At 49.1% G+C, this 139,647-nt stretch overlaps 7 protein-coding genes across 15 annotated transcripts; 2 read left to right on the top strand and 5 right to left on the bottom strand.

Moving 5' to 3' along the window:
* Window positions 1-42,606: 42,606 nt before the first annotated feature.
* ZC3H12A (zinc finger CCCH-type containing 12A) lies at window positions 42,607-52,376 on the top strand. Its single transcript, XM_031594886.2, has 6 exons — window positions 42,607-42,763; window positions 42,900-43,469; window positions 47,545-47,684; window positions 48,436-48,670; window positions 49,202-49,308; window positions 49,419-52,376. Exons 2-6 carry the CDS (start codon window positions 42,943-42,945, stop codon window positions 50,453-50,455), a joined length of 2,046 nt encoding a protein of 681 aa, XP_031450746.2. The 5' UTR covers window positions 42,607-42,763; window positions 42,900-42,942; the 3' UTR covers window positions 50,456-52,376.
* Window positions 52,377-55,677: 3,301 nt separating this feature from the next.
* LOC149915137 (uncharacterized) lies at window positions 55,678-59,713 on the bottom strand. The gene is made up of 7 exons (XM_090124331.1): window positions 59,649-59,713; window positions 57,852-57,947; window positions 57,588-57,720; window positions 57,330-57,386; window positions 57,100-57,184; window positions 56,864-57,030; window positions 55,678-56,783 (listed from the first exon to the last, which is right to left on the bottom strand). The coding sequence occupies exons 1-7, from the start codon at window positions 59,711-59,713 to the stop codon at window positions 56,523-56,525; spliced, it is 864 nt and encodes a 287-aa protein (XP_089980457.1). The 3' UTR covers window positions 55,678-56,522.
* Window positions 59,714-59,867: 154 nt separating this feature from the next.
* Window positions 59,868-66,504, bottom strand: MEAF6 (MYST/Esa1 associated factor 6). 5 transcript variants are annotated; one of them, XR_004167146.2, is made up of 8 exons: window positions 66,347-66,504; window positions 66,110-66,225; window positions 65,644-65,731; window positions 65,394-65,439; window positions 64,581-64,770; window positions 61,675-61,732; window positions 61,019-61,052; window positions 59,868-60,619 (listed from the first exon to the last, which is right to left on the bottom strand). XR_004167146.2 is itself a non-coding variant. In XM_090124312.1 (8 exons), the coding sequence occupies exons 1-8, from the start codon at window positions 66,440-66,442 to the stop codon at window positions 60,611-60,613; spliced, it is 609 nt and encodes a 202-aa protein (XP_089980438.1). In that variant the 5' UTR covers window positions 66,443-66,504; the 3' UTR covers window positions 59,868-60,610. The 5 variants fall into 5 exon arrangements, 4 of the variants coding, with proteins under 4 accessions (XP_089980438.1, XP_031450749.1, XP_031450747.1 ...); XM_090124312.1 differs by lacking the exon at window positions 61,675-61,732 and adding an exon at window positions 61,836-61,865; XM_031594889.2 differs by lacking the exon at window positions 61,675-61,732.
* Window positions 66,505-68,157: 1,653 nt separating this feature from the next.
* Window positions 68,158-71,909, bottom strand: SNIP1 (Smad nuclear interacting protein 1). The gene is made up of 4 exons (XM_031594892.2): window positions 71,682-71,909; window positions 71,500-71,596; window positions 70,392-70,978; window positions 68,158-69,743 (listed from the first exon to the last, which is right to left on the bottom strand). The coding sequence occupies exons 1-4, from the start codon at window positions 71,837-71,839 to the stop codon at window positions 69,479-69,481; spliced, it is 1,107 nt and encodes a 368-aa protein (XP_031450752.1). The 5' UTR covers window positions 71,840-71,909; the 3' UTR covers window positions 68,158-69,478.
* An 89-nt stretch (window positions 71,910-71,998) lies between these two features.
* Window positions 71,999-75,358, top strand: DNALI1 (dynein axonemal light intermediate chain 1). Its single transcript, XM_031594895.2, has 6 exons — window positions 71,999-72,099; window positions 72,166-72,299; window positions 72,372-72,541; window positions 73,035-73,213; window positions 73,490-73,654; window positions 75,033-75,358. The coding sequence occupies exons 1-6, from the start codon at window positions 72,019-72,021 to the stop codon at window positions 75,066-75,068; spliced, it is 765 nt and encodes a 254-aa protein (XP_031450755.2). The 5' UTR covers window positions 71,999-72,018; the 3' UTR covers window positions 75,069-75,358.
* A 617-nt stretch (window positions 75,359-75,975) lies between these two features.
* GNL2 (G protein nucleolar 2) lies at window positions 75,976-87,450 on the bottom strand. The gene is made up of 16 exons (XM_031594891.2): window positions 87,290-87,450; window positions 87,108-87,192; window positions 85,283-85,377; window positions 84,724-84,863; window positions 83,431-83,615; window positions 82,966-83,032; window positions 81,521-81,679; window positions 80,869-80,982; window positions 80,068-80,196; window positions 79,573-79,677; window positions 79,319-79,477; window positions 79,063-79,170; window positions 78,315-78,748; window positions 77,605-77,684; window positions 76,825-76,919; window positions 75,976-76,156 (listed from the first exon to the last, which is right to left on the bottom strand). The coding sequence occupies exons 1-16, from the start codon at window positions 87,351-87,353 to the stop codon at window positions 76,007-76,009; spliced, it is 2,169 nt and encodes a 722-aa protein (XP_031450751.2). The 5' UTR covers window positions 87,354-87,450; the 3' UTR covers window positions 75,976-76,006.
* Window positions 87,451-92,732: 5,282 nt separating this feature from the next.
* RSPO1 (R-spondin 1) lies at window positions 92,733-117,856 on the bottom strand. Of its 5 annotated transcripts, XM_031594894.2 has the most exons (8): window positions 106,397-106,488; window positions 106,196-106,271; window positions 105,950-106,061; window positions 98,457-98,825; window positions 96,631-96,822; window positions 95,596-95,745; window positions 95,058-95,246; window positions 92,733-94,467 (listed from the first exon to the last, which is right to left on the bottom strand). In XM_031594894.2, the coding sequence occupies exons 4-8, from the start codon at window positions 98,548-98,550 to the stop codon at window positions 94,310-94,312; spliced, it is 783 nt and encodes a 260-aa protein (XP_031450754.1). In that variant the 5' UTR covers window positions 98,551-98,825; window positions 105,950-106,061; window positions 106,196-106,271; window positions 106,397-106,488; the 3' UTR covers window positions 92,733-94,309. The 5 variants fall into 5 exon arrangements, with proteins under 5 accessions (XP_031450754.1, XP_089980435.1, XP_031450753.1 ...); XM_090124309.1 differs by lacking the exons at window positions 106,196-106,271; window positions 106,397-106,488 and adding an exon at window positions 117,580-117,856; XM_031594893.2 differs by having other exon boundaries at window positions 105,950-106,271.
* Between the last annotated feature and the right edge of the window lie 21,791 nt (window positions 117,857-139,647).

The raw sequence follows: 139,647 nt of genomic DNA, 5'->3' as shown, positions 1-139,647 counted from the left end.
GATGGGATGGAATGGAGTGGGATGGGATGGGATGGGTTGGAATGGAACAGGATGAGATGGGATGGGTTGGGATAGAATGGGATGGGATGGGATGGGATGGGATGGGATGGGATGGGAGCTTTCTTCTTACCTCTAGAGTCTATCAGAAGCTCCACATGCATGTTCTTATTGGACTTCATTTTTGGAATAAGCTGCTAAGTGGCATCCTTCACTGGCCTGTTTAGGCAGTGGGTACATTGAATGAGAATTTAGGTCTCTATTTGAATAAAATTCTAGCTAAATATTCAAAACTAAGCAAAAGTAAGAAAATGTTCAGCATTTTGGTCATGGTGACGGTAGGAACTTAATAACAATTAGAAAATAAAGTACAAGGATCGATTCTGACGACTTGGAATGCTTTAGATAAGTAACACGGAGTTTTCTTTCCTTTCTGCTTATATTTAGATCAACCTCACGCACAGAGGTAAAATCATTTGGGTTAATTTTAGAACCCCCATAATTTCTTCATTACTGCACTGCATTTCCAACCAGCTCGGGGGCCTTCAAGCCCAAGACAGTTGACTAAAGACAAATTAGAGTTTGTGCTTCCTTTGTCTGCTTTAATGAGTGGCTGCCATTACCTTTGAGATGCGCCCAGGACTGTGAGCTCTTAAATGCCTGTTTCCAGTAAGAAAGATATAATTTCAGTTCTTAATGTTTGAAGATTAATTACACAGCAGCCCCTCTGCAGCTCCTCAGCTTCCTTCCCCTTCTTTGTACGTGGGTGAGGGGTCTGAATGCGGGGGCAGCTCAGGGTGCTGCAGGGCTGCTCCTGGGGCTCACATTCCCTTCTCTGGCCGTTCCTTTCCCCGCAGAGCAGAGCTGGGATGGCGATGTCCATCTGCGTGCAGTGAGGATGAAGTTTGCACATTGATTTTCAGAGGTGATTTTCAGACCTGAGCGCTCAGTGTTTTCCTTCCCTGCCTCTGCACTCAGCCCAAACTGCACGAAGAACCTCTGCAGTGTGAGTGTGAGGTTATATGGCTTTCAGAAGGCAAACACCCCATTACAAAAATGTGCGGTTGTGGAAGCAATTGTAATGCTTAAGGTGGTGCATTTTTTTTAATGCTTCTTTTAAAAATAATAATGCTTTGCATTTGGCAGCCTTTAAGCCTCTCCTGGATACACGCATTTGCCACTGGTTGATTGATTTCAGCAATTCTGCTATTGCAGCAGAACTGGGACGTTTGTGGTCATATATTCCTTGCTTGTTTGTCTCATGAAAAAAACAACAAAACAACAACAATTTGGATTTTTAAAATGATTTTAAGTGTTCCTTCGTGACCAGCCACCAAGAAATGTTTTATATCAAAATCGTGAAGTTCTGCAGGTTTGGTAAGCAGCAGTCAGGCATTCCCTGTGGCCTTGCTCTCTCCACTTGGCAGCACTTTGAACACCTCTCCTCCTGCATTCACCTCTGAATTCACTCCCAGAGAGGTGTGAGGACGTGGGCTTCAGCCTGGCCTGGGGAGCAGCAGAGCTGTGTTGCTTCCCTGAATGAAAACGCTCTGTGCAGTGCAGGAGGCTGAAAATAGACCAAGTTTCCCCATCTGCACCATATGTATTAAGCACAGAGGAAGAAACGAGGCATAATGCAGCTGAGAGTAGGACAAGGAGGAGAAGGGGAGAAGAAGCCCCAGGTCTGGCCTATGGGATGGGGACAGTGGGGACTGGGGCTGGTCGTTGTACTCATGTGGGATGATGTGTTCTGAGGGCATCATCCCAGTGCCACAACCCCAACACCTCAGGGACCTGTGTCCCTTGCAGTGCCTCCTATCTCCATGTCCCCCGTGGAGGTGAGGCTCCAAGAAGTGCTGGAGGAGCTGGACATGAAGGAGGGCAATGGATGGGATTGATTTTGTGAATGATAGGCAGGAGCTCCTATTTCCACGGGTGGAACTCTGTGGTGAGGCACTGGAACAGGTTGCCCAAGGAGGTTGTGGATGCCCCATCCCTGCAGGCATCCAAGGCCAGGCTGGATGTGGCTCTGGGCAGCCTGGTCTGCTGGTTGGTGACCTGCACACAGCAGGGGGTTGGAACTGGATGAGCATTGTGCTCCTTTGCAACCCAGGCCATTCTGTGATTCTGTGATTCTATGTGCCAATTCCTGGCAAATAAATCTACATTTTGCATACGACTTGATTTCAACTTCATAGCTCCGATGTATGTTTACTCCGGGGAGCAAGCACTGTTTGTGGTTTCCAGTACAGTGCAGCTCATAATTTTTTCACACCTCTCAGAGCAGGTGACAGCTCACTCACAAAGCCCCATTCGTTTTCACACTGTGCACAAAGCGGTGCTTTTAATGTATGCACAGATAACATCAGAATGAGCCCGCAGACGGAACGCTGTCCCCATCCCATGGCAGTGATGAGCACCAAGCCCTGCACCATCCTGATGCCAGCAGGCAGCAAGACTTCACTCTATAATTTCCTCTTGGACAGAGCTCTTTTGTACTTAATTGCAGGAAGGATTGTTATGCTAATTGCTATTTTGCAGCGAGTTAATCCCACGGTGTTGGACATCTAAATTAAGACGTGCGCCATGGCAGCCACAGCTCCCATCCATGTGTCACCCCACGGCCCCACGCTCTGTATGCTCCTCAGCCACTCAGTTCTGTGCAGCCATTGTGCTTCGTTAAGTTATGGGTGTGTTGTGTTGGCACTCATCGTTAATAATAACGCGGCGGCCGCTTCACGCCGAGAGATGATTCATCATCAGTGGGAGCAGAAAGTCCGGGGGCAAAGTTTTATTTCTGACGTGCAGTGATTTCTCCCAGGAGGGCGTTCTGTCTTTTCCCTCCCAGGTGGGTGTTGGTTACATCCCAGCAGCAATGGGAATCAGCCTTGCCCCGTTCTGCACATCCCTGTCTGCATTCCCTGCGTTGGTTTGTGCTCACTGCTAACAGTGAATGCCTTCTGATCGGGTTGCAGCTCGTGGATGACTTCCGCACAATGCGAGGTGTGTTAAAATGTACCATACTTCTAAAAATTAGATTTTATTTTGGGATAAGCCATTCAGCTGTAAATGCATTTCAGTCACACTGAGAAGATGAAAGAGTCGGAGCCGCTGTATTACTTTAAGTAATCAGGCTCGGGGCTCCGGGCAGCCTTCCTCCCAGCTGACAAATAGAAGGGATAAATAACCTGGACACTAAAAGTTGCATTAGGCAAATAAAGATATCCCCAGGAATCAGGTGTGACGTCCGAGGGGAGGCAAATAAACCCTGACTTATGGACGGGCCATCCAACCTCCTGGAGAATTGAATAACAGGAATCATGACGGCGCATCTGACGCCACTGTTAATGCCTGTCTGTCCTGCAAGCCACTGCTGTAAATGCAACTTTGTGTGGCACAGAGCTGCCTGCAGCTGGTACCTGGCTCACAGTGTGGGGAGGAGTTCTGCTCCGTGTGAAATGAAGGGCTGTGGGGAGGCATGGTGGGATGGGTTGGGCTGGGACGTGGTGACATTAGGGGTGTTTTCTGACCTCAATGAGTTTATCACTTGATGAAGTGCCTTTTGGAGATGGGAGGGCCACCTCCTCCCTGCTGCTCTCTGTGTCCCTGTGTTTTGAGGTGGATGTGCTTGCAGGATGCGTGCTGTGGGACAGTGATGCTGGGCAGTGAAACCAGTGCAGGGGGTGCTCCGATGCTCTCAGCCATTTCCTTCCCTGCTGCATGACACTAACATCAAACCCCTTCAATCCCTGCAGTTTTAATGCATCTTTAAGAGCTGATTGCCATTTTAAGGCACTTTTTGGAAGAGCAGGAGAAGGGAGCTGGGTTCGGGTGGCACTGGAAGGCAGAGCAATGATGCTGTACTCCAATGGCAGCTGCAGTCAGACCCTGCAGCCCCCCAATTCATCTCTCCCATCTCTTTGCTTTGCAATAAAACATCACGTTTCTTAATTCCAGTGATAAGAATATAATGAAATAACTTAAAGATGATGGCAACATCCCACTAAGTGAGCACCCCCAGGAGGGCAGGCATGGCACAAAGCCACGTTAATGTTCGCTTTTAGCCGCAAACATTACAGTTTTCAATTTAGCAGATGATGCTTCTGGTTAGCTATGTATCATATGTGCTGTACCTCTCTCTCTGGGTGGTTTCTCTCATCAACAGCAATAGTATTTTGGCAGTTATAAAAAGGCCATTTTTCTCTGAGAGCACTTTCTATTTACTGATCCACTGAAGCAGCATTGGGATCAAAATCATGCTCTGAAAAGTAATTGATATAATCAGCTGCACGAAGCTCGCTGCTCATGATAAAAGTTTTCTCTGTCAAGCTGTAGGATGCAGCAAAGTGGCGTTGGGTTAACTGGTGCCGTCAGCACCGTGCTGCCATTCTGAAACCCTCTGCAGCAGGATGCCCTGCAAATCTATCAGATGAGGATGCTCAGATGGAGGCAGAGCTAACTTTGCTGCTGCAAAACCCAAGCAGAAAATGAGGGCAGCCCCAAGCTATGCAGCAGAAGTCCCCACTCTGTGCAGCATCCCCAATGGCACGCCATCCCCACTGTGTGCAGCATCCCCACGGTACCCAGTGCCCAGGAGGTGAGACCCAGGGGTGCTGGCAGTGAGTGTGGAGCAGTGTGCTTGTTGGAAACGTTATGAGAGGAGATACAAAGGAGCAATTTTTCCTGGAAAGTGCTGCAGAGAGATAACACAGGCTCCAGCTGTGACCTTCGCACCCGCCTCTCATCTGGCTGAGTTGTGCCTGCAAGGAAAGAGCCATCGCTCTCCAAAACACGCTCGTGAAAGGGCAAAGGCTGCAGTGAGCATATTGCAAATGCTCTCTGTTTGGAGCTGCTGCACGGAGCAGAGGGGGGTTGGAGCAGAGCTGCTTCTCCATGCTGCCCCCGTGCTCCATTGGTTGCACCTCTGCTTGTCCCCTGGGCTGAGGATGTGGGCCAGCAGCTGCTGGCTGCTCGTGATCCTCACACATGGAGCACCACAAAGCTCCGCTCCGGAGATCTCCTTAAATTAATCAATTAGGAAAAATGAGCTGTGCGCTGTGAAACGTCCTTGCTCCATAGAAGTCTTTTGAACTATTAGTTCTCTCGAGGAGATTAATTACGAGCGCGCAGCGCTAATGCCCTTTTAATGGAATCAGTTATTCAATTTTAAGGAGTCCCCAGTACTGGCTGCGCCAGCATTAGGTATTCACTGTGAGTTCCAGATCAAACAAGAGAGGATAACGCTGATCGGGGCCGGGCTCTTTATTCTCCAGGATCTCCTGCTTTCGTTGTCTGCTCTCTGTGTAATTCCACAAACTAGCTTTTAACCTGCAGTAAAAAGGTTGTTTACAAAGTGCATACATTTGCATCTCAGCTCTCTCCTCAGCTTAATGAAAGTGGAGATGTGCGCACGGCTTCTCGGTGCCGCTGGGTTGAAGGCAGACCCCGCTGCATCCTGCTCTGCTTTCCCTTCCTTTGCCCATCTTTAGTGCCCAGGTTTTTGGGTGCTCATTCTCAGGCTGGAGGTCGGGCAGCTCCCGTCAGCTTCGTTAGCAATTGGGGTAATTAAGGATGTGATGCGCAGATGTTCCAGCTCTGAGCACCACGAACAAATGCACTTTTTCAGCAGCAGATTGCAAATGGGAAGTTGAAGGAAACGATCCCTGAAATAATTATGATAGGAACCTGATTAAAATGCAACCTTTATTGAATGGATTTAACCCAGAAAGCCAGCTTGCATCCTGGCCCCAAACACGGGCTCCACATCACACCTTGCTTGTAGGGCAGGCTACTTGGGTCCACCTGTAACAGTGGGAACTGCTGGCACAGCCTCCCCTCCATGCACACAGATCTGTCTCCAGTGTTACTCTTTTCCCATGGTGGAAACAAAACATTTGCTAAACTGAAGAACATTCATTAGCACGCTATGGAAATGACCCAGTATTTTGGTTTCCCACTTGCCTAATTAGTTTTTGTAGATTAGCAAGTAGAACAGCTGAACAATCAATTGGACATATTAATCAGGCCTATTTTGGAAGCTTGAGATAGAGAATATGTTTCGTCTCTTCTTTCATTTAGGATATAATGGCTCATAAATGGACGCATACAACATAAATTACATCCTTTAACAAGACGAGAAGAGAAAATGAAGTCTAAATAAGGAAGGCTGGAGTACTTATCAGAAATTCATTGGGCTTCAGCTTGGCTCTGTGTGGCATCGCCTGACTGAGTGCCCTGTGCCCCACCTGGCAGCTTCATCTCCATCTCAGGGGACACACAGAGTGGTGGGGATGAGGTCCTGCAGAGCACCAGGGCACCCTTGGGGTGGGGGGAGGTTTGGGTGTCCCACCATCAGCACATCCCCGTGGAAACATCCAGGTCTCTGCTCTTAGCATGAAGGGTCTCGAGCTCTGCAGCACTTTCTGTAGGGCTGTTCCCAGCTCGAGCTGCTTCCAGCTGCTTTCCTGGAACCTGGGGAGCACGGCTTGTGTTTCACTCACACCTTTTTTAGGAAAACAGGTAGTATCCTAGCCAGAATCATCGACAGCTTCAGATGGGAAAAGATTTGGATCCTTTGTTCTGCATGTGGCCGTGACACCAGCAAAACCTTCTTTAGATGGCAGAACTGATGGGCAGGACTGCCTGGTGCTCACAGAGCCAAAGTTACACTTCAGAGCGAGATTCCTGGCTCAGGAAGGAGGGAATGTACTGTGAGCCTGTACTGCCAGCACCAGCAATCAGAGCAGCAAGGTCAGATGGGAGAGAGCTTTTGTAGCTGAAAACCTCCTCTAGCTCCTCCTGAACACTGCAGCTTCCTAATATCTGAGCAGTGATGCTGTGTGTAGGTGTAAGGCAGACATATATGTACGTTTGATACATTATTCCTATTTGCAAAGGTTCAATAAAAAATGTGTGGGTTGTTGCAAATTATTTCTACCATCCTTCTTGCAATGAAGTTAACAGCTGACTGCGTTCAAATACATCAGTTGTATAAATTCATAGGGCATTTTCATGTTTCAATCTAGTTATGCATTTCTAGTTGACCAAACATGCTCGAATTACCATTAACTGCAATCCTATCACTTGGTTCACTGAGCAGAAAGGCAATATCTGTGTTTTAACCATTGAAGACCTGAAACTGGGGGCAGCAGGAGGAGGGGGGGAAGAGATGGTGTGGGTTCTGCACTCATCCTGGTCCAGGCCTGGTCTTGGTCCTGTTCTGATGGTGATGCTGATCCTGCCCTGGTTCTGATCCTGCTCTGGTTCTTGTTCTGGTCCTGGTCAGGCTTCTGTCCTGTCCTCTCCTGGTCCTGCTCTGGTCCTTGACCTGGTCTTGCCCTGGTTCTGATCCTGCCCTGGTCCTGGTTTGATTTTGGCCCTGTGCTGGTCCTGTCCTTGTCCTTCGCTGGTCCTGGTCCAGTCCTGGTGCTAATCCTGCCCTGGCCCTGATCTGATTCTATCCTGATGCTGGTCCTGTCCTGTCCTATCCTCATCCTGATCCTGGTCTTATCCTAGTTCTGTCCTGCCCTGATCCTGTCCTGATGCTGTCCCAGCCCTTCTCCTGCCCTTCTCTTGCCCTGGTCCCACTGTGTCACAGCCATCACAAGAGCTGCTGCACAGTGCCAGCAGCCTCTCAGATCACACTGATACAGGCACAGGAGCTGCTGGCAGCCCTCCTTTGCCACGATGCTGAGCCATCCCACAGCCAGAGCCCCATGCTTCACACCCTGCTTTTTCTCTCCCCTTTCTCAGCCAGAACACTCACTGTGCTCCTTATGCACCACATTTTCTCCCCGCGCCTGCGATGCTCTCAACAGATCCCACTCTGCCAAATGCTGCTTGGGTGTAAACGTGCACTTGGGCAAGAAAGCAGCTTTCCTGAAGAGATGAACAGAATCAGGAATGAACCTAAAAAAGCCAACGAAGAGGAGAACACAGCTCTGGAAGCCAACCCCAGTGATGTGTCCACCCTCTGCCGTTCCACTGCTCTGCATTCCTCATCACTATTATGAATCTTTTATTGACACTGAATGTGTCATTCACTGTACAGAGGTACCCTCTCATCAACACTGCAAAATAAGGCTGCTGCTCACTTGTAGCCCTTTGCTGGGGTGAGGATTTCTAGCAGCACAGGATAAAAGGTGTTCATCAGGATAATTCACCTTCACCACGTGGCAGTGGGCTGAGATGTTCCCTTACGATCATTTTGGGAAGGTTTGATGTGGGTTTTTCTCCCACCCGATGCAGGCAATGTGCTCCATCCCAGGAGACCACAGCGCAGGGACCGTCAGTCCTTCATGTATTAGTAATTACCTGGGAAGAAGCTATAAATATAATGAAATGCCAATGTTTCCTAAAGGCACCGGTAGTTCTTTTCAGGGAGATTCATTATCTGTGAAAATCAGATCAAATAAATAATGTTCTCCTGCAAAACCGGGACATAACTCATAATTTCAGAGAGTTTAGGGAGGACCATCAGCTCATCAGCTCTCGCCTCATTTATAACACAGCCATCAAACCTCACCTCTCGTGCAGTGCCTGAAGCAGAACTGGGGTCCTCCTGCTCTGAGAGCTGTCCCCCCCCGTGTGCCCATGCAGTGCAGGATCACCCTCTGCCTTTTCCCCCCTCCTGCCCTTCCCATGCTCTGTGCTGTTGCCTGGTTTTCCCCTTTTGAGGAAGGTTTTCTTTTAATTAGTGCCTGGTCTCTGTTGCAACTTGACATCTTCATTTAATTTTGTTTGCAATATACACGTAGAGAGGAATGATAATGTAATATAGTAATGATCATTCCTGAGACAGTCACTTATTCAAAATATTACTCCTGTTTAATCAGTGCAGACGAGTGATTTATTGGCATGCATACCCAATCTCCAGCGCTCCGCCGTAATTAAAACAACCACATTTCCAGGGTCTGTCCACGTGCAATAAATAGCAGAACCCCACGTCAGGATGGTGTTGATGCTGATGGGCACAGATGATGGCCAGGTTCGCAGCAAGGTGGGTCTGCAGCCTCAGTGCAGTGGTGGCAATGTGTGATGGATGCGTTCCATGGCGCAGGGGTGAGTCCAGAGGTACCTGTGCCATGGCATGGCTGGGGAAAAATCCTCCCCTTGTGTCAGATTTCAACCAGCAAACTCCAAAAGTGCTCTTAAAAAAGAGAAGGGGAAAAAAAAAACCGAAAAAAAACAACCAAACCAACACAAAACTTAGTGGGAGATGTCAGCTTGTCGCTGAGAAAAGAACAACTGTCAAAACCCAAAGGTTTCCTGCCAAAACCCACTGAAAAATGTTGGCTGGAAGCTGCAGAGAGCAAGAAGCGAGTCCAAGAGAGTGCATTTGGGAGTTGTCAGCCTTTTTTTGTTGTTTGTTTTTTGGACAAAATGTTTCGAAGGAAGGGGACAGCCCTGGGATGGTGGGTGCAGAAGCTCCATCCACCGTGTGCTCTGTCCCCATGCACGGCCACACTCTGAGCACAGGGATGGGATGCTCCTCTTTGGGGACTCTCAGCAGATGTTCCTTTCAATCTAATATTTGCCTTAGCAGCTGCTTCTAGCATGCAGGGGTGCAGGAATTTGCTTTCCCCATCAGGTTGTTCTCTGAGATAAGGGAGTGGGGTGGAGAACTGGGGGGTCTTTGGCTGTGCACTGTGCCAGGTTTGGAGGGAGGGGTTATATTTCTCATGTGAGTGTGGAAAATGGGATGGGAACCAGGACACAGGGCTTCTCCCCTAGACAATTAAGGGGTCCCTATGGACAGGTGTCCCTTTGGGATGTCCCTGTGTGGATGGGTGCTGCAGGTAATGCTGCCAGCAGCATCCCCTGGGCACAGCTCTTGGAGCTGCTGCAAAACGATTGCAAACATGGAGTGCTTGGCATGCAGCAGTGATTTGCAATTCCTAGAGCTGATTTTCCTCACTGCTGTCATCACAGCAGGGGGACAGGACCCCATGCAACCAGCACCCCAAACGTCACAGCGTTCGCTCTTTGAAACAGAGCTTTGGCTGAGTGCTGCAGCAAGGAGCCTGGAGGGAGATAAGCAGTGTCAGTGCTGGGGTCACAAAGAGCCTTTGCAGAGGGTCAGAACAGAGAGCCTCTAAAAGCTTTCTGCCAGCTCCTCATGTCTTGCAGTGTGGGCACAGCAATGTCACCATGCCCCAGTCACGGCTGCAGCAGTGGGGTGGCAGCAGGACAGCAGCACTCAGCACTCCCAGCTGTGTTAGCAGGACTCGTTGGTTGGTCTGTGCCGTGCAGCCTGGCTCCAGCACCAGCACAGCCTCACTCTTTTGCACTTTCCTTTTGTTTTAATGCCTTCGTTCCCTTCAGTCATAGCATGCCTGATAAATAACACCAAGGTTCACCTCTGTGTTTTCTCTGTGTTTTATTTGTTTGCAAGAGAGCAGCGTTTGCTGGGGAGATGTTTGGATTTGCAAATATTTGTCAGAGAGCTGCATGGCAGATGCTGGCACAGAAACACCTCACAGGCATTGCTGCCTCTTGGTTCTTCTACTTTCAGTGCTGTGACCACCATCTAACCGTGGTGCAGGATTGGTGGTGACCCACATTTTGGCAATGCTTGTATCTGGGGAGGGTGGCACCAGGAAAGCAATGTCTGGAGGGGATCAGCACAGCGTGGTATGAGTCTGGTTGAGGTTTTGCAGCAGTCCTGGGCCAGGAGAAAAGCTTCTGTGTGCAACACCCAGCGTGAAAAGGCTGCAGGAGGGAAGGGATCCCAGAGAGGATCTGTTCTCTGCACACTGCCCTGGGGCATTGCGTGGTCACAGCTGCTCCACACGGTGCTATTGCCACCTACAGACCCTGCAGCTGCATTTCGCCACTGCTGCAGGTGCCTGGAGCTGTGAACTGTGTGCCTGCAGCTGTGTGTGTGCCTGCAGCTGTGTGCTGGGCCAGTGCAGGAGTTGGAGCTGTGGACTGCAGCAGTGCTAGAGGCACTGGTCTGCCCAAGGGTGCACTTGCTGCCTGGAACTGGGATGGGGTCAGATGGGATCTGATAGGATCAGGTAGGTTTGAGAAGGATGGAGTGGGATGGGGTGCAGTAGGAAGGAATGAATCAGTGAATCCTGCAGAAGCAAGCTGAGCCTGATGGGTTCCCAGCCTAGGGAAATATCAGGGTTGGTGGGAGAGAGGAGCCAGAGTGCCTGTGCCACATTCATCTGCAGGACTCTGGGGTGCAGGCAACCACTGGGACCCAGAGGTGTTGCATCCTCACTGCTGCTTATTCTGCACGTTGACTTGCGTTGCTGCAGCCCTCATTGCTCCTCTGGTGCTGGTGGTTAAAGTAGGAATGACTCATGTGAGCCACATTGTGTCTGCATACTGCAAGTATGCAGACAGAGCCCCGTGGCAGCCTATGGTGGGACTGAGCACCCACAGCTAGGGGAGAAATCAGGAGAGTCAGAGACAATTGGGTTAACGTGCCCTGACTCTGAGTTCACAAATATTCCAAAGTATTTGGGGCACGCATCAGCAGAAAAATTCTGATTCAGGTCATAAAAAAGAACAACAAATGAAAGCTGTGCTGGAGTGGAAATTACTTTCATCATAAGGGAAAAGAGTTTATGTGGATCTCTATTGCTCCAAAGTGTTTACATTACCTTCAACCCCGCAGTCAGGCCCTTGGCACGCTTTAGAGTTAGGCTTAATTGCTGTTTAATCATTCATTATATGCTGTAAAGGAAACGGAGACCCACGCGCCGAGTGCTGTGCAGTGCAGTGGGAGCAGAACTGCACGCAGTGTTTGCAGCCCCACTTCTCCCCCTGTTTGTGCTGCCTGGAAACACAGCTCCTGGGCAGCCCCGTCCCCATCTGTGATTGCAAATTAGCAGCCTAATCCAACCAACCGATCTTTTTTTTTTTTTTCTTTTTCCTGGAGATGCTTGTCTCAACCTGATTTGTAATCTGTTTTTACCAGCTGCTCCTGCTGCTGCCTCTTGCAATTTCTTTTGCACGTGACTTATACTGGATTAAAAAAATATCTATCTGATTTTCCCTGGTGCCAAACATCCCTTTTGCTGGAGGCCACGTTCTATGCGTTGTGCAATATGATGGGAGCTCCATCAGCACAGCAGTCTCTTCTTTTCCATGGGATTCCTTGAGTACAGGGAGGTCTCAGCCTAACCTTCTCTCACACCCTGTCCTTTCCCTACAGCCCTAAGCTCGTTGAGGCTCTGGATCATCCCACCGTGGGCAGAGCTCTGTTGCTTCATGCCCTGCTCCATCCAACTCACTGCACGTCCAAATCAGCGCTGTTCTATGCCCTGAATAGGCTTCGGGGAACAGAACCTCCTCCTGAAAGGCAGAAATCCTTCCAAAAGGGATTTTCAGTATTTCAGATAAACCTTACTAATGGTAAATCCGGCTATTCACTCCCTGCACTTCATACATAGGATTTGACCCTTTATTATGTTAATGCCGGTGTTCAGAGGATGCTGCTGGCAGTGCTCTCCATTTCTTCTCATTGTCTGCCATGAGCGCCTGATGATGCTCCTGCTGCCTGCTCATTCCTCACCTTAAGGGGGGGGGCTGGCCTGGGATTGTCCCTCCATCTCCACAGTGAGGGCAAATCACTCTGGTCCAGCTGTTCCTGAATCAGAGAATAGAATCATAGAATGGCTCAGGTTGGAAGGGACCTCAAGCATCATCGAGTTCCAGCCCTCCTGCCACAGACAGGGTTGCCAGCTGCTAGATCAAGTGTTCAATCAGGCAGCCCAGTGCTCCATCCAGCCTGGCCTTAAACCCCTTTGGGGTGGTGTCTGCACCAGCTCTGCCCTGCGCACAGCTTTGTCCCAGGGATGCAAACCAGGAGATGGGCAAAAAATTACACCAGGGATTTGTGAAAGAAAAAAAAGCAACCACATAAAAAAGCCTCGGAAAACATTCTGGAGAAATGTATGTTTTGGCATTCCTGGCTCCTGTCTGTCTGGGGCTTGTCAGCAGCTGACAAGAAGTAAATGGAACGGGGCAGGCGTCCTCAGCTGCTGGCAGGAGCACCAGGCCCAGTTCCTGGCATCACTCAGCCCTGCCAGCACTGATGGGGCTGCAGAGCAGATCCCAGAACCGCTCCCATCCCTCCTCCCTGCATGGCACAGGAGAGCTCTGAGCAATGCATGGGCACAGCCGGGAGCTGAGCATCCTCATCAGTCATCCCCAGCTGTTCAGGGGGCTCCAGAACTGCCCCATGTTGGTGAAGCCCCACATGGAAGCACATTCATGAGCTGAAGCACAGTGATGCTGCAGCAGTGGGACAGATCCAGCCTCCAGGTGTGCTCCTGTAGGAGGAGCAGTGGTCCCCAGGGTGGGACCCCACACCCCTGGCTGCCAGCAGTGCACCCCCTGATGGCTCATCTTGCTTTTCCTGCCATCCCACCCCGTGGAATTAGGGGAAATGAAATTACAGATCTATCCCCTCTTCTTATACAGCTGATGCGCTGATTACCTGTCAGTCAAGGAACTGCATTAACATCTGACAGTGTGTGCATAACAATTACCCCCATCAAATTAAGGACACCTTTCACACTCGGAGACAGAGAGAGGGAGGAAATTCAATCAAGATAATTAGTTCAATCAGAAAAGAACTTCTTTTCATCAAGAAGGGGAATAGCGCGCAGCAGAAGCGGGATGGGAAGGGGTTCCTTTATGGGGTGAAGGGCTGCTTTCCCTCCAGCTCCCAAATTCCGGAGTTTGTCCCTCAAATAGCAGATGGGGATGAGTCCAAGGGTAACTCTCCCAAATTCCAGCCCCTGCATTGCTCAGGGATTTATTCTATGTGAGCTCTCTAGGCTGTCCTGCTCCTCTTGGAAGAAGACTCCAGTGTTGGAGGTGAGGTTAAAGCAGAGGCGGGCTACTTTTCTTTCCCCCCAAATATGATCTGTAGAGAAATAAGCAAGGAAATAAAGCAGTCCTCTCTCAGCAGCCTCCCTGCCATCTGCTCACCACAACCAGCTGGCACCCACCCAGCAGTTTATATCTCCCCTTCGTTCCAGAGGATCTGAAGCATCCTGCAAACTTTGGGCAACGCTTGGCTCTCCTTTACACCTGTGTGTATGCATCCAGAATAACTCAGAGCTGACTCTGGCCTTCCACAAGCTGCCACTGGGGCTTTCAGCTGCCTGCAGGCATCCCATGCAGCTGCCTGGGGGCTGATGGAGAGCAGGGATAACTTTGGGAAGCCCCTTCCCTGGCACCCCATAGCCCCAAACTGTGCCATCTGTGACCCCATCACGGTGGGGTTTGTGGACGTGGGGTGGGAAGAGAGGCAAATCCTGCTGATGTACCCCAAAGGGAGCCTCTGTATTTTCCTGGAAGAAGAAAGATCAAAACGTGTTTTTTGTCATTAGCACGCTTTTATATAGCTTCTAATGAGTGAGTCAGCGAGGAAATGCCGGGGGAGGGAGCTGAGCGTGTCATTCAGCACATGAAAGGCTGAAGGATCTCTTTGTCTGACTTACAAATTAAAGCACAAAGATGAAAGATCACTACTGGCTGCAGATCACAACGCAGCAACCCCAGACCTGCAGTGGTGCTGGGATGCACCTGAAGCTGTGCTGCCCATCTTTTCCTTCTGAGCACAGCATCCCAGGGCATGAGAAGAAGGAACATGGAAACCACCCTTCTGTGGGGCAGATCCTCCTCATCTCCCTCAGGCAGCAAGGTGTTCTCCAGCACATCCTTTCCCTGTGCAGGAATTGGGGCAGTGGATGAGATGAATGGGATAAGTCCATCTAAGACCCAGCAGCAGGCACTACAACCCAGTGGTTGAGCATTCAGAATACAGGTAGCTTTATGCCCTTGAAGAAACAAATGGCTGCGCTCCTGCTCTGCTCGATCACCACTCAGGTGGGCCTAAAATACTCCCTGTAAATGATTCCAAAGAGAGAAACTCACATGTGAGGGTCCCAGCTGAATGGCTGCATCCCATGCTGCATCCCACAGCAGAATGGGCTTTATTAATGCTTGATAGATCCCTGCAATGCTGCAGCCCTGCAGTGTCCCTAGGAGCAGCTCAGGGTTGGCTGTGTGTAACCCACACTGTGCTAAAAACATGGGATTTTTCTAGGAAATACTTCACATAAGTGAGATCATTGATCTCCAAGAGTGTTTCTTTTTAAAGGTGTCTCTCAGGGAAATCAAGCTTTCGCTTGATTCATCCCCACTTGACAATCAAGCAGACACACATAGGCACGGATATTCTGCATATATATGTGCACACATAGACACAGACAGTTCAGAATTGGGAAGCAATCATTGCTGAGATTTATTTAACACCGCATTGCACAAGTTTGATAGCCGGGTTGGTTAATTGCTGCACTAATAACACCCTTCATCAAAGAGACTCGCAGGCAAAAATAAAATAACAAGGAAAAAAAAAAAAAAAAAACCAAACCAAAACCAACACAACCCATAAGAAATGGCAATAAACACGAGAACAGTGCATTCTCAAGGCAGAACAGTGAGGTCTGGGGGCCAGAATGTGAGCACAGAAATACGAAGGGGGGTCTGCAGCCCTTCCCCAGCTAATGGGGTGATTAATTAAAGCCTCCTCATCAAGCACAGCCCGCGGTGAAGTCGCTCCCATCCGCTGTGGACCTGTGACCACAATTCACGGCTGCTGCCCAGAGCACGGGTGGAACTCGTCAGAACAGCAGTAATTTGATTAGAAATTAATTGGGCGACATCGGAGCCTGAAAAATCTAACAGATTTGCTGCTGATAAAATTAAAATGAGGAGCGGAATTGATTAGCCTGTGCCAGAGAAGGAACCAAAATGTCAAAGGCACCAGCTGTACATTTGCATTTGGTACTTAACAAAGTTCTTACCAAAGTGAGCGAGAGATGTTTGACATTTCTATGATTTCTGCATTTCTAATGTTGTCTTCTATTGATATTAATTAAAAAATGCAAGGGAGCAGCGAGGTGTGCAGTGCTGCTCCCTCCCCCTGTGCTGGCTGTGATCCCCAAGGGAGGGGGGTTGGCCCCATCAGTGGGTATTTCTGGTTTATTTGCCATGCATTTCTACGTGCCCTGCAAGGAAGGAGTGTCAGAAAGGGAAGAGTTGCATGCATAGTTGGCACGTGGTGCAGATAAAACCTTCTCCTGCAGCTGCAGTAGTGACCGCTTGCTGGTGTGCACACGTTTGTGCACCCTGTGCACGGATGGTGCTACCACATGCATGGCTCTGCTTGCAGGTGCTTGCACACATCTGCACGCATGTATCGCTCAGCCCACTTGGTGCACAGCTGGGATTGCAAACAAAAGCATGCACATGCCCAGGCCTGAGTCTCTATGTTGTAGAAAGGCAAGGTGAATGAATACCTTGCTTGATTTACTGCACTGTTCTCATCGGCTGCGCCTGTGTCATTTTTATGCTCATTGTGTTGCAAAAAAAAAAAAAAAAGAAAAGAAAAAAAAGCTGAACTGCAAACCCTGGGTGAAGTTTTAATTGGGAACCGTTATTTTGAAACATTTCCTTCTGTAATTTGTTTTACTTGGGGACTTATTACTGTGGGCAAACCCTATCAGGTTTATGCAAAGGTTTCTGCCATAGTCTGTTGGGATATTTTAATTCCAGTTCCACAATGAGGCGTTCAGAAATACAGTGAATAAATAATTGTGAAGTTTCCACGTTAGAGCAAGGGGACGTTATTAAAATCTGCACCAGAGGTAGCCGAGGTAGGTTAATGAATGAAGGATGAGGCTTCAAGTGGGGCTGCTCTGAGCAGACCAGAAAAAGGTTTCAGGTTTTAACAATGCTCTGAGCATCACCTCTCCCATCTCCGAGCCTGGGGGTATTTGCACTGAGCCCATGCAGGTGGTTGCAGCAAAATCTGGGGCAGAAATGCATACTGTCCAGTGGTTCGAGTTCTGTTGGGGGAATGGAGTCACTTTGCCACTGGCACCCCAACTGGTCGATCCCTACAGGCTGGCGTTATAAATAAGTCAGCTGAAAAGCAAAGTTCTCTTCAAGCAGAGCTGAAGGAGAGCCCATAAATTTTGCAGCCCGTGTCTGAAAATGCGAAGGACAACTTAAAATTCCCTTTTTTATAAAAAAAAAAAAAAAAAAAAAAAAAATCCCTCCTGGTTTATAAATATTAATTGAGTATGTGGTGACGGGAGAGACGCGGCGCCTCTGGCTCTTATCTGGGATTGTTTGACTAATATTAGCAACAGCTTAAATGCGACAGTCATTATTTGATATGACGCTAAATTAGAAAGCTCGCTCCTCATATTAGAGATTGGCTTAGTGAGGGCAGGGGAAATGCAGATCTGTGAGTCGAAGAATCATTCCCAGAGCATCTGTTGGTTCCGCTAAGCGTTGCCACCACCCTCATTCCCCATCCTGGCCCTGCAATGTCCCTTGGCTGTCCCTAGGGAGGAGCTTTGTGCCTCCGGCGAGGAGTGGAGCAGCAATGGAACCATCAAACCGGCCTCCGGAGATGTGAAGGAAGAAATGGAATATTTCCTCATTTCGGGATTGTTTCACTGTGAGCCACTGGGTTGCGTGGAAGCCTCTCGCAGCAGGCATCGTTATGATCCGAGCAGAGCTGGATGTCATCCTACAGCACATTAATTGGATATCACTATTACACAGTTGTATTACACGCGTTGGGAAATAGGAGGCATTAGTTCTTTTTAATGCAAATCAGTAAATCAGCTCCCGGCTCCTTGGGTGCTGGCGGCTCCCTGCGGGGCTCGGCGAGAGCAAAGCAGTGCCAGTCTGCATGGCAGCAGGGATGGGGCACCAACAGCCAGCAAAGCTCTGCCCCACGTCCTCCTGCTACAACCCACCTGCAATTAAAGCCGGGAGAAAACGACCCTATTCAGCAGCGTGAAGCCTGTGCTGTAATGCTTCTAAAATGGCCAACCCTCACCGCACGTAGGAAATAGCCATTATCAGATGCTACTTTTATTACCATGGAAACGGAAAGATAACACAGACAGGTCCAGCCACGTCTCCCCTCCGAAGGAGGAAGGTATGCATTATGGATGGGCCATGTTTATGGATGAGCAATGGGAGTTCTGCTGGCCCTGGGTGAAGCTGCAGGCAGGTGGGGAAGGCCCATGTGTCCGTCCATCCATCCATGGACACATGGGTCTTCATCAGCAGCTCCTTGTCTTCACTTTTGACTTACTGGTGGTTAATTATTTCTCCCAAATCTTTCTTTGTAGATCCTTTTCCATGGCTATCTATCTCGCTCTGGGTCAAGATGCCCCTAGCTTTGTTCTTTAATCAGTTCACCCTTTAGCTATTAATTCCCAATTGACATTCATTAAGCTACTACAATTTCCTCACTTTTAGATCTGAACTTTTCCTGTTTCTTCCAAGTCCCTCTACTTACTCACCTCTTTGTTTCATTATCTGAGTACAGCATGGTACAGAGCAGTGAAGCAATACATGCCTTTCATTATATGTATCATATATAGGCAAAGAATGGATGTTATAGAATTGAACATAAACCTTGTGTTTTTCCTAAACTAATAACCTAGGTCTGGAATGCCTGAGGTTAGGACGAGTCCTGGGTATTTACTGGCTGAAAGTGGTTGTGGTTGTCAACCCTGCACATAGCAGGGGGGTTGAAACTAGATGATCATTGTGGTCCTTTTCAACCCAGGCCATTCTATGATTCTACGATTCTATGAAAGCTGTGTCAGGGATGGATCAGGTTGGATACTGGGAAAAGGTTCTGCACCTTTGGTGGTGGGCATGGAACAGGTTTCCCAGGGCAGTGGTCACAGCACCAAGCTGCTGGAGCTCAAAGAGCATCTGAACACTGCTCTCAGGCATAGGATTTGATTTTGGGTGATCTGTGTGTAGCGAGGAGTTTGACTTGATGATCCTTATGTTCCTTCCAAGTTAGAATACTCTGAGATTCTTTAAGTCTATGATTCTACGTGTATGAATGCACATGGAAACCCCAGCACAGAAAGGTTGGTGACAGGACCTGGGCAGTGCCATGCCCTCTGCACCCCCAGCACAGCCCACAGCTGGCACCTGAGTGCCAGATACGGCTCATGCTCCTGTGCATGCTCCCCATCAATCTTGCACTCTGACAGATGCTCTCATTGCAGCCAGTTGTTCTTTCTTGCTCGATATTAAATCTTCATCTCATCAGCACTTGACTGAATTTGTAGAAACAATAGAGAAGAGGGGAAGTCAGGCATGAATTAGCAGTTTAAGATTAGAAAACAGCCCGTGTAAATCCCTGATCCACCCATCCATCAAAAGGCAATTATACCAAAACCCCGGGGTGACCCATGGCCTGCTGACTGCTCGCAGCTCAACCCAAGGCTGCTCTATGGCACCTTCTATGGCTCTTGTGAAACAAAGGACAAAGAAAATGCTCTTTTCCTTCTGGCTCCAAAGCTTAGGATTTGGGGAATTTAATGGTGTCAACTGTTCTCTCATAATCTTTTCCCTCATTTCCAAGCAGTACTGACTGGGAATTGATGGCCACGAGAGCAGCTCCTGGTACCAGCAGGGCTGAGCAGTGGGCATCTCTCCATTGTTGCAGGTATGTTGGTGCTTTAAGCACTCCGAAATCCCCACTGCGTCTGACAGCACCCCGAAATCCCTGCTGGGTCCAATAGCACCCAGAAATCCCCCATATCCAACAGCAGCCGTGAGCAGGCAGTGGGAAGGGCCGCCAAGGGACAGCTCTGGTGATAAACCCAGGGTGTGCCAGGTAGGAATCCTGACTGGCACATTTCCTATGGTATTTGCATGGGATGCTAAAAAAAATAAAAGGGCAGCCAGGCGTAGGCTTGTGTTAATACGTCGGAGCGGTCCTGGCCTTAAAATATCCATTAAGCTTTCACAGTGTTGAAATAGGAGCAATAAATAACGACTCAGCTTTAAAGAAGTCAGAAAAAAAGCAGAAGTCAGGAAATATGGCAGTGGTTGATTTGTACCTCCAGAAAATACGGGGCTTTATAGCGCAGAGTTATTTCCAGGCGGTTCGGAGCGCTTTGGCAACGTTAAGTATTACAGAGATGAGAAATCCTTGTAGGCACTCCTTGCTCGTGTGAGTCCCTTTGTATGCGAGTGGATGTCTGCAAATCCAACTCGGTGTCATCACTTTGTTGCTGGGGAGGCCCCCAGCCCCAATTCCCTTTGGAGCAGGGTAGGGTGGGGATGGGCATGGATCGTTCAGGGAAGGACAAAGGAGAGAAAGCAGCTCCGTTGCTTCACAGCAGTGATGGCAGCCAGAAATAATTAAAAGATAATTTGGGGGTAGTGTGAAATGAAAGCTTTCAGTGCTCTTTCCATTCAGGATTTCTTTCTTCGGTAAATAGCAGAAATAAAATCCCCAATCATTTCATTTCCAAATGAAAAATGGCAGTGCTCCCTTTAGAAAATTTTGATATCTTTAACATTTAACAAAATTATATTCTTTTATTTTTATTTTTTGCTGCCTGAAAATGTTTTCTGAATTCGTCATACAATAATGAATAATCTCAATCATCCTGAAGCTGCATTTTACTGAGTACTTTATTCATCAGATAAATACCACCCAGCTCTCTGCAGGCATCTTGCTTCGCATGAGCTGTTGGAGGAAAGCCCTACAGCAGTAGAATACAACGTGAATCCCTTCCTGCCTTACCCCAGGGGGCAGTGCTGGTTTCTGAAGTTCCCTGGTTGAATAAACACAGAGACGTGATGATGAGGAAAGCTTGATGGGATTTAGGATGGACAAACGTGGACCTTGTTTTTCAAGTCTGCATGTCAAAAAAAGACAGTGTTTGGTCCAAAGGCTCGGAGCATACCCAGTGTCATGGAGGAGGAAAGGTTGGCTCATCAAAAAGGGGAAAAAGGAAGAAGAAAGAAAAAGGGATGGACAAGGAAGAGCCCTTGCTATTGATTGCTATTGCATACCTGGAAGTAGGGCTGTGCTGCTGATGTCGTGCTCTGAGCATGGACACTGCCAGTGCCCCTCTTCATAGAGAAGGCTGATGGAAGAGATGCTGCCCACTACTGAGCAGAGCTCCCACATCAGCATTTTCCATACTTTGGAAAAAAATTAAAAAAAAAAAAAAACAAACAAAAAACACGAGAACTCCCCTATAGAGTGCAGAAGCTACATTAGAATAAAGTTTTATTCTTTATTCCAGAGTGCTTTGCAGCTGTATGAATCGCTGGCTGGAGGAGATCAGCAGCTGCCTCCTCCCAGACAGAACATCAGGGAGGATGCATGTTGTATTTGCTATTGAACACACAACTCTTAAAGCTGAAACAGAGCCAATGCACCCTCACTAATTGTTTTACGGCCAGGACATCAGCCAGCACTGAGCAATGCCACCAGCAAGAGCTATTGCCAGCAGAGCAGAGCTGGTGTCCCGCTGCCCGCGCAGCACCAGGTGCTGCTACACACACACTGCAGTGCCTGCAAAGCAAAAAGGGAATGAAATTTTAATCAGAGCTACTACCAAGTGTGCAGAGTTGGAAAGGAATGTGCTCCTGCACCTGTACCTTCATCCTCCTCTTCATCATCTCAGGTGCTGTTGCATTCCAGGATCTGGTCTTTTCCCTAGGATTTCAAGGCACACAAATCCTGTCTTTTGGAGCAAGAGACCAGCTCCATCTCTAATTTATATCTTTTAATCAGGGCACCAAAGTGTGGGAGAGCTCAAGGGACCCATGTCCCTTTTTACTACAAAGTTATTGCTTTAATAAACATGGGAAAGAGGCACTAATGGACTTGGGAGCTTCCCTTGCTTAAAAATTTAGTAATCAAGCCAGCTCTTAATGAAACTGCAGATTAGTCCTAGGGAACAGCAGTTCTTTTCTTGGAGATGTGGATGTGGGGAAATACAGATAGCACAGCCCACCAGCTTGGAGGCTCTGCATGGACTGGGGGTGCTGGGGCTCAATGAGGCTCCCTGTGATCCCATCTCCCTGTGGCCATGGGCAGCCCTTGCACTGGGTTGTGCACTGAACTCACCTTTGATGCACAGGGAGAGCACGGGGAGCTGCTCAGAGCACACCGTCGTCATTAACCAATTAATTAGCCATTATGCAAAGCGTAACCGAAAGCTCCATGATTAGGCAAGCACCCCAAGCTGCTCTTTCTGAAGATGCTGTGCTTCCTCCCTGCCTGTGAGCTGTGCCACCGCTGCTCTGCAGCCTTAATTCTGGCAGCAGTTTGGTAATGGTTGGCAATGACAGTTGGTCATCCCCACCCCAAAGGCAGGCTGCAGCCCTGCAGCAGCAGCAGTCGTCCCCATTCCTCCTTCTCCTTTCTTTCCAGCAGAAGTCTATTCATTAATAATGAAGGAGTCAGACAGCAACGAGCAATAGAAGTCTGAGCAGTGGTGTTGAACTCAGGTGGGATTTCCCCAGTGGGTGACAGCACATGTTGTCCCTGGCCAGGAGAGCACACAGCACTGCCAGGGGCACATTGCAGAACCCTGAGCACTGCCTTTGCACCCAGGGCTGCCAACAAAGCCCTGCAGTCCCTGCATCCAGAGCTCTGTAACAGCAGATGTGTGACAGAGCACAGCAATTTGCTTAGTAACAATGTGAAGTTATGACCCAAAGCCTCTTCTTGAAAGTAATAGAGGCATTTGGCTAATCCTGTTCCACCCACTGTAATTTAATTTGGAAGCAACTTGAAAGCTTTATCCCCTCTGTGTTTGCCTTCGGTCTGTGCTCCCTTGCAGGGAGGAGTGTGGAGTGGAGCCCTCACTGGGGGCTCTGTGCCTATGGAGCCTCAGCAGTTGGAGCACAAACAGCAGCTGGGTCTCCAAAGCAAAGGGCCATGGGGGGAGGAAGGCATTTTGCAGGGCAGGGCCACGTAAAGGCATCTGTTCAAGTAATAACATCCCCGTTAGAAACAACAACCCTAGTTAGACACAACCCTAGATAGAAATAAATAGTAAATCAGTGACCTTCCTGACCATTTCCCCTCCCAGCTTTGTGGATAATGGAGCTGTTGGCACAATAATGAGAGGGTTGGTGCCAGCCCACGGTGTGCAGCTGTGGCTCTAACACCCCCCTGTATGCACACACAGCTCTTAATTTGAATTCTGGCCAGCTTTTCATGAAGGTAACAGAGGTTATCCATAATGGGCTGCTGCGGTGCTGCAGCTGCTCACCTGTGGGAATTCACCTTGGGATGGAGGATGCAGGAGGATGTAGGATGAAGGAAGCAGGGGGGTGCAGGAGGATGCAAGAGGGAGAGGATGCAGGATGCAGAGGGATGCAGGAGGGTGCAAGGGGATGCAGGAGAAAGGATGCAGAAGGATAAAGGAGGATGCAAGAGGATACAGAAAGATGCAGAAGGACACAAGAGGCAGCAGAAGGGCTGCATTGGGCACTCTGCAGCACAGTGACCCCATTCTGCCTTTGGGGTCAATTCTGGGGCTGTGCTGCAATGCACAGAAGGGACCTCGTGGTGTCCCCACTGTGTGTCCTCAGCATTGTGAGTTCGGGCATCGGTGGTGTGGAGCATCCCACAGTACCACGTGTTTGCTGCTGTGATGTTCTGCTGTAGTGCTTTTGCACAATCTATGTATTAGTCCTGCTTTGAGCAGTTTAATGAATCTGGGCCTTTAGGGAGAATTAACAGTGTATTAACACTGCATCTGAAAAATTAAAGGAATAGTCGAGCAAATTTCTTTTTATTGACTTTTAGTGAGCCATTTAATCCAAACATCTCGTTAACTGCAATATAACTATACTATATAATGGGTTTTGCAATAAGAACAATTAGCTTTGCAATTAGCATAAGAGTGAGCTCTCTGCAACTGCCTGCGATTGGCAACGGGCCTATTAACGAGGTGTCCTGCAGAGAAAAAATAATAGCATTTCAGAGGGGGTGGACTGGAACCGTTTGACTTTAAGCACCAATAATATTTCTCCTATCGATTGGGTGTCCCAAATGATGTAGGGGTGGGGAGGGAAGGTCGGCTGCTCGCGGCGGATTCATTTCTCCTCTGTCATTGACATGGAGTCCATCAGGGTGAGTTGTGGATGAGCTGTGGAGCCCTGCAGTAATTAGCCCATTTCGTTAATCCTTGTGCTGCTCGATCAGCTGCAATGGGGAGTGGGGGAGACGCGTGGTCCTGGGGGGCTGTACATCCAATGGCACGGTTACTGCTGTTGGGATTTCTCCTGCTGGAGGTCTGAGTGTCCCCATACACCTCTGCAGCCCTTTTCCAGCAGAGGATATGCCCATGAACTGAAGCACATGGTGAAACTGTGATCCATCCCCCGCGCAGCGATGACCTCGTCTTGCATAGCGAGCTGAAGACAACAAGGTTTGACATCTCAGGCTGTTGAATAAATAATAACCATCAAGGATGTCAGCATGCAAGCTTTATTCAAATCTCCGAGCCAACAACACTAACTTAAACTTTATGATGCACTGTTACAGCCTCTCAGAGCACTGCCTGCCAAACAATATGTTCCGTGAAAACTGATATCATCTGCTTGTTATCTCCAGCGCAGCCCTGTAGTGCTGCTTTATTGATTTGCTGCACAATCACAGCAAAAAGTTGTCTTTTTTTTTTTCTTCTTTTTTTTTTTTCCCCCTTTTGGTATCTTTTTATGATTCCAGAGGATTTGTTTCCGCTCATCTGTCATTTTTCACCCACTCATATCTCGGCTGTTTTGTAATGGTAACAAGGGGGGGAAAAAAAAGGGAAAAAAAAAGACCAAGCCCACAATGCGCTGCTGATTTGTTCAACCACATTAACAAAGGGAAAGCGGAGGAGTGGGGATGGTGAGCACTGCTGGGAGGGGACAGGCGGATGGATGGACAGATGGACAGACCTACAGGTGGACAAACCTACAGGCAGACAGACCTACAGGCAAACAGACCTACAGGTGGACAGACTTCCAGGTGGACAGACCTACAGATGGACAAACCTACAGGCAGACAGACCTACAAATGGACAGATCTACAGATGGACAGACCTACAGGCAGACAAACTTACAGATGGACAAACCTACAGGCAGACAAACCTACGGGCAGACAGACTTACTGGCAAACAGACCTACAGGTGGACAGACCTAGAGATGGACAGACCTACAGGCAAACAGACCTACAGGCAGACAGACCTACAGATGGACAAACCTACAGGCAGACACACCTACAGATGGACAGATCTACAGATGGACAGACCTACAGGCAGAGAGACCTACACACAGACAGACCTACAGATGGACAAACCTACAGGTGGACAGACCTAGAGGCAGATGGCTGGATGGACAGGAACTGGAGTCAGAAAACTCAAAACATTTTCCCAATTATCAGAGATCACAAGAAGTGTTTCCCAACAGTTCTTTGAAGGCTATTGACAGATGCACTTTTTTTCCTTCTGCTCTTCCCCCGCATGTGGCACACCCCTGTATTAATTATTACATCCTGGATGGCAGTTAATAGCGTCATGGTTTTCAGGAGTGAAAATCCAAGCACAGAAACTAGTTCTGACATTTTTAACTGCCAATATAATTACAAACAAAGCGCTCTCGCTGACGGGATAAATAATTGCTGCCTGGCATCTGCTGATGTCGGAGCAACGCAGGGGTGTGCGAGTTTTGGAGCATCGTTGCTCAGGGATGCAGGTTTTGGGGGCTCAGCACAGCTGGGTGTGCACATCTGGAGCAGAAAGCAGAGCCCATGCCTTGCTGCACCCCAATTCCTGAGCCTGGCTGTTGAAGAGCTGTTCCCAACACCTGGGGAGCAGCTACAGCCAAAGGAAGACAGAGGCACCGATGGCATCACAGAGCCCGGAGTGAGCATCCTTCACAGTGTCTCCATGGCAATCAGCTGCTACCTGTGCTGCTGCTCCTCAGAGGCACGGGCAGTTCTGCAGTGGCCACGGGCATGAGACTCAGAAATCAGTGAAACATCAGGGAAAGTCAGCGGGAAGGAGAACCCAGCAGCAAAGTGGCCACATCAGCATGCAAAGCGGCGGCACGGTGACGCTGCGTGCTCCCGCGGGGTACATGGAGTGCACAGCCAGGTCTCAGCACAGCGCCAGCTCTTCCCTGCAACTTCACTTCAACTTTTCTTTAAAGAAGACAGGGATACAGAGGGGAAAATTCTCTCTGCTTTTCTGATGCTGCGTTTCCCTTCATCGCCGCTAACCGCAAAAGCGAGCTCTCACAAAGTATTAACGCGCACCAAACCCCTCATAAATCTCTGAAGCCACAGATGAGAGATGGCAGAACGGGAGATTATGAGTTTTAAGTTCCATTCATTATTTCTAATTAGCATCAAACTGCGCAGCCCCATAGCAGAAATCACAGAACTGCCACCACCTGCATCGACTGCTGTCCGGATCTGAGCGGTGTTGGGCAGAGCTGGGAGGAGCTGCCCATGTTGGGTCACGTTCAGAAGAGTCCCTTTTCACCCACTGGGATCTATCGCTGCTTTATTAGGCAAAATAGATTTCAGCAGTGATTTATCACCCTCTCTGGAAAGGCGTTTTGCTCTGGTGCTCCATTTAGTCTGACTCCTGGAACAGTGGCAACGTCAGAAATAATTCCTGAAACCGACTGTGAAATTTCAATTCTGTCCCTGGGGGCCCTGAGATGGATTGGGTCAGAGCGGGGCCAGCAGGGAAGCAGGGATGAGCCTCCACCACAGCTGCAGGAGGGGCTGCATGGGGTGGGGTGAGGGAGGGGATGAAGACCCTGGAAAGGAGTTAATTGTGAAGGATTTGATGGCCTTAAGTTGCACCAGAGGAGGATATTAGGAGAAATTTCTTCTCCAAAGGGTGGTGATGCACTGACACAGACTGTGCAGGGAACACCTCACCATTGGAGGTGTTAGGACCATAGGGATGTGGCACTGAGGGATGTGGGCAGTGCACAGGGAGGGATGTGGGCTGTGCTGCCAGGATCTGTCCTTCATATTAACGCTGCTCACTCCATTGTAACTGCATTTCATGACCTTCTCAGGGACTTTCAGGTTTTTCACAAGAGCTGTGGAGGGAAGGATGTAAGAATAAAAGAAACAGCTCTCGGGTTTCCATTCAGTGCAGAATGACCTGGGCAGAAAAGGAAAACTCCTGAGTTATGAGACACAGCTGAGACCTTTGCAGCACGCAGCGATGCTCAGTGCTGGGCTTCATGTTTGCTTTGTGCAGGGTCACCTGCACTGCCCATACAGGTCAGTGGGCTCTGCTGATGGCTGGGGATTGCCTGGCCCCTCCTCAATGCCTTCCATCAAGTCAAGCTTCAGTGAGCCAGGAACCGAGCTGGAAAAGCCATTACATCTCAGCACAGTGAAACACACTGCTCTTAGCTCAGTGCTCAGCACACAGACTCACAGCTTCCTTCCCCTCTCAATCTCATTGTAATCCATTTTTCATTGCCCTGACAATGCTGGGCTCTTTTTGTAGCAGGCTCTGTTTGCAGCAGGCCCTATTGCATCAGGCTCTGGCTCTGTGCAGGGCAAGTGGATGCAGGACCAGACCTCAGCCCCCACTGCTGCCCGCCTGCATCCCCTACAGTAGCAGCACACTACCGGCTCATTAATTATGCCGTGTAATTAGATAACGCATATTCATATTTCAGTAATCACTGTGCAGTTCATTCTGCACTTTGCTCCTCGTGCTGCAGTGATGCAGCCTTTACCCGTTTGCTCACTCATAATGAACAACCACTTCGAATTTTAAAAAGTGGAGGATATCTTTCTGAGTTAATTAGCTTGAAATTAGCTTAATCACAGCTCATTTAAACTTATCTAAACAACAGCACGAGGAACTTACTCAGCTTTACCCCAAAGATGCTGCTGCTGGGGATGCCCAGGTGGAGCAGGGGATCATATCTGCAGTGTTTGTGGTGGTGAGGAGCTTGAAGTTGGGCTGTAAAACTCAATCACCACTCATAGCATCACCCTCTGTAAGGTGCACATGGTGAGCAGCATCACAGCCCCATGTTGCACTGACTGTATGCAACCTGTTGGCTTCAGCTCCAGTGGGATCTGCCTTGCAATTAGCTGTCAGGAGTAATGAATTAACCCTGAGTTTGATCCTGCACGGAGAAACATCGCGCTGGAATGAGTTTGTGTGCTTTTCAGAGCTGTTGAGCTCGGTGTTAGGTTGTAATCAGTGGGATCAGTCTGGGCTTCCTGGAGGTGAGTGGGAGCACGCAATACACACACTGATATCTGGAGATCAGAGATGGCTGAGCCTTGGAAAAATCCCAACAGCAGAGGGGTGAGAGGGAGCAGAGAGCATCAGAGCTGATGTCTGAGTCTTGCCCTGTGTTGTCCAGGCAGAGCTTGGCTGGAGGGGACACACAGCCAGACCCTTGGTGTCACAGGGGAGACATGGAATCGGGCTGGTGGTGGCTGGAGAGCTCTGAGGGGACTGCCCATGTCAGCAGCACCTGCCAAATCCCAGGGATGGGGAGCTGGATGTCCTTAAGAGATGCCTGGGGATGCTGCTGGCACATGGGTGTCCTCTGGCTGTGCCCATTGGGAACTGTGCCACAGCTCATCCCCCTCTGCACCAGGGAGGGAGGCAGCAGCCCACAATTAGGAGCCATCTCCTTTGGTTCACTATCAGAAAGATACAAGGAAGCAGCATCCCAGGTCCCAGGAGCCCACGTGCTGCAGGTTTGGAGTTGGCTGGTGGGGGAGGTGGGTTTCAGTTGGCCCCCATTTGCAGCCTCACTGCGCAGGGCTGAGCTCATTCTGCAGAGTGTTCAGGCAGGTATAGCTCTCTAATTGCAGGTTTGCTGCATGAACAAATTATTTCCGCCATGCCAGCACTTAACAGAAGCAGCTCCCTTCGGGGACATTCTTATTTCCCATATCATGAAAAATGTAAGTACTGTTTAGGGCCTGTTTTACCACTCCTGTGTTTGTGCAGCTCTCATTAGGAATGGTGGGAAGCGTTGTGCTGCACTGAGGGGCAGTGACTCCAGTGCTTTGCATCAGCACAGCAATACCTCAGGGCTCCTTCAGAGGAGAAATGAGCTCAGCTTCCACCACTGCAATGAGCTCCCCAGTCCCTCCGGCTCCGTCATTTAGTCTGCAGTTAGCAACAAGGTGAATGTTAATTCCAGACCATCTTTTTCTCAGTCTTGCTGCTGTTTGTTTGTCGGCGCGCTCCTTTTTCTGACAACAATGCACCATATGGTGCCTCCAGCGCTGGGACTGCAGCCACGGGGGTAACAGATGCAAAGTGGCCCCAGACAATAGATGTTGAAGTCTGTCACTTTTGGAGGAGTGAGAAAAGCCACCAAACACGGCATGAAATATTCAGCAAATGAAGCACAGCTGGGGCAGATAAAGGCCGTGAGCTCCTCTGGGCACCCCTTGCAGGACGGCTGGAAGGCACAGCTCCAAGAAGCAGCTCTGCAGGGCACTGGGCTGGTGGAATGTGGGAAGTGCTCTCCGGGTCTGGGAGCTCTAAGAGGGTTCCGTTGCCTGATTTGCACAGAGCTCATAGTGCTCATTAGGGAAAGCATTAAGACATGACTTACAAATGACTGCAGAGTTCCGCAAATGTCACTTCAATCGAACCGTTATTAGCTTATTGATTTGTATTAAGCAAGAAGATAAATACTTAACGGCAACAGCACTCTCATCATAAAGTGAATTAGTGCTTAAAGTGTGTCTGGCTCATTAGCAGACTTAGTGCACCTTGTCACCGCTCCCAGGACTGGCAGTCAAACATCTTAATTACTCACTCATAGCAAAAGGGATCAGCTGAGCTGCCCCGACTGCAGAGCTGGGCAGAGAACAGACAAGAAATGGCCATTAGTTGGTAGAGGATGTTATAATTTTGTTCCATGGGCTGTTTTGTGTGCTTCATCAGTGCCTGTAGGAAAACATCTCTGGAAGCAGAGTGGGAGCTGCAGCCACTAAGGCTCAGTGTTCCCCTCTGACCACTCACTGTTCACACACCAGGACAGTGTCAGTTCCTATTCAGCCCCAGGTTTTCAGTTTCTATCTTAGTGGATTTATTTAAAAAAGATCCCCGAGGTCGTGGAGTTCTTCCAACGTTTTCCCTTCAGGAGAGAAAATCTCTTTTCCAGTGTTTTCAAATGCTGTGAAATTCAAATCGATAACTTGGAAATGAAATTGCCCTCGAGCAGATTATAAACAAAGATTACCCCAACCAGGCAGACCCACTGCAGTGGGACTGGGGCAGCTCAGCCCCACACTGAGTCAGGGATTCACTGCACTGAAGTGGGAGATGCTGATGGGAGGAGGTGGCTGCCGGAGCACCCTCCTCATTCTGCTCCATTGTGCAGCTTCACCCATCCAGGATTTGGGTTCGTGGTTTCCCACTGAAGTGGACACCTCTGCTGGGGACACTCCTGCATGATGGGGCTGGCAGGCAGGCTGTGAGTGGGTTAGAAAAGTAATTAAAACTTGAGACGCCTTTCTTTTTGCAGGTGGGAACTGATATTGATAGGGCTTTTTCTTGGCTATTTCCCTCAGAAAAGCGACTGAACGGAATATTAAAGAAATCCATTCTCATCACCCCCTGCACTCTCCCAGGACACCCCGCTCCCCTCTTCCCTTATCAGCAGCACTTGTGCTCTAATCACATCGGACAGGGCTGAGCTGGGACGGATGGGCACACACTCACCCACAGCTCCGCATACCTGCGTGGTGCTGGGAGCAGTCTGGGCTGATTTCCCTTAGATTTGAGCAGGGAGTAAATTGGAAGACATGAATCATCTTGACGCAGACGCTGCTGAGATGGATTACCTGGCTTGGCAGCTCTCTCCTCTCTTCCCTCAGCCCCGCTGGCTCAGTTCCTTTCGGTGCAAACTTCCAACTCCCAGAGGCAGGAGGGCTCCTGCTCCCTGTGCTGCTCTGTGCTCCTGTCCCCAACCAGGGACTGCAGTGACCTGGCCACGCTCCCCCCTCACCCAGCACTGCCAGACCACACTGTAGCTCCAGGCTGCAGTACAATATTGCATACAGCAGGTGCAGGAGACTCTCTATGCCCAGGCTGTGGGCAGCTCACCAAGAAGCCCAGCGTTTTCTGAGTTCTTTTTCCCAGAAGCTGCCTCTTGCAGGACATGGAGCTGTGATGTGCATGGAGGATCCTTATGCCCAGTGCTCAGCTGCACTGCCCTCATTAACGTGTGGCTTTTGCCACTGCTGTTGGTCACCCTGTGACACCTGGGGCTGGAGGCACTGTAAATAACACTTCTTTCTGTTTTATGAACCATGAGCATCGATTTCTGCTGCTCTGACCAAGGGAAGGGATAAATATATGACTTGCACGCCGGTGTGGTGCTGCAAAGCAGGAAGCACAGCCTCCACTTCAAGCTGTATCTCCGGTTACATATGTCCCCAAACCTCCCCACCTTAACGAATTCAGCACTTCCCCCTACAAATTATGTGTAAAACAGCCAAATAATCCCATCCCTGTTGCACGGTGATTGCAGCAATCAGAGGCCAAGGCTGGCTCGTGCCCAGGGACTGTAAATCTGGAGCTCTGCAGGCGCAGCCACAGGCTGATAGCAAGTGATTGCCCTTAATTCCAGCTCTTCCCCTGATCCAGGAGGGTTCATCCGGAGCCCCCCGGTGCTGCTCAGCACCGCTAATCACAGCCCCGTGCATCACCAGCTGCTGGCTGCCATCTCCATTTCCTTTCTGCCTCCACCTCTGCCGGCACCGATGTTATTGGGAGGGGGATTTTGAAGCAGATAGAAATGCAGGGCAGAGAGCAGAGTGCCTTGCACTGGTCTGGAAGCACTTCAGAGTGCTTGGGCAGGTGCCAGCCTCTCCCTGCACTCACAGCTTCACTCTTCCCCATCACTCCTCTGAAGCTGCCATTCCCACCACCACCACCTTCCCACTCCTCAATGCTCCCACTGCAGCAGTGGGGCTCTGATACCCAATGGGGGAAAATGAGGATGTGAATTTGTTTGCATTGTTGTTGGAGAGGCAGTGAATTTTGAGGAGCTTCCTCTCTCCTCTTCTCTTCTCCTCCTTTTGTCTTGTTTTTCCCCTTGCCTTGCCTTGCCTTGCCTTGCCTTGCCTTGCCTTGCCTTGCCTTGCCTTGCCTTCCCTTCCCTTCCCTTCCCTTCCCTTCCCTTCCCTCCTCTCCTCTCCTCTCCTCTCCTCTCCTCTCCTCTCCTCTCCTCTCCTCTCCTCTCCTCTCCTCTCCTCTCCTCTCCTCTCCTCTCCTCTCCTCTCCTCTCCTCTCCTCTCCTCTCCTCTCCTCTCCTCTCCTCTCCTCTCCTCTCCTCTCCTCTCCTGTTCCTCTCCTCCCCTCCATCTCCCTTTGAACAAATCACTCCTTCTGCACAGTCCTGTTGTCTAATTTTGCCAAGCTCTGAGTCTCAACCTCTCGTTAATTGGTTTTGCCCATCTTTGTGCATTCCCTTCAATGCAAAAATGCCGCACACAAAATTTTAATTTTGAAAGCCGCCTTGTTTGTTTTATATTGAAATCACCCACGCCGTTCCGGCCTCCAGAAACAGACGCTTTCTCATTTCATTAAAAACTCTTTGTTATGATAAAAAGCGGCAGAAAAGAGATAAAAAGTGGTGTTTCCTTCAAGGCACATGAAAGCAGCAGAGATAAATCCCATGCATTGTAGGGATCAAACCCGCGTGGGGCTGCAGCGTGGTGATACCAGGAGGAGGGTGGGAGGAGGAGGCATGGAGCAGATCCATGCCTCAGCCCTACAGCACCCACTGCTCACAGTAGGGGGCTGTCTGTCCCCAGAGCTGCCTTGTCCCCTCCAGCTGTCCCCTTTTGATGTATGGGACCCTCAGGATCTGACTTCAGGTTGAGTGTGAGGCTGCGTGGGCATCACTCGGGTCAGAGGGATGCAGTATCCAAAGCCACATTGAGGATTACTCCCTGGTTTTTCATTGCTCCCACCAAACAGGACCCGAAAATCAATGCAAATGGAGAAAAGAAAATTCCAGCTTTGCACTTGATTGCTTCACTTCTTCTTCTTTTTTTTTTTTTTTCCCCATCCCTGAACATCAAAGTGTCTTTCTTTTTCTTCTTGATTTTCCGTATTCTTTAGCGGTTGCTGAATTGCTATTCAGCTTTACCGATTTTTTTTCCACCCACTGCCATTGTAAAGGTCATTTAATTATTATTACAAAGAATTACAGAAAGATAGAGAGTTGTCTAAATGCCTTAAGCCGCAACAGGTTATTAGCATGGATTTTTTTTATGGCCGTGTTAAATGGATTACTGTTTGCAGCATTGCACAAAGGATAGCCCAAAAGTGTCAGGACAATACTGGGTGCGATGGGCAGCCCTGCAGGCAGCCCTATAGCAGGAGAAGATGCTCCTCTGTGCATTCATAGACACCCAAAGGGATTTTGTGGACAATTTCAGAGCTGGTTTCCCAGCCTCGTGCTGCTGGCTGTCAGAAACAAGAGATAAGCCATCCCAATGAGCCCTGTGGTTGTTGTTTCTCAGTTAGGCTCTAAAAGATGATGCTAGATGCTGGCAAAATAAGAGGTCTTTTATTTTTCTTGAAGATGTAACTTTGCTAATAGAAGAGCTAGTGATGTATGAAGGGTGTCTGGCTTGTAACGCTGGGGAAGATGAGAAACAAATTGTTAGCTGAGTGGGAAGGAATGAGCACTGAAAAAAACATTAGCACTTAACTGTAAAATGTCAGAATGCAAAGAGTAGAGGTGAATACCAGCCCCATGGATGGCTGTCAGCCCCATGGCCATGTGTCTGCCCCATGACTGTGTGCCCCAAGAAGGGGTCTTAGCCCCATGACCATTTGTCTGCCCATGGGTATCTGTCCCACGGGTGGCTCTCAGCCCCTTAAAGGGGCTCTGTCATCCACTGATGCCCTTTCCCAGCACACAGCTGAGCTGTGTTCTTGTCCGAAGCTGCAGCAGCGGTGGAGGAGTGCAGCACCCAGCACAGCCCTCTAGGTGGGAGACTGCAAACTCAAATCCACTGCTTGTGGCTTTCCCCAAAGGCTGGGACAAGGGGTGACCTTCTCCTCTGCTCCCCTCAAAGTGCTCCTGGGTCCTTCTGGGCTCTGTGTGTGCAGCCCATGTGGGTGCTGGGTGTGAGGCAGCAGTTTCAGCTTGGAGCTCTGGGAGCGGAGGTACCCGTGCAAGAAGTTAGGGACAACCACCATCAGGTTAATGCTGCTGATGTTTCTTAAGGAGCAGTTGCACACACTGGTTTTTCCTTCATTTCAACAGCACATCATCGTGCAGTGTCACTGCAGGGTGGCAAAGAAAGACTTGGAAAAAGCACATGAGACTTATGTTAGCTCTAAACATCAGAAGTTGGGGGAAATTACTGTACAGAGAGTTCAAGACTACAAATTGAAGCAAATGTTTCTATTTCTGCTCATAAGATTGAGTCAGACTAGCCCCAAAATGTTATGTGCCATTTCTCAGATGGCACGAGCTGAGCATTAGCCCATCAATAACGCACTGTCTCTTATACAGTGCATTTGCAGCCCCAGTTTTCATTGCACTTCATAGCTGGGACAAAGAAGCAGAGGGTTTGGACAAATGTGTAAATGCTTCTTCAATCCTCTAGGTGGAAGACTGAGAAAAATCTCATTACAGACGTAACTTGTCCCAGCAAGCAAAACCACAAGTGCAGTCACTCCTTGGCCTTCTTTGTTCCATGTCAGCTGTGAATCAGGCATGTGGGCTGGGAGGATGGTGTGGGTCTGCGAGGTCGTCCACTGAAATAGTCTGACAAACAGACCTCGGAGCCCACAGATGGATGTTGTGTCTCTTGACTCCTCTGTTCCATATGCTGTTTTGCAATAAACACATCACTTCTTCTGTACATTGTTGTGCAAAAGTGGAAAGATGGGCTGTGCCCCAGCAGTGTGCTCCCTCTCCTGTGCATTGGTTGGGCTGAGCAGTGTGGGGCTGGTGCAGGTCCAGCAGGGCTATGCTGTGCTGTGTCGTGCTACAGCAACACCCTGCTGCAGAAATACCCCACTACATAAATACCCCATGGCAGTGACACCCCGCTGTGGCAATACCTTGCTGCAGTCACAGCTGCAGCAGAAACAGCCTGCAGTGCAGGGCAGAGCCTGGCACAGCCCCACGGCACCGCGGCACTCCTTGCGCCGGGGAAATCCCCAGCCAAAGGTAGCGAAAGCACAGTGTTGCCCCACAGAGCCAGACTGCTTAATCCCCAGGTAAGTGGAGGGAGAGGCCAGCCTTGTTTGCACTTCTGCATAGCCCACATTGCACAATGGCTGCGAGCTGTGCAGAGCACTGAGCCTCTGCTCCCAAACCAGGTGGCTCGTGGCCGCCCGCCAAACATTGCTGACGAGCTTTGCCTTAGATAAGCAGGCTGATGAACTCTTTCCCTGCTTGTAGTGAAGCAGGTAGGGAAGCAGTTGCCGGACCCAAGGGCTGAGTCACATCAGGTCGGCAAGAAGAGCTCCCACTGCCACTGACATCAGAGAGCATGCAGCACGCTCATCTCTGCCCCAGGTGACGCACATCCATCCGGTGAGAAGGCTCCGAGGCTCTGTCCCACATTGTGCTGGCAGTGTAGTCCCAGCACCATCCCTGTGCTTCTGGCCAGGATGAAGGAAATCAGAGCTTCCTGAGCTGTGCTGGATACCGCTCAAATGCTCCCAGGCACATCAGGGCACAGCAAATTATGTGCAGCTCTAATGGGAGCAGCAGGGCTGTGGAGTGAGATGCTGCTCGTGTCCCCAGTGCTCACTGCAAGCCCAAAACTCCCCAAAAATGAAGCTCTTGAGTTTTAGAAGGGCAGGACCAGGGGGTTCCTTCCCTGAGCCCTGGATGTACAGAGTCCAGACAGGGGTCAGCATCAAAGGCCATCCCATTCCTGCTCTCCCAGCTGCTGCCAGGTGACATTCCCCTGAGCCAGGAGATGCTCCAGCTCTGGGGCCAGACCTGCAGCAGCAACCACAGAGCAGCATATGTGCCTTTTGCTCAGGAAGTATTGGAGATCTTTGCCACACATTTCCATCCTTCCAGAGACATGCCCATGGGTGACTGACAGCCCCAGTCCTAACTAGGGGGCATGTTGGGGGCACATGGCAGTAGGCTGGGAGCTTGGCAGGATCGTGTACCACGCTCATGGTTCCTAAATGCAAAACATCCTCTTCCCAAATGGCTGTGACTCCTCCAGAGGTATTTACTCAGTGCTAGGCATAAATCCTCTGCTCTTCACTCTGCTGTGCGTGGGATCAAATCTTCCCCGACACTCTATTTAAACATCTTACGTTAATTCCACAAAATGTTTGTACAACATCCATTATTCTTTTAGCTGTGAAGTGGCAAACACTTCCAGGCACATCAGAACACAGCAAATCCACGGCTGTGATGCTGCACCCAAACAATGCTCGGGATGAGCAGGCGGGGGCGATTCTGGAGATGTTTTTGGGGAAGGGACTGCGGGTGTTTCCCAGCAGAGGAGCAGAGCCTGGGAAGGGCTAAACACACGGTCACTGGCTGTTGTCACTGTCATTGCGTAACCACCTGGGTTTCCCCACCATTGTTTGTTCTTCGTGTCTGTTGCTGCTCTCTCCTTTGGACTCCGCTGTGGTAAACATGAGGTTACCCTAACAGGGTCCAGAGCAGGGCTTCTGAAAGGAGAGTGATGGGAAAGCTTTGGGTCTTTCTGTGGAAAACATTTGCTGGGACTCATTGCTGGCAGTTGGAAGGAATCATCTGGATAATCAGCCACGGATGCATCCTGGGCAGGATTCGCAGTGGATATGTGGGTGAATCACTTTCTCAGGCTCAGCCAAACCCTCTCCTTGCTGCCAGCACAGCGTGAAGTGGGTTTGGGAAACAGCGCCATAGGGCTGTGCAAGTGCCTGGTTGTGAGCTGATACCACTGAGCAGACCTTGGGACATGCTCAGTGTGGGGGTTCCCAGTGGGGCAAGGGGTTCATTCCGCAGCTCCTTTGCAGGATCCCTGTCTCAGCATCCTCAGATCAGACCCAATAGTGCTGGGAGCCTCCAGGGCACCAGGGTAATATGAGGATCCTCTTGGCTCTGTCCCTTCAGCTTCCAACAATGACATGGGTTTACAGAGTCAAAAAGATCTCTGAAGGATAGCTCAGGAGAAATAAATAGCCAGGGTGTGCCCAACCCAGCTGTCATTGAGGAAATGAGCTGACACCAGCACCAGGACCAAAGGTGGGGATCAAGGCTGCTGCTCAGAGTGGCACCAAGGGCTGTGTCTATTGAAGTGTACAGGAGTCATGACGACAGCCACATAAATTCTTCCAGTGTGGTTCCTTCAGAGGGGTTTGCCCTCATCCTGAGCAGAGGAGCTGTGCAAGGAGCCTTGGGCTGCGTGGGGAGTCAGCACCATGCAGAGAGCTCCTTAACAGCCGGGAAATCAGGACAGAACATTTCAGAGAAAAGTGAGCTTGTTTTTCTGCAGCTGCAAAGGAATCCCACACTCTTGGATGAAGGCAGTTAGCAACACCACGAGTGCTGTGGGCATACAGGCTCAAAACACAAGCAGTAAGTTCCGCAAATCCTCGTTACGCTTCTCCATTTAGTACTCCCTAGTGCTGCTTTCCTTTTTTTGCAGAAGCCTCGAGCAACCTTTGCCCCTTTCGAGTCTCTCTGGCCACGGCACAGAGCAGCAGGGCTGGAGCAGGGCTCTGCACCTCCACCAGTGCCCAGGCACAGCTCCAAGGGGAGCGATGCCGATCAACACTCGCTGACAGCCAGCAATGCTGCTGCCATCGGAGACGTCTTTATTGCAGCGAGTGAGAGGAGCAGATGGTCTCTCAGTCAGCATCTCCATAAATGTGAGTGCTTGTGGCTATAAAAGAAAACTGCCATAAAGAGATGTTGCTAAGCTTTCCTCACAGTGTTATTGCTCAGCTTTCCTCATGAGCCATGGTGACCCTCTTCCAAAGAAAGAGCATAAATCATTGCTCGCTTTCCCCTTTGACTCCTGGATGTGCTGAGGACTATGTAATAAATCACACTGCTCACTTTTAGAGAAAAACCAGCCGCAGCTCTGCCAGCCTCTTGGATCTGTACATCACCAGTGATGGGAGAGCTCCATGGAACTACTGGTGATTGTTCTTACCACACAGGAACATGTGTTGATAAGCAGTGAGACCAGTGGCAGGTCACTGGTTTATTTACAGTCTGACTCCTGGGCTCCAGCCATGGCAAGCCTGCACCTTTCTGTTCCGGGCTGAGCACCCTGGCACAGGGAGCCCATGGAATTCCATGCAGCCCATGGGCACTGAGCACATCTCCTAGTGAACAGTCAGACCTCAGGCTGCCTGCAGCTCCACGGCTTCAGGCAGAAGTTGTTTGCGTGGTCACACAGCGCAGCATTCGCTGCTGCCACTGCTGTCTGCCCTATTTCCTGCTCTGTGATAAGTGGGATTTAGGACTGTGGAGCTGTCGGGAATGCACGGCTCCCGGGGCAGCCCAGCTCAGCCCCATCCCTCCCAGCAGCTGTTGGATGAGCTCAGGCTCTGAGCAGATAGGGATGTGCCTTCCCCTAATTGCCCAGGGCTTGTCTACACAGGCTTTTTAAGAAAGTTAACATGAAGTAACAATCTAAAGTGGATTAAAGAGCATTAAAACTCTGCATAAAACTCTCATTCAGAATTAAAGTGGCCTTAATTTAGTTTAATTTAGTCCCAAAGACTGCTAAATAAGGCCACCTCAATTGTCCTTAATTAACATAAGTGTTCCCATATAGGCATTTGTAAATGAGGTTTAATTAGCCCATTTTAAGAAGACAGATCTGAGCTGCCTTTGGTTTCTGTAGGCAGGCAAGCCAGGTCGGCGGCCACTTTGCTGACGAGGCTCCCAGTTGAGGCCAAAGAGCAGTAGCTTTGCAGTGCTGGCATCCCTTCACCAGGAAGGTGAAGCTAGCCCCAGGCTAGCTTCCTCCCCAGCAGCAGATTGTAAGATCCTCACATCCCACCTATTTTGACTGCATTAAGTATACGAGTGGGAGATGAAAGGCTTTGCCAGAGAATGGGCTCTTCCTTTAATATCTGAGATACGGGAGTGGTAATCCCTAGAAAAATCCCTAGAAAAGTGTGATGTCAGGACTTTACGGGTCTTGTTTGCGAGCAAGAAACCATACAGGAGATGAATGGCACTTTGCATTGAGCCAGCAAGGAACTGGAAGGAGATGGAGCAGGAGCCCAACCCTGGATGATGTTGGCTGCTTTGGTTTCTTTTTGGCTTACTGAAAGCACCGATTCCGAAAGATAACTCTTCCGCAGCAGGAAGCACACTGCTGTCCACCCCGATAGCCAGGTTTGGTGTATGACGTGGGCTGGCATCATGCTCCATCAGCCCTCTACCTCCCCCTCTGCTCACCAGTTCCTTATCAGGAAAGGCCACGTGCCTGTGTGCTCCGCAGAGGGGATTTCCGCACTGCTTTCCTGCAGGCGCACATCTCCAGTGACAGGGCTGAGACTTGAGCACCAGAAATAGCAGCCAGCAGTGCTGGAGGGGCTGCTCTCTGCCCTTTGACAGAAAGGGGATGATGCAGTGCTCTGCCTTCTGCTCAACCCTCTGCCCTCTCCTCATTACCACTCTGTGCTGCCGTACCAAAGCCTGCAGCCCCTCCAGCTCAGACTCCTGCCCCTCTGGCATCAGCATTACCTGTCCCAGTGCCCCATTCTGCCTCGCCAACCCGGCAGAAAGAACACTGAAATGATGTCAGATCAATGAGGATCTGACCACATGGGACAGACTAGCGCACAACTCAGCGTCTTTGCGGTGAGAGACCACTTCCCCAGCACAGCACGGTGCTTGTCAGCATCGAGACAAGGAAGCAGTGTGCAAGACAGAGTGCATTTCAGCAAAACGCTGTGGAAGTGCTCAGGTGCCATCGTGAAATCTCTGCAATGGTATTAGAGTGTCTCTGACTGAGTTGATGCTATTTGGATTCCTCTGATCACGCCTTCCTTCTCCTAGACAAGTTCTCTATTGTGCAATTCCTTTGGCATTCCCCAGCCCAGGACAAATCACTGCTCAAAAAGTGATGTTTGTGGGCTGCTGCTGTCAGTACCTCCTCCTCTGTGCTGTGGAGCAGAGCGGGTCAGTATCTTTCCAGACCACATCACTTAAATGAGACACAGGTTCTATCACGTTGTACGGGGTGGGGGGGGCTCTGTCCATCAGTGATCCAAGCAGTGGCTTTGTTCTGGATATCTTCATGTCTTCAGAAGCCACAGCCTCCACAAGAGTCTTTGCAATGCCAAACAATTGCAGTAAACTTTCTCTTCAAAGCAATTTGCAAATGTGAAAAAAATCAAAAGTAACCACTGACTGTGCTGGGGTGTGGCCAGAGTCTGACCCCTTTTGACTTTTAGGGTGGAGAAGCCAACATCCCCTCTCTGTATCCTGGCTTCTTTTTCAATGAAAAAGGCAGCATATGATTGCTGTTACTGCTTTGCATAAATCAAAAGATCCAGCTCTACGGATCTTGCGTGGGGTATTTCCTATAAAAAGCACATCTGTGGCCATGCTTTTTAGTGCAATAGACTCGAGCCTGGAAGCAAAAGTACACAAACAAATGCTAAATTCAAGCTGACTGGAGAAGATTCCAAGGGAAAGAAGAGTTGGGAAAGCACCTACTTAAGTACTGACTAAGGATATTATCTCTGATCAGAATCTAGCCTGTGTGTGTGTGTGACTGTTGAGTACACAGTGCGGTTTCAGACATGGCCAGAGACAAGAAAAAATGATTGTTTCAGGGTAACCACAAGGAAGATGAATGCAAATGTATTCCTGTAACTGGGAGAGTTCCCTTGCTCCTACGTTGGGCTCTGGTACATGGCCTCAGGGAAGCAAATTTGCAACTACCTACATTTAATTGTTTAGGAGTGATTAATCAGAAGTCAGAGTGGAACAATTTTTGCACATTGTGAAATGTTAGCTCAATTCCCGTAGTTATAAATGGTCCATCTAGTGGTTCTAACAAACAGTTGGTATCAGTCCTATTTGCCGCCGGGTACTCTTATCTCCTTCAGAAGCCTGGTTTGATAAGCCTCTGCCGGCTGAGTCACGGCTACCTGCATCACATCAGGGTCAAAGCAGCAGCGTGGTGTGACAAACCCATGCCAGACAGCCCTGTGTGCCTAATGTGGCATGCAGGCACTGTATGGGATGGCCACCTCCAGCCAGGATGGGCCACTATGGCCAACAACACTACTGCCAGCCCTGAGTAACCCTGCAGCACTTGTCCATCAGGTGACTGCAGTGTCAACAGTGCTGTGCCCATGCCTCAGCTGCTGGAAGTGCAGCTCACAAAGAACATAAAAACACATGGAACACCTTTGCTGATAGGCCTGGAGCTTGTGGCTGTACATTGTGGCTGTACAGTTTGGGGCCCCTCATTATGTGAAAGACACTGAGGCCCTGGAGCGTGTCCAGAGAAGGGCAACAAAACTGTGACAGGTCTGGAGCACAGGGCTTATGAGGAGAGGCTGAGAGAACTGGGGTGGTTCAATCTGGAGAAGAGGATGCTCAAGGCCATCTCATCATTCCCTACGATGACCTGAAAGGAGGTTGTGGTGAGGGGGGGTCAGCCTCTGCTCCCAGGTAGCAGCGGTAGGACGACAGGTGGTGGCCTCAAGTTGTGCCTGGGGGAAAAGGTTGGATATTACAAAATATTTCTTCTCATAAGAGTGGTGATGCATTGGCACAGGCTGCCCAGGGAGTGGTGGGTCACTGCTTGGAGGTGTTCCAGAACCACGGGGATGTGGCACTGAGGGATGTGGTTAGGGTAAGGATGGGTTGGGATTGAAATTGGTGATCTTAGAGGTCTTTTCCAACCGTAGTGATTCTATGATTCACACATTCCTTTTGCTTAAAGCTGGCTACAGCTTTACAACTCATCACTTCGTGCCCTCTATCCTGTTTCTCTCCCTTTCTAGTTTCGGGTTTTCTGTGGACTGGAGTGTGCTGAAGTGCTTCACGACAGCTCATAGGTCAAAGTCTGGTCTTAACTGTGCTGAGTGTCAGCAGGTCTAATGCTGCAGGTCAGGTGGGTGCCCCCTCAGCAAGCACCCAGTACAGGACCTGTATCTGCCTTAACGCCGCAGCTGCTCCTCACCTGAGCTGGTGGGAGGAAGTAGAAAAAAAGCCAGGGCTGCAGTTGTTCCAAATCACACCTTTTAGTGGTTTTAACCTCAGAAGAGCAGCAGCCAAGGACAAGCTGGAAAGCCATCTGAAAAACCAGCAGCTCCACGCGTTTGCTGCAGGGCGTGCGGACGTGTGCTCACTCAGGGCTTGGCTCTGGGGCTCGGTGGGCCTCCTGCACCACGCACAGCCCAGCGTCAGATCACGAAATCGAGAGTAAAGGCAGCCTCTGCAGCGGAGCAGGAAGCAGATGAATGAATTTCCCTAACGAACGCACTTGTCAGGGCACATCTGCCTTTATTGCAACACGATTTGCATAAAAGCCAGGTGTTTGCAGAAGAGGACCTGTCTCTACACCCAGCGGGGCTATTCTGCAAGGAGGCACTTGGCGGGGGGGGAGCTGGAAAGAGACCAAAGGGAACCGAAGGGGCCGGGGGAGGCGGCGGGGCAGGGGGCGCAGCAGGCCGCAGCGGGCCCCACGCGAGGCCGCGGGCTGAGCCGCGCGTTAGGCCGCGCGTTAGGCCGCAGCAGGCCGCGCCGCCTCCCCGCCCCGCTCCGCCTCAGGGCCGCGGCCGGGCGTGGCACGGGGCGGACCGGGAAGCGGCCGCCGCTCCGCCCTCCCCCTCTCTGCCCTTCCGCGTTGGCGCAGCGCTGCCCCGGTATAAAGCGGGGCCGCCGCCCGGCCCGCTCTGGCCCCATGGAGATGCTGCGGTGGCTGAGCGGTGGGAGGCCGGTAAGGGCTGGGCTGGATTCGGAGTGGGGGTCCGGCGGGGGGCTCTGGGGAGGGCTGAAGGCCGGGGGTGGGGAGGGAGAGAGAGGCCCTACGTGCTGTGCTACGTCGCCCCTAACGCTGTCGTTTTGGTCCACAGGTCTGGAGTGCGAGTGAAGGCCGAGAGACAGCTGAGGGCAGCCATGAGTGCGGGCAGTTTGTCCTCCCTGCTGGGCTGCCCCGGCTGGCGTGAGGCGTTCCCGGTGTTCAGACAGCAGTTCAGTCGGCTGGAGGAGAGGATGAGTTCCAGAGATCCATGTGAGAGTGGTTACCTCAGCCTGGGCCGGGCTCTGAGCTGTGAGGAGGGCGTTGGGCCCGCTGTGCTGGGCATGGAGCCCGTGGGGAGCCCCATGCAGGAGCCCCCCGACAGCCTCGAGATGCAGCTGAAGGTGGACTTCTTCCGCAAGCTGGGCTACTCCTCCGAGGAAATTCACATTGTACTTCGGAAGCTTGGCCTGAACGCTGATACCAACACTGTCCTTGGGGAGCTGGTGAAGCATGGCCCAGCTGAGCGAGAGTCCACAGAGGCCCCTCAGGAGACCAAGGAAGCTCCTTTGGTCCCTCGAGGAGGAGCTGCCAACAAGACTCCTGCGCCTGTGCCACCTCTGGAGGAGAAGGAGAGTGATAACCTGAAGCCCATTGTTATTGATGGAAGCAACGTGGCAATGAGGTGTGTCTGGGGCTTGACAGTAGGTCCTTCTGGGGTAGTTTGTGCTTCATGTGACCCTTAAGTGCCCCTGTGAGGTGGTGATTTTCTCTACCTCTATAGCTGTGAGGCATGCCATTATTTAACAGCCTGGGGTCTGAAAAACTCAGGGTTTTTCACAGAAAACTACAGCTGGATGTTCTGGTGGTGGCTGGTAATATTTTCCAACGTACATCACCAGTGTGTGTAGTTATTTCTTGAGGGTGACAGCCCAGATGGCTCCTTCTAACTGTGGTCTCTGCCAGTGCTTACTGTGGTCAGAGTACCTATTCTGACAGTAGTGGATGTGCTTCATGGGGGAACAAAGTTTCCTTCCCTCCTGTAGCTGCTGAGGGGGATAACTGAAGATACATTGTCCTCTTACCTAATAGTTTTATATAAGCTTCTGTAGCACTGAGTTGCTCAATACATAATTATGGGGTTAATTAGAAAAGGCTTTAATATGATCCCGTCTCTGGTGTTGGAGGCCAGTCTTCAGACTGGGAGTCAGGTATTTTTGGTTGCATTTTTGTGCATTCTGGAAGATGCTTGAGTTTGGAACGGGGCACTCTACTAAAGAGTGGCCAATTCTGCCACTTCTGACAGCTGTGATAGCAAGGCAGGGCTGCAGCTCATCATCAGCATGTTGGATGTTCTGGCGTTGGTAGAGCAGGTTCTATCAGACACTACAGGAAGGCCACTGGAGTTGTCTGACAGTAATTTAGGGTTACAGGAATCCTAATAGTCATGGGGCACTGGCTACTTCTCGTTTCACCTTTGCTTTTGGTCCCCTTATGGTGGGAGTTACTTGCCAACACCCCAGCTCTAAATGTTGAATTGTCCTTAGCTGCACACAGATGGGTGCCATTAGCTTCATGCACCAGATTTTGAAGTTGGGCACCGTGGTTAAGAAGCACTTCTTCACTGTTTTAGTTTAATAGGTCTTGTAATGCATGCCTGTGTACACGTGCTTGCTTATTAAAAGAAATGAGTGCACATAGCTGTTGTGTATGTCACTGTAGACTTCTTCCTAAGGTGAAAGTGCTGAATGGAGATTTGTTTGCAGGTGTGGTTTTCACTGAGCCATGGCTGGCAGTTCTAAGAATAGAAGTGAGAAAAGGTGGGGTACAATTTGCTGTGTGACCAGCTGACAGATCCTCCAAGTCCCATGCAAATACGATGCTCCCTGGCCCCACTCTGTTGTCAACAGAATAAAATATTTGACTTTGGAGTCTTCAGGAGAGTTCTGTGCTTAGCAGCTGTGTGGTTACTTGAGATGTGGAGCTGATTCGTATGATTCTTGTGGTGAAGTTTACCTTAGTTAAGTAGGTAGGCTTAAACAACAGCATTGGTTGCATTGATTGAACGAGGAACCTCTTACCCATGAGAGTTACCCCATAAAGTGCAGGAGAGATTACAGCAGATGTGACTCAGGCGGACCAGGCAGTAATAACAGTGGCGACAAGACAGAGTTTGACATGAGAAACACAGTCTGGCTTTTTTTTTTTAAGCAATTTGCTAGAAGGGGAATTCCATTCTGAAACTTCCTGTATTGATGGTGTGTGATGTTCCCTGCTGATTCATTTGCAGTGTGTACAGCGGCCTCCCTGAACAGCTCTTGACAAACATATGCAAATCATAGTGGAAATTAGCTTTTACTTCCTTCTAAGGGAATTTTTTCTTGGCTGCTGCCAAATCAGATCAGCCTGGCTAGCTACCTTCTGTAGACTCTAGGGTGGTAACAGGGGCTCATAAGTGAGAAATAAGTAGAGGATGTTAACCTGTGTCTGTCTATAGTGAAAGCAATCTGATACTGGCAGAGTTCTAGATAATCTTTCCTGTGATTCTTAATGCTAACCTTTCTGTTACTTGGTATTCTTAATGAAGATGAGTGTCTCTTTAGGTGTTAGTTCTCTTGTTAAATGTGTAGTTCTTCTGGAATGATTCTTCTGGTAGCACTCTTCAGTTCTCTTAATAGCTTCCGAGAAAGGTGGCTTGCTGGAACTAGAGCATGCAGGGTTGGCTGGGTTTGACTTTTCAAGTTCTCTAGAAAACAGAAACTGTTGGATTTGGTTGCTGTAGAGGTGGGTGGTGGGGAAAAAACACTAACCTTATTCGGCTAGGAAGTGGCTTTTTACATATGCAAAACAAATCTGGGTTATATTTAAGAAGCCTGGTGGACTTGCTTTGATATAGTACAGCACAATGTGATGACAGTTGGAAAATAATATTAGATTCATAATTGCTTTACAAAGAAGCAGCAGTATTTATTCCTACACCTGGGAAATTTTGAATGTTTTTAATCCATTAATAACATAATAGGCTTATTTCTATCCAAATGCATACAGCTTTTAGTTTTCATTCATTTTAATACTGCTTTTAAGTATTTTCATGATGGCCTGAGAAGTTTGGTGTTTCAGAAATGGGGAGAAGCTTAAATGTAAGTGTCAGCAAATTAGTACAGGTTAAACACTTAAGCCTGTGACTTTGAGAACTGGGCATGAGCTCAGCCATACTGCAATGTTGTATGAGGTGTTGGGGCATCTGGTTACTTTCCCTGTCTTCTTTCCTTTCTTCTCTGGCATTGCTTGAAGATGCTTTAGCCATTTCATATAACCTGTGCTTCAGTTTTGCTTGTACAGGCTTGTTTTTTTTGGGCTGTCATACTTGTGCTCTTTAGGGATAAGTTTTCACCCACTGCCTCTCAAGTCTCCACATTTGGGGGCATCTTCTCTGATTACAGAACACTTGCCCTGCTGTAAGCCTGTGTACAACCTGCTTGACTCCGTGTGCTACAGGAGGCTGTCTTGTACTACACAGTGCTTATATTCATCTTCCTCTTCCTCACTTGTGAGGCCCTGTATGTGCGTTCAGACAACATCTAGCTGTAGTGTTTGCTTTGTGTTCTGTATAATGCACTGGGCAGTAAGTGTCCTGGAGTTGGTGTATGTCTGTAATAGACAGGATGTGTTTGATTAAGCATGTACACAGTTTTCAGTACTGACCCAGCTGTGCCCTGGAGCTGTGGGCCTGTTTCTAAGGTGCCTTTGACTATAGAGCTTAATACAAATATCCAGAGGCACAGCAACACATCTGTGTCCTGTTCAAGTCTATACAAGACACTTACAAAAGTGAAGATTTACAAACATTTCTCACAGATACCCCTAATTTACTGTTCAATCTTGTGGCTTGACACCACTTATCTTCAATATAGTAAAACATGTATTGGTGTCATTACAAAATGCAGGCTTAGATCCCCAGAATGACAAATCAGGCTGCAACAGAGAGACATTGCAAGTCTGCCAGAACCATTATCAACAGAAAAGCTGATAACACTGTAAAAAGTGGCACTGATAGAACAGAGCTGGTAGTTTCCTCATAGAAGTTCTGCAAACTTACTGATAGGGAGTAATGAATAATGAAGCAGCTTTTAATATTGGTAGGAGGTTTCTGACACTGTTGCTAAACTCTGTTTCGTAGCTGCCAAGTGCTCTTAGGACATTTAGCACCAATTAAGGAAAATGTTGATGTTTCATGCAAATAGGACATTTGCATGAAATATCAACAACTGATTCTTTGGACCGTAGTATAATGAAGAGGCATCCTGCCTCAGTGCTGATGTCATTGGGGTAAGAGTGCACAAAATGGTGTGTTTTCCCTAAGTTATCAAAGCAGCTTCGTAAGCAAATCACTTTGTGGAAGTGCAGTTTGCCCTGGCAGAGCTGCTGGCACATGCTAGCAGAAAAGGACAAAGGAAGTTCAAGATCACATTGTACTCAGGGCTAAAAATAAAGAGCTGAAGCAAAAGGCTCTGCTTCAAAGAAGCAGTTACAGCTGCTTTGTTCTTCCCACTGAGAACTTGGCTGTTTGTTGGTGTACTGAGGTGCTAAAAGCAATGGTAAAACTTGTGCTCCTCCTTTAGATCAGCATGTAATACTGATTCTTACTGCTCCAGCACTAAAGGTTGTTTTAATTGCTGGGTCTGTTTGCTTAATCTGTTGCCTCCCTGATCTGTACATCACCTGAATATTGAAATCCTTTATTTTCTTCTTCACTGCAGCCATGGAAATAAAGAGGTGTTCTCCTGCAGAGGTATCCTTCTGGCTGTGCAGTGGTTTTGGGACAGGGGACACAAGGATATTACAGTGTTTGTGCCATCTTGGAGAAAGGAGCAGCCACGACCAGATGTACTTATAACAGGTGTGGAAATATGAAAGCCAAGAGCAGCTCTTCAGGCTTACTGCTTTGTTGCTTAATGAGCTTGCAAAGTTCTGGGTAGTTAGTAATTAACTTATGAATGGAAGATCTGAGTAGTAGGAGATCCAATAAGCTGTGCTGACCAGTGAGATTTAAAGTCATTAAATTCTCCCTTAAGCGAGTTCTTGCCTGGATCAGTTGGAATAATTCAGAGAACAAAGAATGTAATACTACTCTGCTTAACTTGTCTTTCATCATTTGAATTCTCCTTTCAGGGAAACACCTTTATGCTATATTTGACTAACATGTTTGACACTAGAAAGTACAGAGTTTGTGTGCTAATAGTAAAACCTCAATAGGAGTACAGTCAGATTTCTTCAAATAGAAGGAAGTTGACTCTCAGCTTATGAGCAGCTGAGATTTCTAAGCAAATCTACTCAAAAGAAACTTATGCACATAGAGTGTTACTATAAAAGATGCCAGTCTTAAATGCAAATCAGTACCTTGTATGCAAGATGTAGATGGGACACGCTGTGTTTCAATAGCCTCATGTTCCTTAGTGTGTCTAGGTGCCTCACTGGCACAAAGGTGGGAATCCACCTCTGATAAACTCAAAAGGTAGTATGAAGAAAGAGGTGAGGGTTGCACAGAAATGAGTTTGCATGTATTTTGTTACTTATGTTTCTTTATCAGTGGGAAGACCTTTGGGCTGTGCACATTTGTGTATGTGTGTTGACAGTTGTGTTTGTTCTAGATCAGTACATTCTCCGTGACCTGGAAAAGAAGAAGATTTTGGTCTTCACTCCTTCCAGACGGGTTGGGGGCAAACGTGTTGTCTGCTATGATGATCGATTCATTGTGAAACTGGCACATGAGTCTGATGGCATTGTGGTTTCTAATGATACTTATCGGGACCTGCAGAATGAACGTCCTGAGTGGAAGAAATTCATTGAGGAGCGTCTACTGATGTATTCCTTTGTTAATGACAAGTATGTTCCCAATGTTCCTTTGCTTTAAAAGTGGTCTGTGTGAGCATGCAATCTTTTTTAATGAAGCAAGAGCAAGCGAGGCATGAAAAAGGGAAAAGGGTGGTAGAGAACGGAAGAAAACAATCCCATAGATACCTCTGAAGAAGAAAGAGACAGGAAGAACTCCTGTAGTAAGGTATGAAGAATTGGAGTCAATAGCTGCACGTGGTTTGCAGCTAGGAGCTCTCCTCTGGAGGAGTTCTTGGGAGAGCTCTAGGGCTTGATTTCCTCACAACGCTATCATTAGTAGGCCCAGCAGCAAGTACTGCTTTTAGTCAGCAGCGCAGCACAAAACCTCTTCTGTGCCTGAAGAGAAGTACTTCTTGCCAGTCTGTACCAGGTGATGAGCTGTCTCTGCAGTGAAATGGGAAAGTTCATTAGGGCTCGTAACTTTTAATGCTTGGTGAAGTGGGAGACTTCTACAAGAAGTGAAAGCTTGACCCCAGAAAGTGAGCTGATTAAAATTTCTATTTTTATTTATTTATTTTTTAGGTTTATGCCTCCAGATGATCCATTGGGGCGGCATGGCCCCAGCCTGGATAACTTTCTGAGAAAGAAACCTGTGGTGCCAGAGCACAAGAAGCAGCAGTGCCCTTATGGTAAGACTTGCTTTCTGAACATCAAAACTTCAGTCCCTATACAAGTGTAACTCATGCATTTGGTAAAATTCAGCTGTCATTCCTTGCTGTCTATGCTTTTTTCCTTGCAGGGAAGAAATGTACTTACGGAATTAAGTGTAAATTCTACCACCCTGAAAGGATCAATCAGCCCCAGCGTTCGTTAGCTGATGAACTCCGTGCCAATGCAAGATTGTCTCCAACCAGAAGTACCAGTGGTGTCAAGGAGGAGAAAAAGGGAAAAAGAGGTTCCCAGGCAGAGCTCTTGTGCTCTGGGCCTACAGAGAGTGATAAAAGCTCTTTGCAGAAGATCTCTGCAGAGAGGAAAAGCTTGACACACAAAACAAAGCCCAATGATGTTCCGCTTCAGATCAAAGGCTGTGTGTCAGGCAGTGTTCCTGCTAACAGTGGGAGCCACAGGTCCTCTGAAAGGTACCAGCATCCTCATATGGACTCTCTGTCTTACATCTCTCAGGAGCATCTTGACTCAGGCATTGGGTCTCTGGAGAACCAAATGTCTGACATGTGGCCTTACAGATCTACCAGTCACTGTGATCACTCCCATGCTGAGCAGGTGACAGTCTGCTCCTGTGGTAGGCCAAAACCTGTCTACCCACACTCTCCCAGCTTAGAGCAAAACGGTCTGGTCTCTTACAAGCATGGTTCCCATAAATCTTCTGCCTCTGGTGCTAGCTTCTTGCAGTATAACCCTGAGATACCTCACTCAGGGCCACCTCACTCTTTCTCAGGCTATGGAGTACCTGTCCATCCAGCTAATGCTGGGCAGTACAGTCTCCCCAGTGAATATAATGCCCCTTCTCTTCCTTCACTTCATTCTCGTGAGTACTGGTCTGAGCCCTACCAGATGCCTCCTCCCCAGGTGAGATCTACCAGTGTGCGAGATCCTCACTCAGTGCAGAGAGCCCCAGGGCCAACGTATGGTGATTCCTGCCAGTGGACTGTCTCCCCTCAGTTTGCAGAGGAGAGGGCCAATGTTCGCGTCAAGCTGTGTGGCATATTCCATCCCCATTTAGTTGATGCTGTGATGAGCCGTTTCCCTCAGCTTTTGGATCCCCAAAAGCTTGCTGCAGAGATATTAACCTACAAATCCCAGAACCCAGGTGTATGAAGCAGATGCCAAGGGTAGCCAGCATGCTAAGCTTGTGGGCAGTGTTTGCACTCTAGCTGCCATAGATGGCGTCTGCCTTTTCAGGGCTCCTCTCTGTTCCCTGCAAGTCCCAGGCTCCAGCTGGAGCCACTGTGGTAAGCTCACAGTGATTTCTGGTCTAGTCATGACTATGCCCCTCTTAAAGATGTGAGAGTAGGTTATGGTCCCTGTCATCCTCAAAGGATGCTGAAGAGAATCTAGGTGCAGGACAGGAGAAAAGGCTGCCGTTTCAGAGCAGATCTTTCCTATGGGATTCACATGGTGAGTTAGGCACACCCTAAATTCCTGCAGTTCAAAACTGTGTATGGCCTTATTCCTCCCGTTAGCTCAAGCTTTGTTTTGGCTTGGTATATTAGCAGGTGTACGGAGGGAAGATTTTGTGGGGCTTGTGAAACATAAAAACATGTATGTGAAACATACGATCTCTAGTTGTGTGAGGCTCATTTCTGAGGACTGAAATGTGGTGTTAAGGCTGTTCCTAGCTCTTCACTAAATTATCAATTCAACATGAAGTTAGGTTTAGCTGTCTTAGATTTGACTTTATTGGTGCACTTGTTTAGTGATACCCCTCCCACTTCAGCTCAGCTTTGTGAGGTGAGGCAATTCTATAATATATACCACAAGTGCTCAGCAAGCTGCTCAGCTCCCAGAAGAATTGGGGGCTAGGAATATAGTTGATCCAGAGAAAGGAAGGAAGACCTGACGCTGCTCCAAAGCTGCAGTGAGCTGTGTGTTTGGCACTTGCTGGAAAAGGCAGTTGTCAGGATGTGGATGGCCATGCTGTTAAGGCTTCTCTAAAGCATTGTCCTTGCCTGGTATCCTATCTTTGGCTATCTGAGTAACACTGACAAAGAGGATTTATGATACAGTGCCTTTTGTCTTCAAACAGCAATAGTTTTGAGCATTCAGTAAAACAACTGCTGCCAACACTGTTCCTGAGGACTCCTTAATACTTTTCTCTGTAAAGCTGTTGCTTCGTCTTCCTTCTCACTAATAATTTCCTGTCCCCTTCAGCTTTGTCAGACTGTAACAGCATCCAAAAATGTAGAATGAGACTTACTTGGTAAGGCTGTTCCCCTTTCGTTCCTTCTTCCTCTAAGAAGTTGTGTTTTTTTAATTGTAGATACTGTAATAGATTTTAAATATGCAAAAAACAATTGCTGTAGTAATTGGTTCTGGTCCTGGAATTTCACTGTATTACGGTGCAGGGATGTTTCCTGCACTGCAGGCCAGAAGCAGTTGATTTGTTGATGCACATTGTATCTGTGTTTTGTGTGTTGGGTTTTTTTAAGTACGTCCATCTCGTGGTTAAACCAAGGCTGTCGAGAGGCAGATCATAAAGGGGAGAGTGGAATACAGTGGAAAACTGAGGAATGGTTTTGTCTATTACCCATCTTCCCTCTGTCCAAGGAGTGACCTACCCAAACAGGCACCATGTGCCATAAAAACCACAGGGACACAGAAACCTGTATACCTGGTTAATGATGATACATTACAAATTAGTAATGTTTCATGTTAGTAAGCAAAATGCTTCTTAATTTTAAGTAACCTGATACTTCGCGTATTTGTAAATTACAGGAGAAAAAAAAAAATGGTTTTTAATGTTATTGTCCAACAACTTGCTGCTTGATGCTGTTTTTCATTAGTGCTATCCTTGACTCAGCCATTGTGTTACTTGGCCTGGTGTGTTTTGTTTTCCTGACAGAGTGCTGATATACTCCTGCAGTCAGAAGGCTAACAATTTCTGCTCCAAAGCTGACATGTTACTGAACTTTGTGTATCATTATGCAGTATATAGATTATGTACTGAAAGGAGGCAGCTGTGTGGAAGCCATGGCGAAGTAAGAACTCATGTTATATAAATAAATACTGCTGAGTTGAACTTTGGGCTCTGGTGGCTTTTTGGAAGAGATGATCCTGCCTTCCTGAGGTTCCTCTGATGCTCTCAGACATCTGCATTGAATCTAACACCAGCAACAGTGGCTGGATGTTGTTAATTGAGCTAAGGTGGTAGGTTTTAAACTGCTTCAAACAGCTTTAGTAGGTAACACATCCAGTTACTGAGGTAAGTGAACCCACTGTGCAGGGGATGCAGTGGTTGTTAAGGTGCCATGAGGCTGCAGTGTGGTGGTGTGAGGCCATCTAACTTGGCAGTATGACAGCTGTGGTGTGGTTGGGTGTCTCAGGTGATGGGGATTACACATTCCTAATCATTCTGGGAGAACGTGTGGATCGTGCAGCAGTTCTGTGGTAGAGTATGGAAACAAATGCACATGTTGTCCAGTTACGTAGCACAGCTGAGCCAGGAATGAGCATGATAATGTGCAACTGCCATGTCAAGCTTTGCTCTAAAGTTTGCTCTAAAGCTTTGTTAGAGCTCAAAGGAAGTGCATAAGAGTATGAATCTACCTGTTCCAGTAGATGCATCTTCTACCTGCTGTACTGTAGTGCAGCATATTCTTATGTGACTTGGCATGTTTTTTTATTGCTTTTATTAAAGCTCATGCTCTTAAAATAACCACTGCCTTGTATTAAATTGAGTTCATAAAAGGCAAGGAAAACAGTTGCTCCTGGTTTTTGAAGTGAAGCACTACATTGCAGAGGACTCCTTTGGAGGCTGTTATGTGAAGCCCAAGAAAACTCATGGTACTCTGTGCATGGCCAGGACCTTGGTGATGGGAGAACCAAGTGATGTGTCACCTCTTAACCTGGTGAGGATTTCTGTTTGCTGTAGTGGGATCTGCATCTGCTGTTGTAGTCGGAGATACTTGGCTGAGTGTGACTTAGGGCACACAGTGTGCCCAGCTCTGGGCTCTGCTGTTGCTGAGGGATTGCCAGGACATCCTGTGGCTCACTGCTTCCTGGTGCTCTGCAGGGAAGGACCTGTCGTGACTGCAGTGTCTGCATTATTTCTTTTCATCTAAATAGGTTAAATCTTCTTGTCAGCTTGCTCATAAATTAAATGCAGCCAAGGAGGTCACCTGTAGCACCCTGTGGGAAGCTGTCCATACTTTAATGGGGTGACCCTGCCAGGGAGAGGCCGGGGCAGGAAAATCTCCTTTGATGTGAAATAGAGGAGGCTGAGGGGCTGTGCTGTGGTGGTTAGAGGAGAGCCATCTCTTTCTCTTCCCACTAGTGCTAGAAATAGGTGCAGAGGTAGTTAAACATCATCAAGGCTTTGCTTCCACTGTGCAGTGAAAGGAAGGGGAAGAGCCCTCCTTTGGAAGTCAGTGCAGCAGGATATCTTAACTTTCCCTTTCTTTGGAGTACTGAAGAGAAGAGGAACACAGTGCTGTGGCAGAGGTTGGGGCAGAGCCTGCTGCATTCCCACCTTACCTCTGTGTGAAGTGCAGCCTAGTCCTGGGGGCTCTGCCTGCTGTGCCCCAGGCTCTCCTTGCTGAATTGCCCTGTGAGCTGCCCAGCTCTCTTCTGCAGGGGGATTTCCAGGATGTGGCTGGCTCAGCTCTAACATTTCAGTGCATCTTTTGAGGCAGGAATCTGACCTCAGCCTCCAGCCTGGTGCCAAAGGGCTGCACCCTGGTGTGCAGTGCTCCTACCCATGTGGGGCAGGCTGCGCTACAAGGAAGCGTTTCCAGCATGAAGGGTAGAGGGAGAAAGCAAGGCAGGAAGCAAGCAGAGATGAGCCTGCTGCTGTGAGATGGGAAAGAAGTGAAGTGTGGGCTGTGGGTGCTTCCTGCAGACTCCTGCCAATGCTCACCCTCTGGCCATGCTTATTTTCAGTGTTCCTTAAGGCCAGGGTTTGCAAGTGATGTTTTTTTCCTTCAGGGAGTTGCATAAGAGTGGCAGAAACGCTTTCTCTACCCCAGCAGCTCCTCGAGCAAAGTGCCCTGAGAGCAGCATGGTGGCACAGAGGGGAGCAGCAGCCAGCTGCATCCCACAGAGAAGCTGCAGAGCAGGAGCAAAAGGCTGCCCCGTGCTTCCCCTGGCTGCCTCCCCTGAAGGCCTGCATTGCACAAATATTTTGGAGTAAATTCAGTGTCTGCTGAAGCAATAGGTCAGGAGGATTTGCATGGTGTAGTGGCCCCGGGGAAAGGTTTCTGCAGCCTGAGAGCAGCTCTGGCTCAGCCTGGAGGGAGGAAGCAGAGGGTAGCTGTGCTGTAGGGCTTCACCCATTGCTGGGGCAGGGGCACAGAGCAGGCAGTGGAGAGGCTCTGCTGCACCCAGACCTGCAGGTGCTGGCCTGGGGTGACCAAGCAGCAGCATGTGTCAGCCTAAAGGCTGCTTAGCTTGGCTGCTGCTTTTCTTCCTGCAGAAGTTGGCCAGTTTGCAGCTGGGTTTTACTGCAGCAGTCCCAGGAGTGGGTAGTTCACTGGGCCCCAGTGCTTCTGGCACTTCTTAGAAGTGTGGGGTTGTCCCATCTCAAGCACAATGCAGGAGCCAGGTCAATGCAGGATGAGTCAGGCTGCTGCTATTTGCATTGCATCAGTTCCCCGACGGTGTGGGCACTGCATGGGCACGTCAGGAGGAGCAGTCCCTGCATGCTGTGCCCTGGGAAGCAGGGGCTGCAGTGGGGCACAGTGCAGGACAGGGTTGGTGGCAGCTGTTGCACAGCGACACAGGGTTAATTGACAGCAGCAAACAAGCATGCCTGGTGCTGACATGGAACTATGCCCATAGAAGCTGTGGGGCTGGAGGCCAGTTCTGGCTGCAGGACTGACAAGCAGGGTCATACACACGGGCTGACCTTCAGCCACGTGCCAAGGCACAGTTCTGTGCTGATGCCAGGTACAAACTCCATCTCACAGCAAGCAGCAGCTGGAGAGGAGGCAGAAGAAACATGGAGTTTTCTCTTGCCTAGGCCAGATAGTTGCATTCCCTTTTATCTGGCACCTTTTGGGAACTAATCAGAGCTGGGCATGCCTGGGTCCACCACTGCCAAGCACAGAGGCAGCTGTTGGTGGCCCTGATGCTGTACCTACAAGGAAAGGCTGAGTGTGGGGCTGGAGCTGCAGTGTGAGCAGTTGAGGAGCGGCTGGTTTGCATAGGCTGCTCAGAAGGCAGGATTATCTGCAGGGCAGGAAATGCTGCTGCCACACGCTCCTTTCAACAGCATGAGCCTATCTGCACATTCACAACAAACATTTCCGTAAGTGAATCATGGCTGCAGCACATGTTCACCTGGTGCTCAGCACAGTGCTGGCTGCTGCCAGGGTCTGGGATAGGGCTGGTGCAGGCATCACGCTGAATAAATGAGACCTGCAGGAAGCAGCCAACCTTTATTTAGTATCAGCAGAAGAGGGGCTGAGGGCATGCAGCCCTCCAGCCCTGCTGCTTTGGGGGAGGTGGGTTGCTGTTGGCTGCTCCATGCTCATACTGGAGCAAATCCCCACCTCCCTTCCTGAGCTGTTCCCCCTTATGAGTCCCTCTACCAGGGACCTGTCGGAGTTGCAACATGTGAGGGAAGATGCTGATGGAGAGGATGTGTTCATCCAAGAAGGAAGTAAACGGCGCAGTGCTTGGGTTTTGCAATCCCTCCGTTGCCACAGCTCCTCCAGCTTATGAAAGGTGATGGTGGGAACTTTCAGTGACCACAATCCTTGTTCCGGGCCACTCCCGAAGCATTGCAACAGATGAGGAGGATGCTGGCTGGGTCCCCAGGGAGCACTGCCTTTGCTGTGAACACAGCAGTGACTTGCCCTGGGGCAGAGCAGGAGGCAGCGTGTGGCCTTGGGTGGTGCTTGGCTCCCAGGTTTCTGCATTGGGCATGAGGGCAACTTGTAGCACCGTGTTCCAGCATGGCGCAGGCTGCAGTAAGTCACAGCCAGGACCCCATCTCCAAGTGCATGGGGAGCTGGCTCACTGTGAGCTGCCTCCTGGCTGTTTCGCATTTTTGGGAAACGGCTGCAGTTCTGCTAAGTGGGCTGGGCAAGGCAGGGCCCAGCTGGCACCAAATGCTATGAGATGGGGCTGATGAGATGGGCACATACAGGGATATGGGAACATGAGAAAACTGCACTGTCCCAGCTGCGGGCTGAGCAAACCCCTGGTACCCAGCTCACAGTGGCACTTAAAGCTCCTGCCTGGCACAGAGCCCCAGGCTTCTGGAAGCTGCCTGAGCATGGGATGAGCTGACAGTACTGCTCCATCCAGTGGAGTCCTTTGGCATTGTGCAGGGGCTGGGAGCCCCTTCCCCAAACACCAGCTCCTTGCTCCCCTGCTGTGACCCCATGTCCCCAGCTCTACCTGCAGGATCCTCTCCCTCATTCCCATTCAGCTCCTCGGTTTCTCCCAGCAGCTCAAGGCTGTCTCTGCTGTCCCTCTGCAGGAGCTGGAACAGGGTATGAGTTACTGTGTTGGAGGGGCAAGGGGAACCCTCCTGAGATCCTGAGGACCCTGCAGGGTACCCACCCGTTGCCGCAGCTCTTGTTGCTCCCGCAGCAGCTCCAAGAACCGACTGCTCCACAGCAGTTTCTCAGCCCCCAGCTCAGTGCAGAGGAAGCGGACATCATCCTCCAGTGCCTCCAACCTCCCCACTGTGGCCTCGTTGGCATCACGCAGCCGCTGCAGCTCCAACACTGCCCAGGCACCACCACTCTGCTCCACCTGAGCTGGCACCAGGGCCTCACCTGCCTCTCAGCACCCACCTGTCTGCTCTGGCTCTAGCACAGCTGCAACGGTCCTGTCCTCCTCTTCCTCGACCTTCTCACTGTCATGGTCCACCCCCAGCAGCTGGAAGGCACCGTGGACTGAATCCCATTGTGTGGTGCCCATAGGGACCCTTCTGCCACCCAGCACTGTGTCACCGTGAGTCCCCACTGCTGGAGAGCCCCTGAGGGCTCTGGGGGGTGTGTGGTGGGGGTGGGGGGGGCTTTACCTCTTCAGCAAACTGGAAGGCAATGTCCCAGCAGCTTGTGTAGCAGATCAGAAGATACTGAGGGAGAGCACAGTGCAGTCAGACCCACTGAGGATGACAGGGTCTGGAGGGGGAGCAAAGACCCCACACCCCCAAGGGCTCTTCACAACCACACAACCAACACCTCTTGCCCAACGAACCAGGTTGCAATCCCACAGTCCACACACGGAGTCCACACATGCATGCAGCCCCATAGTGAGGGAGCCCCATAGTACCAACCCACAATAGCCTCCAGAGCCACTGCAGCCCCTGCAGAGCTGTCCTGGAAAGGGACAGGAGCTGCCAGCACCCAGAACGCAGGAGCTGCTTCCACCACGGCCTCCCTGGGCTGTGCTGCTTCCTCATGGGGATTCTGCAGACAGGGAGTGGAATGGAGATGTGCTGCAGATCCCAGGACGGGCAGTGGGTGCAGGATGCACCCAGCCCTGCCAACAGGAGGGCAAGCAGCTGGGGCCCTCCTCCCCCATTGCTGTGCTCACTTACCTGGCAGTGCAGCCCAGCTCAACCTGGGCAGGAGGTGCAGGGGGAGCTGCTGGACAAGGCTGTGGAGGCTGCTGCTCCTCCTGCCTGCTGCTATGCCTTCAGCCCCTTGCTCAGGATCGCTAAATGCCTGCCTAATCCTCTTGCTGACGAGGCTGTGCCAGGGATTAGTGGTACTTCTGCTCTACCTTCAGTCACCATAAGGACAGTGGCTGCTGGGCCACCACCCCTCTTTGCTTAGGATTCATCTTCTGCAAGCAAAGGACTTGGGGGTTTATTGTAACTGTATTTGGCTTTCCTTGGCATTGAGATAAAAGCCTGAGCAGTCAGGTGCAAGGTCAGCTGTCCCGGCCTGGGGAGCTTTACTCCCCCCAGCTGTGTGGGAAGAGAAATAAAGGTCTCAGGAAATAAAGGAAAAGGTTCAGGCAATGCCAGCCTGGCCCCAGGCTCTGCCTCACACCCCTCGTGCAGGTAACAGTGCTGCTGTGCTCAAACTGAGCAGACGCTCCCATTACAACAGCACCTTGAGGAAGCTGATGCTGCAGCGCTGTCACTGCTCAAAGCTCTTGCTCTGGGACATGCAGTTCTGCTCCCTCTGCTGGAGCAGACCCCAGTGGACACCGTGGTTTGTCAGTCTGAAAGCTGCAGCAGGAGGGGACGGTGCTCCTTGAACAACAAAGCATTTATGGTTGTGCTCTCTGCCCTGCTCAGCATGCTGGATTGCCATGATAGGCAGCCATCTATCTCCTCAATCAGAACAGACTGAGTCTGTTTGTCCCCTTCCCTCAGTAACAAACACTGCTGGGGAAGGTTGCAGCACCCCCAGTCCATACTGCAGAGATGCAGAGCTGACGGACACTTTGCCATAAAATCTCTGGCACATGTAGGTTTCTGTGTGACATGAGCCCTTTTGCTGTTTCTCTGCAGGGAGACGTTCTGGCCCAAAAGGTCCAACGCTGTCCCTGAGGTCAGAGGTGCAGCACAGACCCCTCGAGGTCAGGCCTTTACTAAACTTGCTTTGGAACAGCAGCACCAGGGAAAAAGAGCAGCAGAGAAAAGCAGCTTTTGTACCAAGGTCAAGTAGTCAGAAACCATCAGCTAAGTCATCTTTTTTCCACAGCTACAGCAAAGCAGGCCCTGTTAGGACTTTATGCTATTTCCTACATCTTCAATTTCTCTTTTACCTCTTAAGAGGAATAACTTTAAACACAAAAAAGTAGGGCAGCTTTGCTGCTCTCCCATTAAACCACTCTGTCCCAGCAGCTCCCTGTGGCCGAGCAGCAGCAGCAGCACTCACTGCTGTGGGCTAAGGCAGGAGCCACCAGGAGCAAACACAGAGCTGCCTCCATTCCCTAACGAGAAAACAAGGGGGAACTGTGCTCCTATATGTTCACCTTCACCTGCAGGTCCTGTGTGGTAGGGTTGCATAGGGGAGATGGTTGCTGCTGCCACAACGAGCTGTAACACAGGACCCCAGGAAAGCAGAAGTGCAGCAGAGCAGAATTCAGGCACATGCAAGTACATGGAAGGCTGTAAGGCAAGCACTACAACTTTTTATATGGCACCTTCTCCCTCCGAACTGTTTAACAAACAAAAGCATGACAGCACAGGTAACTGGTAATGTACCACCTTGAGAAAGGCACAGCTTATTTCAACACCCCTATCTTGACTCGGCCGCTGTGAAAAGCACCAAACATTCATCCCTCTGTGTACTTTCCCAGTGGCAATCCAAATTGCTCATCCCTTATCTGCAGGCACGCCGCCAGCAGCACTGAGGACTGCCTGCCATCCGAGCCCTACCTTGATGCAGGATTAGTTGAACATGGCTGGAGATTAATGCCTAGCAATCCTTTCAAGTACTCCATGTTATGTCTACCGCAGGAAAGCAAGCACAAATGATTCCTCCAACGGGGTCACGGGACGAAAGCAGCTGCTATGGGAAAGTGGAAGAACTGCAGAAAGCTGATGGAGAATAAAAAGCACCAGGAGTCAATATTTTGACTGAACAGAACACGGGAAGAGAGACGAATGTAACTTTTATTGTTTATGTACAAACGAGGGAAGTTTGTATTAAAAAGAGAATCTACCCAATGTCAAAGATAGCAGAGAGCAAGATGGCTCTGAGCTCCAGCCTCCTCTGCATCTAAAAGCACTGTGTCAACTTCAGGGGATGGCATTTAAAAGAAAAGTCAGAGAAATTGGATAGCCACCTTGTTCTCTGCTTACCTACAAATCAAACTGAGCTGTTCCACAAAACGAAGAACCTTCCTCTCTAAAGGCATTAAAACAAACAAACCAAAAGCCCATTTATTAACGATGCACTTTGGTTTTAAAAAAAAAAAGAAACAAACAAAACCACAAAGCTACGTCTCAGTAACAAAAGTAACCTAAGTCTTACAGCGTGGATGGGACAATGAATCACAGCCCTATTCCAGCAGAAAAGGAAATGCCTCCCCACGGTTTTACAGTGGCAGCAGTAACATCAGCCAATTGAAGGAAGCTCCTGACTGAACTGGAAGCACAGAATAGCCAGGAATTGAGGACAACTACTACTACACCTTCGTCTCCTGTAAGTCAGGTTATCTAAAAATGATGCAAAGACGTGTCCAAGACTTTCTCCCCCTTGAGTTGTTTAGAGTGGATGGCTCCCTTCTGCACACACGTGGCCAGAGAGCTGCCATTGTGCTCGTTCAGATGACTGGAGTTATTCTTGGTGGGGATTCATGTAGGACCGGATCCCAGAATCTTCAGCACTGATGTGTCTAGTAGTCCTGCGGGGACAGAAGATGGGCACATTAAGACCTTTCTACTTCCACCTCTGCTGGCAGAGTTGGGATTCCTTGCCTTCTCTCATTCTACACGCCATTAGCTGAAGGCAAAAGAGAAAAGAGATTTGTTTTCAGCCCAAACCAGGTGCTTTTATCGGTGCACTTCATGACAGAACAAGAAAGATGCAAAACAGCTTTTTTGTTCATAAGAAGTGCACAGGGCTTAAGCGCAGCCTTGCTCCGTAATGAGCCCACCTGGGCTTATTCACTATTAAATGTGGAAGACAATGCTTACACTTCATCCCTACACATTCCCCAAGCACAAAAACAACATCTCATATCACGGCAGAGGAGGCTTTCCAGGATGAGCAACAAAAACAATGACAGAGCACTGATACTTACAGCTCTCGGCTTTTTGTTTAACTTGAGATCAATCCTGTGGTTGGAAAGATAAGAGAAACGTCCATTTCAATACATGACACAAACAGTAGGTTGCAAAGAACCAGCTACTGAATATGGCACAGGCTACAACAAAGGCTATTCGGTTAATTCAATCCACATTCTCAATTGGGCTGAGCCAAATCACTGTCCCAACATTACTGGACAAGAGAACAGCAAAGAGAAGGAGAGTGGATTCTTTATTCTTTGCCACAATGCATATTGCGTTCCATTCAGAAAATGAGTTAATTAAAATCACAGGGAAGTTATGCAGCATTAAAGAAATACGGTTACATACGCATGCTCTACGTTAATTGGTTAGATGTGTAACTATGCCATAGGTAATTATTCAGACATAGTGGTAAGGTTTATTTACTAGGAACAGAGAGAGGAGTTTAAGATGGCAGGGATTACAGGAGACAAAGGTACGGAGTTGGTTATGTATGTCCAGAAGGAAACAACCAAATCTACACTGATCTCCTTCAGAAGCAAAGCCAGAAGAATCAGTTTTTAAACTACAGATTTAAGTTAAAGAGTTTATCTATTTAAAAAACGGAACAGAGAGGTAAAGGAAAGTGAAGTTAATTTAATTTTGCTGAAGTTATTAAATAAAATGTTACCTCCATCACGCTTTTCTGTTTTTTAAAAAAACTTCCCAGCCTAACCTAATATACATACCTACAATTAAACAGATAAACTATGGGTTAGAAAGGTCTCAAAAGGCACATTGGTGTCTACACACTAACAACACAGCACAAGTACTAATTCAAGTCAAACTTACTCAAAGTCATAATCAAACATGCCAGACGGGCTGAGGGGCAGCATTTGAAAGGAAGAAAGCAATAGAAATTAATACACTAACGAATTAAATAAATTAGTCGATTAGCCACCCTAGCGAGAATACTAAAAATAAATAAGTAAATGAATAAATAAAAGCCAGTGTTCAAACGCCATAAAGTTCTGAAAGGTAACTTTGAGTTTCTTTAACCAGAACGGGGGGGGGGCACAAAAAAAAAAAAGCACTGCAGATCTGACAGAGTCCCATTCCCAGGTGGATCTCAGGGATGGGGAGGTGTTAGGAGCGGTGTTACGCAGGGAATGCTGTGTGCTGAGGGCTGCACAGGAGCTCACAGGCAGATCAAAAAACCAATTTGCTCACCAAACCCAACGGGTGGTCAGAAAGCAGTGTGGCTTTGGCTGGATTATTAAGCAAAGCAAAGCTTGTTTGGGCAGAGGTGGAGACAACCATGAAGCTACGTGGCCACGTATGGACTTGATGCTCCCCAAAATGTACACATCACACACCCTTACACCCACATCCCTTTGGGAGCTCTGAAGGTAATGGTGCCATGGCTGAGTCCAGCCATGGCTTGCTGCATTCCCACCCCACCTCTCAGCACTCACACTGATGGCACTGCACTCTGCCCCAGAGCTCACTGCTCTGCTTGGTGCTTCTCAGCACTGGATCTCTAAGAGGAAGGAGGACTGTTTTCTCCTGAAACACTTTTTAGCCATGAGAATTGCTAAACACAATCATCATCTGGGCCTTCTATGGTCTGAGGGAACAGAGGATGGCTTCAATAAAACACTGCCACATGATCTCCTGCTTTAATTGTTAGAAATTAAACCAGCTATTCACACAAGCTCTGCTCAATCTGAATCCAACTCTCCTCACTGCCACTGGTGGCACAAGAGTGAGAAAAACTGGAGCTGTGTGGAGTCAGTGCAACTTCAGAGCGCCCATTCCCAGCACCTCCCAGTCCTTCAGGAACAGGTGAGCAGAACTCAAATGCGTGCTGGAAATGGAAGAGCTTCTGAATGAGCTGTGCCATTAAAAGGATTGGGACTGGCTTTTGTTTGGTTCAAACCTAGATATACTTGGAGATCATTTGGGCTCTTCTGCTGAAATTTAGAGGACAGTCGTTAGCAGCAATCACAACTTCTAACAGTTTGCATTACAGACAAATTTAATTACTTTCCACTACCTGGCCATGTTAAGCATTACAGAATAACTGCAAAATCCTTTCTGTACTTTAGATGCATCTCTTAGGATGATAAGAATTGCCATACCAGATCAGACCAGGGCTCCTCATGTCCAATATTCTGTCTCCAACAGTACCAGCTGCTTCACAGGAAGGAATGCAGAAGAAAGCCCAAAGCAACACAAGCTTTCAGTAGGGCAGTTTCTTTCTAACTCTTGTCACTACAGTTTGGGTTACGTAACGGAGCAAAAGAGTTTCTATTATTTATGGCATTTGCACTGGACCCCACTGTACTGCAGCAGATTGCTTTGTGCTCCACGTAAGTGTTCAGCAGTGCTTTGTAATCTGGTTCAAATAGCAATGTTCTTATGCTGTACTTCAGTTGTACAGATTGTTTCTCTGGAGTGGTTTACAGATGTACTCTGTTACTTCTAGCCTTCCTCCCAACTATCTGTGGGCTAAAAAACACTTCTGAACTGCTGCTGGTTCCTAGCTCAGGAGGAACCAAAAAGGACATCCAATACTTTGGGATGTGTGCCTGATTAAGGCTGCTGCGGGAAGAAAATCCTGACCTAACAATTAAAAATGCTAATGACAGAAAACCTAACTAATAAGAAGTAGTAGTTAATTAGTTTTCAGGCACTGTACCTACCTCGGTGTCTCTCAGACCAACCTTTTCCCAGCAGTCTCTGTGAGATCTATCACTATTATTTAAAACATTTGCAATTGTATGGGAAGGCTCCTCAAAGAGGAATATCCAATACCCAAAGCCAACGAGCTCAGTAACAATAACCTACTGTGCAGGTTACACTGACCCAGGGAAAGCAGCACTGGAATTCAATGATTCCCAATTTCTGAGCCGTCAATCCACTGTGCTGCATCTTGCCTTGAAGGCACGCCTTAAGGGGTAGAAGTGGTCACCTAAATTCAATCATAAAGAGTTCAGGAGAGCTGTTTCATGTGAATTTCAGGCTAGTTTAATAACAAAAACTAGTGGTTTGTGGGATAAAGCAACTTGTACATGCTGAAATCAAACGACTCTGGGACATGACAACAGAAAAGGTTTGGAGTAGAAAATGTAGTCAAGATACTGAGTCAGCAGCCCCCAAAACACTCTAAGTTGTTTTCCATCCTCCTTCTCCAGAGAAAGCAGTGACATTCCTATTTTCCTTGGCTCTGTAGAAACCAAGGAACAATCACAGGAAACCAGGACTGTAATCTTCCTCTACTGCAGGGAAGACAGCTTTATTCTGCTTGAAAAAGAAAAGAACCGAGAAGGCCTGGTCAAAAACACCACTGTGCCTGAGCTGTGAGTACCCTGTGCTGACTGCCTGTTGAGCTGCCTCAGCATGCCTTCCCCTCCCTGACACAACGAGCGCAGCAGGAGCACAGGCTGCACACAACTTCAAAGCAACTGATATAACCAAACGACCTGAACAGTTTGTTATGCTCACAACTTACTAGCTCCCTTCACATAATTAAGTCCATTCAGCAAGAGCCAACCATTCCCAGTGCACTACTAGAAGGCTGCTGGTGCCACTAACCTGTGCCGATTTTTGTTCTTCCGTTTTTTGTGGCTGCTGTGGTGGCTTCCAGAAGTGGAGGAAGCGGCTTTTTGGGGTTTCACCCCCTGCACAGATCCATCCAGCTCCTCTGCATCCTCCTGGCTGGGTTCGTTCTCCTGATTGTGGAAGTCTGGAGAAGTGTCACTTTCCGTCCCGCTGCCCGGCTCACCTGGAATGGGATGAGAAGCAGAAGAGCCCAGTGGTTACGTCCCCAAAGTTCACATCTCAGGCTGCTCCTGCAAAGCATCAGGGAGAAGAACTACAAAAACTACAGAAACTGAAGTTCCTGGTGCCAAGAACTGGAAATGCAGCACCTGATCAGCACACGGCAGACCCAGAGTTATAGAATCATAGAATCACCAGGGTTGGAAAAGACCCACAGCATCACCCAGTCCAACCATCTACCCATCACCAACAGCTCTCACTAAACCACGTCCCTCAACACAACGTCCAAACGTTCCTTGAACACCTCCAGAGTCGGTGACTCCACCACTCCCTGGGCAGCCCATTCCAGTGCCTGACCACCTTTTCAGAAGTTATGGTGACAGCAGAAGGAAAGGTCTAAAAGCTGAGCGCCCACAACAGAAAGCAGCCTCCAGAAGTGGAGCTCTCATCTTCTCCCATAGCCACATGCAACTGATGGAGAGACACGGGCACCAAAATGCATCACTTCACTCCTGGTTTCTCCATTCATAGCAGAGCCCAGCGAAGCGAAGATGGGGCCGAGCTGTGAGGAGAAGTTTAATCCTTCCCAATTCTGCCAATGGAGGGAGAAAGGAAAAGGTGACTCACGCTTCTCAATGAGCTGATCCTGAACTCCAGCTAACGCACTGACGGCCTGGAAAGACAAAACGGGTGTTAATGACAGCAGGGATTTTGCTTAACAGACACCTATGGGAACTCAGCCCCGTGGGGGTGTCATAGAACCGCAGAATGGTTGAAAAGGAGCACAGTGAGCAGGGGGTTGGAAGTTGTTGATATGTGCGGGGTCACTGGGGGTTGTGTTTGTGTGTGTGGGGGGGGGGGTCCCTGCAGCACTCACCGCAGCAGAAGTGACCGAGGATTTGCTGAAGAGCCGCTCAGCCTCTTTAAACTTGCGATTCCTGCGGTCGTTTTTGCTGTTGGAGTTCCTGCAAAGGAGAGAAGAGGATGGATGGACGGATGGACGGGTGGGTGGATGGATGGATGGATGGGTGGATGGATGGACAGATGGATGGGTGGATGGACAGATGGATGGGTGGATGGACGGACGGATGGATGGGTGGATGGACGGATGGACAGATGGGTGGATGGATGGACAGGTGGGTGGACAGATGGATGGATGGGTGGATGGACGGATGGATGTGTGGATGGACGGATGGATGGGTGGACAGATGGGTGAATGGATGGACAGGTGGGTGGACGGATGGACGGATGGGTGGACGGATGGAGGACCAGAGGGGGGCTGGGGGGGTGGCTGGGGAAGGAAAGGGGAGTGTGTGTGTGTGGGGTGGGGGGTTGGTCCGTACTTCTGGTTGGTGAGGTAACGGTCCCACCCGCGGATGATGTTGCCGTACATCTGCGTGTCCTCCAGGTAGCTGCCTTCGAACGCGTAGATCTGCCGCTCCAGGTTGGCCAGCGTCTCCTGCCGGGCAAAGCGCTGAGCGCGGAGCGGGCCGGGCCCCGCCGCAACCGCCGTTCGTTCACCGCCGTTCACCGCCCGTCCGCCCCGCCGCCTCCCCGCCCCGTCCCGGCGCACAACTCACCGCCAGCTCCTGTTTGCGCTTCACCAGCTCGGCCAGCTCCCGCCGGGTGTCGGGGATCTGCGGAGGTCCGCCGGCCTTGGCGTGCAGCGCGGCCATGGCGGCTGCGGCCTGCGCTGAGCGGGCGGGGTGAGGGGAGGAGCCGGCGGGGGGCAGCGCTGAGCTCCGCACCGCCCCGATGGGGAGACGGGAGCAGAGAGCGGGGCTGAAGGCCTGCGGGGTTGGAACGGACCTCAAGGATCACGAAGCTCCAACCCCCCGCCACACGCAGGGCCACCAACCTCCACATTTCATACCAGCCCAGGCTGCCCAGGGCCCCATCCAACCTGGCCTTGAACACCTCCAGGGATGGACGGGGCATCCACAGCCTCTCTGGGCAGCTGTTCCAGCACCTCACCACTCATAGCAAACAACTTCCCCCTGACATCCAACCTCAGTCTGCCCTCACTCAACTTCAAACCATTTCCCCTCATCCTGCAGTTATCAACCCTTTCAAAGAGTTGATTCCCCTCCTGTTTGTAGGCTCCCTTTAGGTACTGCACTGAGCTCACCCCACAGCCTTCTCTTCTCCAGGCTGAACAAGCCCAGCTCCCTCAGCCTGTCTTCATAGTGGAGGTGCTCCAGTCCCCTGATCATCTTCGCGGCTCCTCTGGACCCTCTCCAACAGCTCCCTGTCTTTCTTGTACTGGGGGCTCCAGACCTGGACGCAGTGCTGCAGATGGGGCCTCACAAGAGCAGAGCAGAGGGGAACAATCACCCAATCACCTCCCTGTCCCCGCTGGCCACCCCTCTTCTGATGGAGCCCAGGATTTGCTTTCTGTGCTGCAGGAGCACACTGCTGGCTCGTGTTCAGCTTTTCATCCATCAGGACCCCCAGGTCTGTCTCTGCAGGGCTGCTCTCAAGGACCGCTCCTTCCAGTCTGTATAAATGCCCGGCCTTCCTCCAGCCCAAGTGCCAAACCTCACAATTTGCTGTGTTGAACCTCATTATGTTCACCCAGGCCCACCTTTCAAGCCTGCTGATGTCCCTCTGAATGGCATCCCTTCCTCCCACCAACTGCACCACTCAGTTTGGTGTCATCAGCAAACTTGCTGAGGGTGCACTCAATTCAGGGCTGTGTTTGAAGCAGCATTCGGATGGAGGCTGCTTCAAGCACAAGACCAACCCCAAACCCAAGGCCGAACCCCTCTGCCCACTAGCAGCCCAAAGGCAGGGCTCTCAGTTCTCTCCACTGTTCCAGAGAATCCACCCAGCTTCAGAACCTGAATAAGGAAAATTTGCACCAAAATGAAGGCAATAAATGATGAGACCTGACCTGAGATCAGTTGGTTTTGTCACCACTCGGTGCAGTGCAGTCCCACCATCAGCAGCCTATGCTCCCCTGCCAGGCAAATCATCAGCAGTGGTACAGCAAAAGAAGAGCATGGTTGTGCTGCTATACCAGCACAGCAACCCCCAGCATTCCCCCATAGCTGAGGATTGCCAGGGTCACTTTGGTGTTTCCTTCACAGGGACACACACAGCCCAAGCTGGAAGAGATGCACTCACAGCACTGCATTGTATGCCAGCGAGGCAGCTGCAGCCATACCACCACACCAGGTGTCACTGAGTCCATCCTGTCCTGCTGAAGGATAATTAATACTCCAGTAACAAACATCTGCATGAGTTACAACGATTTGTGAGTTCTATTACAACTGTTAAACCTCTAACAACTGCAACCAGGGTGAGCATCTCTCCCACCTTTCCCTTTCAAACCAAATGAGTGCATCTATTTCAGAGAATACAAAGGGGAAAAACAGGACATTAGAAAAACATTACAACTAAAAGTAAATAGGGCTAAATTTACAAATTCTTTATTTAAAAACCTATAGAGTGTGTATATATAAAGAAGATCCTTCTAGTCGATATCCATTCTCCTTACTATTTGAAAACCTACATCAGCACCCCATATTTACACAATAAATGTTCCAGTGTGTATACAGTATGCCACGTTTGTATACACAGTGTATGTACACAGCATGTATGAACAGTGTGTGTGGCCACAGAACAAACATCCAGGCTAAGCAGTCAACAGTGTAGAAAGTCTTACGTTTCTTTTATCAACAGTAGGAAGAAGACATCCACAAATAGGCAAGATGCATTTTCTTTCAGTAGTGGAATTGGTTTTTTTCCTCTTCCTGAAGCGTTGGTTTCTTTTCCAGTGGGGGAGAATGTTACAAACCAATGATAGTTTAATTTTTTTTTTTTTTTTTTAATATAAAGAAAACTTAAATAGTGCAAACCAGTAAAAAACATGCCACCACATAACAAGTACAATTACAAACAAAAACATTTAAGTTTCTCATGGAGCTGACAGAAACAAAGGCCTGAGCTTTAGGAGGAGAAACTCAACATCCAGTAACAGCTGCTGTATTCTTTGCTGCAATGCATACTGGACATGCACTGATGTAGACCTCAGCCCTCCCAAGCCATATTATTGCAGCCTAACACCCCAGGAAGCAGTTCCTTTTATTTTGACTTACCTTGGAACAGCACATCCTGGTGAAATGCCCATTGCTCAGAGTGCTCACAGTGCAAACCAACTACCCAGGACACACAAATACCTAGGGGGCTTTGCAGTATTTCTCTTTAGGTAAATTCTCCTGTCTAGAACTCCTAAATGGCCAAGGAATTTGGCAAACTCTACCAAACAAGACAGGTTACAAAAAATGCATCAGGTTACATTTTAACTAAGATCTCAGTTCAGTAGCATTTTCAAAGGGTTATGACAAAACAGTTAATAAAAATATTTTTAAATACGCTTGCTGCGTTCTACATCATTTTTTCTAGAAGAAGAAAGTCTTTGAACATTTGCTGAATGTTTCCAGCATCAGAACATTCACATCCAGGTGCTCTTTTTTGCTTGTCAGGGTGGGAAAAATAAGGTGGATTTCCTGATACGCAGACCTATCAGAGACAAATATTCAATGGAGTCCCCCGAAATAAATCATGAGAACCATTCAGCAACAGAAGAAGGACTTTAAGGCAGTAAGAAGCATCAGTGCTTTGATGCTCCAACATTTACATCCCAATGCATGTTTTATTGAAAAAGATTTCTCTCCCCTGCACCCCATCCCCAATTTCCTTCTTATCTGTTAACTGTCAGACTCTTCCTCCTTCTCCTCCTCTTCATCATCGTCCTTTGCATTGGCCTCAGATTTATCTGAAGATTCATGGAGAAGAACATACTCCCTGCTGCTGAATCCAAATTTCAGTACATCCTTTTCTTTCAGTTCGTAGTAACGCTGAGGCTCAATCCTCTGGTTGTTTAGAAAAGTACCATTGCCAGAGCCAAGATCAATTATATACGGCTTTACTCTGCGGCCAACTGTGCCGTCAGCACGAGTGTGCTCCACAAGCCTGGCAAAACAAAAAAAACCACATCATTCTGATCATAACACATAGATTTTTCAACACATCAGCCCCACTGCAGTGAATACTTAACCGTACTTCAAAGATCTGAGCAAGTACAATGAGAGTAATGAGAGCGGGACACGGAAAATCTCAGATTCTGACAGACTGCTTCACCCCTAAGACTTATTATGATATAACACAGTAATTCCTGAAACAGAACAGATGGCTGCTCCTTAAGAGAGCAACTCTGCCTCCAGAAGCACGCAACCCCTGCTGTTTCCAAAGGAGATCATCAGTCTTTGTTGTGAAAGACCAAATGAAAAGCTCTCCTTGAAATGTTTTTTTTACTGCCAATTCCACCTGCTAATTACTCCAATTCAGGCATACACACAGTTCTGTATTTAATCCTGCTGTGTCTTACTAAAGACTATCTGTCTTACTAAAAGGCTGCTTGTGGTTAAACGAAAGGAATTACAGATATTTTTTGATTATTGCTATGCTAATACGTTACAGTCATACCTCATTTCCATCTATCTAAATAACTTTGAGCAAACATGCACTTTCTAATCTGTGCATGTCCAGTTTGTTTGATTTTCTTGCACACAAGTGACCAAATAACCCCCATCTACCAGATGGATACAGAGCAATACTGACCGGTACTGGAACACAGCATGCTGCTTGGAGCAGGAGGGATGGTCGATGGGGATATCTGCTATCCTGCGGTGCCTGCCCAGCAGATAAGCACTCTGCCTGTGAATGTACATGACTGGCAGGAACTCATCATTTTTGAAAGGATAGAGGCGCCATCGTTTCTTTGGAATCCGAGCTTCTGGGGGCTCGCTGTACTTGATCACAACACCTCGGAAAGTGTTGGTATCCTCCAGAAGGGCACCAGACAGTTCAAAGCTCGGTTTTTCTTTGTTTACAGCTTTATCTTTTGGTTTATTATCAGATTGCCTGTGTTCTGGATTCTGGTCAAGACCGCTCCCCTCGTTATTCTGTCGATGCTCTCGTCTTTTCTCATTATAGAACTCCCTCTCTGCTTGCTGCTCACGGATGTTCTGAACATCTCTCTCTCGCTCGTGGCCTCGACCTCCAGGCCTTTCACTTGGATTTTTCCTCCTGTCTGAGTGATCTCTGTGCCTGTCTCTCTCACCGCTTCTGTCTCTCCTGTGTTCCTGCTCTGATGTGTGTCTCTGCTTTCGCTCCTCGTTTCCTCTACGAGGATGATCATCTCGTTCCTGAGAAAAAAAAATAAAAAAACTTATAGCAATGGAACTAGAATAAGAATGAAAGAACAGCAAATTCAGTTTCAAAAGAAATCACTCATCAACACATGAAAAACAGACTGGAATACACGGGGTGTATATCTAGATAAAGTTATTTCCTTGCAAACTGAATTCCCACAACTTGGGCTGAATAATGCAAGACTGAGGGAGAGCAATGCATCATCTACATCAGGAAAAAGGAAGCCGTCAGGGTCAGCCTGCAGAAGTGACAGAGGCTGGGCTCACTAAAAAGTACAAATACTCAGTTCTTTATGAAGCAGGGAGCAACGAGATATCACATTTATGAGACTCTCTTCCTAAAGAGGCGTTCTACAAGGATCAGAGGGCTTCCAGACCAGAAGCAGGTTCGGTACCTCTGCAGACATCTCACAGCCGCAGCAGGACGCGCCCCGAGCCCCGCTGCCCTTCTGTGTGCAGAACCGAGCGGCGGGCAGCTCACAGAGCCGGGCCTCGCCGCTCCCAACGCCATTTACCTGCTTTACCCTCACAGCGCCGTGATGCGGGCTCCGGCTCCGTCTGCCGCGCGGAGATTTGCTCCTCCGGCCGGATTTGCTCTTCCTTTTGGGCGATCTTTAAGACAAGGACAGGAAAGTAAGCGAGGCCTGCGGGCTGCGGGCTGCGAGCCGCGGCGCGGGGCCGCCAGGAGGCCTCCTACCTGCTGCTCCTGCCGCGGCTGCCCCGCCGCTCCTCGGCCGGCGGTGATTGGCTGCCACGCGCCGAACGGGAACCGGAACGCCGCGGGCTCCGCTTCTCGGCCTTCACCGCCACCTCCCACCGCCGCCGCTCCCGTCGCCGCTCGGCTGCGGCCTCCATGGTGCCGCCAGCCGCCACGAACGGAAGTACGCGCCGCTTCCGGCCCGCGCGCAGACACCCGGAAGTTCTTCCCGCAGAGCCGCTGCCCAACGCGCCTGCGCAGACACGCCCCCTTCCGCTCTGCGCATGCGCCTTTAAAAAAAACGAGCGGCGCGGTTACCATAGAGACGGCCGCCGCCATGATCCCGCCTCCGGACTCGCTGCTGCGCTACAACCCGCCGATGCTCGTCAGCCGCCGCACGGAGAAGCGCTCCCCAGAGGTGAGTGGGTCGGGGAGGAGCGGCCTGTGCTGAGCCCGGCCCGCACCCACCGCTCTCTCCCCTCAGGCCCTCCCGCTGAAGGCCGTCCCGCAGCCCTCCCCGCCGCCGGGTCCCGTCCCTTCGTCCCGGCCTCGCACGGCCGCCGCCGCCGCGTCAGCGAAGGAACCGCAGGAGATCCTGAACGCCATCCTACCGCCGCGGTGAGCCGGTTGGGGATCCGCCGAGCCTTGCCTCGGCGCCGCCCCGCTGAACCCCGCTGCTTTTCTGTGCAGGACGTGGGAGGAGGACAACCGGCTGTGGGTGCAGGAGGTTTCCAGCGCTCCCAGCACCCGGCTGGACGTCGTGCAGCTGCAGGAACAGCTGGACCTGAAGCTGCAACAGCGGCAGGCGAGAGAAACCGGCATCTGCCCCGTGAGAAGGGAGCTGTACTCACAGTGCTTCGGTCAGTGCTCCTGGCATCCACACAGCTGCCTTAAAATAACAGCCTGGAACGGGCATTTTACACATATGTTTTTATATATCAAGGGCTTAGCATTGTGTTAGTTATACATAACTGCAGTAGTTAAGTTAAAACCCTTTGCCATTCCTACATGGATGATATTACTGGTCTTCTGCCTGCAAGAGATGGCTATTTGGTTAAGCAGAGCTCTGCTGGAGTGCTGAAAGCTGCATAAAACCATTACAGGTTTGAAGGGTTTTGCTGTTATGTGTTCTTACCTGTTCTTGTACCATCCCTCTACTTCATGCCTGTGGGTTTGTTAGGTAGCATTTGATGCTGCAGCTGTAATACAGTAAACAAAATTATGATGTCTCCAGTTAAATCAGTGCTGCTTTTGTGGTGCAGAGAACAGGTAAAAGACAACTAGCCTTGGACACTGTGCACATCCAGCATTCCCAACTCAGTGTAACTCTGTCACTGTACCTTTTCTTTAAAGATGAGCTGATCCGTGAAACCACAATTAACTGTGCAGAGCGAGGACTGCTGCTGCTTCGAGTCAGGGATGAGATCCAAATGACAATTGCTGCTTACCAGACGTTGTATGAGAGCAGCATTGCATTTGGCATGCGGAAGGCACTACAAGCAGAGCAAGGCAAATCTGACATGGAAAAAAGAGTAAGCTGTGGTCTGTTAACCTTATGCTGTATCGCATGAAGAAAGCTATGCTATGGGCTTATTGGTTTTGTATCAAAATCGATTATTTCTGCTTCCACTGGATGGCAGTAAAGTGTATCCAAATACTTGTCTTAAAGGCTGAACTGCATTTCATAAATGATCTGCTACTATTCCTGTAGCATTTTAAAGACTGTGCAACATTCACTATATCTATCACTATAATAGAAGGTTGATTAATAACAAACAAAACATGAGAGATCTGTATTATTTTCCGAGATTGAAGAGCTAGAAGAGGAGAAGCGTGAGCTGGAAAGACTGGTGAGCGAAGAGAAAGCAAAATGTGAAGCTATTGAGAAACGTGAGATTGAAAGGCGACAGATAGAGGAAAAGAAACACACTGAAGAGGTCCAATTCCTGAAGCGAACCAATCAACAGCTGAAGGTTAGTAAAGAAATGCAGTTCTAATTAGTGATGGTAAACCCAAGCATTTTGCAATTAAAGATGTAAAAGGAACTAATTTTATCCTTTCAGTTCAGTAGTAGTTAAATTTACGATGCATTTGTATTAATGAAACACTCTTTAAATTCTCAATGAAGTGGGAAGATAGCTTTCTTTTCTTTTCTTTATGCTTTCTTAATACAATTATTTAGCAGCAGACTTGTAGCACAGTGGGAATGCCATCACATGTTCCTGGAACTTCCCATTTCTATCTGACATAATAGAACTATGGACTGCAGCAAAACCTAGGAAGGATGAGCACATGTCACAGACATCTCTAGCCTCCAGAAATCTGTTACATCACATTTGAAGTGTAATTACTGTAGTGTAGGTAGAAGCATTCTTCCTATTCACTTGTTGTTTGCTAAGATGGTCTCATGGGAAACACTTTTTGTCCCATGATGATCTTGATTGGATTACTGAAATTGTTTTGTATCTGAAGGAGTAATTCTGTGTATGTTACTTTAATGAAAACAGAGCTTCTGTCAATTACTTTGCTTTCAGAAGGGAAAAAAAAAAAGGTAATCATAACCATGAATGTTTCTGGCTAGAGCTGAAATACTTCCTTTACACCAAGCTGCCCTCCTGATCTTCAGTATTGCTACAGTTTTTCCTTTCTAAACCATTAACATCCTCGGACCATCTTGAAGTGTTTTAGGGCACAAAATACAGTAACTGTTGGAGCAAATATGTGCAAGGCTGAACCCATGTTTCCTCCTTGAAGTATTTTAACAGCTGTGCACATATCACTGTGGTAGTTTATTTTTATGGCAGCTTTAGGAAGAGAGCAGTCTGAAAGTCCTGGAAGCCTCACACACTACATGCTTCTTAAGCTCTCTGATCAATCTCTTCACTGGGCGTCAAGTTGTCTCAGGAACTGAAAAACTTGCTGTTCCCAGCTACTTCTGTCCTCAAGTCAGTTTGTGTTCCAAACCCTAGAGAGCCAAATATTTAATTTAGCTAACATAGTCCAGCCTGAAATCAGAGAATTCAGACCACTGTTTCAACAGCTTTTATTTAATTTCCTCCTCAATGCTTTACATTATAAAATGAGTCTTTCATTGTATGGAGCCAAGGCCAGCTCTTTTCTTCTCAGAAAGCAACAAATGTGTATGCCAAGAATGAAAAGCTAATTTATAAAACATGTAGTGAGGAATGGAGTAGCTAGGGAAAAACCCCTGCTCTGTTCCTCTTGAAGTACCACAGTATCGCTCAGCTCCTCTCTTTGAATATCTAACAGACAATTTATCACCTCTCAGCCACACAGTTTTTATTTTCTAGATTAAATCTAATTTGACTTATTCTCCCATTTGCTTTTCAGGCTCAACTTGAAAGCATCATTGCACCAAATAAGTAAATTTTTTGTTGGCCTCCAGGCAGTGCACAGAAGAGTTGTCAGAGCACAAAGTCTGCAATTAATGACAAAGATTTGTCTTCATAAAACAATACTGAATTTTCACTTACTGGTAACTGAAAGCAGTCTAATTGCATTATTTCTCCCTTTTTCTCGTTAAGAATTGAAATTTAAAAGCCTCACTAACAACTGTGCCTTCTTCCTGTGCCATCACAGCATTCAGCTCCTTGATAGTTGGCAATATGCTAGATGATCTTCAAAGCAATAAACTAATAAATGCTTTTACATGCAAACATCTCTAAAATTTTTCCTCTGAAAGTGTACAAAATTCAGGAGCAATTGATGAAGCATCTACACTCACTGTGTGTCACATTCACTATTAAGTTTTAGGTAGTTCTTGGACAGAAGGCAGTTAGAGAGTACTTCCTGAATATGTGCAAGTCAGTGTTATTTATGTACTAAAATCCTTTTTGGGAACCAGTAGTAGTCACCTAGGATGAGCAATACCAAAGCTCTCTATGTGCTTGCTGCTAATGAAACAAAGATGTATGATACCATTCCAAGCAGCACTTCTCAGTGAAAGCAAACAAAAGTTTCAGCTGAGATATCTGCATAACTAGCTAGTTATAAATAGCAAACAGGAATAGGAAGAACAACTCACTGTTCTCACTGAAACAACTCCATAAAGCCACTTTCCAGAAGAACATTTCAGGAAGTGTTTTTGCAAATGCAGTGTTTACTGGCCTTAGTTGGTGATGTGGAAATACCATGATCCAGTTGCATAAAGAACTTTCAGATGATGCAGAAAAAGAACGAGATGTTACTCCTGGGAACAAGATAGACAAGTCAAACTCAGCTTTGACTGGGAACTACAAGTTTTATATTAAAAAAAGCCACCGCATACTAGAGCTGTTTTATGTAAAATTTAATAGGATAAACAGTTATTGCTTATGTTTATTTTTTTTGTGCTTTGATCTCTGTGCCTCCAAGCCACTTTTTTTCTTGTTCTTATTCTTATTTTTCACGTTGTGAGTTTCATAATACCGGACTCCAACTTTCTTGGAGCGCTGCTGCCTCTCAGCTCGTCTCCTCTGTAATACACACAAAATGTGTTAGCACGTCCACAGTACCCACTGCCTGAATTTGTCTGCATTCTTTCAGTGTTCACTTTCCATTCCACATACCTTACGTGAAATAAGTCATTTCATGTAAACCATTACTGATGTGAACATACAAACGTCTATAAAGAATCCACCCACTCAAGCTCTTAAAATGTCACATAGGAGGATATAGTTTAATCTCTACGAAAGTGGAGAAGAATTACGAGAAAACTAATGTGCATAGTCACAGAAACTGTGACCAAACATGCATGAATAGAATTCAGTCTTCCACTGTCAGTCTTCCTCTGACAGCCCTAATAGTCCGTACAGCTCTTGCTATAGACAGAATGGAACAGCCCCTGACTTTTGCCCATCTAGATCCAAGTTTTCTTATCTGTCAGATTTAGATCCCTGCTCTCTTACCAGCATCACTAGGTAAGCAGAACAGTTACCTACAAAGGATTCTCCCTTTCAACACTGTCATTGTTACCTGCTGGTTCCTCTAATGGGTGTATGGCCAGCTGGAACACACTGCTGTCACATTAGACAGCTACTAATGTCTGGTCTCAAACCTCTCAAATGATAATGGGCAATCTATGCAGGAAAAAGCCAGCTCAATTACTCCACTCATCTGTTACGCAACAAGAGATCACACTTACTTCTTTGGATGTAAGCTTCTTGCAAGGCTGTTTACCCAAATGGTCTTCATCATCCTCCTCTTCTATATTCCTTTTTCTTTTCTTTACTGCGCCACCTGCAAACAGCAAAGATCATGTACTTCAGCATCTTCCACAACACCCATGTGCCCACAGAATTAAGACCGGGGTCACTGTCCCATCCATTTCAGCAAAGCAATCCTTTGGTGGTATTTTAAGAGCTTTTACCAAAACAATATGTCTATCCCTTACCAGAAAACCACTTCTGGTAAGCAGATTGCTTAAAGCCTTACGTAAGTCTAGAAAAATATCAGTCTTGTCAGTATAGGATTCTCCCACATTATTTTGCCTTTAATCAAGCTTGCTTTGGAAACTGAAGACAGACTCTCAAAAGTGACCACAGTAAAATCTATAGCTTGAAGAAGCTCTGTGCTTTTATAATGTCACAAAATGCTTCCACCCCCTGCTGTGTAATACTATACCATGTGGAACGGATGTTGCTGAGACTGCAAACCGCCCACAGCACCATTCTGCTGAGAGCACAACATTTGTCTTTATCTCCACTCGGTAGTAGAGGGCATGTTTTACTATACAGACTCTACAGTTCTATAGAAAGGCCACAGCAAGGTCATGAAGCAGCCCTTGGGTTCACTAAGCAGAGGTTTCACTAACACCCCAGAGAAAGAAGAACTTGCAGTCAGGAGCTAATGAAAACCTTTAATCCCTATTTTCTCTCTTACTGGATTTCCAAACACAGATCAGGAACTACTCATTTTGTTTTACCTTTCTCTTCATTTTCTTTGGTCTCCTCAGCCTTTTGCATGGATTTCGCAAACACTTTTTCACTCAGCTGCTTAGGGATTCTACACAAGATAAAACAGGCAATAAAAGAATGTCATAACACAAAATGCAGCCATCTCTTAGAAGTGATCATTCTCCAATAGGTCCCAGCAGTCTGTCATCAGCAAAGCCACAGACTTTGCATGGAAGAAATATTCCAGTAATCTCATCTCTAGAGTTACTGAACTTGTGCATTGCACAAAGTACAAAATTTAACACTTAAGCCTTGACATCTCAGTCCTCACAAACCTGATGGATTTGCTCTGGTGAAACTGGGCCTCTATACCAGCTGGGATACTCTTGTAAATGCACAGACTCATATACAGAGAGGACACTGGCCTCTGTATTACTCAAGAAAGGTCAACATCAGTTAAAGATGCAAGGAAGAAATACTGCTACCCACAGGTTTCTAAACCATAGCTGAACAGGCAGCTTTCCAAAAGTGAGAAAACTTGGTTATTACGGCCAAGACGAATTCTTAGAACATTCTCTTAAAATGAAACTGCTGCTTAGCCAAAGCTCGAGCATTTATGGCTAAACTAGAAAAGCCATGGCAATGGGACATAAGTGGAGTGAAACTACAACAGAAACTTATAATCTCTTTCTCACCCTCCCCCAGGAAAACGCTTGAGTCACTAAACAGATTCAGATACCTTATTGCTGAGAATCTCTTGGCTTTGGCCTTATCCAGAAATTTTTTGCATTTTGCAATCTTCTCCTCCAAAGCCTGAAGAACTGCCTTTGAGCTCTCCCTGGCACTCTGTACAGTTGGCTGTGATTCTTCCTCTACTGAATCTTGATGTTGCTCATTTTCCTCTTCCTCTTCTTCCTGTTCCTCATCTTCAGGACAATCACTGTCTGTTTCATCAAAACCTGGCACATCTACAGGAATTAGGTCTTCTTCTGAGAACTGAGGTGCTACGTTAATCCTCCCAAAATTTTGCCGAACGTTTGCCATGAGTTGCTTCATTTCAGTGTCTGTGTTATTCTTCTCTTCTATTGCCTCCGCACTTGATGCAACAGACTCAGAAATTTCCTTCTCATTACTAGCTTGGCTTGATGTCACTGCTCCTTCCAATGCAGATGGCTAGGAGAAAGGACATAATGGATATATTATTCACAGCATGTCCAAACATCTCTTTGGACGAAGCCTAAGATAACTAACGACATGGTAATTACTCACATTTCTACTAGTCAGATGATTTCAAAAACAGCTCAGATATCTCTGTGGAAGGACTCTTTGCTACCTGTTCCTCTCCATGTAACTACCAAATTTAAATGACTATATCTGAATCACATCAGGAAAAGCCCAAGTTACACGGTGCTCTGGCAAAGCACCAGTGAGTATCGTTAGCAAAATGGAATAATATGCAAGAAGAGGCACGAGCCTCACATCCTCACCTCAGAACCTGCTTCTGCATTTGGTGGCTTCACAAAGAACGGAATTCTGCCCCTCTGCCAGTCATTGAGAACCATCTTGCTGACAGTTTGTACATCAGGCTCACCACCCTGAAAGAATTCAGTAACAGTTTCTGTCCTTGTTTGCAGGGCATATCATCTTTATATCATCTCTTTGCAACTAAAACATATTTCCCACATTAGTGCAGAAACAGACCCCCGTGCTCTTCCAACCCGTAAATGGAGGATGCTCTCAAACCTTTAGTAGTTTTCCAGTTCTAGAAGCAAGCTTCTCAAGGAAATCTTCTGTATCTTCCCAGAAATCAATTTTGTATGTCTTTCTGATGTACTCTGGTTTGGCTCTTTCCAGCACTGCACTAATGTGGTCTTCAGGGCTCTTAATCTTTTCAACTTGAACCTAAAAATGAATGGTAAAGCATCAACCCTTCAGAAAGTGAACTCACCACACTGAAAACAGCAAGAATTCTCCCTGCACACAGCATAAATACATACCACTCCCTTCAGAACAATATCTGTTTCTGAGTCTCCAGATGGATACACCACCCCTGGGCAGTCAATGAGAAAAATCCGCCTCATCAAAGTAATGTACTGCCACACCTGAAAGATATCAGTGGTCCCCATGTTATCTCCTCTCACACACAACTGTTAGTTCAGCTTTTAAATGCACAGATTTAATATACAGACGTCATCTTAGAAACTTGGCATTAGCACACACTGAGTCAGAGCAGCTGAGTGTTCAGATCACACAGCGCTGCAGAACAGGCAGAGTGGCAGGCACAGAAACTCAGAAATGCTTCTGTGCAGCAGCACTCCAGAACAAAGCCTGGCTCATCAGCCACCCCTCAGACTCAGGGTCATACAGCCTGTATAATTTCAGCGACTTGAAAATGTTAATGAGCTAATTTTACATATATTCTGATTCTGACCATGCAATGACATATTTTTAATATTATTTTTATAACCTTCAAAACAGCAGCGTCTTCCTACCTTAGTTTCACCTGCAATGGGAGCCACATTGCAGACCTTCTTAGACCGCAACGTGTTGATCACTGAGCTCTTGCCAACGTTTGGGTACCCAATAAAACCCACACTGATCTGTTTCTTGTCAGAGTGTAACTGTTAAGAAATGACACATCATTTTAATACCTCATAGAAAATGACAGAGTTACTACTGCAGTTTTAGCAGCTTCTGGTCTTGCATAACAAAGCAAAGGCAACTCCAGATTAAAGAAAACTGAGATCAGCTCTTTTCTATCAGGAGAAATATACAAGGGTAGAATCTGTCTAAAAAAATCCAACCACTGAAAGAGAACATTTGCCACTTCAGAAGGAAGATGTGAACCCAACGTATTTCTTGCTGCTTCAAGCTTACTTGTAAATGCCTTAAACTAGAAACCTTTTAGACTGAAAAACAAAGCAAATACAAAGAGGGGGGACAGCAAACAGTTGTGGTCTGAAGACAGACATTTTCTCTTGTCTTCAGTTACTTTCTTAGGAAAGTGAAGATACTTAAAAGGAGAACACCCTAATACAACATGCATATGTGCAGGACATTACCAGGCCTGAAATATATTCCCTTCTTCTATACATTCACATCAGACCTAAGAGTACCAACTGAATACTCTGTCCAGGGGTAGTATTTCCAATTTCCACAGAATGAAGCTTGTTTGCTGACAGAACGACCAAAAGAAAGCATACTGTACCCCACACATTAAAACAGAAAAATCCCATACTAACCCTACCCCCTTCCAACCCCAAACAATACAAAGCCCCTCAGTTGTTCTGTACCTTTCCAAATTGCCTTAGAAGCTGTATGAAAGCACCTTTGCCAAAAGGGTTGGTGAGGCTGGCATGAAAAGCAAGTGTTGGGTATTCCTGGGAAAGGACAGCAACCCAGCGCTTCTAAAGAGGAAAACACTGCTCAGTTATGAATGCTGTGCTGCAAAGGTGGTGAAACAATTTGATTATAAGAAGAACACAGCACTTTCACTTGAGTCACATACACAACTGTCTATAAAAATTGTAAGAACCTTTGAAGCATTTTATCAACCCAATAGCTAAAAGCACTGGCTATTGTTTTCATAAAAAGAAAATTTCCCCAAACGCCTTCATTGCTAGCTAATTAGTTTAACAATATAAAACAGACCAGCTGTGGTGGATATGGATCTTAAATGTACTAACATTTAGCATTCTCTGGAGACATCAGCTGAACAGTTAAATCCAGACAGAGGAAGTAGGGAATTTGTGGCTGATGACTGTTGCTCAACTGAGCCAAACTTGGACTGATTTAAATGGTAATTGTTACTTTTATAGAGAGCAAGCAGAGAGTTCCCACTGACCCAGTTACATTATGCCCTTAAGAAACTAGAACAAGGACTGGCAACAGGATTAGAGGCTATGAAAGGAATAAAAAACATTCAAGGGACAAGGCTGTGCTTACAGTAGCCCAGGTAGGAACAAGGTCACATTTGTTCAGGACAAAAATGAGATGTTTCCAGTGTTTCTCTTTTTTCAGATAAGATTCCACATGAGGGGAGCGAGTACCCATAGGATCTCTGGCATCAAGAACTTGAACAACAACATCTGATGAGTCTATCACCTGGAGGAAAAAAAATTAAAAATATATATATATATATATATATATCTCACACAGAAGGAAAGTCATATACATTGCCAAAATATAAATTAGTAATTTTCTAAGTTCTTATCTTTACAGGATAAAACTTTATATCCTTCAGGAACAACTGTTACTTTCCTGTAACTATCTCAAACTCTACCCTCTCTTCCCTACTCCCCTCCAAATTTAGGCTGGACAGCTGTGAAGCAGCTTTTGTGCACTACAGCTTCTAGGAGCACTTGGGAAGGGAAACCAACTACAACCAAACAAAGAAGTTATTTGCTTTAGCAGATAAAAACAATGTTCTCCATCCATTCCATAAAGGATCAGAACATAAGGAGTATTTGCTGGATCAGTATGAAACACACAACCAAGCAGGAACCTGCTGTTAGTTCACTAAGCATCTACAGCAGGGAGCTGTCATTTCATGACTTGCTTCAAGCCAAGTGAATTTGTTTCACAGTAATTTCCTGCATTTTTGGCAGAATCCTATTGAAATCTGTTTTGCTCTATCATTCCCAGCATTTTTAGGCCTAAATGAGAAAGTTCTAAGCTACATTCAAAAATTCAGAACAAGAAGTCAAGCAGTTTAACAACTAACAGTCACTGAGAGCAAACAAACTGCGCTTACCAAACTAATTCATTCTCAGACTCCATTCCTCTAGCAGAAGTGGTAACTCATGGAGAACTGAAGGACAAAGCACTCCAAAGAAGACCTTATTAACATGACATGTCCTTAAAGAAACTTAAGGGCATCTAGCTGGTTTATTTGTGGTAAAGCCCCAGGAATTGTTCATTGTGCCAGCTCACCTTTCAATCATATATCTTAAGGATGTTTGTTCCTCTGGGACAAGAGCTCAAGAATCAAGCTCAGTCAGACAGAGACTTGAAAATGAATCTCCCTTCTACTCTACAGCTATTTTTTTTCTTTTCTAGTTGATGGTCTGGTTCAACACCAGTCCAGTGTTAGAAAAGAGTGTATGGCTTTACAGTTCAGTTAGGCTGACAGGAAAACAATCCTGAGAAGGGAGAGAATTATACACTCAGGATGTCCCTGCACAAACAGACACTTCTGTTCTAAGAAACTATACAGCAAATTCAGCAGACCAAAGCTTCCCTAAGTAAGGTGGCAAGATCTATAACTGTACTATTTTCAGAGCTTTTCAGAGTACTGCCACACAAGATTTCCAATGCTGTGCTGCAGCACTGGACTTCAAAAAGGCTAGAAGACAGACAAATACCTGCTGCAAATTATAAGTGTTGCTTACCTTGTACAGCTCACCCCAAATTCTTTTTGACTGTCCTTTCTTAAATATTTCCTCTTGTGCTTCATCCCTGGAAGCGGATTACCAGAGACATCAAACAACCACAATAACAGGGCTGTAGTGCTGTCTTCTCTAAAGCCAGTTAGCCATTTACAGAGAAAAGAGGAGATTAGACCCAGTCCCTTATTTAACCCAATATCTGAGTTCACAGATTTTCAGATATGCAACAAGCAATGAATTATCAGTGAAGACAGAAGGGTCCCATGGAAGCAGCAGTTCAGTTAAATATACTGGGACAAAACAGCTTAAAATCCAGCCAAATTCAGCTTATTTCTCACTGCATACTCATCAGTCAGACAGTGGCTGCATTGATAGAGGCACCAGATGCACTTTTTTTTTTTTTTTTTAAATGAATAAAGCTGACGTTTAAGAAATGTAAGTAGAGAATAATTTCTCCTTCCTATCTACCTTACACCAGTGTCTTCTGTGACCAGGTCTCTGTCTTTGCCCTGATCATAACATTCTGATGAGGCTTCAGCATTCTCCAGCAGAGACTGCACATCACTTGCAGCAAGGTTTGGCCTTTTCCTCTGTGCTTTGGGGCCAAATGTTGTTTCAAATGTTTCTGTGTCAAGAATGTGAACTCTGGAAGTCTACGGAAAGATGGGTTGTTAAAAAAAAAAAAAAAGAAAACACACCCACAATCTCTAGTTTTCCATCTCTCGTGAAACACAGCCTACAAGACCTCAGTGCAATGCAACTCTGTAACCTCTAACAAGAGTTATAGGCACTTTCCTAACAGTGTTTGAGTTCTGCAGTTTAATCTTGAGAAGCATAAACGTGGATATTTAACAAGCACCAAAACAGGCTGCACTTGCCAAAGAATTATGCTTCAGTTCTTTCTGCACAAATGATGTCAAAAGTAATTAAGGCTACAATGATGAAAATTTAGCTGCTATCTTTGATCATTTCTTATTTTTCTAAGAAGTGCGTAAATCTTGCCAAATTCACAGATTTTTGTCAGGGATAATTACAGTCAAAACTGTAGAATTTGAAGCCTGTAATGAATGCCAACTTTTCCTGGAATGGCACGCAATTCATAGCTGAAAGAAGTAATTTATTTTTGTAACACTTATTTTAGTTTACAGTAACTTTTCCCTTCACTTAGGTAACATTTTTATGACACAAACCTGGCAACTTTCCATGTGAAAAAGTATCTAGCAATAATCCAAAATAATATTTCAGAGCAGTCTGGTAATAACTAAAGGTTTACGTGCTTGAAACTCAATTCTCCTTGAAATGAAGAAAGCGTGCAGAACTTCTGATTCAAGATAAATAGCAAACACTTGAGTTCAGATAGATTCACTGCATGAGAGGGCACACACTAGCAGAACGATGCTTCCTCAAAAAAGATCTGTTTGTCAGATCAACCATTAGAAGCATTAGAATATAAGGTGGCAAGCTGAGACAGTCATTTTCAATGCCATATTCAAATCTAGAGTGCTCTGAAGTAGATTTCCTGTGAGAAAACGTGAATTCTATAACACAGACCTCACAAACCACAGGGAAATAACACACTACTTCTTTGTCTTCAGCATCTACAGCGTTGTGTCCTCAGAAATATCCCACCCCAAGACATTTGCCCCAATTCCTCCTCCAATGCTTCTACAAAAGTAGCAAATTTCCCACTGATAAATAATATTCATGATACCTCTGTGCACATAAGACAGCCTTAACCCAGTGCAGATGAATGATACTCACGTGAGGTTTAATCCGATCGTGGAAAAGGGACATTGGTAACTTGCTTTGCTTCATGACCACTCTGTATGGATCTTTCATGACAGTTTCCATTTCCTCTTGAAATTTTTGTAGGGATGATTGCTTGATCACACGAGTATTCCCTGCACATGAAAATAAATTACTGCATCTACACCATTCCCCATCTTTAACTGCTTCAGAGAATCAGAGTACACTATGAAAATACAAATACTTCAGCTGGAATAAAAAATACCAGTAGTAAGAAATAGAAGATTTCACTTGAAAAAAAAACATTCAAGATTGGCACATACAATCCACCCCCTTTCCATCACTTAAAGGAACTTTTAAAAGTATCCCTAGAACACTTAGGATATGTAGGTTACAACATATACTTAACAGCAGTGCATGAAAAGCAAATATCCAACAAGGGGTATTTCACCTTCATTTCCAGGTCTGTCCCACACAACACTGAAACCACAATTCTGAACTAAGCACACTAAAAAAAAACCCACAAAGTTCAACCAATTCCAAGCCTGCTGAACTGAAAGCTGAGAAAACTCACCAAACCATTTAATATTTGGTTCCACTCTTGCAACTGTGCCCGGTGCCACTGTTGACTGATACTGCAGAGGTTTAATCACTTTGCCACGTTTGTTTCTAAGTGAAAAATGAGAATGCATGTAAATACACAATGAAGCCATACACCTCTGTAGCACTTTTATTCACTAAAGCCATTTTTCAATCCCTCAGTGCCAATCCAAGCCTATGCTTGCACAAAGATCATAGAATCATTGAATGGCCTGGGTTGAAAAGGACCACAATGCTCATCCAGTTCCAACCCCCTGCTACGTGCAGGGTCACCAACCAGCAGACCAGGCTGCCCAGAGCCACATCCAGCCTGGCCTTGAATGCCTGCAGGGATGGGGCATCCACAACCTCCTTGGGCAACCTGTTCCAGTGCCTCACCACCCTCTGTGTGAAAAACTTCTTCCTAATATCCAACCCAAACCTCCCCTGTCTCAGTTTAAGATCATTCCCCCCCTGTCCTATCACTATCCATCCTCATAAACAGCAGCACAGCACTGTTAGTTGGATGAGCTATCACACCTGCTGGCATACGCTGCCCTGTGATGATCCTAGGCTGATATTTTTTCTGTTTGCTGTGTCAAATCACAGAGAAACGTCTCTGAAAAACACCTCACTAAGCATCTTCATGTTTTGAACTCTACTTATTTATAAGAGGTGGCTGGGGACAAGCTAAGTACTTCAAGATAACTAATAAAAGTTAGCATGCAAATACAAACACACATACACACACTACAGTAACACATGTGCACACCCCAAAACTCTCAATTCTCACTCCAGCTTGACTGAACTCTTTAAGACTGCATACAAATATGTTATTGGGGTGCAAGGCATACAAAGCATGATTTCTGAACATATTGCTCTCTTTTCTTTCATATGCTCACATGGAACTTTTGCAATCACTTCTACCCATCAGCCTATGCTGAACACAAGCCAGAGGACACACTTCACCTTGAGACCTGGGTTAAACATAGTAATTTTTCATATCATGTATCCCCCAGCCATATCTCAAAACAAATCAACAGCTGGCAAAACAGAACTGCTGCTTTTAACCAGCAACCTCAGAACTCCCACAGCACCCACACCACGGCAGGGGTGAATATTTACAAGGTAGGAACTGTGCCACAGCTGTAGGTTCGCACGTGGAAGTGAGATGGCTCAGCCATAGAGATGTCAGGCTCTTCAGACATTCTGAGGTGTGCTTTGGTTGAACATGAAAGAATTCTGAGCATTTTGGGATTTGTGACATCCCAATGGGGATCATCAACTCCTTGAAAGGGTAGATAACAGCAGGACAAGGGGAAATGGTTTAAAGTTGAGGAAGGGGAGATTGAGGTTGGATGTCAGGGGGAAGTTCTTTACAGAGAGAGCGGTGAGGTGCTGGAACAGCTGCCCAGAGAGGCTGTGGATGCCCAGTCCATCCCTGGAGGTGTTCAAGGCCAGGTTGGATGGGGCCCTGGGCAGCCTGGGCTGGTGTGAAATGTGGAGGTTGGTGGCCCTGCATGGGGCAGAGGGGTTGGAGCTTCATCATCCTTGTGGTCCCTTACAATCCCGGCTATTCTGTGATTCCGTGAATGGAATCACATCAGCTGTTCTGTATCACGCTTTTCAGCTACATTTCCTGACACAGATCGATTAGAGATCAGGATCAAGTTTTCCAGTTCACACCATTCCACAAAACAGCCCAGTACGCAGACACTGCCCCCACACGAAGCCCGAGCAGCCGCCCCGTGCGTGGCTCCCGACCACAGCACACAGCCAGCCGCACTCCACTCCACAGCACGGGGCACGGCCGCGCTCACCTCCGCTCCTTCTGCCGGTACATGTTGAGGCGGCGGATGGTGGCTCGGTCCCGCATGTTGTTCCCGCCCGCGCCAGCCACGCGATCTGAGGAGAGAAAGCACTGTTAGACCCGACCGGCACAGCTCGGCCTGGCCCGTTACGATGGGATACGACACGTTTAAGATCGCAACGCCGCACGTACCGGGATTGGTGCTGGCGCGGGACGGGTTGATGGTGCTGCGGCCTTTATAGCGTGGCTTCACCATGGTGCCGCCGGGACCGGACCAAACGGAGACACCGCTCCACCACACGCGCGGCTTCGAGCCGGAAGCAGCAGCACGTGTACTTCCGGCGTGGGGACGGCGTGATGACGTACTTCCGGCGGGTCCACTTCCGGGCTGCGCAGGCGCCCCCCAGGTTGCTATGGCAGCCGCTCGGCACCACCTCTCACGTCCGGTTCCCGTGGCAACGCGTGGGCCTCGCCGCGCCAGGGCCTGGCCCTATCACCGTTACCCACTGCTACCCATCGTTACCCACCTCTCCCCAACGTTACACTTCCGCGAGCGAGGCCTGGGGGCGCCGTTTCCTCCGGGGCTTTTGCCCGCACCCACCGCCCGGTCTTGCCCGCCTGGTGCCCGCCGGGTCCCGCTGTGTGCCCGGGGGCGCGGCCTCCGGTCCTCCATAAGCTTTCCCCTGACTTTTGCCCAGTTCCAGGCTGTCCACCCTGGGCAGTGAGCAGACTGCAGGCGTTTCAAAGGGCTGTAACAACGAGAGTGCTGGCACGGGAGCCCTCATTGTTTTTGAAACGTTGTTTGTTCACAGAAACATAATAAGAATCATTTGGAAGCTTGGCATTAGGACTTATTTCCATTTGCAGATGAATGCATGCGGTCAGCAAAGCGGTCTGCTGATGCGGGGATGCTAGGGGGGGTGCTGGGGAGCCAGCTGCAGGCAGCGGGGTGCACCGGGGTGTTTACAGGCACAAAGTTGTTTGTCCCGGGCTCCTGGCACCGTCTGGTCAAAATTACAAATGACAACACACTCATTTACATGCATGTAAAGAATTGCACGGACCTTGCAATAGTCTAAATCGAATTTTAGGGAAATTATAGTCCTGAAGACTATGCTACGTTCAGCCAGATTTCACTCGAAATTGGAAAGATCCACACCTAGGAGGAATTACCCAAACCCTGCTGAAATGGTGTTAATTCAGCGCAGAGGTTGGGCTGGGAGCAGGCAGCTCTGCGTGCTGGGGAGTCGTTTGCCAAAGTGAAGGTCTGTCCCAGCGTCCCTAAATAGTTATTTGTGGCAGAGAATTCATGGCTAGTTCAATTTCCTCGCAGTTCTGCTAATGCTCTGCTAAATCCAGAACAATAACAGAGCTTCTGAGATTGTGTTCTTTTAATGATTTTCAGCATTTTGCTTTTAGGTAGCGCACGGTCCCCTTCTGTACAAAGTATTCCTAATTAGTCAGACTTGTGAGCTGCTTTGTGAGATGGCAGTCTTGAATTTTCAGTCTGTTTTGTTTAAGCCTTTTTTTTCTCTTAATGGAATTATCTGTGCCTCGGGCCTGTAAAAAACACAGTGATGTGGGCATAAAAAAATTAATTCCAAATTGTAGATAATTGTTTAAACTATCAGACTCGAGGCTTATGTAGAAGAGTTTTCTCGGGACAAGTGTGTTTTCTATTAAAGTTGATATTAATCTGTCAGAAAATCCTTTTGATTTTCAAATTTTTAGACTAAATAGTTGAGTAATACTTGCCCTGTTCTTCCCCACTCTTTCTTCCTTCTCCTTAAGAAAACACTCCTTTTATTGTTTGCAAAATATCTTGGAATGCATCCAGAAAATTGCTGTCTCTTTCTTTAAAAGAATAGTAATAGCGTTAGACATTAGGTTATGTCATGGAGGACTTTTATTGGTAATGCATCTGAGTTAATCAGAAAATTTCCACTTTGAAAGCTTTGGCAAAAGCAGCTTTTTCTCCAACCTCACTTATGGTGAGCCCTGTCATCCAAGCCAGAGTGGGCCCCATGTTTTCTGTCATAAGGAAACACGATGCTGATAACATATGGGAATTGTATTCAAATTGGAAGAAATTCATTTTTTTCAGCTGAACCCACCTCTCTCTCAAGTTTTTCCAGACTAAACTTACATTACTGAGGCTAACTGCTAGCATTTAACTTGCAGCATCTCTGGAGCTGTGGTTGTTGGACTTGCTTATCAGCTAACATATGGGTCAGATTAGTTTATTTTACAACTAATTTTACGTTGCTGTGTGATTCACCAGCTTTTCATTTACCATTGATGCGTACTCTCATTTCAATTTTTTAACTTTTTTTTTCTTCTTTTTAAGTTATTGACAGTGAGATGTAGTCCATACCACGTACTGTGTGGGAGAGGGGGCTCAGCAATGTGCACCAGGCCCAGCGGATCTGCCAAACACCCTCATTTCCATTGACAAGACCAGCCTGACCACTGCTGAATTGAAAGCATTTGGAATTTTCTGTGGCCTCTTCCTTGTCAAAATCCCAGTGAATGTGGTTATGTGATGCCATCAGAATGACTCATTGCCATAATTGCATATGTTCTAAGGGGTTATTCCCATTGTATTATTAAAAACTAGCGATGTTTGATTTTTGGCAGGGACTGTCTTCCTTGTATGATCTACAGATTTTGTCAATTAAATGAAGGAAAATGAGATTTCCAAGACTTCAGTACAAGACTGGACTTGTATTCAGAGCACTTTTTCAGTGTGGTATTGAGCTACTTTGCTTTATTTAATCAGTTAAAAGCAACATCAGCCATCTTACTCTCCTTGTTGCAGTGACTCCCTGCAGAGAACAAGAACAGAAGTGAGCTTCATAGCTAGCCTTCAAATGATCCAAAGCACTGCCAGAAGGTACCTTAGGTTATTTATCACACAGTCATTTTCTCGGCGTCTCACAAGTTCATTTTCAAGGATATAACTTAGAGTGGGAGGCAGTGCTTTCTGGCAAAGGGCTCCAAGTTTGATAGCTCCCTAACTGAAAAAAAACCAAGAGCGATCCCAGATATTGTTGCCTTGGATTTTGAGTTCCTAAAATGGCAACTACAAGCAATAGGGGAAAGCTAGAAGGAAGATGTAGGAGAAAAGTGAAGTCAAAGAAAAAAGGCAAAAAGGTGAAAAGGGACTTGGAGAAGCCAGGCTGCTCTGTGCCCCCAGGACTCATCCCTCAGCAAAAGTTGTGCTCAATCCCATGCAGTTCTCATAGACTTACAGAGCCTTCTGCATTGCTCTCTGCACTTAGGCTGGTGCTGCAGATCTCTCTCACAGGAATTGTTTACTAACAATCAGAAATTTAAAGCATTTGCATATAAAGATCTTACTTTTGTGATTTGACTTTGATAGTCTGGAAAAAATTACTTCCTTTCTGGAAAGCTGCACATGCTGTATCATGCATCTTAGCCTAGATTTCACATGGCCTTCAGCAGGGCTGAATGGTAAAGGGATGGCAAATGAGGTTCTAACCAACTGATTTTGCTTGTGCTGTAAATAGCCATATAATCTACCTGATTGTCCCTTTTTTCTTTTCACTTAGAAAGATGGTACTGCTCTTTTAAAATTCTGGAGATTCTGGTAAGCAGCTCCATCTGTGCCACGGTTTGGCATTCAGTTGGGTATGATATGTTATTATCTTTATCAATACCATTGAAGTGATTTATTTGTGGTGACTGATTATGCAGAGATGGTATTTCTGTAATTTACTTAGAGGTGTATTTTTTTTTTTTTAATGTTTTCCCTAACATCTCATTCTATGAAAACTATTGACATAATAAAACCTGTGAGTAAATATGTGTAAAATATTTCTTCTGTTGTTTTCAGACAGAGTTTCAACATCCTACTACATTTCCTTTCATCAAAGCTAAGATTTCTTCTGAGTGAGAAATGGTTTTAACATAAACATGAACTAAGAAGTGTATACATTGCCTCCACCTCCACAGGAGTGGAAAGGTAGTAAATCGTTGTTTGAGGAATAGGTGTGCATACATGTAGCTTGACTGTACCTGATGAAAAATCCTGCTTTATACAGAGAGGATAAGACCATAATACAGCCAACCTGTGTTTGGTGCAATTTGTCTGTCACAGCTCCTAAATCTTGGCAAATGAGATGGAAATGAAACAATTCCAAAAGTGTGACTGCAAGCTGTAAATGCACTGCCCCTACCCTTCATTCCCTGTTGTTTAGGTAGAATTATCCCAAAGCTCAGTAAACTGCCTAGCAACTCTCCTGCAATTTTTGAGTAGGTCTGTCCAATGGTTCAAGAGTATGAATGAAGATCTTTTCTATGCAAAGACTGAAAAAGGATCAGTCTGTCTGTCTGTACACCTAGCAACTATTTCTCCAGTATTAGAAGTGTCAAAGTGTGGAACACGGATAAGTGTGGAATCCAGAGCAACACTTCTGTGCTGTGACCCATACGGGTACATTTGGCTCCTGGATGGAGGTGGGTGGGCAGATTACTTTAAAAGAGACCTTCTCACTCCTGCTTTCTAGCTATTTTCAATCATTAGGGATTTGACCCCAGTTGGGGTGAATAAAGCAAACAGAGCTTGTTCAGCAAACCCATTTATTTATTAATGTGTTTAAAGAAGCATATTTTACAGTGATGCCACGGAGAGAACACCACAACAGGTATTATTTGGTGGACTGAAAGAGAGCAATCGTGTGCGTGTGAGTTGAGATGACATCAACCTAAGGCAATCTCTGGTTTGGACTGTTGAGCTCAGCGTGCAAACCACGTTGGTCAAAGGCAAAATGTTTCTAAGTTCTTCAGTGAACCAGCTCTCTGAGAGTGGGGAAAAGCACTATTTTTAAGCTGATTTAAAAATAAAAGAAATTTGACTTTTCTTTTTCATATTTTCCTTCTAAGTTTCCTAAATTTCATCTTCAACCATCCATAATGAAAAATCCTGATTTTCCTAATACACGTTTTAAACTTTCCTTTGCCTTTCTCCCTCTTTCCTCCCATTTTTCTGTGGAAAAAAAAAGGAAGAAAAAAAGGGAAAAGGGTGCAACAGAAAGAAGTTCTTCAGTTTTTCTAAAAACTCTAGAAATCTCTACAAGATATGTTGTGTTGATTTATTATATGCAGTTGAGTTTTGAAATATTTGTGCTAATATTGCCATGAGTTACTGTAGGGAATGCAGTTAGTTAACAGAGCCTTAGTGTCTAAAACCTTACTAATGCACTCTCTCTTCTCTTTAATCCTTGTTGAGAACTGGATTGAGATACTGAAGCAGGAGGGAAGGAAGAGGAGTTCCTGAATTAGCAAGCTGAGGTTTGTGAAAGGGTTACTGGCTATTGCTGCTGAAAAGCGGAAGGGAAAAATGAGTTTGCTTACATGCAGTGCCAGGTTGCAAACAAAATACTTATTTCACAGGCTAGCTGATGCTAGAGAGCAAAATGAGATCTGATCTTTCAGCTGGGAGGCCTTCAGGAATCGTCTGAACAAGATCCATAAACAACTGAAAGGACGACTTTAAGAACCTCTCTCTCTCTGCTTGGTATGCTGCTCGTTTATCATTGTGCTGAAATGGAATCCCCTTTAAAAGATATAACGGCTTCTTGTTTACTTAAACACAAAGTGGATGATGGGCTGAAAGGTTTTGCTGCCAGTGGAGCAGTCATGGAGAGCTTGGTACAGCCCTGGAGCTGGAACAACTATGCAGCTCCCACGTTCTGAGCTAAGCCAAAACACCGGGACCTGGTGGGGAGGCACCCACCTCCACACGAGGCAGAGGTGGTGCAAAACAAGGGCAGCAGGACTTGGCTTTGTCAGGCTTAGCTCTGGAGTGAGCTTTTCCCTTCCCCTTTCCCTTCTTGGGGAGCCAGGAGCTCTGGTACATCGCTGGGGACTGTGGCACCTCCCTGACTCCATCCCTTGGAACAAAAGGAGTTTTGCTGAACTCTAAAGGAATTAAGGGTCAATATTTATATTGAGGAAGCACGTTTTAAAACATAAGGGAAATGGAGCAATGTGCCATGTTGTGACATGGTTAAGGGCAAGGCTCCCCACGCAGAGAAGGGCACTGAAAAGCGTGCGCCTGCTGCAACCTCGCCAGGTCCCCACCGAGCACCATCCTCCTGGTTCCTCTGCCTGGTACCAATTCTTGCAGAGCAGCAGTGTTTGTGCTGAGTCCAGGATCTTCCCATTGGTGACATGGAGACCAGTGGTTTCTGTCAAACTTAAACACTTGTTTTGCAGAGCCTGAGCTGTGCCTTCCCCTTCCCACCTTCATTCCCTCCTGCTGTGTGTTTGGGTGGTGGTGGGACAAATGGACAAACCTGTCCCTGGCCAGGAGCAGCGCCTGGGAGCTGTGACTATGAGCAAGATCACAGCATTTTGCAGCCTGCAGCTTGCTACTGTCTCAAGCCAGGTCCTTGAATGGCAGCTTCCTCAGGGAGCAGTGCAGTCCTGTGCGGGCAGCAGACTGAGCTCTGGCTGCAGTGCAGCCGGCAGCATTTACTGGGATTTTCTTAAAGCTTTTGTCAGTTTCCCTTCCACAAGTGAGTCTCTGTCCTGTGGGACACCAGCCTCCATAGGGGCCAAGGCATGAACCACACACTCAGGAAGCCAGTTGTCGTTCTGGTTAGTTTTCTTTTTTTGTTTTTTGGGTTTTTTTTTTTTTTTTTTTTGCTTTTTTTTTTTTTTTTTTGTTGTTGTTTGGTTTTGTTTTGTTTTGTTTTGCTTTTAATTCGAAATAACTCTTTGAAGCAGATTCAGGGCAGATACCACTGACCTCTTACCACAAACGTTTAACATGTATTATTCTCAATGATAAAGTCATACAGCTTAAAACACAAAATAAAGGGTTGGGGGGTAGAGAAAGAGGACACTGCCTTTGTGTGAATCCAGTTCCCCAGTCTGGAAGAGCAGAAATCCAGTCCCCGTGGCTGGCTGGGCACGAGGCAAGTGTCCCGAGGCCCCATGCCCCCATCCTTGGTTCATCCTCACCTCTGGTCCCGCAGTGTCCCACTGCCCCAATGGATGCCATCCGTGGTGCTGGGGGTACCACCTCCTTAAGTGTTGTGGATGTGGCTTCTGTCGAGTCTAGTCTAGGAGTATAGGTCTGTCTTTCTGACACGTGTAATGTTGTGTAGCAGTGCTCTGGTTCAATAAAGCTTTCATATACATAGCAGCAATGAAGTCTTGCCATCAGGTGACGTAAAGGGGCAGCTATTGGGCAGGGCTGGCGGATGTGGTGGGGGCCACAGCCCCCCTCTGTTTGCTCTTCCTCTTCTTGGTGCCAGACTTTGCATCTTTGGTGTCTTTCCGATTTCTGTTCCCATTCGTATTATCTTGCTTTCCTTGCTCATCCTTTTTCTTCCTTTTCCCTGCAACAAAGCAAAGCGCAGCAAAGGAGGATCAGGCCTGGATCTGTCTCTGCAGTTTCCAGCAGGACTCCTGATGCATGCATTTCCCCGCTGCTGCCCGAGGCCTTTTGCTGTCACACTGCTGCCTGCATTGCTCGCAGCCAGGTGGGGCTCAACCCTCCCTGCTCTTACTCACTGCTCAGAACCGGTTCCCCTCCAAGCAGCCAACCCAGCCACAATCCTGTCCACCCCATAAGAGGATGACCAAGTCACCATTCATCCTATTGACACTGCATTTCCAGGGGAAAGCACAGACCTCAGCACTCCCATGAAGGAGACGACAACTCCCATTGCTGCAGCACGCAGAGATTGCTCAGCTGCCTTGTTTGCTAAAGTACCCACATCCTGCAGGGCAGGCAGCAAGCCATAGGGCCAAGGGGCTGCCCAGATGCTCCATCCCATTGGGGTCCCCCTGGGCGCTCTGCTCCCTGACACAAATCCCCCATGCCATACAGAGGTGGTGGGATTTACATTTACAGTGTTGAACTGTTAGGCTGAGCGCTGCCACGTAAAGAGGTGCTGGGGGAAATGAGGCAATGCTCCACACTCACCTTCGGGGCATTGGCTCTTCTGCACAGTGCATCTGCGCACCTCCGTGGTGGCGGGGCACAGGGACACGTCCCCAGAGGGAGCCTGCAGGATCCGCCGCGTTCGGTCCTCGTTCCCCTTCTTGAAGCCACACAGCTTCCTCTTCTTGGAGCAGGGCCCCCAGGGCCCCCACTCACTCATTTCACATTGTGCTGCCAGATAACAAGAGAGGCCAGAGGTATCTCTCATTTCTCTCTGCTGCACCTCTGGGAGTCCTCCCACCCCTTTCCCAATAGAGCCAGAGCAGTGTGTGCATTTCCCCAGCAGTTCCCAGGTTTCCTGGCACCCCCCCTCTCCTACCACACCATGAGCTCTGAGCACTCCAAAAGCAATCTGTATGAATACTGCAGTGCCCATCCATGCTGTGCTCAGCCAAAGGCTGGGTACAAGGCTGCCTGAAGTATTTCCCATTGGGCACCAACACAGCATCCCTGAGGGGTTGGTTTGATCACCTAAACCAATGTGTAGTAATAGATGCATTGACAGCTCAGTGTTGCTTACCAGGACTGCTGCACTCCATGGTGCCGTTGGCAGCAGAGTAGCCTTCAGGGCATGTGACATAACATCTCCCTTTGTGCAAATACAAACCTTCCTTACATTTTGTGCAAAAGTTTCGGCTGAAGCAGGACTCACAGTTCTCGATTTTGCATTCTGGAGAAAAAAAAACCACAAAGTCGTCATGAAGCCTGACGTGAACACAACTGCTGGCAGCCCTGGTGAGCAGAGCAGCACACAGGAGCTGTGTGTGTGCCCAGGCTGGGGCTGCAGCCATACAAGGGGTTGAGTGGGCAGGGAGAAGGTGTGGGCAGAGACATAACTGAGCACTAAAGGCTCAGGAGCTCCAGAAGTTCCCCACAGTTTGCTCCTGGCTCCAGTGAGAGTCTCTGTTTGCCCTGCCAGCCCTGCTCATGCAGATTGCTTGGATGCTGGTTTCCTCTGAGCTGCTCCCTGCTGCAGGACAGAGCCACTATGCTGCAGCAGCTGCCAGGTGGACGTCAGGCAGGGTGGAAAAGGTTTGGGCTCGTGTTCAGCTTGAGCATCATTTTGCCAAAATGGGAAAGTGCAAAGAATAAAGCCCAGTGTCAGCTGCTCCAGCTGCAGCTCCAGCATGTGCATCAAAGAAAGCGAGCTGGATGGAAACCTGGCTGTGAGGTGGTTTGCATAGAACTGCCAGGGAAGTGATTGCATTTTTCCACACCAAGCTTCATTCTGGTGCTTTGGCCGAATGAGGCAGAGCTGGGCTGAGGATCCCGTTCAGAGAGATGGTTTGCTATTCAAATAGGCAGAGAGAAGAGCAGGAACTTGTGCCAGCACTGCTCCTCCTGCTCCCTCCCAAAGACAAGGGGTGTCAGCATCCCTCTCCTGCAGGATCCCACATCCCTGCACCCCTGTGGGGCAGAGTGCACTGTGGCAGAGCAGTGCAGCCCTGCACACGCTGCTGGTGACATACTTGGCTTTCATGGGTGATGCATTCACTGCTACCCTTGCCCACAGCATGGACAGGGACCTGTGGAGGATCTCAGAGCTGATACTCACTGATGCACTTGTTCATGTCTGTATTGCGAAGGCCAAAGTATCCCAGTGGACAGGATGGGAGGCAGATCCCAATTTGCCGGATATCGTTCCTCTCCAGAAGGATGAAGAGCTTGGGGGAACATCTCAGGCACCCGTTGAACTCAGAGCACAGGTCGCAGCCCCTGGCACAGCCCTGGCTCAGCTCAGTGCTAACTGCAAGAGCAGGAGAGAGGCAGTGGTGAGATGGGCATCGCTGCTGTGCAAGAGCCTCTTTGGAGGGCAGCCAGCAGCTTTCCTGGAGACAAATCCCCTTCTGAGGAAAGCTGCCATAAATATTTGATGCAAAGTCTGAGTTCACGTCCTGACACAATTGCTGCCCAGAGAGAACAAATCAAACCTAGCTCAATAATTCATCAACCCTGTCCCTGTGCATGGCTTTGCCTGGGGGACACCTTGGTCACCCTGCTCTGCCTGCAACTCCAGCACCACCAGGACCAGGGCTCAAAAGCAGACACAAACTGCAAGCAGCATTCAAGCAAGACATCACCATACCAGAGGCCAGACATCAGTACCACCCCAGGCACCTCTGGGACAAGCAGGGGACAGAGCCACACAGAGCCAGAGGGAAACCATCTGCATAGAAGCCTGCCTTGTACTTCTTGCCAGGCTGAGTCCCAGCTCTGTCTCACCATGACCCCTCTGACGCTCACTCCATCTGGCAGCACAGGAGATTTCTCTGCCCTCAAAATAGAGATGTGTTCTCAGCTCCTAAGTTTAGTCCAAGAAAAATTCTCAATCCCCTGTCTTGAGAGTTTTCTGCTTTTAATTATCATATAAAATGCTGCTTGTTTTGAAACCCATAGCATTCTTTGCAGGCTAGAATGCAGGTTCTTTTTATTAGTTTATTATGCAAGCAGTGTCCTTGTTTATAGAAAGACTGTGTATGTTAAAATGTATTCTTTTAAATGCTGTGTTTACTACACTTCAAAAGCAGGAGTGGAGCACCAGAGCATTCCCATGCCAGACTAAGTGGTAGGAGAGCTTTCCTTTCCCTCCTGCAGACCCGGGGTCCTGCACGCTCCCTGCTGCCTGTCCTCACCCTATAGTTGGTCCCAGCTCACCTGCAGGGTGCAGAGGCAGCTGCAGCCTCAGAAGAGGAAGCAGAAAGTAGAGGAACTCCTCGCCTGGGGTTCTGCAGTGCCCCGATCCCAGGAGGCTGCTCCATGTCTGGGCTGTGACCTCCATGCGGTGTTTGGGGCTGCAGTTTCATGGGTGTCTGGCCCTATCCCTCCCCATGGAGCTGAGGTCTGCCTCTGTGGCAAATGTATGAGCCGAGACTCACTGGGAGCCATGCTTAATAGCATTAGCCACGACATCCAGCTTTCCCTGTTCTCACGGAGCTCCAGCAGTCAGTTTTAACATAAAATCATTTTTATATAATTCAATTTAAATCAGTTTTAATGTAAACCAGTTCTAAAACAAGCTTGCATAAAGGAGGGGAAACCCATGGGGCTGCTCTTGTGCCTTTGGAGCCAGTCGAGTCCCTGGGTGGGGCTGCCCAAAGCATGCCCTGGTAATTAAAACCCACACTTCCCATGCACCTCGGGTTGCAGCTGGATGGGGACAACCAGGGGAAGAGGGACTGCAGTGGACAGCAACCTGGGACAAGGGGAGGACCCAGACCTCACCAGGCTCCAAGAAACTGTCCACATATGGGCTCATATTCCTGGTCAAATTGGGCAAACATTCCCATTCTGCACAGGCAAACATTCACTATTTGCGTGGACAAGCATTCCCAGTCTGCATAGCATCAGGAGAAGGAGAGAAGAGAAATGTTTCATACATACTTCGCCTTTGCCTCTTGCCCTTCACCACTTTGCTGCCGCCTGTTAGATCCATCGAGCTTAGAAAAACCACCACCACAAACAGTCCAAGCTGCATAGTAACTCTCCAGCGCCGCAGCCCTGTAGCGCAGGGTGATCGGAGTCCGTGGCCACTAAAACCTCCTGGGCTGGCTCAGAGCTGAGAGTCTGTGTGCGACGCCTGGTGCAGGACCATATCCACCAGCTACCACTGCAGCAGCAGAGACCTTAGGTAGCAGGTAACATGGTTCTACCTTCATCCCCATATGGAGCGCAGGAGCTCGGATCCAGTCCCATCGAGGGGTTGGGCAGTCAGCGTTAGCTGCTCGGAGTTTCCACGTGCAGGTGCAGGAACTGGAAAGAAAAAGGAGAAGGGATTAACTCTGCTGGATGACAAACACTGGTCTCCATCGTTCCCATGCAAAGTGGATTGGGTTGGCATTGCAGTGAGTCACGGAGCAGAACTGGGGGAGCAGTGCATGGGGGGAATCCCTCTCCAAGCCCACCTGCAAGTCATTGCTTGGCTTAATAACAGCACATGGCTTTCCCAGGGAAATGCCTGATGTTGTCATGCCATCTGCTGATGCTGCACGTGGTTGTAGCTCTAACGTGTTTATTGTAGTGCCAGTGCTCCTCAGCAGATGGTTGCTCTGGGCTGCCAGGAGCCCAGGATGTTTCCCATTGGGTGAGCACCTCTGGGGACTGGGAGTAGAGTTGGGAATGGAGCGACCCTGAAGAGCTTGGGGACTTGTCCCCGAGTTTGGGGACGGGCCAGGATTGTCCTGGACCTGCTGAAATGTTGCAGTTCTGCTCTTAGAGTGATTGCAAACTCCTGAGCTCCCCTTGGAGCAGCAGTGGCACAGCTATATGCTCTAGATCAGCCAACAAACATGCTCAGAGCAAAGAGATGTGCAATTCCAGGAGGACAGGTGACATGTTCCTCTGCTTAAAGTCTGGGAGAAGAAAGAAAAGCCCAATGCAGAGGGCTGTGGGATGCTGAGCTGTTGCTGTTGCAGTGATGCCAGACCCAACCCACGGTGTGCAGGGATGCTTGCAGTTCTGCTGGGGGAGCAGCTCTGTGCTCTGCTCTGGGGAAAGGCCACGAGGGTGGCTTTGTGTCACTGGGAGTGGAGGAAGTGTGACTTCTAGGCTGAACAGAAAGCTCTGACCCAGCACAACAGGGCTGTGCTCCTCTCTACACAGCTGGCAAACCACAGCCCCACCAACTGCTGCCATTGTGTGGGAATAAAGGTGACAACATTCACTGTGTGAGGTCAGTAGAAATAGAAAATGGTTTTAATCCTCTTATAATAACTGTGCGATCACCAATGCCCCAAATGGGCAGTGGTGATGAGGCTGGAACAATGCCCGGCTGCAACTTGCAGCATTGGGAAGGGGTGCAGGACCCCATGCTCAGCCATGCTGAGGGGTCACCCTCCATCTCACAGCACACATGGACCCCATGGCTGGAGAAAACATGGGAGCCATCCAGCTGGATAGCAAGCCCTGTGCCCAGAAAGGTGCTTCCTGCTCCTCAGTATCAACACTGAGAGACCACGAGCAATCACACAAATTATAGAAAAGCTCTTCAATGCCTCTCACAGCAGCAGTAGAGGGGAAGCTGCTGGAGAAAGCGGCCCTTGCAGCAGTGCAGCTAGATGCTGAGATGAGTGGGAACTTTGGGGCAGTGCTGATTCCAGCACACCAACACTGCTGGAAGGGCACCACAGGGCACTGCTGGCATCCGCCTGCCCAACAGCTTTGAACTTTTCACTGTATTCATCCTGCAGATCCCCTGAGAGCTGCTGGGGCAGGAGCACAGCACTGCCCATGTGCTTGTTGTTACAGCCCACGGCATCATCCAGGGGATTTTCAAATAAATAATTAGGCTCTTGTGTAAACACCAACTTGTTCTGCACTTCCCAGCCTGTTTGCTGCAAGCTGCTCTATAAACACTGTCAAGTGCTTAAGCTGGGCTGTTTGGGAGTGTTTACCGGAGAGAAGATCTGTGCAGAGATCACACCACTGAGCTGCTGCAGCCTCTCTATGTGCAGCATTCATGGGCACGTGCATGGGGCAGCTTGCACAGAGCAGTGAGGATCCTCTGGGGAGCACAGCATGGCATGGCACAGCATGGCATTCCATGGCACAGCACAGCACCACATGGCACAGTAGAGCGTGGTACAGTATGGCACAGCATGGCACAGCATGGCACAGCACAATGTGGCACAGCATGGCATGGCATAGCACAGCCCAACATGGCATGGCACAACATGACACACATGGCACAGCATGACACAACACAGCATGGAGTGTGATGGTGTAGCACGGCATGGCACAGTATGGAACAGAATAGCACAGAATGGCATGGCATGGCATGGCATGGCATGGCATGTTGTAGAACAGCATGGCATGGCACAGTGTGGCACAGCACACCAGGAGGAGCTCAGGGATGCTCACCAGCAAGAGCAGTGCTGTGCCAGTGCAGCAGCACAGAACGAACTCTCCTCAAATTAGCGCTGAAGGCTGCATCAGCAGAGCACTGCCACCACTGCTCCGACTGCACTGCTGCTAATCCCTGCAGCGTGAGGCTGACGCGTGTCCCAGGAAGTACACGCTGAACCAGCTCTGTGTACTTTGCTGTTTACACAACAGTCACAGTACAGACAAACCTCTCCCCGGTGCGGGGACAGCAGCGGGATGCTCTCAGGGAGCAAACACTGCCCCGTGTGCCAAGAGCCAGTGTGAGGCTGTGCTTCAGCTGCACAAGCACAGGGGCAGGGAGTGCCATGGGGAACTCAGAGCTCTGAACACGAGCACTTTCTCCTCCTCATCTCCTTGCAGTTGTGCACTTTCCACGTTCATCCGCCTCAGCAAACTCCATGTGCCCATGGTGTGCCCAGTGAGAGAGGAGCTGAGATCCCAGCACTTCCCACCCTCAGGACACAAATTATGATTCTTTACACTGTTGTAGCCATCAGTCATGCTCAGGTTGCTGCAAACAATTCCCAGTCTAAACATTAGCAGGATTTATGCCATTATCCCATCGACAGGAAGAATTTAGGGTAACCCGAATTACTCTGAATTCATTTATGGAGAGACCTGGCCCCTGCATCTGTGATGACAGTAAGCCTTGTTTGCAATTCAATCAGGATAAATTGGTCCTTGGGAGATCCGATACAAACCAGAAAATGTAAACCATCCAGATAATTTACCATTAGTCCTCCTACACACAAGGTGAGAAAGACCAACATTATATCCCCAGGATATTCGAGACCTAATCCGCAATAACTAAATTGCTGATATATTGCCTCTTGCTGGATGTATCAGGCTATCAGTAATGTAAACGGACACTCCAAAGGTTTACTGAAGTGGGAAGAGAAGGACCAGATGTTGGGTGAGGGCTGGAGTCAGGACAGCAGCCGGGAGCTGCCCGTGGGATGCTGGACAAAGGAATTTGAGTTTCCACATCCTTGAGATGGGCAGATAATTTGGATTTCACCTTGGCAGCCTCTTTGAGGGGCGGAAAGATACCAGGAGACCAGATTGCATCCATTTATTCTGCCTTCCCAACGATGTTGCTCCCAATTTCTGCTGCAGCAAGGCTGGGTCCCACCAGGTGGGACATCACCAGCTGGAAAGCAGGCATCTTTTAAACAAGCAGAAGCCCACACATCCGTTTATCTCACCACATGCCTTACCCTCCCTTGGCAAAAGCCACACTGAGATATCTGAATCTCATGGGCTGAGGTGGGGCTGGGGCCTGGCTGCAGCCTTTGGGAGTCAGAATTCAGCATCCAAATAGGCACAGAGACCAGAGTCCCATTGGCACCTGCAGAGCTCATTGCATCAGAGCTGAGCGCAGGCAGGAGCAGGACAGAGGGCTGAGCACTGCAGAGCAGCTCAGCACCAGCTCCCTACACCAGGACTCTGCAAATGCAGAACTGCACCATGCAGAGGGCAGGGGAAATGGGTGAGGGCTGCAAGATGCAATAGCAGCAGCAACATCAAACGCTCCACCCATCTCAGAACCCCTGAACAGCTCACTCCCATCACCAGTGAGGGCCTGAAGTGCAGAACTGGAACTGCAAAGGCCATTTTCACCAAGAGCACATCATGCTCATTGGTGGGAACTCTCTTACTGTCTTTCCAAGTGCAGTTTTCTTTGCAGCAAGGCAGAGAGCAGCGACATGCTGCACAAGGAGTGCTTTTGGAGCATCCCATGCATGCATGGCGTGGGCATTGTGCTCAGCCCGCGAGCGGCCCCGTGCAGTGCATGCAGAGCCACTTTGTTCTGCCTAATCCCTGAAGCAATAAAAGAAGGCTGCATTAAGTCAAATTTCCGAACCAGAAGGTCTTCATTTGATATTATATCCGAGTGCCAAGTTCTGCAAAATCCCTAACCCATAAACTTCACTGAAAAAATAAAATAATAAAAAACAATCTGGCAGCGGCGTTCTCCACAGCATTGTTGAGGTCTGACTCCTTCCACCAGCTTCTGCACTGCATTCCCCCGTATCTCAGAGCCGTGCTGTGACCCCATGAGTGGGGAACACGGAGAGCAGTTTCCTGCCTGCGGGTGCCCCTCTTCCAGGTGGTACCACGTATCCCCAGCGCCCGCTCTGCTCTGCTTGGGCACCTTGCACAGTGCCCAGCACAGTAGCAGCTCTGAGTACGACAGCAATTACTGGTGCCACAGCTTTCGCTCTGGGAGTGCTTGTGTTCAGCATTGTAAAACACCAGGAAATGTTTTGCTGGGGGATTTCCACTGCCCTTCCTGCTAGCACAGCCAGACGCAGCGGGATATGGGCTGTGCCATGCGGCTGCTCACCCTCCAGAGCAGCTAGCAATGCATTGAGGCCATCCCAACGTCATTGCAGAGCTGGAGCCTGCCTGGGGGCTTAGATGGAGTCACCGAAAAACCCAGTGTGGTTGATTTAACTTCACAGCAGAAATCCAGCCTCTCCCAGGTGACAGGCAGGGACATGGTGCACTACAACAGGAGCAACCAAAGCAAAATTCAGAGCAGGAGTTCCAAAGCAGACCATTTCAGACCATAGCAGGCCAGGTGGGCTCTGAAAACCAGAGCCTTCCACCAAAAGAGCTCCTCAACAAACAGCCCTGGGAGCTGCATCGCTGTGCAGCGGGGTGCTGAGTTTCACTGTCAGTGTGGCCAAGCGAGGGCTGACAGCGATGTCATACAATTGACTCTAAATATATGGTTTTTAAAAGCAAACTTCCAGGGCTTACAGGAGCCCAGTGAGTCACAAGCTACTGTGTAAGCAGCTTCTTCAGGAGAAGGCAGAGAGCAAATTCAAGGCAAAGGCACCTAATGGAAAAAAAAAACAAAAACCCTAATGGAGCAGCACTGAGGACTTTCTGCTCAGCCATAGGCAGTGGAAGCATCACCAGGCTCCCTGCAAGGATCCCCCATGCTGCCTCTCCCACTGACATGGCACCACCTGGGAAACCTGAGCCTCACATGTTTCAGGAGCAGAACAAAAAACACAGCTGGGAGAAAACAGCCAGCAGCCTCAGCATGGGGCATTGCTGCTGCTGTGCTGGTGGGAGGCAGCGAGCAAGGCAGCCCCAGCTTTCTGCTATTGCTGCAAATGCATTTGATCTCTGTGTCTGAGGGGCTCACAGCATCTCATGCCCCGAGGCAGTGGGACCAGCACTGAGCTCCACAGAGCCTGGCATAGCACAGGGGTGGTTTGCATTGAAGACTTTCTGCAGTCATAGGGGGTCATCCCCATGGACAGGTCATTGTGGGCATGGCTGCAGAGTTGCCTCTAGCAGGGGCTGCAAGCAACATGGGCACCTCTATGCTATGGGAAGGAGACAGGTGGCCCTGCTCTCCCACCCCTCTGCTGTCCCCGTGGCATGCTGTATACCCCTTCTACCTTTTGCTTTATTAGCAGCCCCATAACTCGGGCAGAAAGGTGCTGGTTCAGCTCAGTTCCAGCTCAGGTGATGGGAGCACGGAGTTTGCTCTGTGCCCTGCAGCCACCTGTGCACGCTGCATTATTTGGGGTGTGCTGGTGGGGTGGCAGTCCCATCTCTGCAGAGCACTGCTCGCTCCCTGCCGCGTCCCTCAGGGTGGTGCTGCTGCTCTCACAGTGGGGCTGGGTGCACATCCAGCTGCAGGGAGCCTTGTCCCCAGGGGGGCTTCCAGGCATGGCTCAGTGCCTGCATCCCACACAGCCATCACGCCCTGGCCCTGGATGGGCAGGTGGAGGTGAGCTGGCAAGGAGGAGCATGGGGTCACAGGTGGACTTCAGGCAAAATAATTCAAGCTGGATAGTGCTGCAGGCAGAGGTTTTGCTGCAAATGTTGGGTCCTCGTAGGTCTCAGCAAAAGCCTGGCCACCAAACAGCACTGTTAAACACTGCCTCGAGATCCCAGACTTTCAGCTTGCATGGTTATCTGCACCAATGCCCAGAAACCTGTGCACAGGAGAGCAAAGGCTCCATCCTGCCACACTGTGCAATATTGCTTCCACCAGCACTGCCCTGCTGTAGTGCCTTTTTCTGTAAAGCATTCCTTTAAGCCCAAACCTGAACAACTCCTTGCCCATCTCAAGGGGAACGCACGTGTCTGATCCTATAGAAACCATAGAAGCCCAAAGATAAAAACTTGCCGGTGTCAGCAACACACTGTGCCCTGGCTCCATAGGTGTGCAGGACCACAAGGACGGGTCAGACCTGGCCATGACCTGGGTTGGTGCTGGGGACACCCAAGAATGGAGCCGTGTCCCTTCCTGCCCATGGGACAGAGCCTAACCCGTGGCTTGCCCGCCAGCACCCAGACACAGCAGCACTTCCCCTGCACAGCAGCATGGGGTGTTAACACTGTTGTCTAATTATTCCCATGATCACTATTAACCATTTTCTTACCAATCCCCCACCCCAAATCCCAAGGAGCACACACTTACCCCGCACTGCTCAGCTGCCTGCTGCGTCCCCATGGGTCCCGTCCTCTGGAGCAGACAGTTTTGCATGCAGCAGGACAGTATCGAGGCAGTAATTACTTAATGGGTCAGTTCCCTCATTGCAGGGCACGGGCACGCTCCTCTCCGCCAGCCACTGGGACAGCAGCAGCACACTGAGCAGCTGTGGGACCCCGCAGCCAGCCCTGAACCCGGCACCAGCAGCACACCGAGCTGCACATCCAACAGCACACCGAGCTGCACACCAAGCAGCACACCGAGCTGCACGGCTCGCCCCTCCGTTGGGGAGCTTTGCAGCGACACGGGGCAGAGCAGCAGCCCGGCTCCTTTGCGCAGCCCCTCTCACCTTGGGGGTGGGGGATCCCGACAGATCGGGCTGTGATTTCTCACAGCTTTCATTGTCTGAACTCATTATCCGCGTTGCACAAGGCAAACCCGCAAGTCGGATGCTGACAAGGCTCGCGTTCCTCATTAGCAGCCCACATTGCAAAAGCTTCATCTAAACAAACATGCATTCTGAAACCCTTACCTCTGACTTGTCACTCCCTCATCACTGCTGCAAAGGCTCTACTGGTTTTAAACCACTACCAGACCAACTACAAAAATCCTCAGTTCCTCCAGCGAAAGTTACGTGCGCGTTTCTGTCAAAAAAAATACAAAATACTTTCATGGCGAGTTCATGGAGCAGGCTGGTGCTCTTGGGTCTGGGGGCTCTGTTCACGTGTCTGTAAGCAGGTTCCTAACAGCATCCCAGGCTTTGTGCAGAGAAACAAACCCTTCTGTGATGTGCAGGATTTCAGCTCGTAAAGATCGCCCAGGCTAGTTCATACTCCATCAGCCCACGCTGCTCCCTGTGTATGCAAAGCAGAAAGTATGTGATCATATCAGAGCAATTTGCACATTAATAAATCCAGGTCTCAATGCCGTAGACTCCATCCCCATCCACCGGGTAGGGTTTTTTTATTATTATTATTACCAGAGTATCCAGCTTTGTAAAGGCATCTAGTGCAAACTCCTGCATGAGGGAATTCCACCCCACTAGTACCACCTCCTAAGACAATATCCAGCCAAAATATTGTGACTGTTGCAAAACCCGGACTGGAGCTTCACAAAGGACCTTCCAGCATTGCATCCAGAGCCAACGGGGTCTCAGTAAATTACTGCAGAGTGACACAACATCTCGTTTTCTTTGTAGTCTTTTTTATTTATGACAGTTAATTCCGAGTTATTACTAACATTTCAGTGGTAACTGGCATATGAAGTCATCAGCTGTCACAACTGCATCTGTTAATAAACATGTCAGATATTAAAAGCAGCTTATTATTCTCCGGAGGGGGGGGAGGCACCGAGCTGATGAGCTTTACAGCCTGGTTATTTTTCCATCCCTGTAGCTGTGCAACAGGAGGAAACGCTCAAACGTGGGAAAGCACCATCCTCGCCATGGGGCCGTGCTGCTCCCTACCCCAAGCCCTGTCCTGTCTCCTCCTCGCTGTGTCCCTGCTCCCTTTCATCTCCCTAACACAGGAGTGACACGGGACCAACTGCTCTGCACGGGGCATGTGTGCAGGGGAAGGGTGGCACCTCCCTGGCGTCTCCAGGAGCCACCATAACTGGTGGGCTGGTCAGGATGCAGCTGGGCAGCAGCCAGCACCCTCACTGCCTGCACCCAGCTGTGCCTGCTGCAAAGGAGGACCAGGAGAAGGTGGGCAGCAGTGGTCCACAATGTCAACAACCCTCATCCCCGTTTCTGTGGGGTAGACATGGTGCCAACCACCCCGGGTTCATCCCCCAGTTCTTCTCCATTGCCATCTGGAGCCAGAAATCAGGGTCTCTAGCTCACTCCCACCCATGGGTGGCTTCAGGGGGACACTCAGGTGTTATACATGGGACAGCAATGGTCATCCCAATATCTCCCTTCACATCCAACTCCACCATTCTCAGCACACGAGGATGCAGCATGTCTTCTTCCTGCCTGGCTCCATGGCCCTGCCTAAAGCTTTCCTCATCATAATGCCTCTGCCTGCCTCTGTCCAGAGGTAATTTGCATGATGGGGTCTTTGAGGGGTGATGTCAGCAGTGACACCATCCAACCTTTCTATGTGTAGGTTAGTTGGGATCACCCAGCAAAGCAGTTCCCTTGCAGCCCAAATGTGTGACTGCAGTGAGCAGCAGCCTGTGGAGCTGAAGAAGGCAGTGCACCAAATGCTCCATCTTTGCTTTCCTCCTTCTGGCCACTGTTCTTCCTCCAGCCATCACTTCTGTGCTACAGTATTGATCTGAACCAGGAGACAGCAGATTATCCCCAGAAACCACTCTCAGTGGTTGGATGAGAGATGAATGTGATGTTTGCTCTAATTGCAGCGCTGTTAATGAGGTCGAGAAGCAAAGTCTCTCCTGGACTGGGATGAGGCGGGCAGGAGGATCCCTTAGCAGGCATTCGCTGCAGCCACCACTGCCCCAACGGCAGCTGTGGCCATGTGGCTCCAGACGGCCCCGATCCCCCGGGAAATGGGTCAGCATCCCTCCCATCTGAGCACATGGCGGCCTTCATTGTAGGTGTGAGATCCACTGGAGCATATGCCATCGTCCTTCTGTAATGAGTAAAATTCTGTCTTTGCCTCCAAATTATCACAGGGACATGATGGGAGAGTAGGCTGTGCCATGCAGGGTGTCTAAAACTGCAGAAGTCTCAAAGAAACGAGGAGCTGTGCTGTCTTCACTTCATCACTGGGATCTGCGTTCTTCAGATGGGAAGATAGGAAACAGCCCAAAACACACAATGAGGAAAATTCAGCAAATGCATATGGAAGTTTGATTTGTCCTGAATTTTCTTTGGCACTTTGTTCAGTATCCCTGCTTTCCTACTCGTAACCAGCACCTTCTGAGCTCACTGCTGTCTCACAGGAGCATTACTGAATGTGGTTTGAGCACTGCACAGATGCAAAGTGGGCAGTGCCATCGGTCTCCATATCAGAGGGCTGTTCTACTTCTGCATGGAGATTTCTGCTCTCTATCTTAGAAGTCTTGAAGTGATACCCAACGTTGCTGAGACAAAATCCCATAATGGAACCTAAGAGCGAGCAAACTCATGGACAGAAGCTCTGCACGTTATTCTCATGTGGGATAACCAAACCTTTTCCTTCCCAGCCTCTCTCAGCCCAGCTGACAGCCGTAGATCGAGTTTCAGTGCGGAGCAAATGTTTATAACTGAGCAATAAACCCCTGAAGACAGAGCTTTATGGACAAATCCGGCGGTGGGAATGGGGCTACTGGGCACACCGGTAATTAGCGAGCAGTGCTGCATCTGACTGAAGGCAGGAGAGGGGCTTGCCAGCTCCCTGGTGTTAGGAGGTATCATTGCAGAGGACGGTAAATCACACTAAATCCTGCCTTAACACCCCGCACAATAAATCCAGCACCGAGTCCCACATTTCTCCCCCTTCTGACAGGCAGCTAATTTACCGCTTTGTTTTTCTTTTGCTAATGGCTGTTGAGGCTGATCCTAAATTAATCCTGAACAGGCTGTTTCTCTCTTATACAAAAGAACATGAAATTCCACATTTTCACGGGGTAAAAAAGCCAAGCTGCTCCCGATTGGAAGCAGAGCTGCTGTCTCGGAGGTTCCCATCTCAGCAGGTGCTGGGGCAGCAGCAGCACAGGGGCTTCAGGAGATCCCACTCCTCCTGCTCAACCACCCCAGGGTTTCATTCCCAGCATCATCTCTTCTTGCTTACAAGCAGCCCAGTGCAATCATGGAGAAGATCACCAGATTTACTCCTCCAACAGCAAAAGCATCAGCCTCAGCAGAGCACCACGCTGCTACCTCTAGGAGCATTGGACAGATTGCTGGCCAGTTTGCCACCCTACTAATATTTGCTTTCATTATTAAGGTGACACAAAAAGCCTTTGCTCTGAACCCTGAAGACCTGGTGTTCCCATCCAAACCCATAGATGGGAAAGGCATGGGAAACCTCCTTTGTTTGGGGCTTCCCTGGGATCCTGCCCTGGAAGCACTGATACCTTTCTGCACCTGAATTCAGCAAGTTTTGTTGTGTTATGTAGCAAAGTGAGCTGGAGGTCTAATGCTCAGCCACCAGAGCCCCCCAGCCTGGGTGATGCTGCCTGGCTGGGCTCCAGCCACCCCCTTGCAGAGCTTCTTGTCTCACTCCTCACAAAGCAGCGCTGCGCCCACTCCAAAGAGGAGACTCCTCCAGTCTGTGAAGAGAAAACAGCAGCTCCCACAGCCCCAAACTCAACGCTGGGGCACCCGGCTTCCCTTCCCATTGAAACGCTGCTCTTATCCAAGCTTCCCCAGCTACATCTCCTGCCCTACATCCCCCTGTGCCCCCAGCTGCTAGGTGACAACACCCCCGAGCAGAGTCCCCACCCCTCCTGGGGACAACCAGGTTGGCACCATCTCTGCACCTTCTCACTGTGCATGGCACATCCCCACCCTGCAGCTCCGGTGCTGAGCACCACAGCTTGGGGCAGACCGTGCTCTGCTCCGCCTGACATTAACCCTGTCTGCAGATACCAGTGCCTACAAGTCCTCTGCTGGCACACAGGATGCATTACTCATGCCCCGTGCCTCATCAGCCTTTTGATAATATCTCAGCATAAGCAGAAAGCAGAGAAGACTCTCACAGAGACACCAGGAGGAATGAGAGAACTTGCTGAAATCAACTCTGAAGTGCTGCAGCTCCAGACCTTCCCTGCTCTGCTTCTCCGCACCCTTCTTTGACAAAAAGGTTTGCTTTGCAGAAGGCTTATCTAGTGCAGGATGATTGATAGCCTGGGCAATTGTTTTTAATAATATCTGAACACCTGCAGTCCTCAGTTCCCAGTAATACAGTTATCCCAAGTGCCTAACTTATTGCATAAACAACTGCTCTGGTTGCAAAGACAACTATCAAGTTCCCAACGCAGCCGCACTTGGGGGTCACGCACAGGGGCACGCAGGATCATTCCTCCCACACGGCCATGGGGAGCTGCTCTGCTCTGGGATCACTGCAACGTGCTGCTTTTCTCCATGGTACAACACCACGGGCTCCTTGCTCACCAGGCATGAGTGGGCAGGTGGTGACTGCGAGCGCCAGCAGCACACGTGCATGCACCCAGCAAGCCGTCCTGCTCTGCAGCATCTCATCTCTGCCTGGCATCACGTGCATGCTGGGAAATGCTCCTTTTCTCGCTCGCTTCGAAGGGCCTTTTCCCCTGTTGTTTGAGGAATGCTGTTTGAATTAGCTCCACGGATTGCAAACAGACCCCGTTGTTTTCCTTTCCCGATGCAGTGAGGCTTCTGTTCTCTTTGGCCTGCTGGATTAACCAGGGGGCCTCACACGCTGACCCCTCTGCAGCTCAGGGAAGCTAATTTAATCCCAATATTGTTACAGATCACAGCAGGACAGATCTCGCAGATTCCTTGAGGCAAAGCAGCTCTCTGGCAGGGACAGCAGCACTCTGTTTGTGGAGGCAGGAACCTCTGCAATTTTTTTCTACAAAATTTCCTCTACAAAACTCAGGAGGCTGGGGAGCAGGCAGCAGCAGGGGGGGGTGGCAGGGGCAGCTCTGGGCAGACAGTAGTCATGCAGGGAGCTGCTCTTCCTGCATTGCACAGCATCCACAGAGCTGCTCCTCCTGCATCCCGCAGCATCCCTTGGGAGGGTGGGGGCCATAAGCAAAGGTGATGCAGCCAAGCATCAACTCGCTATTCCTTTTCCTTGATATTTTTCCCCATGGCACGCACACAAGCCCAAAAACTATCCTATGGATCATCCACTGTGCTGCCCCATGTGCTGCTCCATGCGTTACCCCTGCATCACCCCATGCATTGCCCTCTGCTGGCTCTGAGTTTATCATTCTTCTCCAGCTCAGCTCCTTCTGCAAATGGGACACAGCTGGGAAATCCTTCTCCCCACTGCCCTTTCTGCCCTGCAGTGTGCAGGTGCTCAGTGCTGCAGGCTCTGGGCAGACTGCTCGCTTCCACCCAAAGTAGTTTGCTTCAGGAAAAGGCATCTTTGTAGCAGGACCATCATCTAAACCTCACTTGTACTTTAGTGTGTGCCTTCACTCCCTTTCTCTCCCTTTGCACAAAGTTTCAGCTCTTCTTTGTGTTGATCTTGCCCATCTGAGATGCTCCAGGATTAAAGTCAAATTATTTAACAAACCCACAGAAACCCTAATCTTCATACAGCGTCAGCGTATTTCCAAAATGCATCATCTGGGCTGAAGCACAGGCTGTTCCATGGGGAGCACCACCCCTGGATCTCCCAGCCCTGCTATGGGATGGGCTGTGCAGGGCAGCCCTGCCTCTCTTGAGGGGATTTGATATTCGGGAAAAGTAAATTGCTTTGAGACACTATTAAAGTCAAGCTAAAATGATGACAGGCCACAGGGCTGGAACTTCCAGCACATCCCATAGCTCTGCCCAGAGCTGGAATGGGGAGAAGAGCAGGCAGGAGGAAAGAAAACGCAGTGCTTTGAGTTGAGCAGCTTCTCCCTCCCTGGGCTCCTGGGGCACCCAAAGAGCCACCAGAGCCCATCCTTCCCTCAGCCACCAGCAGCTCTGGGGAACATTCCTGCTGGCTGACATTTCCCAGGGTGGTGAGGGAAGAGGAAAAAAAGGCACTTTTCCCAATATTAATTCTTGCAACATAAAAAACAAACAAACAAACAAAAAAACCCTACCACTCCCCAAAATAACCGCAATAGCTGTAAAGCCTGACACGGCCAGGGGTAGAACTGCTACAGCTTGGCTTGAAAACAGCATTGCCACCCCCTCCAAGCGGTCACATCCCAGATGTGAGACACCATGTGTGACAAAACCCAGAGGAAGGACATGCAGGAGGCCTGTAATTGTTGCAGACTCCCATCTCAGCATGGGGACATGGGTGGGTGACCTCGGGAGTCCCCAGCACTGGTGATGGATGCAGAGGTGGCCCTGTCCTCATGTCCCCATGTCCCCATGTGCATCAGGAGCCTGGGGAGGAAGGCACGCTGAAGGGAGGGAGGAAGGCACGAGGCAGTGAGGAATATCACTCTATGGAAATCAGGGTGAATAAGTAATTTGTAAATGTATTACAAAAGCTGTCAGTGTGCGCTCGCTCTCTGAGCCATTTGCAGTACATCTGTAATGATTTTAATCATAATTAAAGATGGTATCCTGTGAGCACACGGAAGGAGCACGGCTCAGGCTGTGCATACGGCCTTAATTCTGCTGCACTGCGGCTTTGGAGAGATTTCCAGCGGAGCCATCAGCTTTGCTGGTGCAGAGGGGATGTGCATTGTGTTTTAAACTATATAATTAATTGAGTGCCATGCTCTGTAAGGAGCGAATTCTGCCTAGAGATTTGGGTAATTCTATAAACATGGAGAAGGAGCAACGCCCAGTGCTGGACAGGGAGGGGATGGCAGTGTAGAGAGCGGGTGCTGCAGAAAGCTGGGGAGAGGGAAAGGCTGAGATGGGGAGAATGATGGGGGGGGAGATGTGAAAGTGGAGGGCTGGGTGCAGGGTGCAGCCAGCGCTGCCCTGCAGCCCTGGTCCAGACCCATTACTTCATGCTGCACATGCACTCCACTTCAAGCTCCATGTCTGCACGGAAAGAGTCTGTCCATAGTTTAAATATCTTCAAGATGACAGCGTGGAGAAGAGAATGGACTGTTCAGGGCTCGAAAAAGGATGGCAGAGCAGAAAACAATGGTCTGAGGCAAAGGAAAGAATGATTCAGGAGCCCTCAGCCAGAGCCGCGCAGGGCGGCGGAGCAGATGTAGCGACGTCTGCTGCAGGGCTCAGCGGCTGGAGACAGTCAGTGCAAGTTCAGATGAGCCATTCTCTGGGAAAATGCAGTGATGCCTCCAGGGAACGGCTGAGCGCCACTTCTCATCTGCGTGAAATATGTCCCAGAGCTCAGCCACCACCCTCCCTGCAGGGACACCCATTCAGGGCAGCCCCGCACGCTGCGATTGCTCTGAAGGCGCTGAGCCATGAGGTTCAGAAAAGGTGGGTTGTAACAAAAAAAAAATCACTGAAATAACCAAGGGCTCTGCAGGAAAGCTGTGCCAAGTGTGGGGGTGTGGAGGCTTTGGGCAATGGGCAGCTCCCCTCCTCCTGGACAAGGGTTTGCAGCACACACTGTGCGCGGCCACTTGCCCACTTCCCTGCATGGGAAGGTTTCGGTGATGGGGAGAGATGCAGCAGGCACACAGCACGGAAGGCAGTCACTCCCAAAGGGACAAAGGCACAGGGTCATCGCAGAGCCCTGGACATGTCCTGCTTCCATTCCGTGTGTGGAAGAGCAGCCACAGCCTGGGACAGGCAGAGGAGAAGGTTGGAGCCCCACCAGTAGTTAAAGTTCATCAGAAATGAGTATCTATTTCCCTGCTGTGCCCTTTCCAGTCTCCTCCAGCACTTCCAGGTGCGTGCAGGGGGATCAGTGCGTGAGCAGCTCATTGCTGCAGGCAGGAGGTCCCATGGCCAGCATCTGTCCCCAGCAAACAGGAGAGAAGCTGCTTCCTGGAGCTGCCCTTCCATTTACCAGGAGGGGGGAGAAACACTGCAATACTTGCAGTGTCAGCAACAGAGCTACCACGGACCTGACAGCCCCTCGTGCAGCCTTTGCCCTGGAAGCTTCGGGGTTTCATTTTCAATTAAGTTTTTCATATGGTAACATTCAGAACTTTGATGCTACTTTTGCCTAAGAGAGAACATACTTTCACTGTTGTGCCCAGCCCAGGAATGACTTCTCCACTATTAAAATGTAATTTAATTTATCTCCATGGATTTTGTGATGACTGGGATTTGTTCTAAGGAGACCTTTAAAGGAGAACTTTTGCATTATTAAATGTATGTGCAAGGAAGCTGAGTTCTGGCATTCTCTGATAACCAAATTTCTTTTCTAGCCTCCACTATATCCATCATGATAAAAGCCCCTGCCAAAGCCCTAACTCAAGCCATGCTTCTGGCATATTGTGAAACGCATCGGGGGGAGAAGGAAAGAAACCCACAAGATGCTCCAGTGCGGTATTTGTTTTAATCAAAGTTTCAAGGATATTGATGGTTTACCTCATAAGGTAAACATTTGTAGCCCAGTTGCTTTTCCCAGGGCTAAACCAGAAACAAGTGGCTCTCAGAAACTGCAACGAATTTGCTCTGACAGACTCCAGCCTGCCTCAAAATGAGTTTTCTTAAAATTCTCAGCCTTCCTTCCACACGTGGGGCAGCAATGTGAGGGCTTCCTGGGGGCTGCAGGGTGGCTGTGTTTTTGAGGGATGAGCCCACTCCACCTGCACAGCGCAGTGCCCGTCCCCAAGGTCACTGTGTGCTGCAAAGGATGTCCTCCCCTTTGCCCCCTGGCACCCTCAGGCTCACCCAAAAGGTGACAGAGGGGCAGCTTTTGTGCTGTCTCTTGGGGGTGACACAAATCCCCTCCACCCAGTGCAGGCACTGTGTCCCGCAGCCTCCCCAGTAGAGCTGCTCCTGCAGCCCTCCCGTGCTGGTTAACCCCACACTGAGCTGCAGTGACACTATCTAGAATAAGGGAGCAGGAGAGGGGTGAGAGCTGTGGGTGCTGGTGCATGTTTGGGCAGCCTGTGGGATTCTGCTGCTCTGCCTCCTGCACGCTGCACGCACAGCCCGGGTGCAGCACGGCTCTCAGGGCTGCATTTGTTGTGCACAGACAGCTGGCTGCAGGTGTCACCGTGACAGCCATCCTCCTTGGCAGAGCTGGCATCAGTGCACACCAGCTCCAGCTTCATGATCACTACATGCTAGAAGATGGGAAGGCTCCTGGGGCTGATGTCTGCCAGCACACACCTATATGCCAAGAAAACCTCAGCAGCGTGAGCTCCGGGTCCTGTCTGCTCTTCCAAACCTCCCTCGAGAGTCACCATGTGTGTGTCCCCACTCCTAACTGTCCCGAGCACTCACCCAGCTGCAGCTCAGCAAACCCACACCCCACGGTAGGGAACAGCATGAATGATCTTCAGTTCAAGACTCACAGTGCTACTGTGCTCACTATTAAAAGCTCCACGCAGAGCATGAGATTTCCTGCACACAGAGAGGAAGGTATCTGTTTTTAAAGCCTAATTTTATTGCTTCCCTAATGTATTAGCTCATGGACCAGAGCCATGGCAAACCGTGCCGTGAAAAGTGCTCTTTTCCCTAAGAGTATCTCCAGGGCATAACAACGGCTCTGGAGCTGGGGCAGAGCCAAGATGCTTTCACCACCAAAGCTGGCATCGCCCCGGGACTGTGTGCATGGCACAGCACCATGCTGGCAGCACCTGGCATGGGAGCACGACGTGCCTGTGCAGCCCTGGCCTCCGACCGCACAGAGCTGCTGCTCTGCCTTGTGTATAAGTCAAAACCTGTACACCGCTTGTTACGGAGATGCTCGCTATTTTAACAGGCTGAAGTGGGAGAAGGGAAAGAGCTGCCAGCTCCCAGCTGGACTGTGCTGTGGGAGCTAATGGAGGATTAGCCCAGCAGCGTGTCTTTACAAATCGTTGGTTCCCAGAGTACACAAAGCAAAGCTCTGAGCGCCTCAGCGCAGAGGCAGAGACAATTATTTTGGGAAAACGACTGTGCTTTCCAGCAGAGCGAGCACAGATGGGATCCTGAGCACAGCCCTCCCGCTGCTGCCACCAGCTGAGCCCCACTGTCCCCACACTTGTGCATCCCAAAGCAGAGAGGGTTTGCAGAGCAGGGCTGCTCCAGATACCTGCTGGCATGACTTGGAGCAAGGAAACTTTTCCAGGAAAGGGGAGGCTGGTGGGGATGGCTGCTCTGCTCAGCACAGCCTCTCTTCAAGGCGTCAGCCAACTCACAGGCTTGGGATAGGGTGAGACCCTGCAGAGTACTCATAGAGGCTCCAGCGTGCACTGATCAAGGACACAACACAACCCTTCAGCCCTCCCAGTGCAGCATTGCACCCTTCTCCAGACGGGGAGGGAAATCCAGGGCTGCCCCCATTGCATGGACTCATGCTGGAGTTGCCAATCCCCACGCCCTGAGCTGACTGCTGTCACCACATCCCACTGCCACCACATCCCACTGCTACCATGTCTCCCTGCCATCACATCCCACTGCTACCATATCCCCCTGCCATCACATCCCACTACCACTACGTCTTGCTGCCACCACATCCCACTGCCACCACATCCCACTGCTACCATGTCCCCCTGCCATCACATCCCACTGTCACCACATCCCATTGCCACATCCCTCTGCCAGTCCCATGCTGGCCCACGCTGGAGGCTGCAGCACACAACAGAGCTGCAGCACCAAACGCCAACCCATCCCGCTCCCCACACCCGCAGCTCCCCATTGACACAGGGACGTGTTGGATGCCCTCCCCATGCCCTTCCATCAGCTCTCCCCCACTACCAACCCTACACTGAGTGCACAACCACTGGGAGATGAACATGTACTGGGTTGTAGAGGGCACGGGGTGAGAGGAGTGCTGCCCACAGGGCCAGGGTTGCCCCTATGCTGAGCTGGAAGCGTTCACTACTTATTTCACAGCAACTTCCGACATTTCAGAAATTGTTTTCGCTCTGGCTTGGAATGAAGACAAATATTTCAGAAATTTCCTGGATAACATAAAGTTTAAAATATCCTCCGAACTAAAATAGAACGGATAGGCTATATCTCAGCACTTGTGTTATGTCACATTGTGCCAGCTCATGGTACGCTGCGCAGGATCACGGATGGCGTACCGATATAAACAAAAACACAAAGAACGCCAATGAAGAGAGCAGAAAAGAAATGCCGAAATGAGAAATTCTCTAAAATGATTCTTTTTGTTGTTGTTTTTCTTCTGCCTTGTACAAATTAATTCTCCGTGGGGAAGCGCTGGATTTTCTCAAAGAGCACGATCTGGTCTGGAGGAGGAGGAGGAGGAGGACCGCCCCAGAGCGCTCCCAGCAGCACAGCGTGGAGCGGGTCTGCCTGCGGGCCACCCCGGTGCCCTTCCTGCCCCCTCCTCCCTCCACCTCTTATCTTGTTTATGGAAAGCCAAATTGAGCCCCGCTCCGCGCTGTCGGACGGCGAAGATAAAGCCAAGATGGATCAGCCCAGCGCGGAGGTTCACCCCAGAGAGCAGCACCGCGGAGCGAATGGGGCACCCCGTGCCCATGCGGAGGGGCTGGGTGGGCTCTTACCTGGAGTTGGCTCCTGCTGTCCCCGCACATCTCCCACCCGGACGGCTGCTCAGCGCCGGCACCGCCGTCCCGCACTGGGGCTCTGCAGCAGGCTGACCGCCGGGCGCCCGCTGGCACCCATCCCCTGTCCCGTGCCTCTCCAGAAAGGCTCTGCTGGGAAGCAGCGCCGAACCTCATGTCTCCAGCGCTGTATCCACCCCTTCCCACCCTCTTGGGGTTCAGTCCTGCCAGTTCCACTTGTGGGCTGTCCTCACCACTTTGGGCCTTTCTACCGCTCCCCTTCTTGTGGCTCTGGATGTCACCACAGACACGCTTTTATGAGAGTGGGCTTGTGCAAGGCTTGTATAAAGTGTTCTCAGAAATACGAGGTCCTGTCATTTGTAAAACTAATAAAAACGTCCAATAATTTTTACAAGGGAAAAATGAGTCATTGGATGGCACATTTCTCATTACTGGCATTTTACAATTAAAATGAGTATCTATTGAATCAATCCAAAGCTCTTATTGTTAGCAGACACTAATAACTTCCTGAGCTATTGAAGATACTTTTTTTTTTCTGAAGAAACATGACCCCTGACCATTGCATTTCTCGTCGAGAGTGGTATCCAGCTGAGACCAGCTCTGCTCAGCTCCTGCTGGAGTGGTTTCAAACACATCCTGATGAGACTGGTGGCTATAACTGGGTGGGAAATTGTTTTTGAGCCCTCAAAAATGTTCAAGATTTCAAAATTTTTCCCGTTCCACATGGGGATGAATCCAGAATTGTTCAACTTTTTTTTTTTTTTTTTTTAATTTTAATGAAAAAAAAAAAAAAAAAGTTAAAAAATCATGGAAACCATCTCCGGAACGGCCAATAGCCATCGGTCACGCTGAGCAGAGCGGAGCGGGGATCCCGCCCGCCGTGCTGGTGGCTGCACTGGCACAGCCACTTCTCCTCCCTCCCAGCATGGGACGCCCATCCCGGACCTCCCCACCTTCTCTGGTGACAGATGAATCCAGGACAACTTTCCCAAGTCACCGCAGCATCCGTGCATCCCTCAGGCAAACGCCAGCAGAGCCATCGCCGCCTCCTGCCTTGGGATGATGGGTATTTCGGCAACTGCTCGCGCTTTCAGAACCTGCTAGAAGCTTTGTGAGAGTTTAGAGATGGCTGATGTTCAACAGGAGCTACACCCATCCACTGCTGGCTCTGAAATTAGCCACCCATCGCCTTGGGATGGATCCTGGCAACGCAACCAGCTTCTGCTTTGGGTGCTGCACAGCCACAGTGGTCCTGTGGGGTTTGGTAGAGGGGTCCCAGAGCCCTCCTACATGGGTGCGCATGCTGGGGAGAGGTCATGCATGCCGAGGGCAAAAGGTTGCTAAAAAGCAATTAAACAGGGGCTACTGATGGAAGAATTTAACAAAACCAGCCCTGCAGCAGCATGGGGCTGCAGCCACAGCTTGGAGGCTCCAGCAGCTCCCAGCCATCCTTGCTCTGCCCGTGGCTCTTTGCCTCTCCATGAGATTGTTCTGAAAGTCAACTGGAGGGCAGAAATAATTTCTGAAAGCTGCTCCAAATGACACAATATTACTCAACGCAAAGCCTGCCTAATTTCTACAGCACAGATTCCAGAGAAAGCTGCTGCTACAGGACATAGCAGGGGGGTTCACAACCATGGTCAGCTGCAGCTGGACTCCTGTTGCCTGCAGGAGGTGGTGCCAAGGGCAATGGCATCCACACACAGGACAGTGGCACTGGTGCAACCTCAGGAGTTCTCACTCACCCAGGCATTCTCTCAGATGCTGGGATGTTGCAGCAGCCATTCCCCAGGATGCTTGCAACCAGCAACCAGCATGGCTCCATGAAATGGAAACTCAGGGCAGAGAGGAAGGCCCCACAGGTCAGTCTGATGGGACACAGCATGTGGATGTGGCTGAAAGCACTTGAGCTGTAGGTGACCTGATGCTTCTCACCATGTTTTTGCTGGCATGTGTTTAGAGCCCTAAACTTCTGGGCTTTTTGGGGTGTGCTCTTTTCCCACATGCAGCTACCTGCATGTCCCCAGGGCAGAGAAGCCTTTTCACTAACACACCAGAAAAGAGAAGCCAAATTCTGCCCACGTGCATCAAGAATACAATGAGTGTCTGCACAGGGTCGGACATCTATCCTCCAAAGTCCCGGTGGAGCCCAGACAGCCAGGCTGCTGTCACTGGTGAGGAAGCTCAGTCCCTATTTATACAGTCAAGCACGTGTAAAGCTGATGAAAAACTACCATGAAATCCCATTGCACAGCAGTAACAATGAGCAAGTGCTGGCTTCCAAAACTGAGCGCCCTGCCAAGGAACAGGCAAGCACCGATCCTGCTGGGCTGCAGGGTCCAGATGCTGCTGCTGCTGTCACAGCTCCTCTTTGAGCAGGTCTGCATAAGACTGGTCCTAACTCAGACACCTCTCCCTGCCTTCTTAAGCCCTTTGCCAAAAATGAATGCATGAAGTCTTGATGGAGACTCCACTTGGTCCTTGCTAGAAGAGTCCTTACCTACAATGAGCAGTAGGCTGGCACAGGCACTGTGTGTTTGCTGGCTGAAGGGGTGCACCAGGAGGATGCTGGGCTCTGCTTCTCATGCACCACATGCTCCTTTCAGGCTTAGTTCCCCCATTTTCTCTTTGGAGGAGACAATCTTCTTGGGAAAACACCCTGGGAATAGGGATACAGGGCCCAGATGCTGAAGACAAGCAGATGAAGTTGTTTTCCATTCTTTTATTGTGCAATGGCTGCAGAACTGGAGACACTTTTCCTTTGCTACTGAATGTGAAGGCTGGGATGACAATACACATTGTCATTTATAAGCACTCCATGTCTCTCCTGGGAGCTACGTGTGTAAATCTTATATTTGCTTTAGCATCCTTTTGCATCTCAGTCTCTGCCTGTGCTGTCTATCTGTGGGATGGATATCTCCAAACACCCACTCCCAGAAGCACTGCGTCTGTGCTGCTGCCATACCCCTCTCCTCCCACTGTATGGGAATGGCTCCTCCTGGAACACAACAAACTGCTCACCAAACCCATCCCAGCCACCATCTTGCTGTTGCCAGGTGCCCGAGCAAAGTGCTGAAGACGTGGCCAAGAGCCTGCAAGAATTGATAAGCCCCTTCCCTTTGTGATTTGCGTTTCCCATTCAAAATTTTATAGGATTTCCCCATCGCTCAGAGTTAGGGATGTGCTTCCCCAGCCACCGGTACCACCAGGCTGGCCATGGGGATGGCTCTCACGTGCCATCACAGCTCCCGGCCCTGCAGGGCTGCCTTGTGCCTGGCCCCTCTGCCTTTGGTGTCCCCGCCGTGGGGACTCATCGGCTGATGCCGCAGGATTTCCTCGCCCCACCGGGGCTGCACAATAGCAGGGACAGGCTGCTCTGCAGACACCCTAATCCCTGGGTGATTGTGCCGTGCTTCAGGGGGGGACAGCGGCTCAATGATGCTTTGCAAGGTTAGCAGGAACGTTAATCCGTACAGGAGGAAAAGGTGACAATTATTGAATACCGTGGCTGGGAGCTTTTGTGCTGCCCTTAGGATGATGGGCTCATCCTGGGCAATGGTTTAGGCACTGATGAGGACCTGCACTGCATGGGGTCACCTGGGCACTGCCTGAATGCAGGTGTAGGGTGGGAGTAAGGACAGGCATCTGTGCCCTGAGCTGTGCTGCCAGATGTCTGCGCAGCCTGGCCCTGCTTCTGCTCTGTCCCTTTGAATTTCTGTCTGAGGAGGGGAATTTCTGCCATCATCCAATGAGAGCACAAACATCCACACGGCCAGCGCACATGCGGATGGCTCTGGAGAGCAGCAGACTTTCTTACTGTCTGCATTCAGCCTCCAGAAAATTGGGTATCTCTTACAATTCAGAGCTTCCCCAGAAGAAGTGCAGTTGATGAGCTCCTGCTCTCTGGCCATATGCAGCTTTAGGAGGGACACCATAGCAGGCGCATTTCTCATCCAAGGGAAAGGCTGGGAGGGATCACACTGAGAGCAGCATGCCCTGTAACCTGCTCTGTGCTGTAAGTACCAACGTGCTGTCCCCACCTGACCCTGGGCATGACCCTGCTGTACATCGGTAGCCAACAGCATCCCAAATACTGGGTCCGGTGACAGCAGGGACATGTGAGTGGCAGGAGCAGGGGACAGAGCAGTGAGCAGACACAGGGCAATGGGTGTAAATGATGCTGTGTGGCTCATCTGGCCGCGTGCATGTGTGCTCTCTCCTATGTGCGTGTCTGAAGCGTTGCAGCTCTGTGGATTTTAGGCACCGCAGGCAGAAAGTACAAATCTGCATTTGATTAAAAGAGGCCTTTGTAATATAACCTATATGAGACTGCACTTAACACCCATCATCCTGAGGAAAGCCCAGGCACTCCTCCAGCCCGATGGGCTGCGTGCCTCTGGGGCAGATCTCCCAGGGACATGAGACTGCCGGGGCAGGAACTTGGACTGAGTTTCTGTGTGGATTCTTCCCCCTTCGAGAGAGGCACAATGGGGCTTTGCATGAGTGATACAAACATGCCAGTTGTACTTAAGGTTGACAAATAATGTAAACCACACAATCTGGTTTGAGGGAAACGACTTCACCACAATTTATTTTAGTGCTTTAAACATCACGCCAAACTCTGTAGTGAATTGCTAAATTAATGCCGGGCTGCCATCTAAATAGACATCTTCAGATCACAAGCATGTTATAGGGGGAACAGTTTCCTTTGAAATGGTTCCCACAGCTTAAAGGCTGTGCAGAGAAAAAATGTGCCCAGGATTCAATTGCTGCCAACATGTGGTGGCCACATTTCTCGGCCGCTATTGGCCAAGACGCTCTGCAAAGCTGAGGAAGCATCATTTGAGGTGGACTGATGAACCAGTGATTGTGGAGAGGCAGGGAATGCCACGGGCAGATCCCTTCAACAAGAAAGATAGAGCAGAAGGGCACTCACTCCCAAGCTCTTGGTTCAGAGGAGGTGTGCCCTGTCCAGGAACCCACTGCACACTTTCTATGCTGCTCGTGATGAAGCAGAGAGCCCGGCAAAAGCACGATGGATGTTTATTCTACTCTTGATTTTCCATCAGCTTCTTGGGTGATGTAATCAGCACTGCTGAGTTAACTCTGCTCCCCTGGTGGCAAGAGATCAATGGCAATTTCCACCCACTTGCAGTGGTGTCCCAGATCTCATAAAAGAAAAGCTCATCAGGTTCAGCCAGTGCTGTCAGGAATTAGAAGCTGTTTTAATACCTTTCTCATCCCAAAGTCCATGACTGCAGCAATGGGGGGTAAAGAGAGCAGGAGTGAACCTGTCCCTCAACAGGCTGGAGCAGCTGGGGAGTGAAGCTGGGTGTGGGATGAAGGATGTGCTGAAGAAGATGTCCTCATTGTCATCCTCATCCTCATCCATCTCCATCCTCACCAGCTGTTCCCTGGGTGGATCCAGCTGCTGGGTGCTGCAGAACTTATGAGAACAAATGCACAGCCCAGAGCTCATCCCAGCACTCTGCTGAGGCAATAGGGTCAGGAGAGCTGCCCCCTCTAGCCCTGGAGCAGGAAGGCTCAGGGTAGGCATAGATGCCACACGTGTGCTTCACATCCGCCCTTCAAGCTCTGGAGGTAGCCTGGCATCCAGCAGGCAGGCTGCTAGTAAGCATCCCATAGACAAAGGACGAGAAGACAAAGGAAAGGGAAGGGAGCTGTCACTTGGCCACTGTTCCCACCCAGGCAACTTGCTTTTTGTTTCCCCATCACCAACCCGAAATCCATCTTCCATGCTTTCGTGGCTCGGTCGTTCTTTCCCCTTATGGTTTCCTTCAGCTGAGCTGGAGAAAGAATAAAGAAATGTCTTTCAGGGCCCCAGCCTCTTACAAGGCTCATAAATATGTCTCTGCTTAAAAACTCAAGGATTAATTAACTCATGAGTATCTCCCATCCAAAGCTCTGGGAAAGAGCACCCTCCCATGCAGGACGCAGCCCTGCTGTGGGAGCAGGATGGGGATGGGAATGGGTGCATGGGTCCCCAGCTCCCCACTGGCACTGCTACCATCAAGCCCCCAGCCTCATGGCTGCTGTGGGGCCGCGCTGCCTTTACTATGTTTTCAATTAAGAGCAATTAGACAATACCCACACTTGGTGGTCTGTCATAAATTTTGCGGCTGATGGTGCCATGGGGAAGCTTTGAAGCAGGGCTTGGTGGCTCTGGGCGCATCTCAGGGCTGGGTTTGTGAGAAGTGCCAGTCACCTTCCTCCTATGTGACCCCAACGGGTGCCCAAAATGCAGCGCTGCCATTGAGTCCTGTGACAGGGGAAACGCACTGCATTCACGGGTGCTCCTCCCAAGAGGTGCAGGGGAGCAATGCTCGATGCCTGCGCAGCACCTGGCCTGCATCCATCTGCCCTGGGGTCCCCTCTGGTTTCTACTCCACACCCCAGCATGGTCGTGCCCTCGCAGCCCCTGGGCAGGGTGGGTATCCGCCGCAGCCCTTTGGTCCTTGGCACAGCGTGACTGCCCAGCAGTGGCCGGTCCCTGAAGAGCTGGAGCTGCCAGGAGCCACTCCTTCCTCAGTGGGTCCGCGCGGAGCTGGGACGAAACAAACAACTTTTGCAACATGTTTTGTTTTCCATCATTACATTTTAAAAAGTAAATAAATTAAAGCCATTTCGCTGCCACTTCTCTATGTCAAGTGTAACCTGAGTGCCGCTGGCACGGATGCAGCACGCGCTCTCCCCAAGGCTTTGTGGCACTCAGGAGCGGCGCAGGGACAGTGCCTGCCATGCCACCCCTGTGACTGTCACCTGCTCTTCTGCTGACCTTTGCCTGAGGCTGGGCATGGGGCTGGAAGGGCATGGGGAGCTGAAGCACAAAGCGATGGGGTAGTGTTTATAGGGCTGGCACAGGGCTGTTCTCCACCCGTCTCCTGTTGCATCTCCCACCTGCAGAGCCAGGCACAGGGCTGGAAGCATCTCATCTGCCATGCTCACACCTATCCACTGCAGGCAGAGCCAGGCTCTCCTACAGCTCCAGGGTGATGCACTTCAAATCCTATTGGAAACACAAAGTAGAGAGGGGACCGCCTGAGCTGGGAGCTCCACCAAATGCCTGCATTTTGTCCTCTCCATGAAGGATGCTGTCTGCACCAGGGACAGACCCTGATGCTTTTGGCATCGCACTCAAAGCGCCCACTGATGTCATGCGAAGTGCAGCTTGGCCTTGGGTGTGAAGGGCTTGGCGTGGCTTCCAGTTGGCCTCCTCACTGCTTCCCTCACTGCTCGGGGACGTGATTAATTTGCTCCATCGGAGGGGTAGCTTTCAGCTGAGAAGCAGGGATCTTCTGGTTTACCAGTTGGTGAAAGTGGCTTCCAAAGTGCAGGCCTCCCCTTCTGCTCACAATCTGATTAGGGAAGAGCAGCAGCAGCCCCGGGTTGCTGCCATCACATCACTGCCTGCTTTTGTCCCAACACCAAAATGTGTGAGTGTGGCAGCAAGCCTGGCCTCCATGAAGGTCTACTGTAGAGCAGCTGCCACGAGCAGCAAAAAGAAGAGGAGCTCATAGTGTAGGAGCTGCTGCTGAGAAAGTGCTGCAGAAATCCAGCTGTGCTTTCGTCTGGGTGTTCTGTGTTGGGCACTGGGCAGAGGGCACCGGACAGCCCAGGGGGAGAGCAGCACGTGGGGCTTCACTCTGAGCCAGAGAAGAGGAAACATTTCAACAAACCATTTTACCAGAAAACATGCAAGTGACTTTTTAAATAACAACATCCAAATGAAAACAATGTGAGCTTCAAAGCCTGTCCTCGAGATTCTTTGTGGTTCGGGGATTTTCTGAAAGGAGGACTCCTTCTGAGCCCGGAGAAAGCACCCAGACCCCCTCTCCCCTTCCCGGAGCTGCCTGCAGTGCCCACCCTGCTCAGTGCTGAGGATGCTGTGCTGCTTGGGGCTGTGCTGCCGCACAGATCGGCTGTTTGGTGGCTGCCCCTTTCCCAGCATTTACCAGTAACAGAGGCAGGAGCCCTGACGAGCAGCATGGCAACTGCTGTGGTTGCTCTAAAAGCGGTCTCCTGTTACCGAAATGTAAATGTTGACGTTTTAGGAGAGGAGATGCTGATGAAAATGGAGCTGGCCCTGTTTGTTTGTTAAAGCAGCTATTTTAAACAAGGTCTGTTCACACAGCTTGCAATTCGGAAGGAAGTTTTTCCAGCCATAATATCCTAGCTCAGCGCTGGGCAGACAATGGTTCAGCAGTTGCCCTGGATTAGCTCAGTGAAGTCACCCCACGGAGCCCAGGGAAGGGCTTCTGGGAAGCGGCGGGGTTTAATTCAGCGCCGCAGGGCAGGCGGGCAGGGGGGGGGGGATGTCCTGCAGTGCTGGACACCACACAGCTCTGCGTCTCAGGACAGCCCTCAGCACGTCCCTATCTTCATTTTCCCCCAGGAATACAGCTTACCTTTAAATGTTACCTATTTATTTACTTATTTTTGCAAATGCGAAACATTTTTTCCTTAAAACGCTTCCCCAAGCAGTGAACCTGGGGCACGTCTATGTCCCTACCAGCAGCACCGGCAGTGGCGTTGCTCTTTAGCAGCACTATGTTCACCAGCAGAGCCAGAACGATGAGAAGAAGCTCCTCCTGCAGCTGGGGAGGTTGCACGGTGTCTTTCAGGGCTGTGCCCTGTGCTTTGAACCGCACCAAGCATTGTGCCGTGCATGCTGCCCTGTGCCATCCCCTGTGCCATGCATCCCACCATCTGCCATGCCCCATGCCATGCCCATCACCCTGTGCCATTCCCTGCACTGCGGCCACCAGTTACTGAAGCCCTGGCGTCACATCTGCTGCTCCCTGGTGTGTTTACTTGGGGAAGCAGACGGGGCTCTTAGAGGGTGGCGGAGGCGGCAACACCAATTCCTTTATTCATTACAGTCTCATATACAAATAAAATCTTTACAAGCTTGACTTGAGCTTTTAAAAATGCCGTTTAGGACGTGTCATTTGTATTGTCTGCCTTCTGCTCCCTTGCACCACGGCTGATCTCAGCGGCAGTAAAATCCCTCTTTCACGTAAAACCCAAATGAGTTTATTTTATTTGCAGGGCAGGGTGAGGGGAGCACTCACTGAGCTGCTCCCATTGTACCCCACGGCCCTGGGCTGCAGAGAGGACCCTGCGTGTCCCCATCCCATATGGTTGCACTGGGGGAGTCTCAGAAGGTGGCTGTTGCGTTGCCAGAGACATTAGAAAGAGATGCAGAAGGTTGCAGTGAGAAAATGCCCTCCCTATCTCCAGCTGCTCCATTGGTGCCAAGGTGTGACTCCAGAGGTACACATGGAAATGCTCCATGAAGGGGAATGAATTGCAGGAGCACTGGTCTGTAGCATGAGGTTTCTTTTGTTAAGGGCTGAGACGAAGCTTTCCATTTCTTCCTCCTCTTGGTGAATCTTATTGTGATTAAATTAAAGGAATTCTCGTTAAAATGTTAATATCCTTCTAAGACTGTTAGTTGTTTTTCTCAGCTCTCTCTGGTCTCTCTTCAGAGCTTTTGCTGCCTTTTCCTAACATTTTCCAGCTTTTCCTCTCTTTTCTCACCGCCCCCTTTTTCCAACACTCACTGGAAAGTTACAGCCGCGACTGCCTGGTGGCTGCAGGCACTGAGTCACACGAGGATCCCTATTGCAGCTCGTAAACAGGAGATACACACTGCTGCCTTGGGCATGGGGCTGTGAACTGCCACCCCCGGCCCTCCCAGGGGACTGCTCGGGGGGCTCAGTGTGCCCTGGTGCCTGGCAAGGGGATGGGTTGGCAATGGGATGGGATGGGATGGGATGGGATGGGATGGGATGGGATGGGATGGGATGGGATGGGGATGGGAACAGGTAATGAGATGGAGAAGGGGATGAAATAAAGATGGGATGGAGATGGGAATGGGGATGAGAATGGGGTTTGGATGGGAGGGAAGGGGATGGGAATGGTGTTGGGATGGGAATGGGGATGGGAAAGGGTAAAGAGTTGGGGATCCGGATGGAGATGGAGACAGGAATGGAGATGGAGACAGGAATGGAGATGGGACAGCAGTGTCTACAGACTCTCTAAAACCATACTGAAAAGACCAGGAATGATATTTATTTTTTCCACAGCAAAGGAAAAATATGATTATTTGTGGGCATTTTCCATTCAGGAGCATCCAACACAAATGTATTGTTCCTCTTTGAATTCCCAAGCATATGGCATTTTGTGCTGTTAGAGTTTAATATTCTTTTCATTACTGATATCTAATACAGACAAGTCTTGAGGGTTACACAAAACATATGTGAACCTAATTTGTTTTTACTGTGCCACATGTTTTTACTCCCTGCATCATTCAATTAGCTTCTTCTTTTTTTTTTTTTCCTTCTCAATCATGTGATCAGCAAAAACTTCATGCTATTTTTAAGCATGGTAAGAAAGTGAAAAACACATTTACTGTGACTGCAAAGTAAGAGAAGTGTAGATTTCCCCTCTGCAAAAATAAATGTTATGGCATAAAAACAAAATGTGGTGCTGCTGCTATGAAAATTGCATTTCTTTAGCAGTGCAGCTTTTCAAAATGCTGTACAGCTTTTTAGACAAATCCCTGAGAATTCTGGGCTTGAGATAATTAATCTGATTGACAGAGATGAGAACAGGACTTGCAAGTAGAGAGAGAAGTGGCCAGCAAATGCCACCTTCCCATGTGTCATGGGGAACTCATCATTTTCCTGCACCTCTTCATCCCTTGGCACCTTTCCCACCTCTCTGACATCTCTTCCAAGAGACCAACATGAGTTCATTGGCTACGTCATCTTTAATGATTTTTCTCTTCCCTGGTGTTTTCATGGGATCAGTATTTGTCTGGAGAAGCAGAAGGCATGGTTAGCCAAAAAGTACGGTTAGCTGTGGTGCTTTGCTCTCTGCTGGGCAATCAGGCTCCATCAACTGCTCAAATTGGGCCTGAGTTTGTTGGGGAATCTGGGAGACTGGAAATAAGGGGAGCGGGGAAATGGGAAGAGTTTGGGATGCTGTGTGCAGGGCTGTTGTTGGAAGAAAAATTATGATAAACCAGAACTGAACCACAACCAGAAGGAGATATGGATGGATCAGAACCCAAGCTCTCCACCCTTCAGTTCTTGGAGATAAGCAGGGAAAGGGAGGCTGTTTCCCACCCACCTGGTGCCATTGGGAGCCCCCTGCACACCAGAGTGGGTGTTCCCTGTGCAGCACAGCACAGTGATGTCAGCACTGCCCCAATATCAGTGGGTGCCTGATGGCCAGGGGAACCTGAGCCTCAGCAGCTCACCATGCCAGAGAGCTTCAGACAGCCCCACACGCAGGAAATCCTGGTGCTGCCACATGCTGCACGTTCCGTTTGCACACATGTGCCTTATTAGCAGTGTCAGAAGCCTCCAGCTTGTGGGTGACTGCTAACCACAACCACCAGCGTGAACCTCCTGCTTGGGGGTCATTCACAACAACCCGCAGAAATGCCTCAGAATTGGGCCATGTTGAAAGAAGCTAGTGTGTTCCTTTAATAATAATAAATAAATAAATAAATAAATAAATAAATGAAACCCCTTTATTATTTACTTATTTGGGCCTCTTAGAATTTGGGAGTACTGCAGTAAAAAGACTGTGGACATTTGGAACCTTCCAGACCAGGAATCCAAGGGTGGCCATAGTAGGACAGTCCAATTTGTGCCCTGAGTTCATGTTTTCCAGGCTCTGTCTGCTCAGTTGCAGATATTCATGGGTACTTGTCTACCCAACGATGACCCAGGTCTGGTGTCTGAGCCATCAGGACATCTAGGGTGAGCCTGACCCCAAGCTACAGACATCCTCACCATATGTCTCTACCACAACAGCTGACCTACTGTTGCTGCAGATGGTTCTAATTGCAATTAAAGCATTGAAGGGATCAAAAGTTTGGGCACACTATAGATTAGAAATGCACCTTCATCTCATGGCTTCCAGCATTACAGACTTAAGCTCTTCCCGTCGCAGTGGGGCTGTGAGCTCTCCTGCATGCACACAGGCAGCACAAGGTATAGCAGAGATCTTACTTTGGGGATGTGATGTTACAGCAAAGATCCAGACAGGGCAAGATGAGAGACAAATAATAGTTCTTGGTGGGTCAGCAGCTCCAGGCTGAGCTCTTGGAGGTAGTCCTTCACCCAGCAATGCTCCATCTGAAGCACCCATGCACTGTGTGGGATCCACGTCATGGGAAACACGCAGCTGGGTGCTTGTCCCTCCTTGCACCCATCTGTGGAATGGGAGAGCAGAAGCAGCCCACCTAAGCCAAGGAGAAATTAAATCTGACTTTACATAATGTTGCATTGCGTGATGGAAAGGAAGAGCAGGACAACCCAGCAGCATTCCCAAGTTTCTTCTCCCTTCAGGAGGAAAACTCTGCAGAAACCACAGTTAGGTGTTGAATGGGGACCCCCAGCCTGCACTGCAGGCAGAGGCCATGCTGCAGTGCACAGAGCTGGGAGGGTGCATGCTATTTGAACCACGGGGTGCTGCACCACACATCTGGGTCAGATACTGCCAGCATAAATAATCCATTGTGCTCAGGAGCCTGAGTCAGCCGTGCAGCTGGGTTCTCCGGCAGGTCAAGACTCATGCTGGATCTGTGTCATGGAGTGTATCTAACCTGAGCTTCTTTTGTTATGGGCAGGGACCGGTCTTCAAAGGGTTAAGGGTAATTTGAATGATTCCTTTTGTTTAGATTCATTTCAGGTTTCGTGATTTCTGTTATTACTGCATAAAATCACTTGCAGGCACTCGAGGTGGGGGCTGGAGGGAAGTATAGCTGTAACAGATGTGAGCTAATTGGAAGCACAGCAGCAGCACCAGCAAGTGCTGCACAGCGCTTTGGAGGTTGAGAGCAGCCACAAAGGCTTTGTCACACCCTATCTGTGAATTACATTGGCCGCAGGGAGAAACAGCAAAGGAGAAAACATGCCAGGGTAGGATGGAGAATGCTAAATAGCGAGGCCAAACTTCAGCCAGCATCTCAGCCCTCCTCGCCCTGGGCCACCGTCAGCTGAGATAACAGCACCAGGTGCTGCCCAGCTCCCAGCTCCTCGGCTGTGCTTTGAAGTTGGATCCTTCTGATTTCTGTTCGCTTTACAAATAAAGCTGGCTGTGCCAAGGCAAAGAGGATGATGCCTGTGGAAAGCAGTCTGTTCTGGGTGCGACTGCTGCTGGGATGGACAGAGCTGGGGGCAGTGCTCGGTGGATGGGCCGTGTGCTGCCAGATAGGGACATCTGCTGCAGTGCCACATCTGGGACGGGACGGGGTTGGGATGTGACAGGATGGGATGGGACACCTCACCCTACAACCAGTTGAGGAGCCAGCCTGCTGCGTTCCTTTCTGCTGGAAAACATTTGCTGTACCACAGCTCCATTAGTCAGGGCAAGTCTTAGAGCTGCCAGATTATTCATTGCAGTGATTCAATATTCATAATATTAATAAATACCACTCGGAGAGCCATTCAGCAGGCTGCAGTGAGGCAGGCTGGCAGCTGCTGCTTTCATAACTTCACCACCGCCTGTTCCTTTGAAGCAACACATTGGAGAATTTTGGGGGCAGTTTCCAAACATGGATTAAAGCCCTAAAATCCCATCTGTGCAGGAAAACTACAGTAGCAGAGTCATTCAGCTGTCAGTGAACCACACAAGCTTGTGACGAGCATCACCTCCGTATTCCTCCAGCAGCCAGGGCAGCTCCCATCACTTCCAAACACCGCCGTGAGATGCTCCACTGCCACTGGGGATGCTGCTGTGTGAGCTGAAAGCCACAAAAGAGGGTGGCAGAGAGGTGTCAGTGAGGCCCCTCCATGCCTACTGCCAGGTGCCTGCCCCACTGGCAGCCCCACAGCTCCGGCACCATCATGCTTTTTGCCTCCTGCAGCCCACCAGCCTGCCTGCAGCAGGGAGCAGAGCACAGCCAGGCTGCCTGCAGGGCACTGCTTGGGTCTGCCTTGCTTCCCCAGTGCAGAGCAAAAGCTCCTGCTGTATTAACAACCACAGAAACAGCCCCACCATGCTGAGAGGCACAGGGTGCCCCAACCTGCCCCAAACCTGTGGTCCGCCCTGCGAGACTGGGGGAATCTGAGAGGTCTGCACAATAAAAATTCAAAGCATCCCAATCCAATAACCAGATGGAGCTGCAGGTGCTAATGAGATTGTGCATTGTCTGTCGTTCCCCAGCTTGCATCTGTCAAGGGCTTTCTATGCCCCACCATGGCAACATTTGCTTTAATTAAAGAATCTCCGCGCTGCACCAGAGGGCAGATTCACCCCAGCCAGGATTTGCTGCATTCACCGAGCCGCTAGACAGTCTGTCTCTTGCTGGGGATTAGGCTCCGGGAAACTCTCAGGCTGTTTGGCATAGAAAAGCGGGAGAGTTTCTATGGGACTTTGAAGGACATAGTTCAATTAACTTTTCTCACTCTCTTTGGGCCAGACACAGGGTACGTCTGGTGGCTCGCACCCCCGGCAGGTGATGGGGCTCGGGATTAATTACAGAGCTGACATTCCCGGAACTCTGCTCTCCCAAGAAAGCCGCCGAGTGCTGGGAGCTGTCGGTTCCCAGCCGCCTCCTGCTCCTCTCCCACTGCTGCCTGCCTCCATCCCCATCACTGCTGGAAAATCCCATCCATCACCAAGCTGCTGGCACTGCTGCGGGTCCTGCGCTGCCTGCTCGCTCCAGATCTCAGCCATCAGAAAATATCGGAATAAATCACCGAGAAAATATTAGAGAAAGATAACGATGTGTCTTCCCATATGTTGTCATGATAGTTATTCTTTGAAAATCACTGCCTCCGGCATCTTTGGAAGGGAGTGAGGAGGACAGGACCTGCAATGGGGGCTCCTCTGCTCCCCCAAACCATCAGCTTATCCATCAGATGCCCATAGTGTATTGTCCGCTCTTGGGCCACAGCACAAAACGCTTTCTCTGCACCACCAGGTCAAGGCTCCTGCAGTTCATCATTTTCAATTGTTCCTTCTCTATTTGGCCCTGTATCAATAGAACACAGCTTTTACCAAGTGTTGGAAACCAGCCTTTAGCTCATCACGTCCTTCCCCAGCAGCTATGCAGCACAGCCTCCTGTGCCCACCGGTGATGCCATTTACCAGCATTGCATTGCTGATGCTCAGAGGCATTCTTGCAGCACCGCTCCCCAGGCACATCCTGCACCAGGCTGTTATCCTTAAACCCCATTCCTCTGCAGCAGCAGGTGGGGTGGTTACAGAGGGTCCAGGTCCCAGTGACCAAGGTGCTGGGAAGAGAAGCAAGGCTACGGGCAAAACAAAAGCCTAAGCTCTGTGTTTGAGATTTGGCTTGGATTTGGTCAGAGGGGATATATGCTCAAGAAGAAGCTCCGCCACTCAGCCATTGGGATATGCAGTGCTGCAACCTCAGCTCCTCAGCATGAGTATGAATGAACGCTGGAAAAAGGCACTGGAACAGCAATAGCAGTGGGAAATGTGTCTGTCCATATCCTGCCAAAGGACACGGCTCAGCTCCCAAAATCACAGCACCTTGTGCAACCTGGTTGATAGAACGAAAAGGTCTTTCGAAAGAAATCTGGAAATAGACCGTTGATGCTATCAAAACATCCTGTTTTGACATTTTCTGAATGAATCATTTCGGATTTTTTTTATTTGAAATGACCTCACCGCCTTCTTTTTTTTTTTTTTCTTTTTTTCTTTTTTAGGGTTAGAATGGAATAGATTGTAAAACGTCGTAACCAAAACAAAACAAGTGATCTGTGCCTCAGAGAAGCACTTTATCCCCTCTCCCTCAGCATTTCCTTTAAGGTTTTATGGAGAATTTCTAAATATTTGAGTTTTGCTCCACCTTGAAGCCAAACTTTGCAGTCTCAGGATGATTCCACCATTGCAGACACCAGGCTCTTCTCCAGCACTACAGGGTTTGTGCCTCCCATCCCCTGGGACCCCATGTTGGGTGGCTGGGGGGTGAGTGGCCGTGGGTGGCTCCAACCTGGCTGGGGGTGACCCAACAATTAGCATTATCTGACAACGTGTAAGGATTAGAAAACTCATCAGAGAAATCTCCAAAATGAACGCTTTTTTGGTGCGTGTGTGCGAGTTAAGCTTTTCTGCCCCAACCAGGAACAGATGTCTGAACTGGTTGATGAATTGGAAACATCTGAAACAACTTTCCAAGCTGAAGTACAATAAATATACCTTTCATCACAATCCCTGCAAGAGGGTTTTAGAGGCAAAAATCACTGAAGTGTTTAATACGGCCCACGGTGAAGAATCATTATAACAAATGAACCAAATTAAATGAGCATTTCTCCCCTTCTCAGTGACTTGCCTGGGATTCCAGGTGTCACCTTTTGAGCTTTGTCCTGTTAGCCTTCCCTGTTTGCTCTGTGGACACAACAGGGCTGCTTCTGGGTCCCCAGGTATGGCTATGAGCTGCCCACCACCTCTAAACAGATGGAACCCTCAGATCCATCCAATGCTCTGGATGCATGGCAAAATGATGGAGTGCTCCAGGGCTACGGCTGTCTCCTGTAGCTCCAGTCCCTGCATGCTGGGGCTCACAGTCTGTCTGGGAGCGAGTGCTGTCGGGACCAGAAGTAATCAGCAAAGCATCCTCGTGGGTTAGCAGCAGAAACATCTGTCAGAGCCATGGAGGGCGTTCTGCCAAAGTTCAAGTGGCTGTCATTCCCGCTGTTGATCCCATGACCTGTAGAGATGAGAATCTTTCAGCAGGAGTTGTCAGGAAGAGTTTATTTTTCCATGTCTCCACTTGGCTTATTCCACCGAACAAAGTCATGTTCTATTGATTTATTCTGAGATCACATTTATTTTCCCTTAAGAAATAAAACCCAATATTTCTCCCTTCAAAATTCATGTGCTTTGCATGGGATTTGAGGGCCCAATTTTCAAGCGTGAGCACATCCATAAAAAACTCACGCGCCAGCAGGTAGCACCATTTACACTTAGGAACCTGATACTGGAACATGTGCTTGTGCTCAGCAAGAAAAGCAACTCACTGCCTCGCAGCAGTTGGGCTTAGGAGGGGAATTCACTCCTGTTCACATTCCACAGCAGCTCAGGGCTCTGCATAGTGGCAGGCACACACCAGTGCTGGGCACACTCCAAGGATGGGCACACATCAGTAACAAACTCACACTGTTAGCTAACAGCCACGCACTTTATTACACCAGTGCATTATCAGAATGGTTAAAACATCCCACTTCATTTTGAGATGGGGGGTCACTGAGGGCTGGGAGCTATGGCACAGCCTCCTGCAGTGAGATGTTGCTGCTTGCACATCACTTCTGTGCCTTATATGATGGCATCCCTTCTGAAAAGGAAGGCTCATTTCTTTCAACTTGCTTGGCTAAAACTTCCCCAGAACTGTTCCTGTCGAATGCCCAGAAATGTGGTGGGTGCCCCATGCCTGATAACACACCCAAGAGCAGGCTGGAGTGGCTCTGAGCACCTGATGGAGCTGTGGGTGCCCCTGGTCATTGCAATGGGGTTGGACTGGGTGACCTTTAAAGGTCCCTTCCAACTCTAAGGAATCTGTGATTCTATGATTCTACTGCAATGATGGCAATCCTGGGTCTGCAGCCACTCTGTGCAAAATAGCACAGCACCAGGGCTGTCTCGAGAGCCTGAGCACTGATCAGCCATCTCTGCTAATTACCTGCTGGGCAGCCCAATGTTTGTGCTAATGAGCAGCACTGCCCTCCACCAGCCATATCAGGAGCCAGGCTCTGGGGATGCAGCAGTGACAATGCACAGCTGGGTTGGTGCTGGCTGAGAACTAGGTTTACTTCATTTTAGTTTTTCTTCTCATTCTCTTGTCCACTTTTTCTATTCTATTTCTACGACTAGAAAACTCAAAATCTTTCCCTGGTCCTTAGAGCAAACAGCCAGCTGCACATAGGCCATTGCACAGTTGCCAAGCACTTTGCACTATGAGCACCTACATGCAGCTGCTTCTAACTCAAGTCGAATGGGCTGATGTTTGTTCTACTGCATCCTTGAGATGCGTTCTTTCTTTCACTGCATTTTGCTTTGTTTTCTGGAAGGTTTCACCTATCTTGAGAAGCTCCCACGCTTTTATGCCCTGAACCAGGGGACTGAAATTTGGCAGGCTGCAAACCTAGAGATGCACTTTTTGTTGTCCTTTTGGAAAATAAAAACACAATGCATATGTTTGGTCAAAGTACAAGCCTTTGAAATACCCTCTCACACACACATCCTGCCCTGTGTGCACCATGCACCCCATCCCATGCACCCTGCACTGTGCATCCCACGCTCAGTACTTCACACCCTACATGGGGACAGACCCCTGTCCCACATAACAAAGCCAGCACTGCTGTGTTCCATGGCACAGCCTCTGTTTCCTGTCGTCTGTTCCCGTTCAGACGCAGCTCAGCCCCAACCCAGCGCCTGCATGAGAACTTGCTCCATCTGAGGCAGCTTTCTCATTTAAGAAAAAAATACTCTGGAAGCCACTGCCTCCCTCCCCTTGCCAGCAAGTTTAGAGTTTCATAAAGCCCGTGTGGTAATAGGTTACAAATGTACCTATCAGTTTTACATTTGTTTTTATTCAGGCCCCATGAGCGCCCTGCAAACCCCGGCCCAGGCAGGGGAAGGCTGTCCTGCCCTGCCAGCTCTTTCCCTCTCTCCTCTCCAGAGAAGGCCATGAGTGAATTGTTCTTCCATAATCTAAACCAACACTTCTCCCTGGCAAATTGGATTTCAGTTAAACCCTGTGACTTATGTGCAAATCCTCACAGCAGATCGCCTTGCGCAAAGCTCCCTGCAGGGCGATGACAGGCATGCAGAGCCACAGCCTGCCTGGCTGCTGCACGGGGTGGCGTGGCCACTGCAAGCCTGCAGGCATTGCACCCTTGGGTGCTGGGCTTTGCACCCCTTCATGGTGGGCACTGCTATCCTTAGGTGATGTGCATTGCATCCCTGGTTGATGGGCATTGCATCCTCAGGTGATGGGCATTACATCCTTAGGTGATGGGCATTGTCATCCTTAGGTGATGTGCATTGCATCCCTGGTTGATGGGTGTTGCATCCTCAAGTGATGGGCACTGCATCCCTGGTTGATGGGCACTGCATCCTCAGGTGGTGGGCACTGTTATCCTTAGGTGATGTGCATTGCATCCCTGGTTGATGGGCATTGCATCCTCAGGTGGTGGGCATTACATCCTCGGGTGGTGAGCACTGCATCCCTGGTTGATGAGTGTTGCATCCTTAGCTGATGTGCATTGCATCCCTGGTTGATGGGTGTTGCATCCTTAGCTGATGGTCATTGCATCCCTGGTCGATAGGCATTGCATCCTTTCTTCGATGATGGGCACTGCATCCCTGGTTGTTGGGCCTTGCATCCTTAGGTGATGGGCATTGCACCTCCATGTCCTGAGTATCACAGTCCCAGGCCTTAGCATTGCACCTCCAGGTCATGGGCATTGCATCTCCAACTAAGAAGCTGAAAAACAATCCCAGCAATGAGATAAATAGCAAAGGCTGAGTTCTAAGAGTTTCATTTTAATGTCAGAAGTTCAAAACAGAGAATGTATTACAGTAAATTCTCAGTTCCAGCAAGTAGGCACTAGCTAGGTATCATACAAGATATATATTTCTTTATGAACGTTACTGAACTTCTGAAGATATTATAAAGTTCCCAGATGAGTCAACCTAACAGGTCTTGTTTGGATCATATGAAACTGAAACTGAGCAAAGCCACCCATTTCTAATTTAGTTACATGGTGATTACATGGGTTCTCAGCTGAAAAGCAACAAGGACTTTTCCATGATGAATGAACATTTTTAGTGTCTGGAGTAGCAGCTGTCACACAGCTTGTCCTTCCGCCAAGGGAGGAACTCCAAATGGATATCTCCATTTTGGCTTCATTTTTGTTTCCTGGTTTTGAGATGTGGGACGACACACATCCAACACTGCACACCCAAGGCCCTGAGCTCCTTGTGCAGCCATGAGGGTGCAGCCACGGGGATGTGAGTGGGCTTTCTTCCTTTGCTACAGCTTTGTGATATTGGAGCGAAAGCTGCAGCAATTAGAGGGATCCACTTCCTGCACAGTTATTTGGAGATATTATCAGGTCCTCCGTGATCGACTCTGCTACGGAGAGCTCTCAGATGGAAAAAATCTATTTAATTTTGTGGTCTGTTAGCAATTTAAGTTGAAGAAGTGGTGTTTGGTTCTATTGTTTTCAGCCTGCAATGTTCGTGTGAAAGATTTCTTTGATTCGGGATGCTGCAATATACAGAGGAAACTGTACACACCATGCAGTAACAGCACATCTGTGAAAACGCAGATAATTGATCAGGAGCTGACTGGAAGGGAGATAGCAATGTTGTTTGCTTAAAGGGATGTCATCGACTTAAAAATCATGTTGCATTTATAAGTTACTTCGCATGCTAAGATGGGTGAGACCCTGGAGCAATCCTCCAATGACTAAATGAATGAGGCCAGAAATTGCTATTTTCCTCTATTTCACCCACTTCTGTTGGGCTTTTTGCTGTGTCTCGCCCATGCCCTGCATTTCCCCTCGCTGCAAACTTGCACACATAGAGCAAAGCCTGGCTGTAGTGAAACCAAACCCATGTGCACAGCCTGTCCAGAGTGGAGCTGTGTGATCAGAGAGCTTCTCCCTCACCTCCAACCCTGCACCTGGGGCAGAAGATGCTCACTAGCCATGGGACTCCCACTCTTCCCAGAGGCTCCCACCCCCCTAGGAACCTCCAGCAGGACTCACAGTTTAATCCCATTCCTGCCTTCTATTTGTCTAATTCCAAATCTGGTTTGCATTAATCAGCCCCATTGTTTTAATTAGAATATCTCAAAGATGAGCAGCAGTCCTTGCAGTGATTTCTTTGGAGCTGCTCTCTCTGTGTGGTTAGATGTTGCTGTAGGGATGAGGTTCCTGTGCCCATCTTCCTCTGGTGGCCCAAACAGTGTGGGGCTGTGGGGGAGAAGTGAGCATCACCAGGGAGGCAGGAGGGGCTGTGAGGTGGCAGGTGGAAGGACAAAGTGCCCCAAGGGTTGGGGTTCCTATCCTCTGCAGCACGATCCCACTGCGATTAACAGGGGAATGATTTCCATCCTCTCTGCAATCGTGTATTTGAGGGCTCCCATTATGTCTACGCAGACCCAAACTGAACAAGAGCAGTTCTGCTGAGCCCTCAGGGTGGTTTCCAGACCCTGCCAGCCCCCCCAGCTGAGTCCATCTCATGCCCCCAAGCAGTGCAGGGTGGAACCTGTGGGTTTGAGCAAGGCAATGGGCAGCTGAGCCTGATTCCCAGGCTGCAATTGTGGCCACAGCAATGGGCTCTGCTCCGTGCTCTGCTTTTATGAATTTGATTGAAGCAGAGAAAGATCTCACTTCATTCAGCCCCCAGCTGAATTACGAGCAGCAGTCCTGGGGCTCTGCTCTCATAAATGAGATACATGCTGCGATGACTGCTCCATTTGCCAAGAGCTGTTAATCGGTGACCCAGCGCGGTGCTCGTAATCTGGCATTTTCCTGATTTCACCAACCTCTCCCAGCAGTTTATGAGCACCGAGCTGTATCAGAAGAGCACAGACCACACTGCTGCCATGGGGTAAGGCAGAAAGAGGCTGGTTTTTTTTTGTGGGCAAGTGCCACCGAGCCAGTCAAGGAGGAAGAGAGCCCTGGCCAAGGAGAAAACGGCCAAAAAGCTCAAATGGGATTAGGCCAAACCATCCTGGCTGCAATGTTACCTGCTTTAACAGCATCACATCTGCTGTATTTTGTACCACTGGTGTTTATTGTGCTTTTTAAGCATCAGCATAGACGCTGATGTAGCACATTAGTCAAACCGAACTTGGCTTACTAACTCCACAGTGACATTAAGCAAATCTGCTTTCTATTATTATTTATTTTATCCATTTAATGAAGCAGCAGGGACGGCTCTGTAATTAAGATCAAACTGGATTTTTCACTCAAAGTAAAACTCTCATTGCAAACTCCCCCTGAAACAGCGGCGCTTGAACAAGAA

Source organism: Phasianus colchicus, chromosome 24 (assembly GCF_987193195.1).
Source record: "Phasianus colchicus chromosome 24, bPhaCol1.hap1.1, whole genome shotgun sequence".
Classification (NCBI taxonomy): Eukaryota; Metazoa; Chordata; class Aves; order Galliformes; family Phasianidae; genus Phasianus; species Phasianus colchicus.
This window is presented reverse-complemented; position numbering and strand designations above follow the sequence as displayed.

Bases quoted from the DNA above. Each gene is read 5' to 3' on its own strand.
- ZC3H12A (XM_031594886.2), top strand. From the start codon at position 42,943: ATGAGTGCGGGCAGTTTGTCCTCCCTGCTGGGCTGCCCCGGCTGGCGT. The intron at 47,685-48,435 runs GTGTGGAAATAT...TGTTTGTTCTAG, and splicing joins ACCAGATGTACTTATAACAG to ATCAGTACATTCTCCGTGAC. The intron at 48,671-49,201 runs GTATGTTCCCAA...TTTATTTTTTAG, and splicing joins TATTCCTTTGTTAATGACAA to GTTTATGCCTCCAGATGATC.
- LOC149915137 (XM_090124331.1), bottom strand. From the start codon at position 59,713: ATGGAGTACTTGAAAGGATTGCTAGGCATTAATCTCCAGCCATGTTCA. The intron at 57,185-57,329 runs GTAAAGCCCCCC...GGTGCCTTCCAG, and splicing joins CCTTCCAGTTTGCTGAAGAG to CTGCTGGGGGTGGACCATGA. The intron at 56,784-56,863 runs GTGGGTACCCTG...ACCCTGTTCCAG, and splicing joins AACAAGAGCTGCGGCAACGG to CTCCTGCAGAGGGACAGCAG.
- MEAF6 (XM_090124312.1), bottom strand. From the start codon at position 66,442: ATGGCCGCGCTGCACGCCAAGGCCGGCGGACCTCCGCAGATCCCCGAC. The intron at 65,440-65,643 runs GTGAGTGCTGCA...TTGTCTTTCCAG, and splicing joins CCTCGGTCACTTCTGCTGCG to GCCGTCAGTGCGTTAGCTGG. The intron at 64,771-65,393 runs GTGAGTCACCTT...ATCCCATTCCAG, and splicing joins GGATCAGCTCATTGAGAAGC to GTGAGCCGGGCAGCGGGACG.
- SNIP1 (XM_031594892.2), bottom strand. From the start codon at position 71,839: ATGGAGGCCGCAGCCGAGCGGCGACGGGAGCGGCGGCGGTGGGAGGTG. The intron at 71,597-71,681 runs GTAGGAGGCCTC...CTTGTCTTAAAG, and splicing joins AGCCGCGGCAGGAGCAGCAG to ATCGCCCAAAAGGAAGAGCA. The intron at 70,979-71,499 runs GTAAATGGCGTT...TTTTTTTCTCAG, and splicing joins GCGCTGTGAGGGTAAAGCAG to GAACGAGATGATCATCCTCG.
- DNALI1 (XM_031594895.2), top strand. From the start codon at position 72,019: ATGATCCCGCCTCCGGACTCGCTGCTGCGCTACAACCCGCCGATGCTC. The intron at 72,542-73,034 runs GTCAGTGCTCCT...TTTTCTTTAAAG, and splicing joins GCTGTACTCACAGTGCTTCG to ATGAGCTGATCCGTGAAACC. The intron at 73,214-73,489 runs GTAAGCTGTGGT...TTATTTTCCGAG, and splicing joins AATCTGACATGGAAAAAAGA to ATTGAAGAGCTAGAAGAGGA.
- GNL2 (XM_031594891.2), bottom strand. From the start codon at position 87,353: ATGGTGAAGCCACGCTATAAAGGCCGCAGCACCATCAACCCGTCCCGC. The intron at 84,864-85,282 runs GTGAGTTTTCTC...TTTCATGTGCAG, and splicing joins ACCAAATATTAAATGGTTTG to GGAATACTCGTGTGATCAAG. The intron at 79,678-80,067 runs GTAGGAAGACGC...GATATCTTTCAG, and splicing joins CCATTGCAGGTGAAACTAAG to GTGTGGCAGTACATTACTTT.
- RSPO1 (XM_090124309.1), bottom strand. From the start codon at position 98,550: ATGCAGCTTGGACTGTTTGTGGTGGTGGTTTTTCTAAGCTCGATGGAT. The intron at 96,823-98,456 runs GTATGTATGAAA...CTGCTCTTGCAG, and splicing joins GGGCAAGAGGCAAAGGCGAA to TTAGCACTGAGCTGAGCCAG. The intron at 94,468-95,057 runs GTGAGTGTGGAG...GCTTTGTTGCAG, and splicing joins GAAGAGCCAATGCCCCGAAG to GGAAAAGGAAGAAAAAGGAT.